General features: G+C 39.7%; 3 protein-coding genes and 1 pseudogene across 7 annotated transcripts; 1 reads left to right on the forward strand and 3 right to left on the reverse strand.

Moving 5' to 3' along the window:
* Positions 1 to 443: 443 nt before the first annotated feature.
* On the reverse strand, positions 444 to 41,346 carry SLC45A2 (solute carrier family 45 member 2). Of its 2 annotated transcripts, none has more exons than XM_037799189.1 (7): positions 40,854 to 41,346; positions 38,150 to 38,326; positions 22,059 to 22,384; positions 7,466 to 7,609; positions 6,645 to 6,768; positions 3,006 to 3,214; positions 444 to 668 (listed from the first exon to the last, which is right to left on the reverse strand). In XM_037799189.1, exons 1-7 carry the CDS (start codon positions 41,236 to 41,238, stop codon positions 444 to 446), a joined length of 1,590 nt encoding a protein of 529 aa, XP_037655117.1. In that variant the 5' UTR covers positions 41,239 to 41,346. The 2 variants fall into 2 exon arrangements, with proteins under 2 accessions (XP_037655117.1, XP_037655118.1); XM_037799190.1 differs by having other exon boundaries at positions 456 to 668; positions 3,028 to 3,214.
* Positions 41,347 to 47,328: 5,982 nt separating this feature from the next.
* Positions 47,329 to 103,090, reverse strand: AMACR (alpha-methylacyl-CoA racemase). 2 transcript variants are annotated; one of them, XR_005210924.1, is made up of 6 exons: positions 102,741 to 103,090; positions 100,169 to 100,312; positions 99,047 to 99,207; positions 80,571 to 80,757; positions 65,984 to 66,107; positions 47,939 to 48,077 (listed from the first exon to the last, which is right to left on the reverse strand). XR_005210924.1 is itself a non-coding variant. In XM_037799030.1 (5 exons), the coding sequence occupies exons 1-5, from the start codon at positions 102,985 to 102,987 to the stop codon at positions 47,668 to 47,670; spliced, it is 1,149 nt and encodes a 382-aa protein (XP_037654958.1). In that variant the 5' UTR covers positions 102,988 to 103,082; the 3' UTR covers positions 47,329 to 47,667. The 2 variants fall into 2 exon arrangements, 1 of the variants encoding a protein (XP_037654958.1); XM_037799030.1 differs by lacking the exon at positions 65,984 to 66,107 and having other exon boundaries at positions 47,329 to 48,077; positions 102,741 to 103,082.
* Positions 103,091 to 104,461: 1,371 nt separating this feature from the next.
* On the reverse strand, positions 104,462 to 136,496 carry C1QTNF3 (C1q and TNF related 3). Of its 3 annotated transcripts, none has more exons than XM_037799032.1 (6): positions 136,119 to 136,496; positions 131,159 to 131,270; positions 128,939 to 129,093; positions 120,420 to 120,549; positions 109,367 to 109,466; positions 104,462 to 106,382 (listed from the first exon to the last, which is right to left on the reverse strand). In XM_037799032.1, exons 1-6 carry the CDS (start codon positions 136,389 to 136,391, stop codon positions 106,223 to 106,225), a joined length of 930 nt encoding a protein of 309 aa, XP_037654960.1. In that variant the 5' UTR covers positions 136,392 to 136,496; the 3' UTR covers positions 104,462 to 106,222. The 3 variants fall into 3 exon arrangements, with proteins under 3 accessions (XP_037654960.1, XP_037654959.1, XP_037654961.1); XM_037799031.1 differs by having other exon boundaries at positions 136,080 to 136,495; XM_037799033.1 differs by having other exon boundaries at positions 136,299 to 136,494.
* A 4,338-nt stretch (positions 136,497 to 140,834) lies between these two features.
* Positions 140,835 to 141,634, forward strand: LOC119506322 (annotated as a pseudogene).
* Positions 141,635 to 144,179: the final 2,545 nt, after the last annotated feature.

A 144,179-nucleotide genomic window follows, 5' to 3' on the forward strand; every position in this document is an offset into this window, starting at 1 on the left:
AGATGGCCCTCAGATCATATATGGACCCCAGGCTTTTAAAAAAAATCACATCATAGAAGAAATCCAAGCATCATGTGTGGAATCAGTCTGCATCTCAGGTTTCGTGAAGGCCCGAAATGTTCTGCAGAAAGCACACTGCCTCTCCATACACCCGGACAAAGATGCCGTAAGAAAGGCCTGTGTAGATGCTACCAAATGCATTTACCCTTTGCCACCAGAGAATGGAGGCAGGGCCCAGCCTTTCAAAAGACAATACTGCCTGAAATATGGGGACTGGTATGCAGATCACCAGCTGAAAGTGAGGAATGGGCAGAAAACTGCAGCCAAAACACAACACGGGCGTCCAACGAGCAGACCAGAAAAATGCAGAGCTACAGAAAAGATTGATTTCCTGGCAAATGCTTCATGGTGTCTGAGGTTAAGGTCAATGTCTTTTTATTGACCTAATCCACGTATCTAACAAAGAAAGCCACAAAGCAACAGCCGATCAGTGCCACTGCGGAGGCCAAGATCACCACGACGATGACACTCCCAGCTGAGTTGACCAGAAAGCCCAGGCCTCCTCCCACCAGGATCTGAGCCAGCTGCACCATGCAGGTGAGGGCAGCGCAGTCCACACCCTTTCCCCTGGCTCTGCCATCCGGGGCCCCTTCCGGGGTCTGCCGCTTCTGCAAGGGAAGCACAGGAACAGCATTTGATTGACATGGAACTGTCCTTGAGGGCAGGGGTTGGCACACTTTTTCTGAATAAAGCCAGATAGTAAATATTTTGGCTTTGCAAAACTTGAGGTGTTTCTGTTGCAACTACTCAACTCTGCCATTACTGTGCAAAAGCAGCTAGAGACAATACGTGAGTTAGCATGGCTGTGTGACAATAAAACTCTTCTATGGCCACTGAAATCTAAATTTCACATAATTCTCATAAAATAGTCTCCTGTTTTGGATTTTTTCCAACCATTAAAAAATGTAAAAATAATTCTTAGCTCATGGGCTATACAGGTGGTGGGGCTGCATTTTGCCCATGGGCCATAGTTTGCCAACCCCAGCTTTTTGGGGCACCAAGACACTCCATACTGCTCCCAGGGACTATCTAGTCACTTGCCCAAAATTCTTAAATTCCACCATTAACACAAACATGAGGGTCAGATGGTTTATATACATGAAATTATCTCTTTTAGAGGACAATGCAGACAATCTAGTAGAAATATGCCATTCCTTTTCTTCCTTTGTGTTAAAAATTCAACGTTTTTAGAAGATGTTGAAACACAGATATGCCTAGGGGAAGCAATGTAAAAAAAGCAATTGAACCATTCAAAATATGGTTGCTATTTGGTTAACATATTTTGTTAATGTTTGATATTTGGTCTAAATTGGTTAATAACATTGCCAGCTTTGAGATTTCTCTTATGTGCTAGGCCTTCCTTGTATGTGGTTCTTGCTCACACGCTACTTTATTTCATCCTCACCACCTCCCTAGATGGCATATATTATTATCATTATCCCCATGGTAACAACAATAATACTAAGTACTGTTGTTTGAGTCTTTGCCAGGTGTTAGGTAGGCACTGTGCTAAGCACATTATTTGCACTATCTCATTTAATTTAACTTTCCAACCACCAGCAACTCTATAAGTGGATATTAGAGAGCTGATGAGTAAACCAAGGCTGAGAGTTTAAATGACGTTTCCTATGCTAAATAAATAACACATGGTAGAGATTCATATTTGCTTGATTTGCATTAAAAACACTGGAATGATAAGCAAAAAACTAATAAGAGTGGTTACCCATAAGGGACAAGGGGAGATAGAAAAAGGGTGAGCAGGGAGGGGTGCCTAAAAATGAACTAAACATTTTAAGTGGTATTTACATAAATAAATGTATAACATCTCCAATGTCTCACAGCTGCCAAGTGGGGCAGGCAGGATTTGAATCCAGGTTTCCCTGAGTCCAAAGCTTATGTGTTTTTACCTTTGTACCACATAACTCTCTTCTTGGATGTGCAGTCCTTCATAATAACTACTTTTTTGGCAGCAAAACCCCTGTCATGCAATGAAAATTAGCAGCAATGTTTACTGAGGGATGGGGCAAGTCACAACTCCTGTTCGAAAGACTTTAATTCCTTGCCCTGCTGTGTTTGCCAGGTCAAATGATGGAATAGAAGGCCAGAATCACAGTCACATGGACATATGTTCACTGTTTTTGAAGTTTCATGATGTGATGGATTGAACTGGGTGTTATTTCTTCAGCTTTTACATCACTGCTCCAGCTAAGGAAATGTGAGCCTGCTTTCATGGGGAAAAGCCGCACAATTTGATAAGAGGTGGTAATTTTAGAAGAGAAAAAGTCAACTTAGTGTTCCTCTAAGGACAGGTTATGGGCTTATGCTCTAGGTTGACATCCAAGGTGTAGATGGAGAGGCCCCTCTAGGTAGCCCAATGGGGGTGACCACCTGTTATCCCAGCTCTCCTCTCTGCTTCCTGTTTAATCACCAGCACACAGGGTCTCAGTAAACCTGGACTTCCAAGGAAAGTGTTGTCAAAGAATGTCCTGCCCTCAACCAATAACTTCCAGAAATTCCACCATGCACTTCTGAAGTGATTGGGGTTGGAGTAGGGTGGGGTCTTCAGCCCCAGAAATGCTGCAGGTGCACCAGGATAAGCTGTGGATTGGGTGTCAGAAGACTCAGGCTCCCCTTTCTTGGTCTCTGGGTGATTGTAGGAAGGTTTCTCAGCATTGCTGAGCCCCCTTTCCTAATCAGACAAAGTGGGGTAGCAGTACTTGCCCTCCTGCTCAGCAGGTGCACAAGGGTTCAGTGTAGGGAATAGGAGAAGGGTGGGCTGGGGTGGTGGCTGTGCCTTTGCCAGACTGTGGTTATCATCAGTTGGGCACTTCAGTTCTGCTGTCTCAAGATCCTTTATTTTCCAATTCCACTAAATGCATTCCTACCAAATCCCCTCCAGCCTTTGGGTGAATTCAGATATTACCCAGGGCAGAGGTCAGACACACCTCCTCCTCCTCGCGGTGGTACCTGACAATGAGGTTAAAGGGCACGGTGTATAGGGTACTGGACATCACCCCAAATGAGATGCACAGGACCAGGGTGGAGTAGACGTTCGGGAAGAGCCCAATAAATCCTGTCCCAAGGCCAAAGAGCAGAAAACCCATGAAGTAAAGACCCTTTAATCCGACGGAGGATACCAAAGCTTTCTGAGCATCTGTGGGAAGAAAGGGAGAGATTACAGCTGGCAGGGCTTCACAACATTTATCAATTTCAGGCAATCCTTTCTTTTGAAGACTCATATTTTTTTAAGAGACTTCCTGAGTCAGGAACAAAAGGACTTCCTTATCTGTGCTTGGAAACAGCTGGCTTTTGGAATAAGTTTTAAATCCTCTGCATAAAGGAGAGCTTGCAATTTCCTTGCTAGGCAGTTTTTCTTTATCATGGAAGGACCAGGCACAGTTAAGCAGGCAACTGAAAAGCGACAGGATGCAAGAGAGGTGGTGGAAAAGCCTGTCTCGGCTGTCTCACCCTGAGGCAGCAAGACGTAGAAGAAAAATGTGGATTTTTCTGACTCAGAGGGGTCTGCCTAATACTACCAAAATAAAAATAGAGGACTACTTGGCCCCACAGCCCAATGTCAGGAGGAAAAAATTAAAACCACTAGATTTTTCAGAATGATCTGAGTCATCCAGGGTCTCTTAGTCTCCACCTAAATGCATTCTGCATACAGAAGAAGGAGTAAAGGATGTGTGAGTATCTGCACACACTTTCCCTGACTTGCCAGCCCCTCCCAGACTGGTAAAGGGCTCCTTCTCTGAGCTCCGACACCATTCAGCGTCTCCCCATCACTGGCTCCCTCTCTCTCTGTTAACAAGTTCCTTAACTTCTTAAAACCTCAGCTTCCTCATCTAAGAAATGATGATAAAACCTTCCTTTAGGGTTGTTGTCAGGATGAAGTGAGATAAAATATCCATGAAATCATCCAGTCCAATGCCTAAGACATAGGAGACATCCAATTAATGGTGGCGAGTGTTATTTCAATAGACAGAGGTTGTGTTGACAATGGTTGATTCTTAACTTGGTGCCCCTTCCAGGTGGCAAACTTGACTTGCTCACAAATATATTATGGTAGAGCTAATTTTAAAAATTAAATTACATGTTTTAAAACTTTTTATGAAGTTTTCCCCAGTAGTAGGGAAAATCCCTAGAAAATTTTGAGCCTCCTTTTTGAATCAGTTGGTTTTAGTACATTCATTCCTTACCTTTCTCCTACCACCTTCTCCAGGAACACATGAACTGAAGGGATAAATAACAGATACCTGAAATATCTAAAATGCCAAGAATGACATTTTCCATATCTATGCAAATAATTATTGGACTTTCACCACATAGACAAGAAACCTAATCTGTATTACATTTGAAATTAGATGGAACTAGATGCTGTCTCAGGTCATTCTGATGGAAGACAAAGCTCTGGAAATGACAAGAAGGCAACAGTGTTTCTGCTCTTAAATTCATATCATGCCTGGAGGGCAGTTGTCAAGGCTAAGAGTGAAAGCAATATAAAGATAGGTGATGCAGAATATAATCCAAGAGACCCCAGGATCCAAAAGATGCCATCAGTATTCACTAGGGGAATGCTCTTCTCCAAGTTTAGGCCAGCCAAGAAGAAGGTGAGGAAGGGCAAAGAAACATTTGGAAACGTAAGTAAATTCAGCAAATAATGGTTCATTCATGAAGGGAAATCAATAAAATTAAGGGCCAAGCTTGTCTTGCCCTTCAGTGGGTCTGATACCTGGTGCTAGTCATATCATCACACTCTCCTTCTCCTTAGGATTGGCAGGAAATGATTGATTTCAGCACCACCTATGAATAGGTAGTGTTTGATATGAACAATTGGCTACATGCCAGTACTCAGTAATGCTATTCTCATCAAAATAAGTATGCTTGCTGTGCAAAAGGAGCTTGAAAACAAGTGCCTCATCACCTTACCCTAGCCACTCCCCAACTCTTCCAGTAGCAAGATTTCCCCCACCAAGCTCCAGATGGATAGAAATTGTAGATCTGCGCCTGACATTACCTGATGAGTTGAAAATAGAGGGTTACATAGTGTGCTCTGGAATCAAAGAATATGATCTAGTCTGCCTGGGAGGTGGGGGGAGGTTGAGCTGCAGGGGGAAAGAAGTGAAGAATCTTTCACAGTAGTGGTGATATTTGAAAACTTCCTCTGGTAACTTTCTTAATTCATTCATTCTGGGGATGAGGGGAATGGTTTGCTAAAGAAATGTAAGCTTTAACTCACACCGTTTGAATATCATAAATTTAAAACTAATGAATTTTACTGTTTTATGATTATTAGACTCATGCATTCCTTGTATGTTTATATTAAGATCCCTTTTCCAGTTGTGCTGTATTTTGAAGAGGTTTTCTTGAGCTTGAAGCAGATTTTGGGCTGTGCTATGACTAGACGAATGCTTAAAGACCAGAGTAGGGGTCAGTACATATGTCCCTCTTCTACCCCCACAAGAAGTACACTCAACAATGGAGAGAGTGCCCCTGAAAATGGTCTCAGGGATCCTCCCCCTTCTCTTCCCCCTTTCCCACCCTGGGCCATGCCCCTTCTACTCCTGATTAGGAGCAAAATTTCCACTTCAAATGGGGAATCTCATACATTTTAAAGGCTGGACTTTTCACTTAATTCAATGTACACAGAGCTTGGCGATTTTCCCATACACATCAGCAAGCACAAAATGAGCCTGGGTGTCGTGTCCTAGGGTGGCAATAAAGTGGTTTGGATGTATTGGGAAATCGAAGGCAGAAATCCCTTTATTTGCAGCACCCTCACAGCTGAAACGTGGCTAAGTAGGGGGGAGAGCTGAGCACAAACAGCAGCTTTGCAATGACCTTTATGATAATAAAATGGGTTGAACCAGATGATATATTGACAGTTTTGCATGTCAAAACATTTGAAAATCAGAAATTGCATATGCTCACCCAAGATTATTAATAGTTTTTAAGCAATGATGAAAATATATTAGGGAAGTGGAATGAAAGCAAGAATCCATCAGATATGTGATCAAACCACCAGTGGTCAGACCACAGGACACCTGGAGAAGGTAATCAATGGAGAGCACCTTTTTGTGTGCTTGTTCTTACACACACCAATGGTTCTGGTCCTGTCAACTTCCCCTTTCTCCCTGTAGAGTGACGGTGCTAGGTCTTCCTTTCTGGGCACATGGAAAACCACATTTCCCAGCCCCCTGGTGGGGTCATATGATTTGTACTAGCCAATGATATGTGAAAAGTGACATGTGTCACTTCCAAACTGAAGTAGTGAGAAGTCCATCATGATTTTTCAGTCTCTCTTCTCCCACTATGGTGTCCTCTAAAGCCATATCCCCCAAAGATTCTCTCCTTCCCCCCCCCCCCCACCAATACTGCCAACTCAGTCCACCCTAATCCCTAATGCTAACTCTGACCTTAGAAAGGGTTTAAGGAACTTTCAACCAGCTCCCTGGAATTCATCCTCACCCTGGTGACTAACTATGACCTCATGCCCCATGGCGTGAGCATCTGGTTTGTTCCAATGACCTGTTCCTAACCTTGGATTCCTGCAGAAAACACCTTTAGATGGGGATACTTACAAGAGTAGAGTGAGGAAGACACGGAGTTGATGCATAAGCCCCAACATCCAACCTCAACCCCTCTTTCATAGATAAGAAACTCTGTGGAATTGTGTGCACTGTAGGGATCTCCATGGTACACAATCTGAAAGAGAGATGTGGGGCAGTTGAGTCACAAATACAGTGAAGTAGGGACCCCTCCTCATACATTTGGCTTCCCCAGCCCCTGGGAACAACATGAACATGACTGATGAGCCCTTCCTGGGTACAGGGCTCATTCTGCCATGACTAAGTCACCACTGTCATCCTATAAAACCTCTGCTCATGAACATTCAGGAAGACCAAATGTCTATCGTATCATCTAGACAACACTTCCCTGGGTCTTTAACACCCTTTCCTCTACCCTACATCTGGCCCCACACGAGACAGGGAACCCTGTCGCCCATCTTCTGTTACAGATAACAAGCTTCTGAGTCATCTCCACACATGCCATTCCTATTCTTACCTGGAATGTCTTCTCCTTTTCCTCTAGCTCTCCAATTCCTACTTACCCTTCAAGGCCCATATCAACTGCACTTCCTTTATTAAGCCTGCCATGACTTTTACAGCTCACATCAATTTTTCCCTATTTGTTGTATTTGATGAAGTGCTGGTAGGCTTCATACTTGTCCAGGGTGTAGTAGTCACCCCTAGAACCTGACTCTAAGTCAGTTCCTTAAATGTACTCATTCCTACACTCTTGCTGCTTCCATTATAGAACATAGCCCATATGAAACTCAATAGGTGCTGATCAAGAGATTGATGTGTGAGTCAATGAGCATATGTACAGATGTGTGGGATACCTGGCCCATGAAATCCGTGAAGAAGAGCATGTTGGACAGGAATGCAGTCCATCCAATGAGGTGGCTGATACAAAGGCAGCGATAGTGGGGAGGCATGCCCACCAGCGCCCTCAGCAGTGACTTCATTGTCATTGCCCTCTGAGTCTGGAATAGAACAGGAAACAGAATTGTGACCTTCCAAGCAGATTCCCAGTAGCTGCAGAAGCCAGAATACACACTGTGCTATGTATATATGTTAGATGCCCATAATATGGGGTCACTCTTTGTGGGTATGGGATCTAAGTCTCTATGGCGTGACCTCATAGGAGGTGTGCGGTTATGTGTGGACACTTAGCAATCTCAGGTCTAGAATGGTGCTTTGGTGACATAAGGAAGAAGGGACTGGAGATCGTGCTTTGGACTAAGATTTAAGGGGTATCTGGCTTCCAATCTTTGAATGACAGACCACTGCACAAGGACATGTGCCACAGATCTAAACCAGCCCTTAGATAATTAAATTTCTTAAATTTCTTGCCTCTGAGAGTGTGGTAGGCTGATGGCCCAAATGATCCCTGTCCTCTGGTGTTACTATCATGATTATACTACATGGAAAATTGGATTTTGCAGATTTGATTAAGGTTACTAATCAGTTGACTTTGAGTTAATCAAAAGGGAGATTACTGAGGTAAGACTAGCCTAATAATATGAACCCTTTACAAGCAGAAAGTTTTCTCCAGCTGGTAACAGAAGGGGGGGCAGTGTCAGAGAGATCTGAAGCACAAAAAGGATTCAATGTGCCATTGCTGGATTTAAAGATGTGGGAGGCCCCATCATAGGGACCTGAGAGTGGCCTCTAGGTGCTGAGAGTGACTCATTCAGCAAGGAAACAGGGACCTCAGTCCTACAACCATGAGGAACTAGATTCTGACAACAACCTGAATGAGCTTGGAAGTGGAATCTTCCCAGGTCTTCTAGATGGGATTGCAGTTCCCCTGACACCTTGATTTCAGCCTTGTGAGACTTTAAGCAGTACACTCAGCTTTGCTCACCAGACTTCTGAGATTTAATAGATGGGTATTATTTTAAGCTGCTAAGCTTTTGATACTTTGTCATGTAGCAATTGAAAGCTCCAGAGGGTTTCTTGGTGCCCTGCTTTTGGCCTTGTGCCTCCTCCCAAGTCATTAGGCTGGATGCTGCCATTAAGTGACCCATATAAATAAGCCTTTTTAGTCCAAAGTAAGAACCATGTAAAACCACAAAAATAAATAAGGAATGAATACATAAGTCCCAAATTCTCTACTTGACTTGAATCATGTTAAAACTAGATTTTAACTACAATTTTTCAGTTACAGGAAACTTGACAGAATGGGAAACTTTGAGTAATTGGCACAACTGCTTTGAAGCACAAAGAATGAAACAGTCTTTAATATATTGTCATATAAGAGAAGAAAGGAACCTCAGGAACATGAGTAATCATCTGCCCTGAAGACCCTGAGATTATAAACATAACCATGGTATGGCGATGTTCTTTCTCATCAGATTTTTATTTATTCTGAATCCTGGTTAGATTTTATATTATGCTCTCCTGAGATTTTCTATTTAACTTATAGCAATTTCTTTGTAACTCTTAATCTTAAATGATGTGTTTTACCTCTTTGTTGTGGAAAACCATACTAGTAAGTTATACAAATTTGTTGTACAAGTTGATTTTTTAATTCATCAATCTTGTAGTATTTAGCCTATTGACCTTGACTATACAAATTTTATTCTACTTAGCTGGTATTAAAAATATATAGACATTCCTTGGAGTTGGGAAAAATATCTGTTTACTGCACATAAAAGAGTGTTCAAAATAAGTAATGATTATAGCAGAAACATAATGCAGAATTACTACTTTTTCCATGACCACAGGAAGAAGCAACTAAAGATAAAGATCAAGGAACAAAACTAAGTAATGTAACTCAACTTTCCCTCCTCTCTCTCTCTCTCCAAAAATGCACATTAAAAAAGTGAATCTGGAGTTCCAGAAGATGGCGGCATAGAGAGGAGTGAAAACTAGTTAGTTCCCCTGGAACAACTAATAAACAACCAGGAACAATTAGTAAATAATCTGGAATAACTGCGGGGGGACAAACATGACTGCCCACTCATCATACACCAACCTGAATTGGGAGGAATGCCCGAGATCACAGCATAAAATTTGTAAGTAAAAACTACAGACTGAGCAGAAAGCCCCCTCCCCCCACAGCCAGAACTGGAAAGCCTCATGGTGCTAGAGACCAGCACTCTCCAAGCAAGCAAATATAGCTCAGCTGAGCTCCAACTGGGGTTTCAATTAACAAGCGTGGACTGCTCAATACAAGCTACAAATCCTCAACAAGCAGACAGAGGCTTTTGGTGATGACTGACCTTGGAGAGCCAGAGGACCTCTCTGGGAGGGTGGAGGAGCCCAGAGGACTGGGTGCTGTCTCTGGCTGGTGGGTGAAACTGAGGGTGGCTGTGAACTGGCCCTGGAAGAGGGATTTCTGTCCCTTTTTTGGCTCAGTAGAGAAAGCCTCAGCCATTTTCAGTTCCCAGTGCTCTGACCCAGACAAGGGTGGAGATAGCACAGAGACTATTCAAATGTTAATGACCTCTTCTTAGGGGATGTATCTTCCCTAAGAGGAAAGAATTGGTGTCAAGCTCTACTACCCACTTTCCATTCAGAACTAGACCACAGAGCCTGGGGGAAAACAGCCATGGGCCACACCTCCTTACACCAGTCTGGAGCTACAGGCAGACAAGCACCACCTGCTGGGCAGAAAAAAAACAGTGACTTGAGGCCTCATGGGGTGTATCAATCTAAGACAACCTCAGGGAAACAGATTGCCGCCTTCTAGACCTGAGCCCATTCAGGTCTGGGAAAACCTGATTGGGGTAACCAAGGAAACCAGATGCTGAGACAACATAAAACTACAACATAAACTAAGAAAAACAGAGTTATGGCCCAGTCAAAGGAACAAACTTACACTTCAACTGAGATACAGGAATTTAAACAACTAATGCTAAATCAATTCAAAAAGTTTAGGGAGGATGTGGCAAAAGAGATGAAGCATATAATGAAAAAACTGGGTTACATAAGGTAGAAATCAAAAGTTCAAACAAAAAAAAAACTGGCAAATTCTATGGAAATGAAAGGCACAACACCAGAGATGAAAGACATAATGGATACATACAGCAGCAGATCACAAGAGGCAAAAGAAAACACTCAGGAACTGGAGAACAAGACACCTGAAAGCCTACACACAAAAGAACAGATAGAAAAAAGAATGGAAAATTATGAGCAACATCTTTGGGAACTAAATGACTATATAAAATACAGGAATGTATGTGTCATGGGTGTCCCAGAAGGAGAAGAGAAGGTGAAAGGGACAGAAGCAATAATAGAGGAAGTAATCAATGAAAATTTCCCATCTCTTATGAAAGACATAATATTACAGATCCAAGAAGTGCAGCATACCCCAAACAGAATAGATCTGAATAGGCCTACACCAAGACACTTCCTAATCAGATTATCAAACATCAAAGATAAAGAGAATCCTGAATGCAGCAAGAGAAAAGCAACCCATCACATACAAAGGAAGCTGGATAAGACTATGTGCAGATTTCTCAATAGAGACCATGGAGGCAAGAAGGAAGTGGGGTGATATATTTGAGATACTGAAAGAGAAAAACCACCAACCAACAATCCTATATCCAGCAAAACTGTCCTTCAAATATAAGAGAGAGCTGAAAATATTTTCTGACAATGACAGAGTTTGTGAACAAGATACATGCTCTACAGGAAACACTAAAGGGAGTGCTACAGACTGAAAGGAAAAGACAGGAGTGAGAGGTTTGGACCAAAATTTGGGGAGATAGTAACACAGCAATGTGTGTATACTGAACAAAGGTGACTGTGAGTATGGTTAAAGGAGGAAGGTTAGGAGCATGTAGGACACCAGAAGGAAAGAGGAAAGATAGAGACTGGTACTCTATAACTCAGTGAAACCTAGGGTGCTCAATGATTGTGACAAAAGGTACAAATATGTTTTACATGAGGTAGAAGAAATGAATGTCAACATTGCAGGGTGTTAAAAATAGGGTGGTGTGCCAGTTTGAATATATTGTGTCCCCCAAACGCCATTATCTTTGTTGTAATCTTGTGTGGGCAGATGTTATCAGTGTTGATTAGATTGTAATTCTTTTGAGTGTTTCTTTGGAGATGCTCCCCACCCAGCTGTGGGTGATGACTCTGATTAGATAATTTCCATGGAGGTGTTGCTCCACCCATTTGGGGTGGGTCTAAGTTGAGTCATTGGAGTCATATAAATGAGCTGATGGATAGGGGGAACTCAGTGCAGCTGTGAGTGACATTTTGAAGTACAGTTGTGAGTGACATTTTGAAGAGGAGCTACAGCCAAGAGGGACACTTTGAAGAAAGCACAGGAGCTGCAGATGAGAGACAGTTTGAAGACAGCCATTGAAAGCAGACTCTTGCTCCGAGAAGCTGAGAGAAGACAAATATCCCAAGTGCAACTAAGAGTGACATTTTTGAGGAACTGCAGCCTAGAGAGGAACATCCCGGGAGAAAGCCATTTTGAAACCAGAACTTTGGAGCAGACACCAGCCACATGCCTTCCCAGCTAATAGAGGTTTTCCGGACACCATTGGCCATCCTCCGGTGAAGGTAGCTGATTGCTGCTGTGTTACCTTGGACACTTTATGGCCTTAAGACTGTAAATGTGTAACCAAATAAACCCCCTTTATAAAAGCCAGTCCTTTTCTGGTGTTTTGCATTCTGGCAGCATTAGCAAACTAGAACGGTGGGATGGGGGGAAAAACAATCAGTGCAAACTAGAGACTATAATTAACTGAAACATTGTATTATACTACCTTTAATATAACAAAGGCAATATAACAAAGCTAAATGCATATGGGGCGGCATGGGAAAAGGGTAGGGGACTTTTGGCATTGGTGAGGTTGTCTGACTCTTCATCCTACTTTAGTTTAATGCTATCTTTCCTTTTGGTGCTATCTAGCTGTTTGTGTGTGTGTGTGTGTGTTTCTCTCTTTTTTTCTTTCTCTTTTGTCTCTCTACCTTCTTTGCCTCTTCCTCCTTCTTTGTGGAAGAAACGGAGATGTCCTTCTATAGATAGTGGTGCTGGTGGTGAATACACAAATATGTGACTATACAGGGAACCATTGATTGTTTACTTAGGACAGAATGTATGGTGTCTGAACAAAACCATCTTAAAAAATGGGTTGATGAAGAAAACTTGAGGGCACTATATGGAGTGAAATAAGACAGACACATAAGGACAAATATTGCAGGGTCTCACTGATATGAACTAGTTATAATATGTAAACACATAGACATGAAATATAGTTACCAGGATATAGAATGAGACTAAAGAACAGGGACTGGTTGCTTATTATGAGCAGAATGTTCAACTAGGGTGAACTTAAACGTTTGGAAGTAGACAGAGGTGATGGTAGCACATTGTGAGAATGACAGTGCTGAATGGTGTATGAATATGGTGGAAAGGGTAAATTCAGGGTTATGTATGTTACCAGAAGGAACTTTGGAGGTTAAGAGATGGGAATGTATAAAACAGTGAATCTTGTGGTGGACAATGTCCGTGATTAACTGTACAAATATTAGAAATCTCTCTCATGTACTAGAACAAATGTATGACACTGTAACTAGAAGTTAATAATAGAGGGGCATATAGGAAAAAAGTATACCTATTGCAAACTATATACTACAGCTAGTAGTATTTTAACATTCTTTCATGAACAGTAACAAATGTAATACACCAATACTATGAATCAATAATGGAGGGGGGGTGGTTAGGGGTATGGAAGGATTTGAGTTTCCTTTTTTTGTCTTTATTTCTTTTCTGGAGTAATGAAAATGTTCTAAAAATTAAAAAAAAATAATTGTGATGACGGATGCACATCTGTATGATGGTACCTTGGACAATTGATTGTACACTTTGGATCTTTGGATAATTGTATGGTATGTGAACAATCTCAATAAAAAGAACTATCAAAAAAAAGTGTATCTGGAGGAAGACAGAAGATGGCAGCATAGAGGAGAGTCGAAGCTACTTTGTCCCCCTGGAACAAACAAATAAACAACCAGGAACAACTAGCAAATAATCTGGAATAACTGCTGGGGGACAAACATGACTGTCCACATATCATGCACCAACCTGGATAGGGAGGAATGCCTGAGATTGTAGCATAAAATCTGTAAGTAAAAACCGTGGACCTGAGCTGTAAGCCCTTCCCTCACAGCAGCCCAAACTGCGAAGCCTCACTGTGCTAGAGAGCAGCATGCTCTGAACAAGTGAATATATCTCAGCCCAGCTCCAACTGAGGTTTTAATTAACAATTGTTGACTGCTCAATACAAGCTATGAATCCCCAACAAGCAGACAGAGGCTTTTGGTGATGACTGACCTTGGAGAGCCAGAGGACCTCTCTGAGAGGGATGGGGAGCCCAGAGGACCAGGTGCTATCTCTGGCCAATGGGTGAAACTGAGGGTGGCTGTGGACCTTTTCCAGCTCAGTCGAGAAAGTCTCAGCCATTTTCAGTTCCCAGTGCTATGACCCAAACAAGGGTGTAGAGAGCAGAGTCAGAGAGACTATTTGAAGGCAAATGCTATCTCCCCAAGGGGTTTATCTTCCCTATGAGGAAAGAGCTGGGGCCCAGCTCCATTACCCACCTTCCATTCAGAACCAGACCCCAGAGCCTGGGGGAAAACAGCCACAGGCCACACCTCCTTACACCAGTCTGGAGTGACAGGCTGACAGGCACCACCTGCTGGGCAGAAAAGCACAGTGGCTTGAAGCCTCAAAGGGTGTATCAATCTTCTAAGACACACCCTGAGGGAGACCTGACACTATTGCCTCCTTCTGAACCTGAGCCCATTCTGATCTGGGAAAACTTGATTGGGGTAACCAAGGAAACCTAATGCCTAGACAACAGAAAACTACAACTTACACTAAGAAAAACGAAGTCATGTCCCAGTCAAAGGAACAAACTTACACTTCAACTGAGATACAGGAATTTAAACAACTAATACTAAATCAATTCAAAAAGTTTAGGGAAGATATGGCAAAAGAAATGAAGCATATAATGAAAACACTGGGCATAATAAGGTAGAAATTGAAAGTTCAAAAAACCAGCTGGCAGAATATATGGAAATGAAAGGCACAACACAAGAGATGAAAGGCACAGTGGAGACATACAGCAGCAGATCTCAAGAGGCAGAAGAAAACACTCAAGAACTGGAGAACAACACACCTGAAAGCCTATACACAAAAGAACAGATAGAAAAAAGAATGGAAAAATATGAGCAACATCTCTGGGAATTGAATGATAACACAAAATGCAGGAATGTGCATGTCATGGGTGTCCCAGAAGGAGAAGAGAAAGGGAAAGGAGCAGAAGCAATAATAGAGGAAGTAATCAATGAAAATTTCCCATCTCTTATGAAAGACATAAAATTACAGATCCAAGAAGCACAGCGTACCCAAACAGAATAGATCTGAATAGGTCTACACCAAGACACTTCATAATCAGATTGTCAAACGTGAAAGATAAAGAGAGAATCCTGAATGCAGCAAGAGAAAAGCAATCCATCACATACAAAGGAAGCTTGATAAGACTATGTGTGGATTTCTCAACAGAGACCATGGAGGCAAGAAGGAAGTGGGGTGATATATTTGAGATACTGAAAGAGAAAAACCACCAACCAACAATCCTATATTTGGCAAAACCGTCCTTCAAATATGTGGGAGAGCTTAAAATATTCTCTGATAATAGACAATGAGAGAGTTTGTGAACGAGATACCTGCTTCACAGGAAACACTAAAGGGAGCACTACAGACTGAAAAGAAAAGACAGGAGTGAGAAGTTTGGAACAGTTTTGGGAGATAGTAGCACAGCAATGTAAGTACGCTGAACAAAGATGACTGTGAGTATGGTTGAAAGAGCAAGGTTAGGAGCATGTGGGACACCAGAAGGAAAGAGGAAAGATAAAGACTAGGTCTGTATAACTCAGTGAAACCTAGGTACAAATATGTTTTTACATGAGGTAGAACAAATGAATGTCAACATTGCAAGTTGTTAAAAATAGGGTGGGATTGGGGGGAAAATACAATCAATGCAAACTAGAGACTATAATTAACCGAAACATTGTATTATGCTTCCTTTAATATTTAGCAATATACCAAAGCTAAATGCATATTGGGGGGGGGGGCATAGGGTAGGGGTATAGGACTTTTGGCATTGGGGATGTTGTCTGACTCTTTTTCTACTTTGGTTTAATGCTATTTTTCCTTTTGTTGCCCCTAGCTGTCATGTTTTTTTTTTTTTTTTTTCCTGTTTCTTTTTTTTTCTTTTGTCTCTCTACCTTCTTTGACTCTTCCTCCTTCTTTGTGGAAGAAATGGAGATGTCCTTATATAGATAGTGGTGATTGTGGTGAATACATAAATACGTGACTATGCAGGGAACCATTGATTATTTACTCACGACAGAATGTATGATGTGTGTAGAAAACTGTTGTAAAAAAATGGGTTGTTGAAGAAACCTTGAGGGCACTATATATGGAGTGAAATAAGTCAGACACATAAGGACAAATATTGCAGGGTCTCACTGATATGAACAAGTGGTAATATGTAAACTCATAGACATGAAATAAAAGTTATAGGATATAGAACGGGGCTAAAGAATGGGGAGCAGTTGCTTAACAGAGCAGAATGTACAACTAGGGTGAACTTACAAGTTTGGAAGTGGACAGAGGTGATGGTAGCACATTGTGAGAATGACTAACAGTGCTGAATGGTCTGTGAATGGGGTGGAAAGTGTAAGCTCTGAGTCACGTATGTCACCAGAAGGAAAGTTGGAGGTTAAAAGATGGGAATTTATAAAGTAGTTAGTCTTGTGGTGGACAATGTCTGTGATTAACTGTACAAATATTAGAAATCTCTCTCATGAACTAGAACAAATGTATGACACTATAACTAGAAGTTAATAATAGAAGGGCATATAGGAAAAAATATATACCTATTGCAGACTATATACTACAATTAGTAATATTTTAACATTTTTCATCAGCAGTAACAAACGTACTATGCCAATACTATGAATCAATAATGGAGGGGGGTGGTTAGGGGTATGGGAGGATTTGAGTTTCCCTTTTTTTGTCTTTATTTCTTTTCTGGAGTAATGAAAATGTTCTAAAAATTGAAAGAAAAATTAATTGTGGTGATGGATGCACAGCTGTATGATGGTATCATGGGCAATTGATTACACACTTTGAATCTTTAGATAATTGCATGGTTTGTGAACAATCTCAATAAAAAAAATACAAAAAAATAATGAATCTGGCCAGCAAGCATTCAGTTTCATTGTAAATATTGTTTCTGCCTTGCACATAACTTTCAGCCTGCTTTCATTGTTAACCTAATTTTTCCTTTCCTCCAAAAATAAATACAGACTTCCAGATTGTGCCTAATATTTCAGTAGAAGCCAGGAATGTAAACAATCAAAGCCTCTCTGGGTATTTGAACTCAGACTGAAACCTCCTCTAAAGCCACATCAGCTGGCATTTTATCCCTGACCCACCAATTCCCTTCATAAAGCTCTTTAAATGGTTTTAAGCCCCTTTGCGTTGCATTACTGTAAGTATTGTGCACCAATGTCAGCTGAAGATTGGGGTGGTGATGGATGTATAAGTTATGAAAGTACAGAGCCATCAGGGAGAGGAAGAGTATCTCAAATGTACACTCAAAAGAACACTAAATGTTAAAGGAGGGAATTAATGGTGTAGAGGAATTGAAGGTGGATTTTTGGGGATCCATTTTGAACCCTGAATAATTCAGGCCTCTTGCCATTAAAAACAAAGTCACAGTTCTCAAATTGCACAGCCACCCTCATTTTGGAAAGTAACGATTCTTCACGGTGGCCCAGGCCCTCGCCTGATAGGATGTAGACACATTGCTGAGCTAGAGGCCTCCCAAGAGGCAGATTTGGAATAGTAGTGTCCATGGTTGGCTTTGGGCCTAAGATACGTTGTTCTGTTTCTTTGTTTTTTTGTTTTGCTTTTTTAAACGAATAATTAAACCATTCAGAGCCTACAGTGTTACGTATGTGGTGCATACTGGAAACCTAGTTGTATTGCTGCGCATGATGAAATTATTTTCTTGTTAGCATGGAGGGATTTATGTTTTTCAAGAGGCTTCTACCTACTTGATTTCACTGGATCTTCACAACAGCCTGTGAGTGGGATGAGGCAGGCCCTGGGCCGTGTGATGATCTGGTGGCCTGTGCTGGGGTGACTGAGTCCAAGAAGCAGTGATGACATATCAGGATAACATCTACTTATCTTTAGTAAAACTCAGACTTATTTTGTTCCTTAACCCATGACATTATTTTTTTCTTATTCTCAAAGTAATACTTGTTCATGATAGAAACTTTTGATACAGTAAAGGGTTAAAAAAAAATTAAAACCACTGGTTAGCTTATCACCCTAAAAAAAACAACTTCAATTCATATTGTGGGTATAGTTCCTTCTGATTTCTTCTCTATATATGTGTAACTTTTTCCAAAATTGGAGATCATTTTAGGTACATGTGTTTTACATAATGTATCACAATGTAAATAAATCTTTGAAAGCACACCCATCTTTTAATGATTACACAGGTTCTGTTGTATGGGGAGCCTGTGCGGCCTTGCAGAATTGCACCACAAGGGAGTTCCAGGCTAACTAGTAGTCATAGGACCAGAATTCTGATTCAAGTGTGGGTGTTCTCTCAAAGACGCCTGGTGTAGGGAAAGGTGGGTAGTCAGGTCTCAGAACTATTCTCATATTTTCTGTATCTGCAGATGAATCAAGATAAAATGAAGGCTTCCTCTTAGTCCTTCCTAGTGCTCTTCTGGGCATGGAAAACACCACCCTCATCCTAGAATAGGAGCTAGCAGTGGAATCAGATGAATTAAAGACTATTCTCTTCCAGTTATTCTCTCATCAGGGTGGCACGGTGGAAGGCAGGTCGGCACTCTGTGGAAACTCCAATCCAAGGTGGCCACGTTCCTACAATGAGGCCTCCCTTGGACAGACCATACGTAGGGAGCATCTTGTAAATCCAAACATCAGCAATACTGAACTTTACTTTTGCATTAATTTTGAAAGAATGCTAAGCAATTAATAGAACAAACAATACTTGAGGGAGAACTAATCTTGAGAAAACTATTTACAGATTTGTAAAACTAGCTGCTAAGATTCATTGTTTTTTTATACACATAATTGAATAAATGCAAATGAGATTTTCAACTGAAGATAAGTACCGAAAGTATTTACTTGATATATCAAGCAAATACTTTGGAAAGGAAGAACGGTTCTCAAACTTTACAAACCACTTAGCTATGTAGTATTCTAGATTAGAGCCTGGAACAGAAAAAGGTCATTGGTGGAAAATGCTGATGAAATCAAAATAAGTCTTCTATTTAGTTAATAGTACTATACCAATATTAATTTCTTAGTTTTGACAAACATACCATACATTTGTAAGATGTTATTAGGGGCATCTGATGAAAGGCAGACAGGGAACTCAACTTTTTTTTTTTTGCTATTTTTTTTATAAATTTAAATTATTCAAAAATTAAAAGTTTATTAAAAATAAAAAAAAAAGTCATCACACTTTGCTAGACTCTAACTCTGTAGGGGAAGGGACAGAATGTGTCTTGTTCACTATGGTCTTCCAATGCTCAGCACTGCATTTGGTGGGAAGTAGGATCTCAATTAATAGTTGTTGAATGAATAAAGGAATGAATCATGTACAGTGTGGCTTGTTCTGATGAGTATTATTGTTTACCCAAAGAAGTTCCAGCAGGATCCATACTTCACCTGGACACCATCATTTTTGCTGCATTCATTCAACAAACAACTAATGGAACAAACATTTGTTGCCAGCTTCCCATATGGCAGACATGTGATAGGCAAATGTTAGGAATGGGGAAGTGGACCAGCAGCTACATCTATCCTCAGGGACTCCCCTACCCATCTGGTGGGGAAAAGACAGACAATTAGCACAGAGGCACAGAATGTGAATTAGCTCCAAATGAGGATATTACATGGGACAAAAAGGGGAGCCTCTGGATTGGGGGGACTGGTAAGTCATTATAGAGTCTTCACAAATAAGGCAGGATTCCCCAAGAGTGCAAGACAGGGGCGGGCATGATGATAATAAAATTGCATTCATTTAAAAATATGTAGTAATTTATTTCCCATTCTTTTTAATTATTAAAAATGCACTCCCCAAATCCTGTCTGCCACAGTGCACTAAACTTGCCTAGATTTTAATTCTAAATTTGTGATGCTTTATAAAAGAAAACAGACTTATGTGATGAATTGTAAATCTATTTACCTATTATTTGTTAATCACTAGGTTAGGTGTTTTCACCTCCAAATTGTGTTTAATTCTTAGAACTCTTCTATAAGGGAGAATGTATTATTGTCCGTTTAGACAGTAATGGATAAAATAAACTGAGATCAGCTGGGTTAATTTATAGATTGTTACACAGCTACTAGGATGAGGAGCTAATGAGTTGTCAGAGACTAACAATTGGTCCCAATGCCTGTTCTCCCTTTCTTATGAGTACTAGAAGCTTCAGTTGGGTGTATGGCTTCCAACTCATGACAGTACTCCCCATTCTCCTTGCAGCTTGGTGTGGCTGTGTGACTGCATTCTGGCCGATGGTAGGTAAGCAGAGTTTGAGGCGCGTCCTTTCCTTTCTTCCTTCCTGCTGGCTGAAATGTGGACTTTGTGGTGATAACTGAAGAAGCCATCCTGGAGTTCAAGATGCAGGCTGCATGTTCAAAATTCAGAACAACAAAACAGGGAAAACCACAGAAGGGGCTGTGGGCTCCTTGTGGAATCACTAAGACAGTTCTGACCTATTCATCTGGACCTTTACAGCAGAGAGAAATAAACTTATAGCTCGTATAAGCCATTGTTATTTTGGGTCTCCTATATCCTAACTCATTCAGGAATGGAGATTGAGACCCTGCCTTAATGATTCCAAAGCTCTTGACCCATTCACTAGCCAGCTGTGTTGGTGGCCCTCACAACTTTTATCTCTACTATACTCACTGATACCCTCCACAACCATCCAGTATTTGTCAGTTTGTTGAATGAGTAATGATTATAATATGTTTATATCTCAATGTAAAGTTTAAAAAGAACCTTTATATGCTTTATCCTAGTTGAACATCCCAATAACCCTAGGAAATGGTCAGGGCAAGTCAACAAGAGAAGTTGGACTCCCAGAGGATGTGAGACTCACAGAACCTGCTGAGAATTGTGTTAGTTTAGACTGTCTATTCCATTTGTGCTTAGAGCACGCAGCATTCTGCCAGGCTCCTAACAGCAATGCCTAGACCTAACACCTTATTACGTGGCCGGAACCATTCTAGGTAACTTTACATGGATTATCTCATGCAATCTGCACAAAACCCTGAAGCTAGATAAAATTACTTTCTCATTTTACAAAAGAGGAAACTGAGGCACAAAGAATTTAAGCAAGTTGTCCAAAGTCATATGCCCAAAGATAGAGCCAGTATTTGAATACCCATGCTCTTAACCTTTAGGCTACACTTCAGCAGGTTTCTGACAATTTTTTGTTGAATGACTAATATAGGTCAGCCTGTTAGAGGAATCAAGATTTGAAACCAGGTCTTCTGACAACCTCTTTGCCAATGAGGGGATTCTTTGTACTATATCCCTAAGGGGTTGGCATTCAAACGCAGCCTGGAGGGGGATGCAGTTTTTGTACAAGCCCTGTCTGACAGAACTTTCTGCAATGATGGATGTTCTGTATCTGTGTTCTCACATACGGTAGCCACTAGCCCCCTATGTGGCTATTGAGCACTTGAAATGTGGCTAGTGCCACTAAAGAACTAAAGTTTTAATTTTATTTAATTTTAATTTAAATGGCTGCATGGGGTTAGTGACTACTCATTGGTCAGCATAGTTCTAGATTTTTCTGTTTGATCATTTTATCCTAACCTAGTCCCATCTCTCTTGCATTTTGTACAGTCTTTTTTTAAATTTTAAGCCAATGAATTCATTGTGCAGTTCACTAGAAGTGACCTAAAAGGAGCACCCAATCAACTCACAACATACAAATTTAACATGACTTACCCAGTTACCAAACTCGGGATGCTGTCACTTGGAGGAACAGATTTACAACCCTAACCTAAGAGATAAAGTTCTCTCTTCTGGCCTGATGATGGTTCCAGGCTTCTCTACAGCCTAACCTTTCACAATTGACCACGTCTTCCCTGGTTCAATGGTCTGAAAGGAGTGAGACACAGGAGGGCTGGAGGAAAATGCACAATTTTTTCCTAAGGTGACAAATTTTAATGCCAAGGGATAATAGTTAGTAGGGATTATTCAATTAGACTTCACAAATCTCTTTAACAATCAACAAACAACAAAGCAAAGAATATTTTTTTTTAAAGAAAAAGGGTGAAAGCAGAGTATTTTCTCCAAGTAAATGAAAAAGAATTTGCCTTCTTACCTGTTCAGCAAGGTTTTTGGGTTTTTCTCCTTGCATAGCCAGCTCTGGGTTTACATAACCATTTTTAACATTCTCAATAGAGCCATACTTGTAAGTTCTGTTTGATGACAATGGAGGGTCCTGGACAGCTTGCTGGGGAAGTAAGTCCTTTGCACCATCTTTGAGTGGAGCTTCAGGGATACTGCACAGGTGAACCACAAAGCACAAAGTGAGCACCAAGGCGGAGAAGAAGAACATGAACTGAAATTCTGTGCCCAGCACTCTTCCTAGTTCCAGATGGGCCCAGTCTATGGCACCCAAAAGGTAACCCAAGGCACCTCCAACACCTGGAAGGCAAGACAGAGCTATATTAGCAGGTTTAGCCATCTGTTTCTTCCTCTTCCACTGTGCAGGGCCCTCCCCTTCAAGGGCAAAGCTCTCCAAGGAGAGCAGAGGCAACCTGGTTGCAATGGGATGGGTAATGCTGCGAGAGGTTGAGAGACCTGGAGCCAGGCAGGGGGAGTTGCGTTCTAGCTCTGGCATTTACTTGCTGTGACTTGGGCCTCCTCACCTGCAAAGTGAGGGTGATAATAAGAGAGTAACCTGCTAGTCGGCTCATGATTTGCTTGGAATAGCACCAAACACATGGTAAGTGCTTAGTTTATATTGCCACCATCAGAGATGCTGTGGCTTTTCTTCACTACTTTTGAACTGAAATTCTTGACCTAAAACAGCCCCAAAGAAAACCAGTTTCTGACAGCAATAAAATAAAATCATTTGGATTGTTGTTCATCTGTTAATGAGCTTCCTAGGATGGTGCAAGCTTGTAAAGATCAAATATCCTTGGAATCTGTTTTCTTTCCTCTTCTAGAAGCCCAAGGGACTTGTTCATCAATTTTTTAAAATCCAGTTTTCATGTCACAGAACTCCTATCTGAAGTCTTCTGGGTGCTTATTTTAGCTGCTTATGTTTCAACATGGTGTATCTTGAGGGATACTGAAATCAATCCCACCCTCATGGTCCAATGTTGTGAAATCCCATTATTAATGATTCATTGCTGTGAGTTCCCGTGTTAAAAGCAAGTTCTCCCTGTATGGACAACAGATTACAACACTCAGCGGTAAAGTATTAAGTGCTTCTTAAATGTTCCTCCAGGTGGCAGGAATGAGTGCTTCTTTTGAGCACACCAGGCTGAAGTGGGGGCATACCTTGTAGAAACAAGGAGATGGAGCCTAACAAAACCTCTACCTATGTCACAAGGTTTTCTACGGCTGAGCCTTCTGTCAAAAGCCATCAGGTGTCATCCTCCTATCATACCTTACCAGACACAAATATCTACCTGGACAGATCAACTTTTTTTTTTCTTTCCTTGTTTGAGTGAAGTCTCCATTTTATTTCCCAAGATAAGCACAACATTCACACAAACAAGGGAATCAGAGAAGAAAATAGAACTTAAGGAATTCCCTATCTCTAACTCTAAACACCAAAATGTACCTAATCCCTGATCCCAGCAACACAAATCTGAATGCAACATACCGTCAATCCTAACTTATCCAGAATGGTGGGAGAACAGAAGTTCTGGTCACTTCACATTGTAGTTAGTTGCAATTTACCATAGACTATTTACAGAAAAGCAACAGTCAAATCATGAAATTCCAAAAATAGAGCATTACCATCATCCCCTGAGTGCTAAAGCATCTTGTGGTAGAATTACAGAAAATTGTTCCCAATGGTGCAATGAAGACAAATATTCTCTGCCAACAAGGACTTTATGGTCCAGATTTGGGTGATGGGCACATACATAAACAGATAAATGACAGATTTAATGACATTCTGGGATGGTAGGTAGTGGGGATCTGAGGAAAGGGAGAGCCCTAAGGCAGCTGCCACTCTATTGCTGACTAGAAGACAGTTATGGGACTTGTGGTGCCTCTGTGTTGTCATTAGACAATGCCTCTCTTTCATTTAATCCTGGAGATGCTGAGGGTGTCAGAGGTCATGTGCTGAGGCAAGCAATTGACCAGCAAAAAATTTTTAATGCCCAGCACTATGTGAGGGTCTATCCAAATCAGGGGTTCTCAACCTCAGCACTGCAGACATTTGGGGCTGGATAATTCTTTATTGGGGGAGGGGGTACCTGTCCTGTGCACTGTAAGATGTTTGGCTCCAAATGTGATAACCAAAAATGTCCCCAGATTTTGCAAAATGCACCCTCTCCCAATAGAGAAACACTGACCTAAATTAACCCAATTACAAACTTACACATTCATATTTTTTATTGTTTATAACCCAATCAATGGTTATTTGTCATATTGCCATTCAATTCTCATATCATGCCCGCTTCCTTCAAAATTTACTGTTCCACTGAGCATCCCTGAGTGACTCATTAGGGAAATGTAAAACAAAAGTCCCCTGTCCATTAAAAAAGAATTGGTATGTGAAATGAATCCTACATGGCACAATGGAATGGTGTTTTTGTTTGGAGATTTATATTAGATATTGATATGAATGATTCCTACAATTGGAGGGTTTCTTAGTTCAGTTGTGTGTCTACCGATGTAATTTAATTCAATAAACATTTTTTGAGCACTAAATATATGCAAAAAACTCTAGTAGCCTCTGTTATATAAACATACATGAAACACAGCATCCCACCCCCTCCTTCCCATAAGAAGGTTCCAAGTGGGAGAGGCAGAGACTAAGGAGATATTTCCTAAAAAATGTAATAAATGATAGGCTAGAACTGTAAGCTGGGAGCTTGAAGACTGTAAGGAGCTCTGAAAAATAAATTACTGGTGTTTAGTTAATGATATCAAGATGATGTTGATTATTAATAATTATTATAGGATTTCTCCTAATTAGCAATGACCTTCATAGGAGTTCACTATACAACCAAAAATGATCTTGGAAGTAGAAGCCTGTTTGGAGTTCATCCGATTGAATTAGATAAGAAAGCTAAGGGCTATAGTGGCTCAGGGATGGGAGACAGCATGGAAAGAAGGGATATGGAACCATATCTTTGTTGAGTCCCACTTATGTGCTTTTAGTTATGTGATCTTGAACAATTCTCTCCTGGGAAATGAGGGTGATGATGCCTCCTCATCTGAGCTTACTGAGGGTCAACATGATAATACATGGAAAGCACCAGCACATACAGTGGCAAAATCAGGGTCAAAACTAAAGTATCCTTTTGACTCCCTACAGAAATCCTAATTCAGAAGCCTATCCAGGAAGCAGGTGAAGAAGACTACCACACTGACATCTGCCTGGTACTGGCCAAAAGGACTTAGCCATTCTAGGCCCAGTGATTGGAACTGGTGGATCATTCATGGACTGAAGACCTGGGTGTTCCACTGACCCTTCTGTGGTGTGTGGCAAGTGTGTAGAAGGGGCACTCCCCAAATCTGGGTTCATCACTCAGCACGGCCAATAGAAGTCACACCAAACCAGGCTGAGAAGGAAAAGAGGGTTATTTACACCAGTGGGAGGACAGGGGAAGATTTCCCAAATCAGCCTCCTCCAAGTGATTTTTCAGTTGGCTTTTATATCCATCAGAGACAAAAAGAGGTAATCATCTTACTTAACAAGTAACAGGTCTGGATAATTTCATTAATTTAGTTATTTTCTCTTTCCTTCAGGAACTAGGTGACACCTGTGAAAGGTGCCTCCAGGTGTCTAGGGAGACAGATGAAAATGTTTTATTCCTGTCTGGGAGGTGTGGGGACCATAGATTAAAGCTTATTCAAATCTGGGTGCAGACTTTACATTACATATTGCTCCTTTGTGAGAATAAGAGCTTCCATTATAGCCTGCTTCCAGCTTTGAAGGTTACATTTTAAGGCTGCTTTACAATTTCCTGCTTGCTTATGGTTTTAAGATTATATCTAAAAAGTCACTGCTATAAGTGCTGTGAAAGAGAAACGTACCTCAAACTTGGACACAGTAAATATTGTAACTGTCTGGTTTTAAAATATCATGCAGTAGCAGTACTTCACCTAGGTGTCCTGTTAAAATGTATGTTCTAATGTAGGTTCTGACCCTGAAGGTCTAGGGTTGGCCTGAGATTCATCCTTCCTTTTAAGCTCCCCAGTGACCCCAGTGCTGCTTCCGATCAAAATGCCCCTTTTTAGGTGCCCAGGTAACAGAGTAATTTCTAACAAGTCTCCTCCACTGTTAATTCACTTCTTGAGGAATGGAACTTTGTTGTCAAAGGATATTTGGCTAACAATCCACAGATAAAACATGATGATTTGCTGTCCTGAAATATTAAGGTTAATTTTCAAAAATTACTAGGGCTGTATGATCTGTGCTACGATTTTGTATCCTGGTAGAGAAGTTACCCTGATGAGTAACTTTGAGAATTTCCAGTAGCCTCTTCTTTAGAAAGGGGAGAAAAACAGGAGAAGCTGCTTTGTGTGTCCCTAAGTTACTGTGGGATGTAGCTGCTAGTTACAACAGAATGAGGCAAGAAGACATACTGAGCCATTTGGGGAAATTATTCTAATAAGCAGTATTTTGAAACAATGGCATGTCCCACTTCTCTGTGTCATCTACCATCACGCTTCCCCAAGCTCATTCTGCCTCCCCACTCCAGTCTTTGGCTCTTCCTCAATAGTCTGGAAGACTTTTACTTTGGGGCCTTTCCTTCCTGTTCTTTTGCCTGGAGAGGTTTCCCCCATCACCTCCCAAATCACTCCTTTACCTTATTTTATTCAAGACTGTGCTTTGTTACCACTTTCTGACCACTCTATGTAAAACTAGCTCTTCCTTTCTTCCCTCATTCCTCGTTTTTTCTCTTTATCTGCTTTAATTTTCTTTAAAGCACTTCCAGTTACCTTTACTTTCCAATTACCTATTATTTTTTTCCAATTAATAAAAAAGAGGGAAGGAGAAAAACAATGGGAGAAAACATTTAGACTCAATTTATTCACACCTTCAGATATAACGAGGATCAGTAGAAGGCTGTAGGAACGCATGGGGGTCTTTCCTTTCTGCTTCCTCTACTTAAACCAAGGATCTTATCTTCAAACATAACCATCTAAGCAAAGCCTAGTCATCTTAGCTGCAACAAAGGCTTTTACCTTTTTACTGCCTTTCCATCTCTACATCCAGACTGCATTTATCTCTACTGCGGAGATCAGCCACATTGGGACTCCTGGAATCAATCACCAAACTATTGGACAAGCCAAAAGCTGGAGCAGCCAAAGGACATCTGCTGCCACGTCAGATAACAAGCTTTAACAAAGAAGGGCTGACAGGTGGTCCAGCTGGCTCCTTCCTTCTGGAGCCAGCTCTTGCTTGCAAACAAACTCAGCCCAGAGCCAGCCTCGTGAGACTGAATGTGTTTGGCTGACAGATGTTATACTTCATAACTAATGATACAACACGAACAAAGCTTTGTCCTGGAAGAAGTCCACACATATATAAATGTTTTCTTTTTTAACTTTAGTCCGCAGGTATAGTAGGTAAAGTGGGGGAATTGGGGGACTTTCAGGATCAAGGAATCGAAAAGGAGTGTATCTCCTAAGTTAGACCTACTAAGTGCCTACAATTAATTGTCTCTCTGCATCAGGGCTGTGGCTTAACAGTTTCAACATTGATGGTGACACACCTCAAGTCAAGAAATATAACTGTGCTGGTGGTAACTTTATCTCAGAAGGAGGAGACTAAAGTTTCCCTAACTGTTCATGAGGTTCAAGAGAGGGTAGGTCAGGTTATTTTCTGTGTGTCAAAAAAATAGAAATGAGTGTGTCAGATTAGATGCATGGTTCCAACCTACTCCCAACACATATATACTCAACCCTGGAGAGTTAACCTAGGAACCAGCTACTGGGTACATCTGTGTGACCGTGACCCCGTTTATCAATAGACATTGATGGAACATCTACCATCACTAGGAACTCAGCTAGGCACTGAGAAAACAGGAATGAGCAAGAAAAATGTGGCCCCTGCCTGCTTGGAGGCTGAGCGGATCTGGAAAATCAATCAGAATGACACATGTTCTCTGGCCAAAGAGGGAAGACACAAGAGGGCCTGATATTTCTTTAGATTTATAAAGCAACTTTTCTCTGAAAATACTCTGAGATAATGTTTAAAATATTAACCACTCTTTCCATCCACCTACTATAACCCCTGGTATTTCCTTGCCCCACTGGGCCCTCCCTTCACATTCAAGCTTGGCCTCATTGCTTTTGAGAAAGGACATGACAGCAGATAGCAGAGAAATAAGAATGCTTTCCTTGCTTCTGAATTTCAAGGGCTCTTAGGCTCCAAAGGCATAGGACAGTAGATTAGGTAGGAAATGTGGTTTAAGAATAAGGCATCCTGGACTAGGCAGAGCATTCACGATGGGTACACACATGTTGGTGAATCTTAAAGGCAGTGATGGTTCTGCTCCTTGGGTCTAGCTGGGGTTGGAGGGGGTGGGAGTGGGGAACAAATCATTCCCCTGCCCCAGATGGCTTGTGGGATCCAAGAGCAGAGGGGACTAGTGCCTCATTTCCTGGGTGGTAAAACCTCAAGGGAAAAACGATTGTGTGGCATGTCTAGAAGATGTACTTACTGTGGTCCACGCTGTAGTCTAAGTACTTGACATCCTCACAACAACCCTTTTAGGAAGATACTATTTTTGCCTCTAGTTTGGAGACAGGGAAACCAAAGCTCTGAGACATTGGAGTCCACAGAGTTCCCATCATGCTGGTAGGCCATGGGAGGGAGCTGAGAACCCTTGGTCCTAAAGGGGTCTTGCAGATGGGAATGAGAGGTGGCTCAGCTGTCACCAGCTCAGCCTGACCGCCAGCATTCCATGGGACAGCAGGAATGCCAGTAAACACCTGTGTGAAAAGATGACATTAAAAACCAGATGCTCCTCCTCCCCCCAACAGCCTTTGCACATTTAGTCCCCCAGAACTTAGAGGCAACCCTGGGGGAAAGGGGAGAGAAAGCATTCTGAACTAAGTTTTCACCGTCCTGGGGCAAAGGGCTCAAAATGGAAGTGATTCAGTTAAGCTTGCGGTTTGGGATTCACACTCATTTTAAACAAAAAGATTCATCCAACATTTTCCATTACTGAGTATTAGCTCTGCCACAGTCTAGTAAATTTATAGTAAAGCAACGCAATTGCGATCTTTCTCCTTATCTTAAGTAAATGGAAGTGGAGAATTTGGGGAGTGTGTTTGCCAGAAACAGCTTATGCACGAGACTGCAGCTGCTAATGTGCTAATGTGTCTAATGCAATAATGGTTCACACAAGAGCATTCATCTAATTACCCCATAATTTTCCCCAAAGCAATTTTTTTCAATTTGAGCATATTAATGATTATTGCTACCCTAGTTCAGATAAGTTTCTTAAAACTTCCCATTTTCTGACATGGCACACACAGGCAAAAATCTGCCTTTTGTTTCTGGTTTTGCTTAAGGATTAGAAATAATGAATGCAAAGTTAAGTCCTTAGTTGGCTTGGTTCTGGGGTCATTTGTTGCTACCTTGGGTTTTCTTTAAGTCTATAGGATTAATATTTTTAATTCTAAATTGCAACTGCTCATTGCACTGTAAGGTAAATGGCTAAGTACGCTGCAAACTGCTTTAATTCCTCCTAGGGGTAACAAGGAGTATGTAGGATGTATACCAGAGTGAAAAAACCCAGGATTAAAAGTCATGAACTGAATCAGAAAACCCTGTGCACCACTGCAAATCCTCTCCCCCTTTTTCTCCTTTTGCTCCAGCAGCTGCTGCATTGCCCAGTTCCAAACAGGCACTGGCCAGCTTTGTGTGGTGCATTAGGCCAGTGGAGACTGGAGCCCATGGATTAATCTTCTTCCCTGCATCCCCCCAAGAAGGAGAGCTCTGAGATGTATTTCGTAAGGCTCTAGGTGAACCTACCTAGAGCGAAGGCCAACTCTGCAATGCTTCTTGTAGTGACTTTCCCCACTTCCCTGGTCTACTCCCCATCTCCTTACTCATGCTCTCTAGAATCCTTCCCAAATAAACTACCTGCACACAAACCTCCTCTGGGACTATTTTTAGGGGAATCCAGACTAAAGACATGAACTAAGCCTTTGGTTCGTTGGCTGGCTGGTTGATTTTTTTGCTCCTAGTCTAGCACTAACCAGCCGTGTGAACTTTGTTTAATCATGTCACCTTCTGACAACACAGCTTCCTCAAAGGTAAAATGATGATGCTAAAATAGAATAATTATTCCATAAATACTTACTGTATGCCTTCTATATTCCAAGCACTATTGTAAGTACTGGTGATACAGCCCCAAACAGATAATGCTCCTGCCCTCAAGGAGCATATATGTTAGTAGGAGAGGCAACCAATAAGCAATAAACAAATGAATAAATAATATACTGTCAGGTAGTGATGAGTATGAGGAAAAAGAAAGCAGCGTAAGGGGCGAGGGAAGGGCTGGTGGAGGCATGGATGAAGAGATGCCGTGTGACCAGAGATTGTGACCACGCAGGGAAGGGAACCAAGCCAATTTGGTATCTGGAGGAAGAGCTTTCTGGCAGAGGAAAGACCAAGGAAGAAATCCCCTTAGGCTCCCTCTTTATGCCACGATTCTTTGAGAGTTGTACCAGCCGTATTTGAAAGGATAGGAAATGGCAGTGGGAGGCATGAAGTGTTTTGCTCTAAGTCACCCGTGACGCCAAAAAACCTGAAATGCCCGTGTCCTTGGCCTCTGCCCTGGCGACGTCCTTTCAGAGCTGCCTGAATGAGGAGATTTGAACGTTCACCAGGGGCAGAAACTTCAAAAGGAACCCAGCTGATGAAACAGAACCACTCATCCAGCAATCATTCATGAATGTAAAAAGGTTAAAATAGCCTCAAACATGAAAAGCAGCTCCTTTTCCCTTCTGTAATGGTTCTGTTAAAGGGGTCCAACGAAAAATGAAAAAACTTCATTTTGGAGACTTTTTTTTTAATCCTTAATTCTTTGCTAATCAGAGCATCTGTCACATGTTAGCACTTCTAGCACATACTTTGAAGTACTGAAAAACAGAAAAGTTAAAAGCGGCTGAGCCTGACAACATCTCCTTCCAAAGGCGAATACCCAGCAAGTCCCCCCAGCTCCACCGCAAGTTGTGGTGAATAAACCAAACAGGTCCCGTGGGCTATAGGAAATCAAGTAAATAGAAGCGCTTGGTGTTGCCTCCTTTCAATGGCTTCTTGATCTGGGCCTGTGATCATTTGCCAGGATATTAATAACTAACTTTGCATCGTGATTCACAACCCCGTGAGGAAGCAAAAGTTTAGAAATACCGAGGTCACTCAGCAATTATGTGCAGGAGCCAGGATTTGAACTGGGAGGGCCGTTCCCTCCTGCCTCAGCCCTGCCTCCAGCTGCCGGATAGAGCCCACTGCTAATGAAAGCAAGGTCTTGGGTTCAATTTAGCAAAAATAAGCCCGGTTAAAAGCATTCTGGCAGAAAGGAGGGCTTTCCTAGTGGGGAGTATGGGCCTGTTAGCTCACTGGGTTCCACAGCCTCCGATGCACTCAGCTCGCAGTAGTGAAGGTCTGTGAGGTGAGAGGATGGGGACAGGCATAGGGGTGGGGGATGAGGTTGGGGGGTGGGGATCCACCAAACCTGCCCCCAGACAGCAGGGCTGGAGGGCCAACAGAGCTTTGAATATAAAAAGCAGAAGCTAGAAGAATACCTCTTACTGACAGCCAAGAGGATCTTTTCTTTAAAAAAACAAAATGTCACATATACACTGGGAAATATTTTGGCAATGAACCCTTTGACTTGCATTTGCAAAACATTTGGAATCGTTAGCCCTGGATTACAGCTCTGAAACAAATAAGAAGAATTTCAATTTATTGAGTGAATGGATTCCTTGGATAAGGGATATCTTGTTGTTGATGAAAATCAAAATGGGCCCTGTTCTGGATTGCTAATGCTGCTGTTATGCAAAATACCAGAAATGGATTGGCTTTTATAAAGGGGGCTTATTTGGTTGCAAATTTAAAGTCTGAAAGCCATGAAAATGTCCAAATTAAGTCATCAACACAAGTGTACCTTCACCAAAGGAAGGCCAATGGCATCTGGAAAAACTGTTAGCTGGGAAGTCATATGGCTGGTGTCTGCTGATCCCAGGATGTATTCTAGCTCCTCTCTCAGCTCCTGTGCATTTCTTCAAAATATTGCTCTTGGGGTGTTTGTCCTCTCCTAGCTTCTGCAGAGTAAACTCTGGGTTAGCATCTCCAAAGTTTCAGCAACAATCTGCTTTCAGCGGCCGTCTCAAAAATGTCTCTCTTAGCTGCTCTCCAAAATGTCACTCTCAGCTGCTTTGAGATCCTTCTGTTTGTGAGCTTTTTTATAGGACTCCAGTGATTAAATCAAGACCACCCTGAATGAGCAGGGTCCATATCTCCATGGAAATAATCTATCAAAGTTATTACCCACAGTTGGGTGGGTCACATCTCCATGGAAACATTCAATCAAAGGATTTCAACCTAATCAATACTAATACATCTGCCCCCCCCCCACAAGATTGCGTTAAAGAACATGGTGTTTTGGGGGACATAATACATCCAAACTGGCACAGGTCCCAACTCTGAACATGCCTTGGTCAGAAAATGCTTGTTTCAAGTGGAAGGCTGAATCATCTCCTTGCCAAGTTCATATAAATTCAGGAGGTTGCATGTATAAAAAAGGTAGGGTGAGTGATAATGCATTGCTTGCTATTTATCAGTCCGTCTTTTAATATGGTTTCTTATTCATAGCAAGGACCCTCTGGTGGAGTCACAAACCCATGTTTTAACTCACAAGAATTCAACCATTCACACTTTGACGAAAAAGAGAGAGTGTGTGCAAGTGTTAGAAAGACAAGAGTAACAGTTTAAATAGCATGGGCGATTCTGTTATTCCACTAGTTTATCCTTTGCCCAGGAGTAAACATTAGAGATGTGAATCTGCAGATACATTCACACATATCCACTATTCCACAAGTCTCTATGTACAAAACAAGGCATTTTATAGGTGATCTGAGAGACATTTATGGATAGTGTAGACTATGATTATCACTCATATAGGAACTTTAGAGTCTAAGCCTTAAACGAGGTAAGATTCCACTGTACTATTCTACAGCAGGAAGATGTTGACTTTTTTGTTTTCAGAGGGGAATACTTGCTTTGAGCCTTCCTCACACTCTCACTGGTCAACCAAAGGCATCCACTGGAGATGGTTGGCTGAGGGTCAGAGTTCAAGCTTGGTCCTGAGACAAAGCAAGGTAACTAAATTAACATATTCATCTGTGGATGTAACTGACCATGAAGTTTATTTAACTTGATGTAAAATTGCATGAAGGCGCAAGTTGGGTCATTAAAGTGAGAATCTCCTTTTACAACAGGAAATGTTTACTGAGTGCCTGCTATCAGTAAGGCCATGAGTTAGAAGCCATGGGGAATTGGCAGATGAACCCTCACTTGGGTAGTTTATGAATCTTGTAGGAGAGATAAATTATACAGTTAATTATAATTCAAGGGAAAGCACAAACAACACATAAATGTGCAGACCTAGTAAAAACGTGAACAGGAATATAAATTTTAAATTGAATTCCTTCTTAATTATTAACTAATAAATGGAATTGGGCCACTAGTGAACATGTCACCTAATTCTGTCCATGGAAAACAAACAGAAGTCTGTGGGGTTTTCTAGGAAAGTTCTTGCTTTCTTGTTAAAAGAGACAGAGTTTGCTAGTGAGGCCTTTTCCTCTTCCTCCTTCCTTCTTCCTCATTCCTCCTCCCCCTTCCTCCTGCCTTGAAATAAACATGATATATGGATCTCTGGCAGCCATCTTGTATCCAGGAGGCAACATATAGATGAAGCAATCAAAGGAACATAAAATTGCCTTCTCTGACATTTAGCTGCTGACTGAAAGCCAACAGACACCTACTCCGACTTCTTGTTATACGAAGAAAGTAAACCTCTATGCAACCAAACATCTTCCTGATGGATACATTCCCTACATATTTGGCCACGTGATGTTAGGGGAGAGGATAAGGTGTTGGGGAAGTTGGCCTGGGGTTTCTATGTGACAATTAGAGAGGTTTAGGAGTCACAAATGTTTTCCCTGAGTAGTCCCTCCCTTAGAGAAATTTATGGTGCAATGAGAGAGACAAGAAATGTATATAAATAACTAAAATGGAAGGTATAAAATGATGAGGACCAAGACAGAGATTATAAGAAAATGTCTCTTTGTGATTGGACTGTTCATTTAAACTGGAAGGTAGTGAAAGGGTTTCCTCAGGGTGGTAGGCCTGATTTACCCTTGCCACCAATTGTCACATAACCTGATGTGTGGCTGGAAACTTCTTTGCTCCTCTCTCCAAGGACAGGGACTGCCAGAATTGTAGAAGACCTTAAAAGGGATATTACCAGTGGAAGCTCTAGATCTGAGCCCAATATGGAGGTTCTTTAGTTGCTCTTATGTACATAAAAAGATCTCATGTGTATTTGCTGCTTATTTCCCTTTTGGTTACCAATAGCTTTAAAATAAGATACATTTGAAAATTCTAGATTGTCTCCAATAAGCTAAGATGGAGAAGGAATGGAGCTGGGGGAGAAGGTGTAGAAAGAAGAGTGGGTGTGCTCCCTCCACGTCTTCCCCAACCCTAAGGAGCTGGGCTCAGTGGCAACAAGGGTAAAAGTGAAAAGGTCTCAAGGAGAGATGCAAACTCAGGGTGTGTGTGTGAACTGTGTGACTCAACTGTCTCTTCCTGTTGCAGTTATTTCCCCCACTAACACCTTTATATTCATCTGCTTGATAGCTCTGTGCTATGATTATTTTGTGGATGGAGTCCCTGACCAAGTTAGAAATTTAGTATACCTGTAATACAGCCTTCTCCCTAAGGAATAGGTGAAAGTTTTCAAGGCAGCTTTGATTTTGACAAGCAGAAAAGAGGAAAGGGAATTTCAGTGCCAACAAAGACCTAGAAGCTGGAGAGGAAAGGGCAGGTTCCTTTGCTTGCTCCGTTAATATTTATTGAATTCATATTGTATGTCAGGTGGCCTTAGAGGTACAGGGAATCTATAGAGAAAAATGAACCTGGCCTTTGCTCCTGGGAATATATTGGGAAACTGCTCAGAGTTCAGAGAATGTGGAGGAAGTAATGGGAAGTAAAGCTTAAAAAGTAGGATGGGAACAGATTGTGGGGAGCTTTGAACATTGTCGAGAAATTTGTTCAGTATTCAGGAAGCAAATGGGGAGCCACTGCAGCCACCAAGCATGGGAGTGCCCCAGTCAGTTTAGGATATGAATGTGGCAGCTGTGTGTTGGTTCAATTGGAGTGGGACAAAACTAGAGACTAACCACATTAAGGGATAATCACTAAGGGTCCGAACCATGGTGATGTCAAAATTGTATGGGTATCACTGATGGTTTGCTGAGACCAAACCCTATGCTAATATCAACAGAAAAACTAAAAATGGATATATTTTCTCAAACTGGTAGAAATACTATCATGTGTCAGCCTTGGAAAAACTTCCAAAACACAGTTTTTAATAAGCCTATCCTTCTAATGTCAGAGGCAAAAAAGCAGAGATGGTTTGACCACACTGCGGTGTGGTGACCACGTTGTCCCAAGTCCTTTAGAGCAATAAAATTCTCCAGGCATCAGGATCAAAAGCCAAAAGTCTCCCATGACTTTGTTGTAATTAATTTCAGTAAATCCTGATAAGCAGGAGTTCTGGAGTTCAAGTTAGGAGAATGAAGCTTGGGACCTCTTCTTGTACCTGCTAGCTGTAGATCATGGGTGAGTAATTTAATCTGTTAACCCCTTCCAAGCAGTAGGCTGCAGGTAAATGTTTAACATTTTCTGGCTCTCCAGAAAAAAAAAAAAGTGGTTTGTAGTTTTGGCTGATTTTTCCCATCATAGCCAATTTCAAGCTCCAATGTAATATCAACCTGCAAACTGAATTTCTAAAAATTTAACAGTTGATTCTCACAAGCCAGTATCAGCCAGCTCCAGCATACCACTGCCTAATTTTAACCTGAAAAATGGGAATCATGCCACTCCACATGGCCATTGCCAGGACTGAGATAACGTAAGTTAAAATACCTAATACATGTTGTTAGCAGGTACTAGTATTTGACAAATGTTTGTTCAAAATTTACTGAGCACCTACTATGTAATAGACACTGTTACTGGAACTAAGGACGCAGCAAAGAACAAAATGAAAAGTCTGCTCACATGGAGCTGACATTCTAGAATGGGAGAGACAGGCAAATAAAGATAGAAAGATACATAGATAGATAATAGATATAGCTAGATTTATAGATAAGCAATTGATAGATAATCAATGCACACATACATACATAAATGATAGATATATAAATGATGATTGATAAATACATAGATAGATACAGACATATGGCAAATAGGTAGGTAAACAGGTAGATGGATGGACAGATGGATGATTGATAGACGATGATTAGATAGATAGATAGATAGATAGATAGATAGATAGATAGATATAGATAGCTCATGATAGTCAGTCAGTCTGGTCATGATATGTCCCAAAGAAACATTAAACAGGCTAAGGGGAGAGAGCAGTGGTTGTACTATTTTAGATAAGGTGGTCAGGAGAGACCTCACTGATGAGGACATCATGGGAGTATCTAGGGAAGACTGTTCCATATAGCAGGAGCACATGCAAACCCTGAGACAGGAGGATGTGCTTCAGTGACAATAAGAGGCCAGTGGGGTTGGGGCATGTGAGCGAGGAGACACAGGTGGGAAATATGGTGGGAAAGGAAGTCACATGATGGAAGAAGGTTGCTAAATGATAAGAGCAGGATGAGGTGAGGAAAAAGTCTCAAGGTCTCATGGACCTTCAAACTTCTGGAGACACAGTGGTCAGCAGTCAGTGATGGACTGGGTTCAAGCCCTGCCACTCTGCCTTCCCTCAAGTAAGGAGGAACTACTTTCTCTGCTGATGCAACTCCATTCTTTCATTCAAATGTTTACTCAAACAAATATTGACCCAATACTTCTATGTGCTGGCATCAGTTTCAGCTCTGGAGACATAGTTGTGAACAAAACTCAAGATCCTGCTCTCATGGGATTTACCTGGCCATGGGAAGAGACAAACAGAATACACCAAAATACAAAAGAAATATATTGGCCAAGCTATGAAGACAATCCAATAAGGTGGAGTGATGGACTCTCCCATGTGGACTCAAAAATCCTCATGGGCCAGGCTCATGCCTTATGTTAAGCCCCAGTCCTAGCACAGTACTAACTGATGCTCTATAAATGCACATTGAAAATTAGTAGCACTGCTGTAAATGAATAACCCAACATCAACCAAAGGCAGCCAGCCACAGCCCCGAGAAACTAAGAGAACCCCCGCACTGTCCTCCTTTTGAGGTCTTTTTCAAACCAGTTAAGGATTCTTATGTAACTAAGAATCTTGTAAGGCATGTATGTTTTCTTTGTTTTCAAGTGTGGTTCTTAGGACACCTGCTACAGAATCACATAGGATCCTGTGGTGGTTTGAAGCTGTGTGTATCCCAGAAGGACATGTTTGTAAATTTAATCCACTCCTGTGGGTGTGGACCCATTTTAAGTAGGACCTTTTGATGAGGCTACTTCAGATAAGATGTGTCCCACCTCCGTACACAAATAAATTCCCATTGTTTAAGCCAAACCCATTTCATGGTATCTGCTTTAAGCAGCCTAGTAAAATAAAACAGGTCCTTATTAAAAATACTAATTTCTCAGTCTTACTCCATACCCATTGAATCAGAATAACTGGAGGATGGGGCCAGAAAAATTGCATTTGTAACAAACTCCTATGGTAAAGCTGATGCTACATCCTGTCATTTGAGACCTACAGCTCTAAACAAAAAGGCAAGTGTAAAAGGCAATTGTAAATGTCTTCACAAATGGTTCTTCAGAAAGCTCTTAAGTAAAACTTCCTTTGCAAAAACCCAACAGCCCCATCACAAGCTGACTTTGGAGAAATGTGCTGGGAGAGGAAGCCCGCCTGAAGGTGGTACCCCATCAACTAATCCATTCATTCAAAATAATCACTGTGCAGGGACCCTGAGCAGAAGCATCTGTGTTTGGGGAGCTGAAGGAGAGACATTCTAAATATTCCCTACCTGTGAGGAGGGCGTGGTAGTGGAGGCCCCTTTCCTTGTCCTGATGGGAGCAGACATCAAATAAGTAGGCTTTGATGGGCCCATCAACGAAGTCAGCAGCAAAATCAAAGAGAACCACACCCATCATAGTGATGCTAATGGCCCAAATCATCCTCTTCCTGGGGTCTGCAATCAAAGCTAGAAGAGAAATAAAAATTGCTCTTCTAAATTCTGCTTTACAATGATCTGCATTTTTTATTACCACCAAAATTGCTGTCATCCAAGTCCTCTCCCTTTGGTTTCATTGTGTTTTGTTTTTCCAAATAAAAATGCCTTTATTACTTTTCTGGTTTAAAAAGTTATGTATGTTCCAAAAGATCTTTGTTGCATGTCCCAATGTGCAAAGTCAATATAATTTTTTACCCCCGGAATGTATATCAAACATGTATGAAGATTTCAAAACAAGCCCAGCAGGCTTTCCAACAAACGGAAAGTGAAGTTGCACATTTCATTTCAGCTACCTATTTCTAAATCATTGATTTTTGTAAAAATGTTATACTGTACAGAAGAGAAGTCTCTCTTTCTCAATAAACATACAGTAACCTCCCCCCCAAAAAAATTATGTATATTATTCACAATACCTAAAAGGTAGAAACAACACAAGCGTCCATCAAGAGAAGAATGGATAACAAAAAGTGGCATATCTCTATGATGGAATAGCATTCAGCCATAAAAAGGAATGAAGTTCTGAGACATGCCTCTACATGGATGAACCTTGAAAACACTGTTATGGAAAAGAAGCTGCACACAAAAGGATAAATAATGTATGATTCCACTTATATGAATTATCTAAAATAAGTAAATTCATAAGAAAGTAAGTAGATGAGAAGTTGCCAGGGGCTGGTGGGAGAGCTGGGAATTGGAAATTATTACTTAATGGGTACAGAGTTTCTCTTTGGGGTGATGGAAAAGTTTGGTAATGGATCATGGTAGTGGTTGCATGATATTGCAAATGTAATTAATGCCACTGATTGGACACTTAAAAATGGTTAAAACTGCAAATTTTATGTTGTATATATGTGACTACAATAATTTTAAAACTTAATTAATTAAGTGTGCCAACATCCTAAACAGGCAACATTAGTGGTTACCTAGGAGTGGTGGGGGAAGGGAATGGGGAGTGAGTGCTAATGGTTTTGAGGTTTCTTTTCAGGGTGATGAAAATGCCCTAAAATTAGATTGTGGTGATGGTTGCACAACATTGTGGATATCCTAAAGACTGATGAACTGTACACTTTAAAAGGGCAGATTGCATCATATGTGAATTGTGTCTCAGTAAACTTTTAAAAATTCTGTACGCTTATTGTAAACAATTCCAAGATAGGGAGAAACTGGGGGGGAAATGCTTCAAATTCCAGGGCCAGTGATGACTCTCTTTTCAAACATCCCATTACGGATGCATATACATTCAGATAGAGTTGTACGATTGAACCTGGAAGCCAAAGCCAAGCTTCTCAAACTTTGACGTGCTTAAACATCACCTGGAGGACTTGTTAAAAAACAGATTCCTGAGCCCTGCCCTCCAAGATTCTCATCCAGTTGGTCTGATGTGGAGCCTCAAATGTGCATCTCTACCAAGCCCCTAGGGGATGCTGATGCTGCAGGTAAGAGACCACCCTGCGACTCACCTATGAGGGGGATCATGTTGCACACGCTCCTCTATAAACAACTTTCTTCATGTCTTGTCATTTCAGTGAAGGAAGAGCTACCTCACCATTTTTAACAGCTAAGTAATACTCATTCTATGGACATGCCACAATTCATTTGCCCAATCTCCTAGAAAGAAAAATTGTTTCCCTTGCTTTCAGTTTATTTTTTTAACTGAAGAATAATGTGGGATATATCCACACGTGTTAAAAAAAATTACAGTACGAAAATAAGTAAAAAAATTAGACTACCTTCCATTTCTTACATCCAGTCCTAGATGCAACTGCTCTTATCAGGTTTATTTTGGTTCTCTTTTTTGGGGGATGAATTTTTCCAGAAATACCTTACATTCATGTATTGATGCTGTCTTTTCAATATTTACAAATGATAAATAACTATCCTGCCTCATAATCAACTATTCTGCTAGCTTGAGAATTAAAGTCTAAAAATGTGTGTTATTTTTAATAATGCTTTTTTCAATGCAACTTTTTATTTATTAAACTACCAGTTACCGATTAATGGCTGGAAAAATGTGCTCACCATTGAGGTTTGTGATTGTCCAGAATTTGCAATGCAAAAATGTCCCCTTGAGCTGACAGGCTGCTGGCATGCACCGTTAAAAGACTCTACACAAAGCTACGCTCAGAATTAAGTCTTATTTGGACATACAGGTGATTCATCACAAATATTTATGGAGCCATTTGACAGCTAGTCAAGTCAACAAAGTATTAAACAGGGCAAAAAGGGCTCAAGACAAAACTCAACTGACTTAAATATTTAATTTGATAAAATGGATAAAAATTTAATTCTATTTTAAAATCCCCCCAACAATAAAAGACAATACATTCTGACATTTCTAAAAGCAAAGGTTCCCCAGTCACAGAATTGGATTCACTCAAAGGTGGAAGTTCATTGTAACCTGGAAGAGATCAGTGTCAGATAGGGAAATTCACGTTCTCCTATTGCGTTGCTTAACAGGACATTTCTCCCTGCCTGTCTGGCGTGTGCGTCCACATACCTGATAGAGCAGCATCTCCGTTGAGGTAGAGGGCCATGCCCAAGAGCATCATGATGCTCAGAGTGAGGATGTAGGGTCTCCGCCGGCCCCACCTGGACCGGCAGTGGTCGCTGGCCGATCCAACCACGGGTTGCAGCAGGAATCCCAGGATGGGACTGAGGAGCCACACCACGCTGTACAGGCTCTTGGGCAGGCCCACGCTGAGCAAGACTGGGGTCACGTAAGCTGCTTCCACTGCATAGCAAAACTCCCGGCCAAACATGGCCAGGCTGTGCATGATGAGTCTGCCCCTGGGTCTTTTAGGCAGTTCCACAGAGCCAAATGGTTCATCCTCAGGGAGGGATTTATAGGTGTGAACTCCAGTTTGTCCACTGTTGCCACCCATGGCCACTGGATGAGGAAACTTCTTTTGAGCCACCAGCTCCTGTGTAGTCCTCGGTTTGTGCTCCAAGCTGGATTTCCCATGAAGCCTGGCTGAGCAGCCAACAGGGATGGGCAGGCAGGGGGAAGGGCTCACATTCTTTCCTGTCTCCAGGATCACAAGTTATGATGAGAGAGAAGGGGGTGGGCGCTGGAAAGCATGACAGAGATTAGCTGCTGTGAGGCCTCCGGCTCCCTAGAATGTTTTCCTAAAGAACGCTCTCTTTGTACTTTTTCTGTTCCTCTCTCTCCCTCTGTCTCTGTCTCTGTCTGTCTCTCTCTCTCTCACACACACACATTCACACACACACAGAATTTTGAAATAATAAAGCCCTATTACACAAGCATTGTCAAAACAGAAATGAGTCTGTATCTTTTTTATAAATCTCCTTTTTAGATTTATAGGTATTCTGTCCTTCCTGACAACAAGCTTTCTAGACACACAGCAGGGAAACAACTAGACTTACAATGGTGGGAGATCATGAACTCTTCCTCTAAATCACGAGCAGTCTCACACAGCTCTGATATTTTCCTTCATGACACCTAAAACACTTTATAATTAGATATTCCTGTGTTTATTCTCTATCTCTTATGTTAATTAGTCTTAGATCTCTTTTCCAGCAGAGATCAGGTCTGTTTCACTCATTATTGTATCCCTAACATCTAGCATGATACCTGGCACCACTGGGCCTCAATAAATATTTGCTAAAGGAAATACTGGATGTATAAAATATATACACTCATTTTGACATGCCAGCCAACTGCCTGTTTGTTCGAATCCATTTCCTGCCATCCCCCAACTCCCATGCTGTGTATGATGGTTCAGTTCATGTGTCAGCTTGGCTAGTTACGGTGTCCAGTTGTTTGGTCAAGAAAGTGCTGGCCTGATTGTCACTGTGAGGATATTTTGTGGATTTAAATCATTAACCAGTTGATTTCATCTATGGCTGATTACAAGGAGATTATCTGCAGCAATAAGAGAAGTCTCATCCAATCTGTTGAAGGCCTTAAAGGGAGACTGATGATTTCAGCAGTCGGAAGGAAGAATTTCTCTCTCTACTTCAGTGAGAGAGCATCTTCTGGGGAATTCATCGAAAACCTTCATTGGAGTTCCCAGCCTGTGGCCTGCCCTATGGAATTTGGACTCACCAATCCCCACAGTCACTTGAGCCAATTCCTATTATAAATCTTATAATATTTACATACATATATCCTGTTGGTTCTGTTTCCCTGGAGAATCCTAATATACTCTGTATCATGGGAGTCTATTCCCCTGTCCCCTTGCTCTTTGGCTTCTAGGTAGATTTGGCCACTGGGATGCACTGCTGGGAAGAATGGAGGATGGGAAAAGGAAAGAAGGCAGGGGATCCACAACCCTCCCTACCCCAACTTCTTCTCTTCCCCCTTCCTGAAGCATTGTGGCAGTGGCTGCATCTCCACTGTGACTCCAGCTTCCAACAGGCAACCTTGGCCTCTGGGCCCGGTAACCTGACCTCTCCCATTGACCCTGCAGCCATAGCAGGGTTCTTGGTTTCCAACAGGTGTTTCTGTTTGGATAACTTCACTATCCCCTGGTTTGGCTTCTCAGCCCTTTCCTTACCAGTGCAAATCTCTGTATTAAATTTCCTCTGTTTTAAAGACTTCAAGTGGGTCATAACTTTACTTGCTGGACCCTAAGTTCACACGAAAAGACTGAGTTGCAGGGAGAAAGGAAAAGCCTAAAAACGGTTTAAGAACAAGACTTGTAGTCAGATTAAAGTTTACATTCTGGTTATGCCTCTTCCTAGCTGTATTCCCTTGGGCAAAACAAACTTGCTTTTCCCAAACTGTGTGACAAGGTGTCTGAGGGGTATCTCAGGATATTTAAAATTTCCAAGTAAGCAAAGGAGAGGCTAAACCTGCTTATAATTGTACCTGAGTCTTCCTTTAAGTAACTCTTTGTTGCTCAGATATGGCCCTCTCTCTTTAACTAAGCCACTTTGCTGGGTGATCTCACTGCCCACCTCCCTATGTGGGACCAGACTCCCAGGGGTGTAAATCTCCCTGGCAACACAGGATATGACTCCCATGGATGAATCTGGACCCTATATCGTGGGATTGAGAACATCTTCTTGACCAAAAAGGGATGCAAAATGAAACAAAATAAAATTTCAGTGGCTGAGAGATACCAAATGGAGCCGAGAAGTCACTCTGGTGGGCACTTTTATGTACTATATAGGTTTTGATGTATTGGAATAGCTAGAAGTAAATACCTGGAACTATCAAACTGCAACCCAGTAGCCTTGACTCTTGAAGACTATTGTATAACAATGTAGATTACAAGGGGTGACAGTGTGATTGTGAAAGCCTTCTGCATCACACTCCCTTTATCCAGTGTATGGATGGATGAGTAGATAAATGAGGACAAAAACTAAACGAAAAACAGGGTGGGGGGGGGAGATGATTTGGGTGTTCTTCTTTATTTTTTATTCTTATTTTTACTTTTTCTGGCACAAGGAAAATGTTCAAAAAATAGACTGGGGTGATGAATGCACAACCAAATGATGGTACTGTGAACAGCTGATTTTATACCATGGATGATTTTTATGATATGTGAATATATCTCAATAAAACTGAATTTAATAAAAAAAATTTCAAAGTAATTTGTGAAACGTTATGTCTGTCAGATACCACATGAACTAGTCGTTAATTCACACTTTCAACATTAGATTGCACTACAATCCTTTCTATAATTTCATGTTTTGGTGAAGCTGGGTTTTCCAGAGTTGCTCTGATAAAAATCAAGTACTATATATGAAAATCAATGTGGATTAAAAAATGAGAGTGGGGGTGTCCAATCTGATTCCAAGGCTGGACAACCTATGCAGTGCCCAACGGGTATTCACATTCCATTAGTAAGTAATTGTGATTAAGAATGAAATAAAAATATTATTTTCTTTCAATTTATGTGTATTGATTTTTTTCCAAACAGCAAATAAGTTGTTAGACATAAATACTTATCAAATTGTTAAGTTATTGGGACCTAATTATTTAAATGGAACAGTTAGATATTTCTTTTGGTCTAGGGGCACTGTGAAAAAATTACTGACACACTAAGGAAGACTTGACCTAACAAGGTTTGGGACCTTCTGAGCCTCTGTTTCTTCATCTATAAAATGGAGATGCTTGCCCCACCCACTCCTAGTGATGTTGAAGAGCTACTGGGAGACTGCATGCACTGGACATTGTTGGCTACCTAGCCAACATCCATTCTCCACACCTCTATCCTGATGAAACCTGCCTTGGATTCAGAAACCCACCCCACCCCTCCTTCAACTGCCCATGTGCTTCTGAGGAAGCTGAGCCCAGGAAAGCCAACAGGAGCCGACTTGCTTTGTCTATGGTAATCCTGCCTTCCTTGCCAAAGACTGGTGTAGCAATGACTAACAGTCCAAGGAGACACAAGACAAGGTTTGCTGAGTGCTTCTGAGACCCTGTCTTTGTTTGGAAGTCATTGTGTGTGGATATGTGATCCAGAACTTGCTACTAGCCTGAAGATAAAGCAAATGCAAGGAGGATGGAGATTTGGCAGAGCCAGAGAGGCAGGGAAACAAGGCCTGAGTAACTGGATCCAGTCAACCCTATAACCCACCCTCCCTCTAGACTATAGGTATGCGAGCCCAAACATTTTCTTCTGGTTTTGAATACTGTTACTTGCAGCTGAAGGCATCCATATTTGATATAGGTGAAAATATCTTGCTAACAATAAAGAGCAATGTAACCATTTTATCAAAGCTTAGAACTGTTCAGACATGAGCACAGAGACAAGAGGCCTGGATGCAACAGTTACCCTGTTCCATGTGATTTGTTTTTATCATAGTTGGTGAATCTCATCACTTCCTGCATTGTGGTATCAAAAGATAGTGTAAATAAATGTATACCAAACTTTGTATTTAAGAATACAATTCCTCTTTCACCAGAATTTACCATCTTCAATTGCCTGCTCCTCTTCCATCTTCTTTAAAACTTCATATTTTCTTTCCACCTGTCCACTTGCCTATTTTTAATATACAGTTCATCAAAAGATCACTAAATGTAGTGCTTCCTGTATAGGGTCTTGGACTCTTCGGAAGAAGGAAAGCATGGGCCAATAACAAATTAAAAGCTACTTACCTGGCTTACATACATTTATTCTTTAAAAGTTCACACCCTAACAAACCCAATTTCTCATTCAATAATTTTGTGTAAAGTCAACCACAGAAATCAGTATTCTAAGCTATCCCTCCTGTTTATTTACAGATTTTTGCCTTTCCCTACCAATCCATTCAACACATTTTTTGACTACCTATTATTCAGTAGCAAAGATAAAAAGACTTAATTCATATCCTTTAGGACAGTGCTACTCAAAGTGTGGTCCTTGAACCTGCAGCATTATACTCACTTGGAAGCTTGTTAGCAAAACACATTCATAGGTCCCAGCCTAGACCCACTGCATCAGAATCTTGGGGGGTGGCGCCCGGGAATCTGTGTTTTAATATTCTCTCCAGATGATTCTTTTGTGGGCTAGAGTTTCAGAACCACTACTCTAGGAGCTTATTTGGGCTAGTGAAGAGTTGAAGAATTGAAGAGTTATGTAAACTACAGTATTACAAATTACTACATTCAGGGATATGTACAAAATGCAATGGGAACAATTACTGAGCACTTAGGATGCTCCAGTTACCTCACAGGCAGTGTCAAAAACATTGCAATAGATGACATTTGAAGCCAAGACCTTCCTGACCCCAAAGTTCCTGATCTCTGTACAAAACTGTCCTGGATTTCAGAATCACAGAAGTTTGACAAAGAAGGCTCTGTTTGAGCCAAGTCTGAGTTGCTAAGTCAACAGCTGGAGCAGAGGGGCCAGGAGTATTGTTAGTCCCAGAAAATGATGCAGTATATGGAACTTCAGGCAGTCCAATATAAAGTGCTGGGGAGGCTGAGGAACAGGGAAGGGATGGGGTGGGGTGGGATTGAACAGCTACATAGAAGTATCATTAGAAATAAAGGATTGATATGCTATGTAAATGAGTTTATGTTTTATTCTCTAGGTGGATGGAATACCACTGAAGAATTGTACAAGACTGAAAAGACCAGCTTGGTGTCAAAAAGATTATGGATAGAGGTCACAGTGGAAAAACAGGAAAAGGAGTGATACTGTAAGTCAAAAGACAGGTAGGGAAGCTGAGAAGTTGCCCAGGGAAGATATTAAAGGCCAGAATGAAAGCAGTGATGGGAGTTAGGCAAAGGAAGTGATGGATATGAGAGCTGTTCAAGTGGAATTGACAGCACTTTGCTATTGAGATTCATTCCTTTAATAAATATTTACTAAATTTCTCCTACAAGCTAGGCACTATTACAGGAATGGGAGATTTAGCATTGAATAAAACCTAAAACTCCCTCATAAAGTTTCCATTCTAGTGTGTGTTGGCAGAGGGAGGAGGGGTTGGGCTGTAGTTAATAAAAAAATATGTCAATAGTAGTATGTATGCAAAGAAAAATAAAGCAGAATGAGGGTATATATAGTGAATGTTGAGGCGGCTGCTACTTTAGACAGGGATCAGGAAAGGACTCCATAAGGTAACATTTGGGCAGTGGCCTGAATGAAGTGAGGGGTGAGCTGTGGGCCTACTGGGGGAAGAGAGACCTGATGGGAATGGATGAAGAAGATGGTAAGAGAGGAGGAGAAGTTTAGAATAACTTTCAAATGGATGATGGTGCAATTTACTGACAAAAAGAGATATATTTGGGTAATGCTAACAGGTGGCCACAAAGAAGAATCAGGCACACAGAAGAGCAGTCTATGAGAGGTGGGAGTCATCTGGAGGAAACCTCAAGAGCATTTTTTAAAATCCTCATTCACAGACACAGACTGAATAATTTCCTTGTCAAAATAAAAAGGTCAGAATTTTCTACTGAAAGGACATTTGCTTTGATAAACAGAAGAGCCGGATATATGACATGTCACAAGATGCTATTTAAATACTATTTTGAAAACTTTGAGAGCTTTCCAAAACTTATAAACACAAGTAAAACATTAGTAAAAAATAAAAGCTTTATTTAATAAAATGTATTACATTAATTCACTTAAAATATATATTATGCATTTAAGTATTTTAGTATCAACAAATATATTCCATTAGATAAATTGGAAGGCATGAAAACTGTCAGAAATCATTCCTGAATCAAAAGCCCTGATGCTATCCATTTTCAAAATTCAATCATTACTATATAATCAGAGTCTTCAATTATTTCTTAATTAGGAGAGATGCCCCACTGTGATAGTGTTCTTTCACACTTCCATGCATACAATCTTAGGTATTATTCTATACTGTATATGTAATATTCAAACTCACTTGAAGTGTGGGGCTGGAAGTCAGAGATTAGCTTTTGGTTTATTACTCTCAACAATTTTATCTGAATAAAGCTTAACAATCTCTTCCTGGCTGAACCCAAATTCTTTAAGTATCTCTTCAGTGTGTTCTCCTATGAAAGGATTTCTTTTGGAAGAAGGGATTGCTGGGGTGCTTGACAGCAGAGGTGCAGGGCGGGGACTCATGCCCAGCTCCCCATTGGTGATAAATGAGCCCCGTTCTCTGTTATGATCATGGTGGGCAGCCTCTTCAAAAGTCAGAACCGGAGTCACACATGCATCTGTGCCGTCGAAGATCTGACACCACTCTGCCTTTGTCTTCTTTGCAAATGCATCTGCAAATTTCTTCTTCATTTCTGGCCAATCAGTCATGCTCATCTGATCAGGAAGTTCATGAGAATTCAGCCCAAGTCCTGAGGGAAAAACACAATTTCTTAAATTACTATGTTTTGGCTAGAATGATTATAATCAACAAAACTGAGTTTTGAGCTGGCCACACTGTTCCAAATAAGATGTTTACTCCATAAGGGTTTTTCAAATGGGTCAAGTGAAGAAACTCAAGGTCAGTCTGAAGTAGGAGCCAAAAGCTAGAGAGTGCAGATAGACTCTCTATGGCCAAAATTTTATTATTTACATCTAATTTCACCACAGTAGTCTATTTTCAATGGTCTAGTTTCCAGAAATTGATTTCTTCCTTCTGTCATATTGAATTAAAATCACCCCATATTTGATATATGCCTAAACCCTACAAAAAATAAAATATAAACAATTTTACACATGACTATTTCAGTTTTCAAGGAAGAAGCTTAAGGATAAATGCTTAAATTCGGAATTCTACCTTTATAAAGTATATTCATTTCTCTTTATTTTGGTTAAATAAGAGAGCTCTAAGAGGACAGTGATATTTAACTTAAAAACCTCTTACAAAACTGCTTTTAATTAGGAACAAAGGACTTGTTGGTAGGCAAAGACTCATGCAAACCATACCTGTAGCAAACAGGACAGAAAGTTATCAGCCAGTCAGCAGTGGGCGCGCCAACTCCTCCCTCCAGCCTGGAAGGGCCTTGAGGGCCCGTCCACAACTCAAGGCAGAGAGGATACAAACAGCCACCAGGGGATTTAACAGGGAGGACGGTTTCTCTGGCCCACAACCTGTGGCAGAGCTGGGCTTCCTTTCCTGTCCTTTCCTGCCTGAGCCTACCCCTGTGGACCCCTCCTAACTGTACTGCTGATTAAATTACCAAATGGGACACCTGACTGGGGAATGGTGTAGGGTCACTTTTCTTTGCTTATGTAAGAGTGTATTTAGTTAGAGTAGAGTGATAATGTCAGGCCCTTCTCCTCATGCACAATATTCTGTGTCTGGCCCATGTTAATCACTTCTAATCATCATTTTCTTTCCTACCTTGGTGAAGTGCAATAATTACAAACTGCTCTAAAGATGTAAAACTCCCTAAAGAGTTAGGAAGGCCGTGGATACTGCAAGCTCTTCTTAAGGTATCAAGGGATATGTGGAAACAAAAACTTACATAGTTCTGGATTTTTGTAAAGGGCAACCTAAGGAATATATAAGTAAATTTTTCTCTGTAGCTCTTTGTTCCATTCAAATACCAGGAAAGATATAGAGCCATAGTTACAGATTTGTCACCATAATCTACAAAGGAAGAGGCCTTTCAATCTGCCTCCTCTTTCCTGATTGCCCCAAACCCTGTGATTGAAAGACACACAAAATGAGCAGTTATCCAGAAATGGTGATATAGATCATAGCTATTGTTGGCATGCCTTTTATCAGAATGTGATCAGAATCCGAACATTAAAACTGCAGCCAATATGTTCTCTCTCTAACAAACATTAGACTTCAGATTACACAAATCATGGTTGAGAAACTGAAAAAGTACAAGGAATCAAAAGACCCTGGAGTTGATCCCAAACTCTTACACCTCAGCTCTACCATTTCCCCATCATCCTTCCTCAGCCCATAACTTCCCAGCCTGCTCAAGTCCCTGACCCAGGCCACAGAATAAACCACCTGTGGTTTAGGGTGGGCTGTTTCCTGGGTTCTTAATATTCCAATATAGAACTCAGAGTCCAATTCCCTGTAGATAGATAATTATAAATTGTGGCTAGCTTCTATAGAACAATCAGTATTAAATTTCTGCTATTTTAAGTAAAATAGTCTTTTAGGGGCTAGCCTGGTGACTTGTATACCATTTAAAACTTGGGAAAATATGTTTTGAGTTCTAATTACCTTACACACATGTATGCCACAAATATATATATACATACACAAATATACTTGTAACTACACAAAATATCTAATGTTTTAAGTACGTCATAAATTTTACTACCCTATAGTACAATGCTAGACACATAGTCCAAAATTCATGCTCTAAGTATGCAATATTACAATGAAAAATCAGAACAAATATAAATGAATTCGAAAAGACAGTTAGATAAATTTGAGTATAAGCAGACCACCAAAATATACTTTGTACTAACATGAAAAGGTGTCTTTGCTATATTGTTGAGTAAAAAGAGATAGCTATAAACTATAAAACCACTGATGTAAAAAATAAGCGTGTTTGGTGGACTTCCGGAAGATGGCGGTTAGGAGAGACAGGGCAAAAAAACACCTCCATGAAAAATACTAGATAAAAGCCAGAAAGTCACAACAGAACACCAGTTCCAGTGATGTATCAGCTGGACAAGGTCTGCTAAATCCACAGGGACTGTGCACTTGGTGAAACCGGGAGGCTGCATTCTGAAACGAGTGAGTAAGCCTGCTGAGGTGTGGGGAAACCTTGGGTTGGCGTTTGGAGTCGGACTAGTTCTTTTTAAAAACCCAAAAGTGGCTGTGGATACGGCAGCGAGAACCGCACAGGGAAAGGCAGCAGGAGCGGCGTCTCCACAACCTGTGAGTATGCCTCAATACCTGGCGTGGACGACAGCCTTTTGTGCACCTGCTTCTAATTGTCTAGGAGCGAGGAAGGCAGAGGTTAGCCAAAAGGGGAAAAAAAACCAACGCCCCTTACAGCCATCTTCCCAGTGGGCTGGGAATGCTCCTGCCAAAAAACCCAGTGCGACGGGAAGTGTTTCCAGCAACACGCGTGCACGCCACAATACCTGGCATGGTTAATAACCTCTTGTGCACCGCAGCTAACTGTCCTGGAGCTAGGAAGGCAGAGTGGTGCGAAAAGGGGGAAATTAACATGCCCCATTCAGCCATCCTTTCAGCAGGCTGGGAATGCCCCTACATGGCCCGGCAGCCTAGAGCTTCCCTTGAGGGACGGCGAGCACTTGTGACGTAGCACAGCCTTCCCTCAGCAGAGGCCCTAGAAGAGCACGGCTTGGAAGAGTGACCCACTCGGAAATCCCAGGGACCCTAAGCCAATACCAAGGACTTGTGGGTCAGCGGCAGAGACAATCTGTGGCGAGACCGAAATAAAGTTTAGACTCTTGCAACAGCCTTACATCTCCAGGAACACCTGGGAAGTTTGATTATTAAAGCCGCCTTCGCTCCCTAACTGCTCAGACACACACCCAACATTCAGGGTGGACAGTACCAACTACACACGCAAAACTGGTGCACCAACTGGACCCCACAAGAATCAGACCCCCACACACCACAAAGACAAAGTTGGGGAGAACTGGCTTGAGGCGAACAGGTGGCTCGCAGATGCCACCTGCTGGTTAGAGAAAGTGCACGCCACCAAACTGTAGATCTGACAAATTAAAGAGAAGTCTTTGAATTAGCATACGTATCCTAAAAGAACCCTATCAAGTTAAGCAAATACCAAGAGGCCAAAAACAACAGAAAATCTTAAAGCATATGAAAAACCAGACGATATGGATAACCCAAAACCAAACACCCAAATCAAAAGATCAGAGGAGATGCAGTACTTGAAGCAATTAATCAAAGAACTAAAGACAAACAATGAGACCATGGCACAGGATATAAAGGACATGAAGAAGAGCATGGCACAGGATATAAAAGACGTGAAGAAGAGCCTAGAAGAGTATAAAGACAAAATTGCAAGAGTAAATAAAAAAAACAGATGATCTTATGGAAATAAAGAAACTGTCAACCAAATTAAAAAGATTCTGGATACTCATCGTACAAGACTAGAGGAAGCTGAACAACAAATCAGCGACCTGGAGTATGACAAAATGGAAAATGAAAGAACAAAAGAAAGAATGGGGGAAAAATTGAAATGGACCTCAGGGATATGATAGATAAAATAAAACATCCAAATATAAGACCCATTGGTGTCCCAGAAGGGGAAGAGAAGGGTAAAGGTCTAGAAAGAGTATTCAAAGAAATTGTTGGGGAAAATTTCCCAAACCTTCTACACGACATAAATACACAAAGCATAAATGCCCAGCAAACTCCAAATAGAATAAATCCAAATAAACCCACTCCAAGACATATTCTGATCAGACTGTCAAATACTGAAGAGAAGGAGCAAGTTCTGAAAGCAGCAAGAGAAAAGCAATTCACCACATACAAAGGAAAAAACATAAGACTAAGTAGTGACTACTCAGCAGCCACCATGGAGGTGAGAAGGCAGTGGCAAGACATATTTAAAATTCTGAGAGAGAAAATTTTCCAACCAAGAATTCTTTATCCAGGAAAGCTCTCCATCAAATTTGAGAGAGAGCTTAAATTTTTCACAAACAAATGCTGAGAGATTTTGCTAATAAAAGACCTACCCTACTTGAGATACTAAAAGGAGCCCTACCGACAAAGAAACAAAGAAAGGAGAGAGAGATATGGAGCAAGGTTCCGTAATATTAGATGAAGATGCATTTTTTAAGCCATATAGTGACTGTTGAATATAAATTTGGCTTTATTATCATCACAGTCATCATAAGACATAACCCTATATTAAATTATTTTTAATTCCATATTTCAGAGAGGAATGAACAGACATTGCAGAATGGTGACATTATGAAAGAGAAAACATACTAAAACATGGAATAGGTATCACATCCTATTCCATGCTACCATTTCTTTCACTCTATTTCAAATGGATAACTCAGGTTTATGGTATGGCATTCTTTCTGAAACACCAGAAGTCAGAAGAGGAAGATACTTGCCTCACTTTTCTGACTTGCTGATTGTAAATGTGGTCATCTCACTTAACTTCTAAGATGACTCTAAGTTTCCCAATTGATAAAACAGGAATTAGACTAAGAATAATTAAAAACTATTATATTTAAGTCTGAAAATATAGACTTCTTTTGAAAATCCAAAGGAATACTCTCATACTTTTTTGAGAGGATTGAAAAATGTGTATTCTCAATTATGTTTTATTGGTTGGTGTAGATTAGATGCCATTGTCTGGAGATAGGCATGGGATATATAAAGCAAAGGCATATAAGGAGCAGTGTTGGTGAAAATGTCTATTTATATATGGAGAGACATCTGTTATTGTAGTCATTGAACCACTAAATTTAAGTGGCAATTATTAACTTCTATTTCATACACTGAAACAAAAGAACATTAATTGTGGACCCAAGATTTGCTATTTATTGCATAGTTAATGGAAAATACTGAATCATTTTAGCTTCTGAGTTCAGATAGAGGGTTGGGCGAAAAAAAAAAAATCTATTTACTCTCTGATCCCTAAGCTTGTATAGTTTACAGTGAGAATTCCTATAAACGAAACAAAATTCTCTCAATGCATTTAGTTCCTTGGTTCAGATAAAAATAATTAGAATAGCAAGGGTTATGTGCAGGCATGTTTGTAAATATACAAAAGAGGAAGAAGGGAAGTATTGATCTGTGTTCAGATTTATTCTGCAACCTACGTATGGTGAAAAGAGTGCAACAATATCTTCATCTGTAAAATTTATAACACGGCCACTATTATGTGATGTCAAATAAGATGACTACAAATATCTGAAAATTAAATACTATTCTGAAACTTAAAAAATAATCGAGGGGCATATAGGGAAAAATATACCTACTGCAAACTAATTACAGTTAGTGGTATTTTAACGTTCTTTCATCAACAGTAACAAAGGTACTATACCAACACTATGAGTCAGCAATGGAGGGGGGGTGGTTAGGGGTATGGGAGGACTTGAGTTTCCTTTTTTTTGTCTGTATTTCTTTTCTGGAGTAATGAAAATGTTCTAAAAATTGAAAAAAAAATTAATTGTGGTGATGGATGCACAGTTCTATGATGGTACCAGGGGCAACTGTACACTTTGGATCTTTGGATAATTGTATGGTATGTGCATAATCTCAATAAACAAAAAATTTTAAAATAATACAATAAATAAGTGTGTCTGTACACGAAAAGTTCTTGATGGCTAGCCACATGCCAAACTTTCCCAAATTTTAATAACAAGGGAGAATTTTCATGACTTGCATTATAAATTCTGTATTGTTTAAATTTTTCCTAACAAACACATTATTTTGAAATTTTAAAACAAAATTCTCTTCAAGTTTTCATATTTCTTTACTTTGGAAAGCAGCAGGAATACAGCATAATAGAGTTTGCATCTTATTTAGAAACTTGGTATATTTATGTCCAGGCACTGAGGAGTTGAATTACATGTTAAATGAATTGGCAAGGGCCTGGTGGCAACTTGTCCATCTATGTCTAAAGCAAAGGCCAACTAACCTGTACCTGAGAAAAGTTATCTGAGACTCTCTGACCCTGCACAACTGCTAGGATGTTCTGAAACCTGAATCTTGGTTTCCCTGACACAAGAACTTCTGTTGGGGGTAAATTAAGTTTTGTTAATTAGTATTCCATCTCTTTACAAGGCATGCTTTTCTTACTTTTTTTGCTTAAACAACTGTATTTTTTCTTGTGCAACCTCATTGTATTTACTATATAAGCTTCCTCTTTCTCAGGGAGAAACAGAGCACTTCTGTCTTGACAGAGAGCATTCCCCAATTTGCAAATTGTCTCCTTTTGATAAACAATCTCTCTCTTCTAAACTCTTAAAATTTGTCTTTTATTTGACATACAGAATGACTAAAAAAAATCACAGAATTTTAAGGTGAAATAAAAGAGGTGTGTAATTAATACTACCTCAACAAATCATTATAGATGTGGGGGGTTGTGGTCCAGGTTAGCCTGAGATAGAAATAAGCCATATGTGATTAGTAAAATTACTATTTTTCTAAATAACTATTATCAAAGAAACAAAATGGTGAGGCATTTTGGCATGTGCTATGTAGATAAGCAAAGGCTGATTTAACATGCTGAGTCTGCCTAAAGCACGAATCACTCATCAGCTGAAGAGTCATGGTGAATTTTGGAGGGACAGGGTTGGTTAAGGATACTACAAAAGGGTGTGGATGCAAAGAGATAGGGCTGTAAAATATCAGGTAGGTGTAGAGTTTAGACTTGGAAGGAGAAAATTCAAGAGAAGAAGATCAGGAGCAGAGGGGCTAAAGCAATTAAACCACTATAAAAATGTTTTGTTTCATTTTCAGTATTTTCAGAAAGGCTCTTTCATTGAAGTGGCATGTGAGTTGGTAGAAATGAACTTTCCAAACACATATGCTTAAATACAGGAATGGTAGAATAAGGATCTCCAAAAACCTGCTCCTCCATTAAAGCAATGAGAACACTGATAAAAATTATCAAAATCATCTTTTTTGGAATGGTGGAAATTAACTAAAAGATGCAACAAGAGAAAGCGAATTTATTCATGAAACATGACCAAATCTCACAAAAATCAGTGAACTTTGTGGTATTTTAACTTGCATTCATCCCATCCCACTCCCCTGAGTCCTGCAGTAAGCCTCAAAAAATAAAAAATAGAAAATAAACAGCTTCTCAACTGTGAGAGCTGTGAAAATCAGCAGCCTAACAGCCATGAGAGGGGGCATAATGGATTTGAAGCCTCCTCCCCCTCAAAAAAAATCTCATCCTCAGAGAACTGTTTTTATTTGACCTGTCTGGAAGTACCCTGTTTCTGGACTCAGAGTTTGCTCTATCCTATTCCCAGGGTATTTGTCCAAAAAAAAATCAGTGACAGCTGTTTAACAAAGCAGCTATTTGAGGCAGTGTTACCTGTTGGGACTAACAAGAGGCAGACCAAAAAATCTAAAAGGAATAACTGGGGAATGGGATGATCACAGGAGGCTTTGAAAAGCTCCAACATATTCCTGAGAATCTAGAAGCGTATGCACATATGCAGGGTTGCATGCCTGCCTGGGAAAGGCCTGAAAAGGCTCTGATCTCTTGATCTGGTTGACAGCCCCTGCACAAGCAGGAAGTGAAGGCTAAGGAAGAGTCGTAAAGTGCCTGCCAGAGCACTGAGGGCATATCCAACAAACACAGAGCCTCAGAAAAGGATGGAAGACTTACTGGTTCAAAACTGTGCCAGTTTGTATGTATTATGTCCCCTAAAATGCTACATTCTTTAATGCCATCTTGTGGGGGCAGACATATTAGTGATTAGGTTGGAATCTTTGCACGAGGTTTTTTCTATGGAAATGTGACCCACCCAACTGTGGGTAATACCTTTGATCAGATTATTTCCACGGAGGTGTGGCCCCGCCCACTCAGGGTAGGTCTTGATTGATTTACTGGAATACTTTAAAAAGAGCCACGCAGGCCAAGACACTGCTGCAGCCAAGAGAGACATTTTGGAGATGGCCAACGAAAGCAGACTTTTGCTGACACTTTGCCCCGGAGAAGCTAAGAGAGGACAAAATGTCAGAAGAACAACATTTTGAAGAGCACACAGGAGCTGAGAGAGAGGCTTCCCTACTATAATGGCCCAAACTCCATGTCAGAGAACCAATGTGGGGATTCTGTCAGTTGCTGAGTATGTCTATTCCAATTATGCATTCTGGAATTGGGGAAATAGCCATATAATGGGTCTGAGAACCCACTGGAGCCACTGTGAGATGGACTTGAGTTAAACTCCATTGATCACCTGACCTCCATAAGCCCCAACTCTGACTGGTGGACCACAGTGATGTTGTTGCTACTGTTTTTAGTAAAAGAGATTAGGTTTTGTTCTCTGTCATCTATACTCTTGCCCATTGGTCTTGCATTTTCTGGACGCTTAGTTAGGGTTAGAGGCATCATCTTTGGCCGTTAATGACAATGAACTCAATTACCCAAATCCTTGATTTCTGCCTCATTGGAATCTGCTCTAAACCAGGGGTCCCCAAGCACTTTTAATTGTTGACCCCAATCATAAGAAAACTTTAGTCATGCCCCCCCATTGTGTATATTTAACTAAGAAACATACATTGCAGTAATTTTTTAAAATATGAATAGTTTTAATATTTTCTTCCAGTCCCCCAATAGATTGTCTTTCGTGAGCCCTTCTCACCTGTTTTGAAAGAGGAATTCTTATTACTACAATTGTGGTTGTGACTTTTAGACACTTTTGTCCATAAATATAATTATTTTTATCCTAACTTTAACCAAGCTGAATGAACCTTTTGAGACTATGGAAAATATTTTAATAGCATTAAGGAATTTATTTTAAAAGTCAAAAAATTGGAATTATTAAATTGGTTTAAGGCTACTACTAATACTATATGTAAAAAGAAAATGAAGTCACAGAAGTAGTGATTTTATAAAATGCTAACCCAGTGAATTCTCTTTTATCTGTAATATTTCCTAGCAAGTAAATGCAAGTGTATAAAGCATTTTTTATCCCACCATTTATGTTACCTTGAGATCTTTCCCATTGCAAAGCATTTCTCTGTACAGCTGCTAATGGCATATACTTTATATTCAAGCCTAAAGTTAACTAAGGATCTTGTAATTACAATTGGTGTATACTACAAAGAAATCAATGTTGATATTGAAAATTTGTCAGATCACGTTTAGAATTTTTACAGGTAGGATAAGTTAAATAACTAATTACGACTTGTAGCATAAGGATTAAAGATACCACTTATTTTAGTTTATGAACAGATACACATTTTTCTTTATTGCAATATGGTGATAATCACACATAAGGTGATGACGACTGTCCCATGCTGCGGCTGGCATTTATCTTTCAAAGACCACCCTCTTGGGTAGAAGGACTAAAATTAAAGGAATATTTGGCCTTAAATTGATATTTTCTTGGCTCATTGGTATATACATTTGTTAGAAGGAAATGAAACCATTTACAGTTCTGTGTTACAAGATGTTTTTATTTTGTAAAATGAATAACAATCTCAGGCTTTTATTACTGCTTTCCCATTGATAGGTTTCAGTTGGATGACTACTTGAGATTATGTAAATAAATATCAAAAGAAATTTAGAGTTTTATACTTTTGAGAAATTTTGTTAGGTGAATTACAATACTGTTCTTAAGCATTCTTTTTCACTTTTTTCCCTCTTTTGCTCTTTTGTTAAATAGTGGTGAGTAGATTTTTTTAAAAAAAGCAATTTTCAGGGAAACACTTTTGAGTGATTTATTACTAATTTCAGACTTCTTAACATCACAGTGAGAATAACCACCTTTAAATATGAAGTTTTTAATGAAGATTTTATTTCAGTATTGAAATTCATTTATAGCTGGAGTTTCACTTTTAATTTCCATAATGGAATTTCTGTTACACTTTAATATCTTGTATCAACATTTGTCCTTGGTGTATATATTTTTAAATATTTATTAATTTATTAGAAAATAACAGTAACAAACCTATCACATAGTGACATAAATAATATATTTTATGAAAAATTAACGATATTTTCAAAATAAATTACCATACCAAAGAGTGGCATTGTTTTACATTTTTAAATCACTTTAACATCTGGCCTAATAAGAAGACAGCAGTGTTCCTACATCTGCTTTTGTGTTCAATCTGTTGTGATACCATATATCATGGAGCCTCTGGAAAAGTTTACTGTACACTCTTGAGAAATTAAGAGTGAAAAAGGCAAATAATGTCTTAGTATTATTATGAAAATAATTTTAACATTGTGAACTCCCTGAAAGGGTCTAGGGATTCCTAGACAACAGTTTGAGTATGACTAGGTTACATAGAAAGTCCTGTTAGAATTGATATTTTAGTACCACATCACTCTGTTTCATGGCTGCAGATGATTGCTCTAAGGATGTGCTCCTGACTCACATACTGAAGCAATGAGCCTCTCTCCAGGGATGATATTCTAGGAATCAGAGGGCTGGAACTTAGTCTCTTTGTTGTGATAGACTGTATAACTTGGGATCCATGTTTTTTTCTGCCCCATGGAGAAGTCAAGCTGCTGAAAGCAGTAGAGATAAGAGATGGAGGGAGCATCCTGACCATGTTCAAGTCTCTGACTCTTGCCATTCCTGAAGCGTGGATACTGCCCTGTCTTTAAGTTCTGGACCATTCCCTACTTTCTTTAAGATAACATCTGCTTTTCCTTGACTGGTTGGAGTTGAATCTTGTAACACAGAACTGTAAATGGTTTCATTTCCTTCTAACAAATGTATATACCAATGAGCCAAGAAAATATCAATTTAAGGCCAAATATTCCTTTAATTTTAGTCCTTCTACCCAAGAGGGTGGTCTTTGAAAGATAAATGCCAGTCGCAGCATGGGACAGTCGTCATCACCTTATGTGTGATTATCACCATATTGCAATAAAGAAAAATGTGTATCTGTTCATAAACTAAAATAAGTGGTATCTTTAATCCTTATGCTACAAGTCGTAATTAGTTATTTAACTTATCCTACCTGTAAAAATTCTAAACGTGATCTGACAAATTTTCAATATCAACATTGATTTCTTTGTAGTATACACCAATTGTAATTACAAGATCCTTAGTTAACTTTAGGCTTGAATATAAAGTATATGCCATTAGCAGCTGTACAGAGAAATGCTTTGCAATGGGAAAGATCTCAAGGTAACATAAATGGTGGGATAAAAAATGCTTTATACACTTGCATTTACTTGCTAGGAAATATTACAGATAAAAGAGAATTCACTGGGTTAGCATTTTATAAAATCACTACTTCTGTGACTTCATTTTCTTTTTACATATAGTATTAGTAGTAGCCTTAAACCAATTTAATAATTCCAATTTTTTGACTTTTAAAATAAATTCCTTAATGCTATTAAAATATTTTCCATAGTCTCAAAAGGTTCATTCAGCTTGGTTAAAGTTAGGATAAAAATAATTATATTTATGGACAAAAGTGTCTAAAAGTCACAACCACAATTGTAGTAATAAGAATTCCTCTTTCAAAACAGGTGAGAAGGGCTCACGAAAGACAATCTATTGGGGGACTGGAAGAAAATATTAAAACTATTCATATTTTAAAAAATTACTGCAATGTATGTTTCTTAGTTAAATATACACAATGGGGGGGCATGACTAAAGTTTTCTTATGATTGGGGTCAACAATTAAAAGTGCTTGGGGACCCCTGGTTTAGAGCAGATTCCAATGAGGCAGAAATCAAGGATTTGGGTAATTGAGTTCATTGTCATTAACGGCCAAAGATGATGCCTCTAACCCTAACTAAGCGTCCAGAAAATGCAAGACCAATGGGCAAGAGTATAGATGACAGAGAACAAAACCTAATCTCTTTTACTAAAAACAGTAGCAACAACATCACTGTGGTCCACCAGTCAGAGTTGGGGCTTATGGAGGTCGGGTGATCAATGGAGTTTAACTCAAGTCCATCTCACAGTGGCTCCAGTGGGTTCTCAGACCCATTATATGGCTATTTCCCCAATTCCAGAATGCATAATTGGAATAGACATACTCAGCAACTGACAGAATCCCCACATTGGTTCTCTGACATGGAGTTTGGGTCATTATAGTAGGGAAAGGCCAAGTGGAAGTCACTAGAATTGCCCCTACCTAGCAAAATAGTATATCAAAAGCAAAACCGGATTCCAGGAGGGATTGCAGAGTAGTGCCTGGACATGCAAGGACTTGAAGGATGTAGGGGTGGTGATTCTCACCTCATCCCCATTCAACTCTGTTTGGCCTGTGCAGAAAACAGAAGGATCCTGTAGGATGACAGTGGATTGTCTTACAAAATTAATTGTACCCTCAATTATTTTAATATGCTTTAGAGAAGTATAGTGTTTCTATTCACCAACTGCAAATAATCAGCACCTTCAAGGCCATTTCCAAATCTGCTAATTCTGCTCCTAAAAACACGTGATCTAGTACCATGGCCATCAATTTTCTGAGATTGGCATTAAGAGAATTTTCATGTAGCATATGGCAACTCAATGGAAATAAGTCTTTTGGAAATACAATATACCAAGAGTATATCTAAATATACCAAGAGTTTTATCACTAATTGTTCTTTACCTTTACGTGGGAACAATAATACAATAGCAAAGGAAAGTCATCTGAGTTTAACCTGAGTTGGATTTTAAGTTATCTAAGAAATACAGAAACAAAGCAGTATACACAAGATAGGTATCCAGTGGATCCTGAAAGCACAAGTAAGTTACATGAGGAAGTGGCCCAAATGCCCATAGTCCCCACTCCTGCCACATTACCTTTTCCTTCTCAGCCCACAGCTACAGCCTCTTACAATCAACTGACTGAGAAAGAGAAAACTTGGGACTGGTTTACAGATGGTTCTGAACGATATGCAGATGTCACCCAAAAGTGGACAGCTGCATCACTGCAGTCCCTTTCTGGGATGTCCCTGAAGGGCAGTGGTGAGGGGAAATCTTCCCAGTGGGCAGAATTTCAAGCAGTGTACCTCGTTGATCATTTTGCTTGGAAGGAGAAATGGCTGGAGGTGTGTTTGTATACTGATTCATGGGCTGTCACCACTGACTGGATGGATAGTCAGGAACTTGGAAGGAACATGATTAGAAAATTGGTGACAAAGAATTCTGGGGAAGAGGTATGTGGATAGACCTTTCAGAGTGTGCAAAAAACATGAAGATACTTGTGTCCCATGTGAATGCTCACCAGAGGGTGATTTCAGAAGAGGAAGATTTTAATAATAAAGTGGATAAGATGATCCACTCTGTGGATACCAGTCAGCCTCTTTCCCCAGCCACTTCTGTTATTGTCCAATAAGCTCATGAACAAAGTGGCCACGGTGGTAGGGATGGTGGTTATGCAGGGGCTCAGCAACATGAACTTCTACTCACTAAGACCAACATGGCTATAGCCTCTGCTGAGTGCCCAATCTGCCACCAGCAGAGACCCACACTCAGTTCCAATATGGCACCATACCCAAGGTGATGAGCATGCTACCTGGTGGCGGGTTGATTACACTGGACCACTTCCATCATGGAAGAGGCAGCAATTTGTTATAACTGGAATAGACACATACTCCAGATATGGGTCTGCCTTCCCTGCATGCAATGCTTCTGCCAAAACTACCATCCATGGGCTTACAAAATGCTTTATCTACTGTCATGGCATTCCACATAGCATTGCTTCTTATCAAAGAATCCACTACAAAGCAAATAATGTGCAGGAATGGGCACATGCTCATGGAATTCTCTGGTCTTACCACGTTTCCCATCATCCCAATCAGCTGGATGATAGAATGGTGGAATGCCTTTTGAAGACTCAATTACAGCATCAACTAGGTGGTAATACCTTGCCGGTCTGCGGCAATGTTTTCCAGGAGTCTGTGTATGCTCTAAATCGGCATCCACTTTATGGTGCTGTTTCTCCCACAGCCAGGATTCACATCCCCAGGAAACAAGGGGTGGAAGTGGGAGTGATACTACTCACTATTACCCCTAGTGATCCACTAGAAAAAATTTTTGCTTCCTGCCCCTGCAACCTTAAGCTCTACTGGTCTACAGGTCTTAGTTCCAAAAGGAGTGCTTCCACCAGGAGATATGATTCCATTGAACTGGAAGCTAAGACTACCACCTATGTGCTCACTATGGGCTTCTCATGTCTCTGAACCAACAGGCAAAGAAGGGAATTACTGTACTGGCCGGAGTGACTGATCCTGACTATCAAGGGGAAATAGGATGTCAACTACATAATGGAAGTAAAGAAGAGTGTGCCTGGAATATAGGAGATTCTCCAGAATGTTTTAGTACTACCATGCCCTATGACTAAAGTCAATGGAAAGCTGCAACAACCCAGTCCAGGAAGAACTATCAATGGTCCAGAAATTTCAGTAATGAAGGTTTGTGTCACCCCACCAGTCAAAGAGCCTTGGCCAGCCAAGGTGCTTTCTAAGGGTAAAGGAAATATGGAATGGGTGGTGGAAGAAGGTAGCGATAAATACAAACTATGCCCACGTGACCAGTTACAGAAATGAAGACTGTAATGGAATGAATATTTCTTTCTTGTTTTGTTATGAATATGCTTGAATATATACTTAAACCAAGTATCATTTTCCTCTCCCCAATCTTATTTCCTTATCATATGACACAAGTTGTATTAGTTCATGTTGTACTATCTAAGTCATAGGACATCAAGTTTAAGATTGAATATTACCCAAGGACTTGCACCACATTCTGGAGAGATTTAGTGCATTTCCAGTTGTACACAGGACAGCTGAATATTGTTAGGCAAAAAATATGTCTGTTATTATTTTTATTTAGAGATTAAATAAGGTTTAAAGTGATGTGTATAGCTGCCAAGTTGACAAGGGGTGGACTATCATGGTTAGGCTACTGTGTCAACTTGGTCATGTAATGGTGCCCAGTAGTTTATTCAAGGAAGCACTAGCCTGTTACTGTGAGGACATTTTGAGGACTTAAATCATCAGTAAGTTTATTGCAGCTATGGCTAATTACATCTATAATCAACTGCCTTTAGCAATGAGAGACATTTTATCCAATCAGTTGAAGGCTTTAAAAGGAGAAGTAATAATTTCAGCAAAAAGAAAAGAGAATTTTCATCTCTATTTCAGCTGGCCAGCTTCTCCTGGGGAATTCTTTGACAGTCTTCATCAGGGTTCCCAGCTTGCAGCCTACCCTATGGGATTTGGACATGTGAATTTCCACAGTTACGTGAGAAAATTGTATAAAACCTCATAATATTTACAGATTATCTCCTGTCAATTGTTTCCCTAGAGAACCCTGACTAATATACAGCCTGTGTCTTGCTAATAATCAGTAAACAATTTCCACTTTGAATGTTTTTTTTATTTACATCACCCTCTTCTACACAAGAAATTATTTTTAGTAGCAATCATGAATGTAACAAATGATCATAATGGCCAAATAAAATGGAACCCTACCTTACGCAATATACATAAATTAACTCAAAATTGATCAAATACCTAAATATAAGAGCCCAAACTATAAAATTCCTAGAAGAAAACATGGAGAAACATTGTCAGGACCTTGTGTTAGGCAATGGTTTCTTAGACATTACACCAAAACCACAGGCGACAAAAGAAAAAATAGATAATATCTTCTGTCCATCAAAGGACTTTATCATGAAAGTAAAAAGAAAACCTACAGAATGGGAGGAAATATTTGGAAATCATGTATCTAATAAGGGATTAATATTCAGAATATGTAAAGAACTCCAACAACTCAACAACAAAAAGAAAAACAACCCAATCTTTAAATGGAGAAAAGACTTGAATAGGCATTTCTCCAAAGAAGATATACAAATACAAATGGCCAATAAGAAGACAAAAAAGATGCTCAATGTCATTAGTCATCAAGGAAATTCAAATCAAAACCACAGTGAGATAATCATTTCACACTCAACAGAAGGCTGCTATTAAAAAACAGGAAATAAGGGAACTTCCAGGAAAGACGGCGGAGTAGGGAGCTCCAGGACTTACTTCTCCTTCAAAAACAGCTAGTGGACAGGCAGAAACTGTTGGAAACAACTGTTCAGGGGCTCTGGAGGCCAGGGAGCACTGTATAACATTCAGGGAAGAGTAGGACAAAGAGACTGAGACTGCAGTAAAAACTGTGAGTAATCTGATCCATGGTGGCTGCTGGCACCCATCTCCCACTCTCAAGGGGCTGGCTGCTGTGGATGGAGAGGGGCATAGTAGCCCTCCTCCCCAGAACTGTGGGAGGTACAGCCAAGTATTGATAACAGCTTTTGACTGGCAAACTTAGATCACTGTGTCTCAGTTCTGAACCACTGTTTCAGGCCCCTGGACAGGGACCACTGTGGCCACAGTTTCAACCCCAGCCCTGAGAGGCAGGAAGATGGTACAGGTTTAAAGATGCAGCATCTTCTTAGGGCTACAGGGGACAGTTTGCTGAAGGGCACCATTTGCTGGGCAGGCCAGGAAATCACAGCATTGGGGAGCTGTCAAAAAGGCTTTTTGGTATCTTTCCTGACCCTGTCTCCACGGTTCTTTGGAACTAGTCTGTGCCCCCTTCATGGATCCCTGTCTCTCTTTTTGGCTGGGAAAACCGATTTGTTAAAGTCCTCTTCAGGGTGACCCTCCTACCAGAACTTGCCTTCCAGGCAAGAGCAGCTAGAGGCAACAAAAGAAGAGTTAAAAAAATAATAATAGAGAGGGGGAAAAAAAAAAACACAAACTGAGCAGATCAAGATTTCTGGAGAAGAAACAGAGGAAAGGAAGCTCTCTCCAGGGGGTTAAAACAATTGCACAAATATAATAATCATAAAAATTGTACATACCCAGGGAAATAATTAGATGAAGAAGAGCTAAATAAATCTGATCAAACACAAGCAATTCTGAAGGTCTGCAATAAGTTGAACCAAGCGTCAAAGAAAAGCCTTAACACAAAGGCAACCAACAATAAAACCCTAGGCAAGAGAGAAAAACTGACCTTCAGAGTAAATTCATCAAGATAATCAGATACCTAGACATCATCAAAAAATCACAAGCCATACTAAGAAACAGGAAGATATGGTCAAGTCAAAGAAACAAATTAAAACTTTGGATGAGACACAAAAATTGGAACAACTAATCAAAGATACTCAAACAAATCTAAATCAATTCAAGGAGATGAGAGAAAACATAGCTAAAGAGATAAAGGATATTAAGACACTAGGTGAGCATAAAGAAGAATTTAAAATTATGAAAAGAAACATAAAGGAACTTTTGGGAAGGAAAAGCGTAACAGAAGAGATTAAAAATACAGTAGAGGCATTTAAGAACAAATTTGAACGGGCAGAAGAAAGAATCAGCAAACCAGAAGACAGGACAATTGACATCTTACATACAGAAGAACAGATGAGAAAACAATGAAAAAAATTGAGCAGGGTCCCAGGGAACTGACTGATAGAATGAAGCATGCAAAAATACACATTACGGGTGTCCCAGAAAGAGAAGAGAAGAGAAAGGGGGTAGAAAGAATATTTAAGGAGGGAGGCAGGGCAAGATGCTGGTGTAGGGAGGTGTGAAATTTGGTTAGTCCTCTAGAGTAGCTAGTAACAAGTCAGGAATAACTAGTACATAGCCTGGAACAACTGTTTGGGAGACATCTGTAACTTGACACATACCATACACCGGTCTGGAATGGGTGAAAGGGCCAAGACCACAGCATAGCACTTTAAGTAAAGCTCCCAAACTGCAGGAGTGGTGCCTCTCCCCCACTGGCATGGTAGGCTGAGTTGGAACACTTCCCTGTGGGAAAAAGAAGCGGTCACTGATGGGAGCAACAGAAGCTAGCTCAAGCAGTTTTTTGAATTAACAAATCTGAACTACAGATACAAGCTACTACAAGCAAAGATAAACCCAGAGCAAGAAGGAAAGGAACCCTGAGGTCTCTCTTGGCAGACAAGAAACTGGGCTGATGGGAAAAACATAAAATAAAATAAAATAAACAAAAACAGACTTTTGGAGTTGACAGAGCTCAGAATACTGGAAAAGGGCTGTGCCACAAGAAAAGGGACAGAGAGAGCTGGGTACCAACTCTGGCTCTTGATTGATGAAACTGGGGGACTGGGGACTGGCACAGAAAAGGGATTTTTTTCTCTCTCTTTTTTCAAACTATTCTAAGTAGCTCATTAGAGAAAGCCTCAGGCATTTTCAATTGTCAGAGCAGTAAGGAGTCAAGTGAAGAAGGTAATTCCCTAAAGGGCATATCTTCCCCAAAAAAGAAGGGGTGGGGCCCAGATCAAGTGGTGGCCCCCCTTCAGAGAATTCAGATGCCAGGGGCTAGAAAAAAAAGAAAAAGAAAAACAAAACAGCTTAAGCTTCACTTCTGACTCATTTTCTGTCTCAACTACGCCCTTGGCAGGAACAAGGTTTGCTGAGGGTTAAAGGCACTGAACCTCTTTACGCTGGTGGGTAGCTGTGGGCTGACAGGCATCACTTGCTGAGCAGGATAGGAAAAGCAGAGTCTAGAGGCCTCACAGGAAAGTCTGACAACTTTTTGGGTCTCATCCTCAGGGAAATTTGATACTGATTACATCCTCCTCCTGAGACCTAGGCCTATCTGGTCTGGAAAAATCTGTTTGGCATCAATCATCTCTGGGTAGATCCTCTTAAAAAGGGGCAGGGGGAGGTGGTTGTGCAGGCAGGGTAAGAACCAGAATAACAAGAGTTGAACAATTCCGATCAGTTCAACAAAAGCTAAGCTAGAGGACTAAATTAGTTGAACTGAACACCAAAGAACAGATAGAGAACAAAGCCAACCAACAAGAAAACCCTAGGTAAAAGAGCGAAAACAAACTCTATATTAAACTAATCAATGAAACCAGATGCCTAGGCACCAACAAAAAGTTACAAGTCACACCAGGGAAAACAAAGATATGGTCAAGTCAAAGGAACAAATTAACACTTCAAACTAGATACAGGAGTGGAAACAACTAATTAAAGATATTCAAACAAACATTAAATCAATTAAAAAGTCAAATAAGTTGAGGGAAGATGGGCAAAAGTGATGAAAGACATAAAGAAGACATTGGGCGAACATGAGGAAGAACTGGAAAGTTTGAAAAAAACAATTGGCAGAACTTGGGAATGAAAAGCACGAATAGAAGCAATGAAAAACACAATGGAGACTTACAACAGCAGATTTGAAGAAGCAGAAGAAAGGCTTAGTGAACTAGAGAACATCTGAATCCTACATACAAAAGAACAAATCAGGGAAAGAATGGAAAACTATGAGCAGGGTCTCAGGGAACTGAATAACAACATGATTCACATAATATATTTGTCATGAATGTCCCAGAAGGAGAAGAGAAGGGAAAATGGGTAGAAAGAATAATGGAGGAAATAATCACTGAAAAATTTCCATCTCTTATGAATGACATAAAATCACAGATACAAGAAGCGCAGTGTACTCCAAACAGAACAGACACAAATAGACCTACTCCAAGACACTTAAGAATCAGACTGTCAAATGTCAAAGACAAAGAGAATTCTGAAAGCATCAAGAGAAAAGTGATCCATCACATACAAGGGAAGCTTGATAAGAATTTCTCAGAAGAAACCATGGAGGTGAAAAGACAGTGGTATGATATATTTAAGATACTGAAAGAGAAAAACTGCCAACCAAGAATTCTATATTTGGCAAAACTGTCCTTCAAAACAGAGGGGGAGTTTAAAATACTTTCAGAAAAACAGACACTGAGAGAGTTTGTGAACAAGAGACCCACTCTATAAGAAATATTAAAGAGAGCACTACAGGCAGATAGAAAAAAGGAGACGTAGGTTTGGAGAGGTCTGGAAAAGAGTATAGAAATGAAGACTATCAGTAAGGATAAAAAGAGAAAGGAAAAAACATAAAATAAGATAGGACATATGAAATTCAAAAGACAAAATGGTAGACAGTAGCACAATATTGTAAGTACACTGAACAAAACTGAGCATGAGTATGGTTGGAAGAGGGAGGCTAGGGGCACGTATAACACCAAAAGTAAAGATAGAAGATGAAGACTGGGACTGAACAACTTAGCGAAACCTAGACTGGACAATGACGGTGATTAAATGTACAAATATAAGCATGTTTTTACATGAAGGAGAACAAATAAATGTCAACATCGCAAGGTGTTAAAAATGGGATGGTACATGGAAAAAACAATCAATGTACATTACACTCTATACTTAACAGTAACATTGCAATATACTTCCATAAAATGTAAAGGCAATATAGAAAAGCTAAATATCAATAAGAGGGGGCTATAAGGGAGAGATATGGGACTTTTGGTGTTATTGTTGTTTCTTCTTTTTATCTTACGTATTTTTTATTCATTTGTTTCCCTCTTCTTTCTTTGCAGAACAAATGGAAATGCTCTCATATGGATTGTGGTGGTGAATGCATAACTATGTGATTATATCAGGAACCACTGATTGTTTACTTGGGATGGATTGTATGGTGTGTGAATAAAACTGTTTAATAATAAACAGAAAGATACAAGTGCTGCAGAAAATGTGGAGAGAGGGATGTACCTACTCACTGTTGGTAGGGAAGTAGAATGGTGTAGCCCATCTGGAAGGCAATGTGGTGGTTGACAGTAGGCCAAGTATAGGGTTGCCAAATGATCCTGCAACTCTGTTATTAGTATATACTTGTAAGAACTGAAAACAGGGACATCAGTGGGCATCTGCACACTAGTATTCATGGTGGAAGTATTCATGATTTGCAATGGATGGCGGTAGCCTAAGGGTACATTGACTAGTGAACAGAAGGGCAAACTGTGGTGTATGCATACAATGGAATATTGAGCAACTGTAAGAAGGAATGTAGTTGTGAGGCATGCAACTAGATGAATGAACCTTAAGGACAGTATGTTGAATGAAATAAGCCAGAAATGAAAAGACTAATATTATAACACCTCGCTAATATGGACTAAATATAATATGCAAACTCTAAGAATTGAATTCAAGAGCATAGGCTATCAGGGGAAAGGTTATTGTAAAGGTTCCTAGATTGTAAGCTCTTATAGTAGTCACATCTATTCCTGCGTTGTTACAGTTATTTCTAAAGTCTGAGATGCTTGTGTCTTTCTATACAACCTGGTCATTCCCTGGAAATTCAGGTATCTGTGTGACACCTGAAACTCAGAGCTTGAGTTCTGCAGCTATGAAAGTCAGTATTACCCCATACAGCAAATGTTAAAAAAGCTGAAAAAAGAGACCAGACTTCAATTAAAGATATGAATGAAGCTGATCTGGTTAGAACTAAGGTATATCAGACTAAAGGGTAAAGGACAATATTGATGGTGTTCTAAAACTTCAACTTCTGTATGAGACCAAAGGAAGAGATGTTTATTTGGTGCAAAATTTATATCTTCTGTAGCACACTATCTAATTTAACTTGTATGGTCAGTTTATTTGAACACAATAACTACATGGAACCTTGAATAGGGAGTGAGACCTTGTTCGTTTGTACAGTTTAGTGTGATATCCTGATACATCCAGAGTTATATGGGCAGAGAATAAAAAATTATTTGCAAAGCCCCTTTATTAAGGGACTGGGAAAAATGTAGAAATATTAAACTTTCCCACCTGGGGAATTCCTGATAGTCTCACAAGCTCTGGGGACTACCAATTTAAAAGGCCAACCCCTCAATCTTGCGGCTTGCCCTTATGAAATGTATTCCTGCAAAGGAGAAGCTAAGCCTACTTATAATTATGCCTAAGAGTCACCCCCAGAGAACCTCTTCTGTTGCTCAGATGTGGTCTCTCTCTCAAAACCAACTCTGCAGTTGAACTCACTGCCCTCCCCCCAACATGGGACATGCCTCCCAGGGGTGTGAATCTCCCTAACAACATGGACATGACTCCTGGGGATGAGCCTGGCTCTGGCATCGTGGGGTTGAGTAAGCCTTCTTGGGCCAAAAGGGAGAAGAGAAATGAAACAAAATAAAGTTTCAGTGGCTGAGAATTTTCAAATAGAGTTAAGAGGACATTCTGGAGGTTATTCTTATGCATAATATAGATATCCCGCTGTAGTTCTTAGTGTATTGGAATAGCTAGAAGGAAATACCTGAAACTGTTGAACTATAATCCAGTAGCCTTGATTCCTGAAGAAGTATATAGCTCTTAAGGTGTGACTGTGTAATTGCAAAAACCTTGTGACTGATATTCAGTTTATCCAGTGTATGTACAGATGAGTAAGAAATCAAAGATAAAAAATAAACAAATAACAGAGGAGGATAAGGGGTATGGATGTTTTGGGTATTATTCTTTTATTTTTACTTTTATTCTTACTTTAATTTTTTTGGAGCAATGAAAATATTCAAAAATTGAGAAATAATACCCAAAAATTTCCCAACTCTGATGAAGACATAAAAATACATGTCTGAGGAGAAACTAAGATGGCGGCTAAGTGAGACGGGGCGAAAATATACCTCCGTGAAAAACACTAGATAAAAACCAGAGGGTGACCCAGAATACTGATTGCAGTGATGTGCCAGCTAGACGAGGTCTTCAAGTTCCACAGAGGCTGTATACTTGGTGAAACCAGGAGTCTGCATTCTGAAATGAGTGAGTAAGCTGGCTGGAAGACCCGCAACCGTGTGGCGGTCTGGGAAAGCCAGGGTTTGGCATGTGGAGACCAACGGGCTCTTTAAAAAAAAAAAAAAAGGGAAAAACCCAGGAGCGGCTGCAGCTGCGATAGTGGGAACCACGCAGTAAAACACAGCAAGAGGGGGCTGGGCCGGCCTCTCGGTGTCTGGCCTGGAAGATAGCCCGCTGCAGATACCCTTGGGGCCAGGTGAATGGAGGGGAGAGCCAGAAGCAGAAAGAAACCCCGTGGCTAGCAGCTGGCTCCCCGGAGGGCTGGATAAACTCCTGCCTGGGGCCGTGCCCATAGCCCAGAGCCCCACCAGTTGTCCCGGAGCTGGGAAGGAGGAACTGTGCGAGGAGGGGGGTGTGGAGACGCCCCGTTCGGCCATCTTTGCATCAGGCTGAAAGCGCCCTGGCACGGCACGGCAGCCCAGGGCTTCCCTTGAGGGACAGCGCACACTGGTGACGTAGCACGGCATTCCCTCGGCAGAGGTCCTGGAGGATTGCGGCTGGGTGGGGGGACCTGCTCAGAGAACCCAGGGACACTACACCAAGTCCGGTGCTTTGTGGGACAGCGAGAGAGAAGGGCTGGGGCTGAAATGAAATGAAGGCTTAGACTCTTGCGGCAGCCTTGAATCTCTGGGAACCTGGGGGATTTGAATATTAAAAATGTCCTTCCTCCCTGGCCACCTGTACACACACCCCACATTCAGGGCGGATGGCTCCAGCAACACACCCAAACTGAGTTCTCCAACTGAACCCCAGAAGAATCATTTCCCCACACACCGCGGGGACAAGGTGGAGAACTGACTTGAGGGGCATAGATGACTCCCAGACACCATCTGCTGGGTAGTTAGAGAAAGTGTACGCCTCCAAACTGTGTTTCTGAAAAATTAGATAGGTATTTTTTTTTACAACTTGAAAGAACCCTATCAAGCAAAACAAATGCCAAGAGGCCAACAACAACAGAAAACCTTAATGCATATGATAAAACCAGACAATATGGAGAATCCAACTCCAAACACAAACACACAAATCAAGATATCGGAAGAGACAAAGTACCTCGCAAAATTAATCAAAGAACTACAATCGAGGAACGAAAACATGGCAAAGGATTTAAAGGACATCAAGAAGACCATGGCCCAGGATATAAGCGACACAAAGAAGACCCTAGAAGAGCATAAAGAAGACACTGTAAGAGTAAATAGAAAAATAGAAGATCTTATGGAAATAAAAGAAACTGTTGGCCAAATTAAAAAGACTCCGGATATTCACAATACAAGACTAGAGGAAGCCGAACAACATCTCAGTGTCCTAGAAGTCCACAGAACAGAAAATGAAACAACAAAAGAAAGAATGGAGAAAAAAATCAAAAAAATTGAAATGGATCTCAGGGATACGATAGATAAAATAAAATGTCCAAACTTAAGACTCATTGGTGTCCCAGAAGGGGAAGAGAAGGGTAAAGGTCTAGAAAGAGTATTCAAAGAAATTGTTGGGGAAAACTTCCCAAACCTTCTATACAATATAAATACACAAAGCATAAATGCCCAGTGAACTCCAAATAGAATAAATCCAAATAAACCCACTCCAAGACATATTCTGATCAGACTCTCAAGTACTGAAGAGAAGGAGCAAGTTCTGAAAGCAGCAAGAGAAAAGCAATTCACCACATACAAAGGAAACAACATAAGACTAAGTTGTGACTACTCAGCGGCCACCATGGAGGAGAGAAGGCAGTGGCATGACATATTTAAAATTCTGAGAGAGAAAAATTTCCAACCAAGAATACTTTATCCAGCAAAACTCTCCTTCAAATTCGAGGGAGAGCTTAAATTTTTCACAAATGCTGAGAGACTTTGCCAATAATAGACCTGCCTTACTTCAGGTTCTAAAGGGAGCCCTACCAACAGAGAAACAATGAAAGGAGAAAGAGATACAGAGAATTTTAACAGACATATATAGTACCTTACATCCCAAATCACCAGGACACTCATTTTTCTCCAGTGATCACGGATCTTTCTCCAGAAGGGACCATAAGCTGGGACATAAAACAAGCCTCAAGAAATTAAAAAAAAAAAAAAAAAAAAAATTGAATATATTCAAAGCACATTCTCCAACCACAATGGACTACAAATAGAAGTCAATAATTTTTGAACTATAACTCCACTATTTACTTCCTACATGATATAAAATACACAAACTCTAATGACAAATCAGTGGTTTTGAACTCAACGTAAAATATGTAATTTTAGACAACTATATAAAGGTGGGGGAATGGAGGAATATAGGAACATAGTTTATGTGTCCTATTGAAGTGAAGGTGGTATCAAAGAAAAACAAGATTGATATGGATTTAAGAGGTTAATTTTAAGCCCCACAGTAAACACAAAGAAATTATCAGAGAATATAACCATAACCATAGAGATGAAATGTAGAGTTAGGGTTAAGAGAAATGGGGGAAGGGGCAATGGGGAGTTAAGAAATGAGTGTAGAGTTGCTGTTTGAGGTGAAGGGAAATTTCTAGTAATGGATGATGGGAAAGAGCATTACAACATTCTAAATGTGATTAATCCCACTAATGGAAGGCTAGGGAGGGTGTGGAATGGGAAGATTTAGGCTGTATATATGTCTCCACAATTGAAAAAAAAAAAAAAAGACAGTCTAAATAGATGACAATTGAATGCCAAGGATGAACTTGGATGGGAGTAAAGGATAGAGGACAGGTGGCTCAAAGGGACACAGTTGAGACATAAGGAAAAGGAAATATAGAATGCAAGCTTCATATCATTGTTGAATCTCTTGTACTTCTTAGCTGCACTTAATGGGATTGCATAAAAGAATGTTCTTGTTCATGGGAAGTGTATACATGAATTATAGTGTATGTTCAAGGATGTGTGCAGCTAACTCTCATATGTTCAGAAGACAGAGCAATAGATGATGGATGATAGGGAGGGAGGGAGGGAGGGAAAGAAATAGCAATGTGACAGCACATTAAAGTTGGTGAATTGAGCTATCGGGGGAGAGGGGTCAGGGTATGATGGAATTCTGTGTATGGGGTTAGTATTGTTTTTGCAACTGTTCCTACAACTTTGAATTTATTTCAAAATAAAAAAAAAATACATGTCTAAGAAGCATACCATACTCTAAGCAGATAAATCCAAATAGACCTACTATGAGACACATACTAATCAGAATATCAAATGTCAAAGACAGAGAATCCTGAAAGCATCAAAAGTAATTCATTACATACAAGGCATGCCCAATAAGACTAAGAAACAATTTCTCATTAGAACGCATGGAGACAAGAAGGCGGTGGTATGATATTTTTAAGGTCCTGAAACAGAAAAACTGCCATACAGGAATTCTTTAGCTGGAAAAACTGTCTTTCAAAAACAAGGAATAGTTTAAATAGTCACAGAGAAACAGAATCTGAGAGAGTTTGTCAACAAGACTCTGTCCTACAAGAAATACTAAAAGGAGTTCTGCAGGCTGAAAGGAAAAGAGAGGAGAAAGAGGCTTGGAGGAGAGTGTAGAAATGAAGAATAGCAGTAAGGTTAACTAAAAGGGTGAAAAGAGAGACAAAAATAAGAGATGACATATAAAAACCAGAGGATAAAATGGCTGAAGTAAGTACTGCCTTTGCAGTAATAACATTGAATATTAACAGATTTAACTCCCCAGTCAAAACAGATAGATTGGCAAAATGAATTTAAAAAAAAAGTGTTATCCATCTATATGCTGTCTACCAGAGACTCACCTTAGAACCAAGGACACCAATAGGTTGAAAGTGAAAGCTGGAAAAAAGATATTCTATGCAAACAGTAACCAAAAAAGAGCTTGGGTAGCTATATTAATATTGGATGAAAAAGACTTCAAATGCAAAATTGTTACAAGAGACAAAGATGGACACTATATATTAATAAAAGGGGCAATCCACCAAGAAGAACTGACAATCATAAATATTTATTCACCTAACCAGAGTGCAACAAAATACATGAGGCTAACATCGGCAAAACCGAAGACAGAAATAGATGTCTCTACAATAATAGTTGGAAACTTCAATATACCACTCTTATCAATAGCTAGAACATCTAGATAGAGGGTCAATAAGGAAACTGAGAACTTGAATACTATGATACATGAACTACACCTAACAGACATATACAGAGTGCTGCACCTGAAAACAGTAGGATATAAATTTGTCTCAAGTGCATATGTGGATCATTCTCCAGGATAGGTAATATGTTGGGTTACAAAATAAGTTCTCAGTAAATTTAAAAAGATTGAAATTATACAGAGTAATTTCTCTGTCCATAATGAAATGAAGTTGGAAATCAATAACAGGTGGAGAACTGGAAAATTCACAAGTAGATGCAGGTTAAACACCACATTCTTAAACAATCAGTAATTCAAAGAAGAAACTGCAAGAGAAATCGGTCAATATGTTGAGACGAATGAAAACAAGAACAGAAAATATCAAAACTTATGGGATGCAAAGAAGGCAGTAATGAGAGGGAACTTTACAGCCTTAAATGTTTACATTAAAAAAGAAGAAGCTAAAATCAAAGATCTAACTGCATACCTGAAGGAACTAGAAAAAGGAGCAAACTACTCCCAAAGCAAGCAGAAGAAAGAAAAACATGAAATTGAGAATACAAAGACAATAGAGAGAATTAACAAAACCAAAAATTGGTTCTTTGAAAAGATCAATAAAATTGGCAAACCCTTAGCTAGACTGACAAAGAAAAAAAAATAGAAGATGCAAATAAATAAAATCAGAAATGAGAGGGAGGGCATTATTATTGACTCCACAGAAATGAAAAGGACAATAAGAGGATATTATGATCAACTGTATGCCAACAAATTAGACAACTTAAATGAAATGGACAAATTCCTAGAAACACAAAAACAACCTACACTGATTGTAGAAGAAACAGAAGACCTCAACAGAGCAGTTATAAGAGATTGAATGAGTCATCAAAACCTTCCAACAAAGAAAGGCCCAAATCCAGATGGCTTCACAGGCAAATTTTACCAAGCATTCCAAGAAGAATCAATACTAATCCTGCTCAAACTCTCCCAAAAAATTGAAGAGGAGGGAACACTACCTAACTCGTTCTATGATGCAAACATTACCCTTATACCAAAGCCAGGTAACAATATTACAAGAAAAGAACTTTACAGTCTGACATCTCTTATGAACACAAATACAAAAATCCTCAACAAAATACTAGCAAACTGAATCCAACAACACATTGAATGAATTATACACCATGATCAAATGGGTTTTATCCCAATATACAAGGGTGGTTCAACACAAGAAAATCAATTAATGTAATACACCACATTAACAAATTGAAGGGGAAAAATCACATGATCATCTTTATTGACGCAGAAAAGACATTTGACAAAATTCAGTATCCTTTCTCGATAAAAATACTTTGAAAGAAAGGAATAGAAGGAAACTTCCTCAACATGATAAAGGGCATACATCAAAAACCCATAGCTAACACTGTACTCAATGATGAAAGACTAAAAACTCTCCCTCTAATACCAGGCACAAGACAAGGATGCCCACGGTCACTACTGTTATTCAACACTGTGTCAGAAGTTCTAGCTAGGACAGTTAGGCAGAAAAAATAAAATAAAAAGCATTCAAACTGGAAAGGAAGAAGTAAACTTTCACTATTTGCAGATGACATGATCCTGTATATAGAAAGCCCTGAAAAATCTACAACAAAGCTACAAGAGCTAATAAACCAGTTCAGTAAAGTGGTGGGATACAAGATAAACATGGAAAAATCAATAGGGTTCCTATACACCTGTATTGAACAATCTGAGGAGAAAACTTCTAAAAATTCCATTTATAATAGCAACTAAAAGTATCAAATATCTAGAAATAAAATTAACCAAGGATGTAAAAGAGCTGTGCACAGAAAAGTACAAAACACTAAATTTAAAAAGACCTAAAACATGAAAGGTCATTCCACACTGATGGATTGGAAGACTAAGTATCATTAAGATATTCTACACAAATTAATCTACATATTCAACGCAATCCCAACCAAAATTCCAACAGCCTACTTTGCAGAAATGGAAAAACTAATTATCAAATTTATTTGGAAAGGTAAGGGGCCCTGAATAGCCAAAAATATCTTTAAAAAGAACAAAATTGGAGGACTCACACTTCCTGACTTTAAAGCATATTACAAGGCTACAGTGGTCAAAACAGAATGGTATTGCATAAAGATGGATTTATTGACCAATGGAATAGGATTCAGAGTTCAGAAACAGACCCTCACATGTATGGACAATCGATATTTGACAAGGCTGCCAAGTCCACTCAACTGGGACAGAACAGTCTCTTCAACAAAGAGTGCTGGGATAACTGGATATCCACATGCAAAAGAATGAAAGAGGATCCCTAACTCACATCTTATACAAAAACTAACAGTAAATGAATCAAAGATCTAAATATAAGAGGCAGGACCATTAAACTCCTAGAAGAAAATGTAGGGAAGCATCTTCAAGAACTTGTGATATACAATGGTTTCTTAGATTTTTACACCCAAAGCACAAACAACGAAAGAAAAAATAGATGAATGGGACCTTCTCAAAATTAAAAACTTCAGTGTTTCAAGGGACTTTAAGGAGGAAGTAAAAAGGCAGCCTACTCATTGGGAGAAAACATTTGGAAACCAAATATCCGATGAGGGTTTAATATTCAGAATATATAAAGAAATCCTAGAACTCAGCAACAAAAAGATAAACAACCCAATTAAAGAAGGTCAAAATATTTGAATAGACATTTTTCCAAAGAGGAAACACAAATGGCTAAAAAGCACATGAAAAGCACATTACTAGTTATCAAGAAAATACAAATTAAAAACCACAATGAGATGTTATTTCATACCTACTAGAATGGCCACAATTAAAAAAACAGAAAACTATATGTGTTGGAGAGGATGTGGAGAAATAGGAACACTCATTCACTCCTGCTGGGAACTTTATGCAAATTCATAAAGTCAGAAACTAGAATGCAGGTTGCGACGGGTTGGGTGAGGGTGGGGAATGGGGAATTAATGTTTAATTGGTAGAGAGTTTCTGTTTGGAATGATGGAAAAGTTTTCATAATTGATAACTGTGATGGAAGCACAACTTTTTAAATTTATGTAACACCAATGAACTGTATATTTGAAAATGGATAAAATGAGAAATATTAGAAATAATAGGCCATATGTAAGTTACTAGGGGAAAAAAAACCATAGAACTGTACAAAACAAAGAGTGATCCCTAATGTAAACTATGGCTATAGTTAATAGAACTATAATAATACTGTTTCATGAATCATAACAAAGGTACCACACTAATGCATAATGTTAATAGGGAAACCTGTGTGTATAAAAGGGGTGTATACGGGAACCCTGTATTTTCTGCATGATTTTTCTGTAAAGCTACAACTACTCTAACACAAAAACTAAAAAAAAAAAAAAAACTTTTGAAAAATATTAAATGCAAAAATTAAAATTTGGTTGAAAATTTTTAAAAAATAGCCAGAATAGAAATGCAGATTGTGAAATATTTCCTTCATTGAGTTTTGTATAATCATGTCGTAAGAATAATTTTAAAAATAAAACATAAAAAAAAATTACAGTTCAATAAAGAAAAAAAAGGAAGAGATCAATACCTTTAAATTGTATTAATATATTTTTTAAAAGAGAGAAAGAACCATACCAACATATTGGTCCTTCACAATAATAAATAATAACAGGAGTCAGCAAACTTTTTCTGTAATGGGCAAGTTAGTAAATATTTTAGGCTTTGCAGGTCATATGATCTTTTTACTCTGCCTCTGAAGTGTAAACAATCAAATTATAGTTTCTGTTTTCAAGGAAAAGGAACAATTTAGATAACTATTAAGTCATGCCACTCATAAAACCTTTTATTTTCTTATTCCATTTTTTACGTTTGGAACAAAGATATCGATTAAAAAAGAAGAAATTTCAAATTCAAAGATATTCAGAATTCAATAAAATATTTCACATATGAACTACAATCTTTCTGTTAGCATTCTGTTTCACTATTTTAAATTTTAAACACAATTAAAATTCCAAGTATCACATAGAAGGACACAATTGAAATAACTCCAGTTCTGTTTCTTCATCTTTACAATCACTATACAAATATTATGGGATGGGGGGGAATCCTCCATTTAAATGCAGGAATATGTAGTACCACATGGATTGGAGATACAAACTGTGCCCAAAGTGAGCTCAAATGATCCTGAACTTTTACTCTGGAAATGAACTATGTGTGTTAAGGCCAGATTGTATAACTGGGATTTCTCTCAATTAACTTCTATGTAGGGCAAGCACAATGTTTACTAAAGGGTATGTAATAAGAATCTGCTAATAAAACTTGCATATAAGTTATAAGAACTCAGAAGTAGCTGTAGCAATTGTTTAGAATTCAGATCTACAAAAAAATTTCTCAGGGAGGAGTGCATTTTATCACTGTCATTTAGAATTGCTGATGCATAGTAACAATAAAAAGCTACCAGAGGTTTAGTCAATGTTTTTATTATATTTAAATCCTCTATAGACAATGTACCCCCTGCAAGTAAGACATTTTGCTCTCACCACCCAGCCCAAAGTACAGCATTGTTCAGTTTAGAATTTTGAATTAAGACCTTCCAGTCTTAGTTTAAATTTCTAGACAGAAAGACACCCTATATGACATAAAAACATCACTTTGTTCTTCTAGAGCTTTCCAACTACATTTATGGTGACGTTAACATAGGTATCATAAAACGGTTTCTGATACTTGCAAAAACAATCATTTCACCTATATGTAAACAAACTCTAAGAAATATATTGCATCTGAAAAGCCAACTAACACTGAAACTAAACTTAAAGTAGACATAAAAAATGCAGTGTGGCCAGCCTGTCACACCACTCCAGAGTATAATTTAAAACTTCTTAGATACTAAATTATCTATAGTGAATTTAAATTGAAATTCTTTGCATTATTACACAAGAACAAAATAATCCAGCCCAATTATTTAATTAGGGAAGATTATATCCCAAATTTTCCTGCTAACCTGTGGTGACATGCCAATAAAACAAGAACCTGCAAGACAGGTAAACTGTAGAGGCATCAAGTAATGGTAACATATTCCAACAAAAATCTTATTCATCATGCTTTGGTGACAACTGATACTAAAGTATCACAAGCGACACAAGCAAGGAACAGGAACTAGTAGAACCAGAAGGTAATTTCTAGAGAGAATAAGGTGTGGCCACACAAGGGCAAGGTAAACATCCAACACTGCCGAGTATGAAATGTAATAAAAACACTGACCACCCTACAAAAAGGATTATTATTTTTAATTTATTTGTTTAATTAATTGAAAGTTATTATTTTAGCTTTACAGGCTAGTAAAATCACTTGTTAATTTAGAAGATGGGAGAAAAGCCCCAGGATATAATGATTGCTAGGTAATAACTGGGTTACTTAGAAAGTGGATATAAAAGAAAAAGAGATCACGAATTTTAAAAGGCTCCAAATAGAGGCTAAAGAACATCCACAGGAAAAGGGCAGGGAGGAAGGCATGTGAAGGCTACGCACCTTTGATCAGCAGTGCATAGAACTGGGGTTCTATTGCTCCGACAGCCATGAACTCCCCATCTGCGGTCTTGTAAGTTGTGTAGAAAGGTGCCCCACCATCTAACATGTTCTGTCCTCGAGGCTGTGGCCACAGTCCGGTGCTTTGTGTTTGCCACAGAAAAGAACTTAAATATGCTGTTCCTTCCACCTTTACAGAAGCAGAACACAATGCGAATCCAGATAATTCAACTATAACAGCATAATTATGTTAATATTTCTGTAAAAATGGCTCTCAGAATACATAATTATCTCTTAGAACAGAAGATGACTATCCAATTATACATCTTCTTCGGTATTTCTATTTCTAGAAAATGACTTACATGAGTTTATGGTAGAATAACAATCGGCTACACTGTTTAGTTCAGAAAATACTATAAGATTTAGAAGGTACTACTTAATATTATTTTTTCAAATAAGATTGACAAAATGTTCATAATTTTTGACGCAAGCAAGGGTAAATGGAAGTTCACTATACTATTTTATCTACTTTTGTGTATGTTAAAAACTGCCATGATAGTAAGTCAATAATAAACACAAAGCAAGAAGTTTTTTCAAGTCCATCTTCTGAGTTCAATTAACACGCACACACAGATACACGAAGCTTATCACATTTTAAAGGAAAATCACATTACAGTTAAATTTAGCTTATTCTAGCTGGACCCCAAGCCCAAGAAAACATTACAGGAGCATTTAATATATCTTATCTTTAATAATCATTAGAAAATTACATAACAATATGGGTGGCAGGTATATTCTGAGTCCAGACAAACTAGTTTGGGAATGCTACCTTCCTTCCCTTTGGGTCCTGAAGTAACAGAAATGGATTCACATCCACAGATATGATTATACAAGGTTCAAACTCAAAGGTCAGATGTGCTGGGCCACTCAAACAATCCCATTTCCGTATCCTTATGGTTTTTACGATTCCAATGATTCCAGCATCCCAGACAACCAGACAAGAAGGTCATCAAAGCATCCCAGACAACCAGACAAGAAGGTCATCAAAGCATCCGTGTCTCAGGTTACCAACACAGTGCCCCATTCCAGCTGCGAGCCCAGAATTTCTCATACTGGCAGTGAAACAAACACAAGATAAATCTATGGATACATTCCAGTTCACCTTTTTTAACTTGAAATCTCATGCACCACTGAATTTATGGCTGTGACATTTATGTCATCATCAAATCATCAAATAGTGGAGTTTGTATAAGTGGCCTGTGGAAGTGGTTTTTTTTTTTTCCCAAACTAAGTTATGAAGATCTTAGAGAGTTCCACATGATATACTTTATATATATGGATATACATGCACACACATAAAATGATACAGATACATACACACATATACACACTATTTAAAACATATTTTATGTTTAAGTATACAATGTGCTATTTATTTTTTAAACTATAATAAAAAACATATATTTAATGTATCCTATACCAATTCTGACACATCAAAGACTGTCAATTCATTAACATTTGCTGTTTGACCTTAAAATAAGGCTTTTCTCTCCAGTTATACATGCATTTCACCTTGTAATTGAGTCACTACTTAGGAAGGCTATCGTTCGGCATCAGTCTTTATTTCCGTCTTAATTTGGGCTTGCTCAGACTCAACCCGACCAGTTAAGCACTTATTATAACCAGGTGCACTGCTCTGTGGGCAGTAGCAAGTGAACTCAAAGCAGGTCAGGTTGCCATCTGCTGCTACAGGCAGCTTTGAAATTGAGGTTCTCAATACTACTTATCTGACTTTTATATTTAGGTCAAAGAATGTGAGAAGTTTTTAGAAACTATAGAGAGTCAACCTTAAAATGAAACATTTTTGCTCCTTTGTGTCATACCTGAGGTTTTTTTTTTTTTTTTCAGGTTAAATTTTTTTTTTATCTTCATTTTATTGAGATATATTCACATATCACGCAGTCATGCAAAACAAATCATACTTTCGATTGTTCACAGGACCATTACATAGTTGTACATTCATCACCTAAATCAATCCCTGACACCTTCATTAGCACACACACAAAAATAACAAGAATAATAATTAGAGTGAAAAAGAGCAATTGAAGTAAAAAAAGAACACTGGGTACCTTTGTCTGTTTGTTTCCTTCCCCTATTTTTCTACTCATCCATCCATAAACTAGACAAAGAGGATTGTGGTCCTTATGGCTTTCCCAATCCCATTGTCACCCCTCATAAGTTACATTTTTATACAACTGTCTTCGAGATTCATGGGTTCTGGGTTGTAGTTTGATAGTTTCAGGTATCCACCACCAGCTACCCCAATTCTTTAGAACCTAAAAAGGGTTGTCTAAGGTGTGCATAAGAGTGCCCACCAGAGTGACCTCTCGGCTCCTTTTGGAATCTCTCTGCTACTGAAGCTTATTTCATTTCCTTTCACATCCCCCTTTTGGACAAGAAGAGGTTCTCCGTCCCACGATGCCAGGTCTACATTCCTCCCCGGGAGTCATATTCCACGTTGCCAGGGAGATTCACTCCCCTGGGTGTCTGATCCCACGTAGGGGGGAGGGCAGTGATTTCACCTTTCAAGTTGGCTTAGCCAGAGAGAGAGGGCCACATCTGAGCAACAAAGAGGTATTCGGAAGGAGGCTCTTAGGCACAACCATAGGGAGGCCTAGCCTCTCCTTTGCAGCAACTGTCTTCCCAAGGGTAAAACCTATGGTAGAGGGCTCAACCCATCAAACCACCAGTCCCCTATGTCTGTGGTCATGTTAGCAACCATTGAGGTGGGGTAGGCGAATACCCCTACATTCTCCACAGGCTCCTCAAGGGGGCACTACATCTTTTTTTCCTTGTTTTTCTTTTTTTTTTTTTTAACTTTCCCTTCTTTTTTAAATCAACTGTATGAAAAAAAAGTTAAAAAGAAAACAAACATACAATAAAAGAAAATTTCAAAGAGACCATAACAAGGGAGTAAGAAAAAGACAACTAACCTAAGATAACTGCTTAACTTCCAACATGTTCCTACTTTACCCCAAGAAAGTTACCTAATATAGCAACATTTCTGTGAACTTGTTCCTACTATATCCATCAGAAATTAACAGATCATAGTCATTCCTGGGCATCCCCAGAAAGTTAAATAGCTTATCTGTTCTTCTTGGATTATTGTTCCCCCTTCCTTAATTGCTCTCTACTGCTAGTTCCCCTACATTCTACATTATAAACCATTTTTTTACATTTTTCAAAGTTCACATTAGTGGTAGCATATAATATTTCTCTTTTTGTGCCTGGCTTATTTCGCTCAGCATTATGTCTTCAAGGTTCATCCATGTTGTCATATGTCCATCACCAGATCGTTCCTTCTTACTGCCGCGTAGTATTCCATCGTGTGTATATACCACATTTTATTTATCCACTCATCTGTTGATGGACATTTGGGTTGTTTCCATCTCTTGGCAATTGTGAATAATGCTGCTCTGAACATTGGCGTGCAGATATCTGTTCGTGTCACTGCTTTCCGATCTTCCAGGTATATACCGAGAAGTGCAATCGCTGGATCGAATGGTAACTCTATATCTAGTTTTCTAAGGAAGTGCCAGACTGACTTCCAGAGTGGCTGAACCATTATACAGTCCCACCAACAATGAATAAGAGTTCCAATTTCTCCACATCCCCTCCAGCATTTGTAGTTTCCTGTTTGTTTAATGGCAGCCATTCTAATCGGTGTTAGATGGTATCTCATTGTGGTCTTAATTTGCATCTCTCTAATAGCTAGTGAAGCTGAACATTTTTTCATGTGTTTCTTGGCCATTTGTATTTCCTCTTCAGAGAACTGTCTTTTCATATCTTTTGCCCATTTTATAATTGGGCTGTCTGTACTATTGTCATTGAGTTGTAGGATTTCTTTGTATATGCAAGATATCAGTCTTTTGTCAGATACATGGTTTCCAAAAATTTTTTCCCATTGAGTTGGCTGCCTCTTTACCTTTTTGAGAAATTCCTTTGAGGTGCAGAAACTTCTAAGCTTGAGGAGTTCCCATTTATCTATTTTTTCTTTTGTTGCTTGTGCTTTGGGTGTAAAGTCTAGGAAGTGGCCACCTAATACAAGGTCTTGAAGATGTTTTCCTACATTATCTTCTAGGAGTTTTATGGTTTTATATTGAGATCTTTCGTGCATTTTGAGTTAATTTTTGTGTAGGGGGTGAGGTAGGGGTCCTCTTTCATTCTTTTGGATATGGATATCCAACTCTCCCAGCCCCATTTGTTGAAAAGACCATTATGACTCAGTTCAGTGACTCTGGGGGCCTTATCAAAGATCAGTCAGCCATAGATCTGAGGGTCTATCTCTGAATTCTCAATTCGATTCCATTGATCTATATGTCTGTCTGTGTGCCAGTACCATGCTGTTTTGGCAACTGTGGCTTTATAATAAGCTTCAAAGTCAGGGAGTGTAAGTCCTCCCACTTGGTTTTTCTTTTTTAGAGTGTCTTTAGCAATTCGAGGCATCTTCCCTTTCCAAATAAATTTGATAACTAGCTTTTCCAAGTCTGCAAAGTAGGTTGTTGGAATTTTGATTGGGATTGCATTGAATCTGTAGATGAGTTTGGGTAGAATTGACATCTTAATGACATTTAGTCTTCCTATCCACGAACATGGAATATTCTTCCATCTTTTAAGGTCCCCTTCTATTTCTTTTAGTAGAGTTATGTAGTTTTCTTTGTATAGGTCTTTTACATCTTTGGTTAAGTTGATTCCTAGGTACTTGATTTTTTTAGTTGCTATTGAAAATGGTATCTTTTTCTTGAGTGTCTCTTCAGTTTGTTCATTTCTAGCATATAGAAACATTATTGACTTATGTGCATTAATCTTGTATCCCGCTACTTTGCTAAATTTGTTTATTAGCTCTAGCAGCTGTATCGTCGATTTCTCAGGGTTTTCTAGATATAAGATCATATCATCTGCAAACAATGACAGTTTTACTTCTTCTTTTCCAATTTAGATGCCTTTTATTTCTTTGTCTTGCCGGATTGCCCTGGCTAGCACTTCCAGCACAATGTTGAATAACAGTGGTGACAGCGGGCATCCTTGTCTTGTTCCTGATCTTAGAGGGAAGGCTTTCAGTCTCTCACCATTGAGTACTATGCTGGCTGTGGGTTTTTCATATATGCTCTCTATCATGTTGAGGAAGTTTCCTTCAATTCCTACCTTTTGAAGTGTTTTTATCAAAAGCGGATGTTGGATTTTGTCAAATGCTTTTTCAGCATCTATTGAGATGATCAATTGATTTTTCCCTTTTGACTTGTTAATGTGTTGTAACACATTGATTGATTTTCTTATGTTGAACCATCCTTGCATGCCTGGAATGAACCCCACTTGGTCATGGTGTATGATTTTTTTAATGTGTCTTTGGATTTGATTTGCAAGTATTTTGTTGAGGATTTTTGCATCTATATTCATTAGGGAGATTGGCCGGTAGTTTTCCTTTTTTGTAGCATCTTTGCCTGGTTTTGGTATTAGATTGATGTTAGCTTCATAAAATGAGTTAGGTAGTGTTCCATTTTCTTCAATGTTTTGAAAGAGTTTGAGTACGATTGGTGTCAGTTCTTTCTGGAAAGTCTGGTAGAATTCCCCTGTGAAGCCATCTGGCCCTGGGCATTTATTTGTGGGAAGATTTTTGATGACTGACTGGATCTCTTTGCTTGTGATGGGTTGGTTGAGGTCTTCTATTTCTTCTCTGGTCAGTCTAGGTTGTTCATATGTTTCCAGGAAATTGTCCATTTCTTCTACATTATCCAGTTTGTTGCCATACAGTTGTTCATAGTATCCTCTTATAATTTTTTTAATTTCTTCAGGATCTGCAGTTATGTCACCTTTTTCATTCATTATTTTGTTTATATGGGTCTTCTCTCTTTTTGATTTTGTCAGTCTAGCTAGGGGCTTGTCAATCTTGTTGATCTTCTCAAAGAACCAACTTCTGGTGATATTTATCCTCTCTACTGTTTTTTTCTTCTCTATGTCATTTATTTCTGATTTAATCCTTGTTATTTCTTTTCTTCTACTTGGTTTAGGATTGGTTTGCTGTTCATTTTCTAGCTTCTTCAGTTGATCCATTAGTTCTTTGATTTTGGCTCTTTCTTCCTTTTTAATATATGCATTTAGTGCTATAAATTTCCCCCTCAGCACTGCTTTTGCTGCATCCCATAGGTTTTGGTATGTTGTGTTCTCATTTTCATTCGTCTCTATATATTTAACAATTTCTCTTGCTATTTCTTCGTTAACCCACTGATTGTTTAGGAGTGTGTTGTTTAACCTCCAGGTATTTGTGAATTTTCTAAGTCTCTGATGGTTATTGACTTCTAATTGTATTCCATTGTGGTCAGAGAATGTGCTTTGAATAATTTCAATCTTTTTAAATTTATTGAGGCTTGTTTTATGTCCCAGCATATGATCTATTCTGGAGAAAGTTCCATGAGCACTAGAAAAGTATGCGTATCCTGGTGATTTGGGATGTAATGTTCTGTATATGTCTGTTAAATCTAATTCATTTATCAGATTGTTTAGGTTTTCAGTTTTCTTATTGGTCTTCTGTCTGGTTGATCTATCTATAGGAGAAATTGATGTGTTCAAGTCTCCCACAATTATTGTGGAAACATCAATTGCTTCCTTTAGTTTTGCCAGTGTTTCTCTCATGTATTTTGTGGCACCCTGATTGGGTGCATAGACATTTACGATTGTTATTTCTTCTTGTTGAATTGCCCCTTTTATTAGTATGTAGTGGCCTTCTTTGTCTCTCAAAACATCCCTGCATTTAAAGTCTATTTTATCTGAGATTAATATTGCTACCCCTGCTTTCTTTTGGCTGTAGCGTGCATGAAATATTTTTTTCCATCCTTTCACTTTCAGTTTCTTTGTGTCCCTGTGTCTAAGATGAGTCTCTTGTATGCAACATACTGATGGTTCATTTTTTTTGATCCATTCTGCGAATCTATATCTTTTAATTGGGGAGTTTAATCCATTTACATTCAACGTTATAACTGTGAAGGCATTTCTTGAATCAGCCATCTTATCCTTTGGTTTATGTTTGTCATATTTTTCCCCTGTCTATTAATATCCTTTATTGCACCCATACCGAATCTCTTTAGTACTGAACCTTTCTCCAAGTCTCTCTGTCCTTTCTTTGTTTCTCTGTCTGTAGGGCTCCCTTGAGTATCTCCAGTAGGGCAGATCTCTTGTTAGCAAATTCTCTCAGCATTTGTTTGTCTGTGAAAAATTTAAGCTCTCCCTCAAATTTGAAGGAGAGCTTTGCTGGATAAAGTATTCTTGGCTGGAAATTTTTCTCACTCAGAATTTTAAATATATCGTGCCACTGCCTTCTCGCCTCCATGGTGGCTGCTGAGTAGTCACTACTTAGTCTTATGCTGTTTCCTTTGTATGTGGTGAATTGCTTTTCTCTTGCTGCTTTCAGAACTTGCTCCTTCTCTTCTGTGTTTGACAGTGTGATCAGAATATGTCTCGCAGTGGGTTTATTTGGATTTATTCTATTTGGAGTTCGCTGAGCATTTATGATTTGTGTATGTATGTTGTTTAGAAGATTTGGGAAGTTTTCCCCAACAATTTCTTTGAATACTCTTCCTAGACCTTTACCCTTTTCTTCCCCTTCTGGAACACCAATGAGTCTTATATTCGGACGTTTCATATTATCTACCATATCCCTGAGGTCCATTTCAATTTTTTCAGTTTTTTTCCCCATTCTTTCTTTTATGCTTTCATTTTCCATTCTGTCATCTTCCAAGTCACTGATTCGTTGTTCAACTTCCTCTAGTCTTGTACTATGAGTGTCCAGAATCTTTTTAACTTGGTCAACAGTTTCTTTAATTTCCATAAGATCATCCATTTTTTTATTTAGTCTTGCAATGTCTTCTTTATGCTCTTCTAGGGTCTTCTTGATATCCTTTGTATCCTGTAGTACGGTCTCACTGTTCATCTTTAGTTCTTTGAGTAGCTGCTCTAGGTGCTGTGTCTCTTCTGGTCTTTTGATTTGGGTGCTTGGGCTTGGGTTATCCATATCGTCTGGTTTTTTCATATGCTTTATAATTTTCTGTTGTTTTTGGCCTCGTGGCATTTGCTGAACTTGATAGGGTTCTTTTAGGATTTGTAGACCAATTGAAGTCCTTATCTCTAATTTATCAGATCTACAGCTTCATGGAGTACACTTTCTCTAACTAACCAGCAGGTGGCGTCCACGAGCCACCTATTCTCCACAAGCCAGTTCTCCCCTGCTTAGCCTTTTTGGTGAGTGGGGGGAGTGAGTCTTGTGGGGTCCAATTGGTGTACCAAGCTTGTGTGTGTAGTTGGTGTTGCCTGCCCTGTATATGGGGCGTGTTTCTGGGCAGTCAGGGAGGGGGGGGTGGCTCTAACAAACAAATCTCCCTGGTGATCCTAGAGTTTTAAAGCTGCTGCAATAGTCTAATCCTTCAGTTCAGTCCTGCCGCAGTTTGTCTCTGCCACTGACCCACAAGTCCTTGGTATTGGCGTATGGCTCCTGAGACTTGCAAGTGGGCCCCTCTTCCAGGCTGTGCATGCCGGGTCCTCTGTTGAGGGATGACTGTGCTATGTCACAGCTGAGTGCCGTCCCCCCAGGGCAGTTCTGGGCTGCTGGGCTGTGTAGGGAGGCTCCCAGTCTGCTGAAATGATGACTGAATGGGGCTTTGTTAATTCACACTGCTCCACCTTCCCAACTCTGGGACAATCAGCTGAGGTTGCAGGGAAGGCTAATGTCCACGCCCAGTTTTGTGGTGTGTGCCTATTATTTGAAGCGCTTCTGTCACACTGGGTTGTCTGAGGCAGCTCTGGGCTATGGGGCTGGCGATGGGCAGGAGTGTTTCCTGTCCACCAGGATGATGGCTGTGGGCGGACACCCCCCTTTCCTTGGGAAGTTGTGGTGTTTAGTGAATTTTCTCAGCCACTGGATTATTGCCTTTTGTCTCAGAGCTCTCTTAGTTCTGCTCTTGTCTTGACCTGCCCAAATTGCAAGTCTTTGAAGCTTTCTGTATTGGGCTTCTTAGAGTAATTGTTTTAGAAAAAGAAAAAAGGATTAAAAAAAAGGGCCCTCCTCAGAGATCTAATGGGCTATTGAAATGCTAAGAGACAAAGCAATTAGGGCCATTAAGGAAAGGTCCACAGGGCAGAGAGAGCAGCTTTTCTTCGGGATTTGCATATAAGCCTCAGGGCCTGAGCTCTGCCCTTTCCCTTTCTATGTTCACCAGAACTCCAAAAATCCTCCGCTTTTATTTTGGAGTTTTTCGTGTTGTTTTTTTCTATGCCTGTCTCCTCTCTGCTGGGCTGGCTGCTCTCAGATTCTCTGGTGTCTGGTCTCAGTCTATCTATGGTTGGAGTTTGGATCAGTAGAATGAGTTTCTGATAAGGGCTGCCACTGCAGTTCTCCCTTCTCCTTCCCGGAGCTGACAGCCCCTCCTCCCATGGGACTGAGCCTGGCAGGGAGTGGTACGGGTCCCCTGGCCACAAAAACTTACAGATTTCGCTGATCTCAGCCGTTCCAAGTTTTCATGAGTGTTGTATGAAGTATGCCCAAAGTCAGATTGCTCTGTGGTGTCCAGTCCACGCAGTTCCTGGCTTTCTACCTACTTTCCTGGAGGAGTAACTAAAACATACAGCTCACCAGTCCGCCATCTTGCCCCGCCTCTCCATACCTGAGATTTTAAGTCAAATTGCTTCAAAACTATAGGCATTTCTACCTCATCTCCATGACTCAGAATTTCCCTTAACATTGGGTCCAAAATAAGATCCAGTAATAAACTGAATACTGAAAGGGATAAGGGTATCACCTACGACCCAAATTTCAAATGTTTATGTTTATTAAAACAGCTTCAAAAGTCTGACAGTGTAATATATAAATACTGAATGGGAATAAATTTATGCTAATGAAATAGCCCTTTAATCTCTTTTAAAGACTGGATCTCCTGATAGGACTGGTGGAAAAGGGATGCACCAATAGTTGTTATGGGTCCAAGTTGGCCCGCTTAGGACACAAACAGGCTCCTATCGAATCCTCCCTTTTACTTAGCCTCTTAGGAGGATAAAGGTCAAAAGACACAGCAGTTACAGCACCCTCATCCCAGCACAAGGCCTGGCCTGGCAGAGGCCACCCAGGGACACTGCTTCTTTTGCCCTCTCACCCACATGTGTGTGCTGCCACAGACAAGAGCTGAGGTGATATGGGTCCCCTTGACACAGGGAAACTGCTGCCTCAATTTCCCAACAGCCTTTTATACTGTTCTCATTATGTAGGTCAAGGGTCTACATGCCAACTGTCTTAGTTTACCAAGCTGCTATGACAATATTCACACAATGGGTCAGCTTCAACAACAAGGATGTATTGTCTCATGGTTTTGAAGGGCAGAAGTCTAAAAGCCAGATGTCGCCAAGGCCATCTTTCCACTAAAGTCAGCAATGTTGTGGTAATGGAAATATACCATCATCTAGTGATCTTTCTCTCTCCTCTCTGGCTCCTTCTTGTGGCTTTCTCTAGCTGAGTCTGAATTTCCCCTCTTCATAAGGCCTCCAGTCATACAGATTAAGACCCACCCTGACTCAATTTGGCCACAGCTTAACTAATAATATCTTCAAAATGTCCTATTTACAAATGGGTTCACAATCACAGGAAGGCAAATTAAGATTTAATAACATGCCTTTTGTAGGGTACGTGATTCAATTCCCAACACCACCCCACAGCTCTCCAAGGTCAGGTGGGGTCCCATACACTGAGGTAAATATTGCAAAAAGGACCCCACATTCCAAAGTTATCTTGATTCTACAATTTCCAAGGAAATGGTAAGTGAAGAGACAGACTCCAGATCTTCACAGACAAGCCTGGATCAACCCAGTTCTGATGTTAACTCTTCACTACCAAAAGATTCTGCTGCTAAACAAAATTTGAAAACTACTAGCCTATAAGATTAACAAATAAGGTATCTGGACTTCCATGTCAAAGGGCCTGAGCTCAGTGCTTCAATCCTTTCCAGCCCCCTGCCTTTGAGGAAAGCAGATAACCTCTGAAATCTGAAAGTCTTCAAATGTGAAATGGGAGTAAGCATACCTCCCTAAGGGAGCTGTGTGGCTCAGTGGAGGGAATGCCTATGTAAAGCACTCTAAAGTTGGCTGCTGCTGTTCCTGCTGCTACTACTGCATGCCGGGACTGTGTTGTGACTGAGTCAAGAGCTGGAGGATAAAAAGATAAGTCACATATAGCTCTTACCTGAAACACTTCAGATACAGACACAAAGTACACAAAGTATGCACCCTGATAACAGTATCACAAGTGAAAAGAAGGAAGCAGGCAAGCTAAGAAGGCTTTGGTGGCAAGGAGATTCTGGTAGGAAGCTGTTTCACAATGACTCAATCCAATATCCACTTTTCAGTAACACACTACTTGAGGTCTCCATCAACATTCAACCCTCTGACCACTCCTTTCTTCCTGAAATGTCTCTTTCCTTGGTTTCCATGTCAACACTCCTTACTAGTACCCAATTAGCTTTCCTTAGTCCTTGCTTCTCTTCTCCCCACTCATACCTAGAATACTGGTGTCCAGTCCTCAGCTCTTCTTACTTTCCTAGGGAACCAGTCTTGCCTGGTTTTACGAATCACCTCCCAAATCTGTTTCTATTCACTAACCTCAAGTGTTCCACTTGGAAATCTCTAAGGCTTTTCAAACTTGGAATGACCAAAATGACATTCCTTTTCTTCCAGTAATAATCATAACAATGGCATAGAGTGCACACTCCATGCCAGGCACTGCTTTACACACTGAACAATGGATGAACTCATTTAATTCTTATAGCAATGCTATGCAGTAGATACCATTATTATCTCCATTCTACAGAAGAGGAAACTGAGAAACAACTTGCTCCAGATCACACAGCTAATAAATGGCTGAGCTGGGACTGAGGAAGTTGGCTGCCAGAGACTCTTGACCATTGTGCCATATTACCTCTTCCTTCAGAAGTCCTCAACCAGAGGGTCAGCAACACCATCCACCAGGTCATCCAAGCTAGCATTACAGGAGCCATTCCAATTCCCTACTCCCCCCTCACTGTCATTCCATTATCAAATCCCGGCAATTTTACCTCTCAAATATCTTAAGTCTAACCACACCTTACCATTAACTGCTTTAGTACTTGCAATTGTCTCTTAGCAATACCCCAGTAATAATCTAGTCTCCTCTCCTTCAAATTCATTCTCCATACTACTTCCAAAGATCTGCTGGAATGCAAGTATAAAAAAGAAGGAAATTCAAATTGAGCTCTCTTAACAGCTAGCTGCAAGACCTTAGGCTAATTTCTATGCATCCAGTTAAGGATATCATCTACAGGGAAAAGAAGCTCTTATCAAGAGCAAGGCAGAAGGGCAGAGCAAAATGGCAGCATAGAGAGGTGTGGAATTTAGTTATTCCTCTAGAGCAACTAGTAAATTACCAGGAACAACTAGTAAATAATCTGGAACAACTGTTAGGAGACATCTGTGAATGGACACACATCGTACACCAGCCTGCAATGGGTGGAGTGGCTGAGACTGTAGCACAAAATCATAAGTAAAGCTCTGCAAACCCTAAGCTGAAGCCCGTCTCCCCTCAGACGGGGGCAGGCCGAGCTGAAACACTGCCATGTGAAAAAAAGAAACAGGTTACAGGGAAAGTAACTCAACCAAGCTCCAATTGTACTTTTAATGACACATTTGGACTACTGAATACAAGCTACAAGCATGGAGCAGGAAGGGAAGCAGATTCCTTCCAGCAGGGAAGAGGCAGGACTGACGGGAAAAAAAATACATAAATAAATAAAAACAGAGACTTTTCATAATACTGGAAGACAGCTGTGTCCCAAGAAAACTGAGGCACTGGGGACTGGCTCTGAAAAGGGGCTTTAGCTCTTGTCCCATTTTTTTCTCTCTCATTCTAAGCAGCTCATTAGAGAAAGCCTCAGGTTTCAATTCCCTGTTGACTCAGGCAAGGACAGAGTGAACAGAGCCAGAAAGACAAAGGAGGAATTCAAATGGAAAATATAACTCCCTTGGGGGCATATCTTCCCTAAGAAAAGGGAGGATGGGACGAGCTCACCTGGCTGCCCTCCCTCAGAGCATTCAGACCCAGGGCCTGGAGGAAAATAAACAAACCAGAAACAACTTAAGCTTGGCTTATGACGCTCTCCACCCCTCACCAGGTCAGAGTCCACTGTGAATTAAAGGGACCGCACCTCTTTATGCTGGTGGGGAGCTGTGGGCTGACAAGTGCCACCTGCTGGGCTAGATAAAGAAAGCACAGAGTCTCAAGGCCTCATAGGAAAGTCTGTCAATCTTCTAGGACCCACCCTCAGGGAAACCTAATAGGGAATACAGTTTCCTCCTAAGACCTGAGCTCCTCTGATATGGAAAAATCTGATTGGGGCATTCAAGGAAGAAAAAATCACACTAGGAAAAATGAAGATATGGCCCAGTCAGAGGAACAAACTAACACTTCAACTGAGATACAGGAATTGAAACAACTAATTATTAATCAAACAAATCTCCTAAATCAATTAAAAAGTCAACTCAAAATTCAAGTCAACGAGTTGAGGGAAGACACAGCAAAAGAGATGAAGGATATAAAGAAGACATTGGCTGAACACAAGGAAGAAATCAAAAGTTTGAAAGCTGGCAGAACTTATGGGAATGAAAAGCACAACACAAGAGACGAAGGACATAATGGTGACATACAGCACCAGATTTCAAGAGAGGCAGAAGAAAAGATTCATGAACTGGTGAACAGGACATCTGAAACCCTACACACAAAATAACAGATGGGGAAAAGAATGGAGAGATATGAGCAATGTCTCAGGGAACTGAGTGATAACATGGGGGAAAAAATGGAGAGATATAAGCAATATCTCAGGGAACTGAGTGACAACATGAAGCACATGAATGTACATGTCATGGGTGTCCCAGAAATGGAAGAGAAAGGAAAAGGGGCAGAGGCAATAATGGAGGAAATAGTCACTGAAAATTTCCCATCCCTTATGAAAGACATAAAACTACAGATCCAAGAAGTACAGTGAACTCCAAACAGAATATATCTGAATAGACTTACGCCAAGACATCTAATAATCAGATTATCAAATGTCAAAGACAAAGAGAAAATTCTGGAAGCAGCAAGAGAAAAGCAATTCATCACATACAAGGGAAGATCAATAAGACTATATGCAGATTTCTCAGTAGAAACCATGGAGATAAGAAGGCAGTGATATGATATATTTAAGACACTGAAAGAGAAAAATCACCAACCAAGAATTTTATATCCAGCGAAACCATCCTTTAAATATGATGGAGAGTTTAAAATATTCTCAGACAAACAGACAATGAAAGAGTTTGTAAACAAGAAATCTGTTCTACGGGTAATATTAAAGGGAGCACCACAGACAGGAAAAGACATGAAAGAGAGGTATGGAGCACAATGTTGGGAGATGGCAGCACAACAATGTAAGTACACTGAACAAAGATGACTGTGAGTATGGTTGAAAAAGAAAGGTTAGGGGCATGTAGGACACCAGAAAGAAAGATAGAAGATAAAGACTAGGACTGTGTGGCTTAGTGAAACCTAGAGTGGTCAATGATTGTGATAAAATGTACAAATACGTTTTTGCATGAGGAAGAACAAACGAGTGTCAACTTTGCAAGGTGTTAAAAAGGGGGTGGTACTGGGGGAAAAACACTGTCAATGCGGACTAGAGTCTATCGTTAACTGCAACATTGCAATATGTTTTCTTTAATTGGAACAAGGGCAATATACCAAGGCTAAATGCCTATAGCAGGACGCACAAGGGAAGGGTATGGGATTCTTGGCATTAGTGTTGTTGTCTGACTTCTTAATGATATTTTATTTTATTTTAACCTTTTCTTTTGTGGCTTTATAGTTTCCAATTTTTTTTCTTTCTTTTTCTCTTTCATCTTTTTACTTTTTTTGCCTCTTCCTCTTTGTCCTGGTTTGAATGTATTATGTCCCCCAAAATGCCATTATCTTTGATGTACTCTTGTGTGGGCAGATTTATCGGTGTTGATTAGATTGTGATTCTTTGAGTGTTTCCGTGGAGATGCACCCCATCCAACTGTGGGTGATGACTCTGACTGGATAATTTCCATGGAGGTGTTACCCCACCCATTCAGGGTGGGTCTAAATTAAATCACTGGAGCCATATAAATAAGCTGACAATCAGAAAGAACTCAGTGCAGTTGAGAGTGACATTTTGAAGAGGAGCTACAGCCAAGAGGGACACTTTGAAGAATGCACATAAGCTGAGAGAGGAGCTGAAGCTTACAGAGACATTTTGGAGATGGACTTTGAAAGCAGACTTTTGCTCCGGAGAAGCTGAGAGGACAAATGCCCCAAGAGCAACTGAGAGTGACATCTTAGAGAGAAGGTGAAGCCTAGAGAGGAACGTTCCAGGAGAAAGCCATTTTGAAACCAGAACTCCGGAGCAGACACCAGCTATGCGCCTTCCCGGCTAACAGAGGTTTTCTGGACGCCATTGGCCATCCTCCAGTGAAGGTACCCGATTGTTGATGCATTACTTTGGACACTTTATGGCCTTAAGACTGTAACTGTGTAACCAAATAAACCCCCTTTTATAAAAGCCAATCCATTTCTGGTGTTTTGCATTCCGGCAGCATTAGCAAACTAGAACACTCTTTCTTTGTGACTGTATTTTATCTTATTTTTACTTTTTCTTTTATACTTTTTATAATTCTTTGGTTTCATTTCTTTCTCTGAGTAATGAATATATGTAAGTACTAACTGTGGTGACGAATGCACAACTATATGATGATACTGTAAACAATTCATTGTACACTGTGGATGATCATATGGCATTTGAATATATCCTTATAAAATTGTAGCGGAAAAAAAAAAACAGAGGGACAGAAGTGCTGGAGAGAACTTGGAGAGAGAGATGTACGTATTCACTGTTGGTGGGGAAGCAGAATGGTGTAGACTATCTGGAGGACAGTGTGGTGGTTTCACAAGAAGCTAGGTATGTGGGTGTCACAAGATCCTGCAACCCCACTATGGGGTATATGGTTGGAAGATCTGAGAGTAGGAACATGAACAGACATTTGCACACTGGTGTTTATGGCAGCAGTATTCACAATTGCAATGGATGGACAGAATGGTGAACTGGGATGCATGCATACAATAGAATATCGAGCAGCTACAAGAAGAAACAAAGTTGTGAGACAAGCAACTAGGTGAATGGATCTTGAGCACAGCATTATGAGTGAGAACTGACAGAAACAAGAGCATAAACATTATAATGCCTCACTAATATGGACTAACAACAATGTGTAAACTCGGAGAACTGAATCTTAGGGCACACCATATCAGGGGAATGCCTATTGTAATAGTCCCTAGACTGTAAGCTCTTATAGCAGTCACATCTATTCCCGAGTTGTAAAGGTTATCTCTAAATCCTGAAATGCTGAGCTCCTTGTGTATAACCTGGTCGATCTCTGGAACTTTGGGTATCTGTGTGACATCTGAGATTTGCAGCTAGAGCTTGAATGTCAATATTATCCCAAAAGGCAACTGCTGAGAGAGCTGAAAAAGAGTTCAGACTTCAATTAGAGATTAGGACTAAGGCAAATCAGGCCCAAGGGTAAAGGACTATACTGACTGGGATTTAAAAACTACAACTTTTGTGCGAGATCAAGGATATGTTTATTTGGTGCAGGATCTCTATTTTCTGTAGCACACTAAATAATTTAATCTGTATGATCAGTTTGTTTGAACACTATAGGTACATGGAGATGTGAAGGGGAAGTGGGTCTTGATGCATTTTTACAGGCTGGGGTGAAATCCCAATACATCCCAGGGTGATACGGGCAGAGAGTAAAAGTTTATTTGTGGGGCCCCCTGAGGAACTGGGGAGAAATATGGAAATGTTGGACTTCCCCTCCTGGGTTATTGTGGATTTTACTGCAAACATTGAGGAATGTCAATTTAGTGGGTTGAGCCCTCAATCTGAGGGCTCTCCCTTGTGAGACTAGTTGCTACAAGGGAAAAGCTAAGCCTACTTATAATTGTGCCTAGGAATCCCCCCGAGAGAGCCTCTGTATTGCTCAGATGTGGCCCCCCTCTCTAAAAGTCCCCTTGTCAGGTGAACTCAATACCCTCCGCTCTACATGGGACATGACACCCAAGGGTATAAATCCCCCTGGCAACACAGGAAACAATGCCTAGGGATGAGTTTGGGCCCAAAACTGTGGGACTGAGAGGATCTTCTTGACCAAAAGGGGGAAGAGGGATGAAACAAAATATGGTTCCAGAGGCTGAGAGATTTCAAATGGAGTCAAGAGGTCACTCTGGAGCATATTCCTATGCACTATATAGATATCACCTTTTAGTTTTTAGTGTATTGGAATGGCTAGAGGGAAACACCAGAAGCTGTTGAACTGCAACCCAGTGACCTTGATTCTTGAAGACAATTATATAACTTTGTAGCTTGCACAATATGACTGTGTGATTGTGAAAACCTTGTGGCTTGCACTCCCTTTATCCAGTGTATGGACAGATAAGTGGAAAAATAGGGATGAAAATTAGATGATCAATAGGGTGGGAGGGAGGGGATGGAAAGATCTAAGTGTACTTTTTTGCTTTTATTTTTATTTTGGAGTAAGGAAAAGGTTCAAAAATTGATTCTGGTGATGAACACACAAATACATGATGGTACTGTGAATAACTGATTGTACACTGGATGACTTAGGGTGGGTGAATATATCTCAATAAAACTGTATTTAAAAAAGTAAATGAAAAATGGAGGGGAGGAGGGAAAGGTGATGTTTTGGAAACTCTTTATTTTAATTTTAATTTTATTTTTTGGAGTAATGAAAATGTTCCAGGATTGTGGTGATGAATGCACAACTATATGATGTTACTGCGAACAACTGATTGCACACTTTGAATGACTGTATATTATGTGACTATACCTCAATAAAATTGCATTTAAAAATAAAAAAAAAAATTCTATGCATCCATTTACTCCAGTTTAAAATAATAATACATTCTTGTTTTGATGATTAGAAGAGATCATACAGGAGAGTGCCTAGTATAATTGAGGCATATAGTAAGTGCTCAACATATGATGGTGAAAAAACTGAAGCATTATGATGTCTCACCTACAAAATTCAGTAGGAATGTCTGGACTGCTCTGTTTTACTTTAGCATCCTTAAGAATCTTCTCTATCTGCTGAGGGAGACTTACTGAACCCAGTTTTGAATAAATATTGGTTGAAAACTATACTCTAAGTACAAGAGTATCCTTGGCAACTTAGGTTCGAACTTCACATCTTATTTATCGTTTGTTCAGAAAAGGATTTAAGGTAACTATATACTTACTTAGGAACAACTGTCAGATTTATCATCTCTCCAAATTAACACTTACCATGTTTGCATCAATGACCTGACCTTTGCCTGTGCGAGTACGTTCAAAAAGAGCCATCATAATACCCAATGCGCACATGAGGCCACCACCTGCAAAGTCAGCCAGGAGATTCAGCGGTGCATATGGATTCTCACCACTTCTGCCAATTCTCGACAGAACACCTACAGCATTTAAAAAAAAAACAAAACTAAGAAACACTAAACTGCAAATTTAATAAAAACATGAACTCTCCAGTTGCTGACTTTAGTGAAAACTAATACATAATGTTTTCACTAATTTGAACCTATTCATCAAACTTATAAAGAGGCTTTCCCTCAAGCCAGGCTCCTTTTGTTTTGTCTTGCTTTCTCTCCCAAACTTTAATCCAACTGACAATTTTCAAAATTCTATCGCTAAGCTCTTACTTGCTGAATTTTGGGGAAAACGATTATCAATTTAGTTTATAGCTTTAAAACAATACAGTGTAATCATATTCTTAATAGAAAGAGATGCAAGAAAATAATCAAAAAAAAAAGAAACAGGATTAAAATTTATAATGGAAGTGAAAAGTCAATTCTATGCTCACTCTTCCTCAACTTTTAAATGTCTACTCAGAAAATCAAAGACTTCCTTTAGTCAACACATACAGTTCTTATAATTCTAGAATCAGGCCATGTTCTCAAAAGTAAAAACTCTAAAAAACTGATACTAGGACATGAAAACCATGGGCTTTTCCTAGCAGTCATAAAAATCTGAATGATGACTCATAGGCAATAATTCTCAATTAAGGCAGGTGGTGGTGGTGAGGGGAGCAGAGAGTGCTGTCTTGTCACCCACTTCTACTGCCACAAGAGTGTCTTATTTCCTAGTAAAGGCTGGCCTGAGAATTTACCTATAAATGTAGTAAGTAAATGTTACAAGTGAAAGTATGTTATCCCTCAAATATATTAAGGCAAGGGGGAAAAAGGTTAAGAATGATTATTCTAAGAATCCATGGTTTTAAACCACCATGCTTTGCTTACTGATACTGATAAATATTTAAATCTTCAGCTTTAAAAAAACTTTTTAATTAATGTAACTGTAAATCTTGACTGGGAACAAATAAAAAGCATAGGAAAAAAAGTTATTTATTTTGCAACATACCTGACAAAGCCAAATAGTTGATATCATGACCTGCTACTTTACAGAATCTTCCTGATTGGCCAAATCCACTCAACCTGGCATAGATAAGCTTTGGATTTTCTCGCTGCACAATCTCTGGGCCAAGCTGTAATTTCTCCATAACACCTTAAGAGAAAATTAAAAGAACATGAATTGAAGATGAATATAATCCCTTCTCTATGACAAACATAAAACAGGTTTCTTGCAAGTAGTATTAATAATATTTGTTGTGGGCTTACAATGTGCTTCCAGTGGTTGTAGACCCAAAAAGGAAGGTTATTCCTGAAACTTGTGGCTTCTACCTCCAGATGCCATTTCCTTCTGGAACTTTCCTATTTCCCTTTAGGCATATTCAAGCCTACTCAGTCCTCTGAGCAGGCATCTTATCCCTTCAGTCAATCTGCTTACTGTTTCCCAAATCCTTTCCTTATTCATTTATCAAAAGTGGTTTTATCTAGCTTTTATCATGTGACCGTGTGATTGTGAAAACCTTGTGACTAACATTCCCTTTGCCCAGTATATGGGCAGATACGTAATAAAGACAAAACTATATATATATATATACATATATATATATAATAATGGGGGGTGGGGTGGGGTAAGGGGTATGGATTGTTTGGGGTGTTCTTTTTTCTTGTTCTTTTTTTCTTTATTTTGGAGTAATGAAAATGCTCTAAAATTGACTGTGGCAATGAATGCACAACTATATGATGACACTGTAAGCCAATGATTGCATACTTTGGATGGATTAATATGGTGCGAATATGTATCAATAAAATTGCATTTAAAAAAATGGTCTATTCTCTTGGAACAGTTACCCTGGGGCTCTTGGTCAATGACTTGCTTTGGGGGGCTAATATTCCTTTTTCTCTTTCTATACCTGCATCAGTGTCACCACTTTCTGCCTCATACTGTACTTGTGTATTTTTGCCATCTCCCCATCAGCTCAGAAGCTCAATTAGCAAGATTCACGCCTTATCTGTTTCCACAGGCCCTTAGAGTGTCTAGTTCAGGACCTTCACATTAGGGCTCGGTAAACATTCATGGAAAGAATGACTGGCTGAAAGCATCTGTGACCCCTTAGTGATCAACATGTATGGTATTTATTGCACAAAACCCAGGTAAATTGGCACCTGAAGTCTCTTGGGATTGAAAATGCAGTTTACAGAATAAACTCAGTCTTGGTCTCCTTAAGGCTACGTTAAAACCCACCAATAGAACTCCAGTTATTCCCCTAAACACCACCCACAACTCCCTAGCCCGAATGCTATTTATTTGATATTCATAGCTCCTACCTTCCTCCTAATTGCATCACCTTGGACAAATTATTTAACCATGCTGAGATTCCTGTTGCCTCATCTGTAAATGGGAGATTATTAAATTATGATATAATCCCAATTATTATATTATCATTATCATAATCCAAAAATATGGCTGTGAGGATTAAACGAATTAACATTTTTAAATATGGCTGGCACCCAGTCAACACTGAATTCATTTACTGGCTTCCTGCTATATACCAGGAAATGCTTTGGATTTGTACTCGAACAAGATTAGTCAGTGAGGAGTCTGAGAATGGACTGGAGTGGTGCTAGATCAAAACACCAGTTTGAAAAAGGCTATTACCCCAATGGGAAGGCAGAGCTGTAGGAAAGGATCCTGAGTCATGGTGAGGAAGAATGACTGAATTAGTGATCACTGAAAGAAGGGTGTGGTGAAAGGAAGATTAATGTCAAGGATGAAGTATAGATTTTTGATTCAGACAACTGGGTGGATATCCATACTATTCACTGAGGAAACAAATACAGAATCAGATGCCATTTTTGGAAGACAAGGTGATGAGCTCAGTTTGGGATTGGTGGAAGCTGCACCACTGGGGGGCAGCTCAATGGGGATGCCCAGGGCTTGTGTATTCCAGCAGTCTGCAGCTGTCAAAGAGGCAGGTGATTATAGATTTGGGCATAATCTGTCCATAAAAGGTGAAAACCATGGGAATGAATAAGGGGGGGGTCCCGGGAGGAGAGAATACAGCAAGGAAAACGGGCTGAGGCTGGAACTTGAGAACACAGGCATTTAGATGGGGAGTGTTATTAGCCTTAGTCTGCAGATGGCTTTACAGGATACAACAATCTCTGAAACAACCGCAAAATGACTATGTACCTATATGCAGTTTTCCAGGGAGAGAATCTATGGCCTTCCACTAGATTCTCCTAAGGTTCACAACCACCTTCAAATAGTTAAAAAAGGAAAATAGACGGCGGATCCAAAAACAAAAAGAGAGAGAGAGAGACACTTGAGAAATCAGAGAAGCATTAAGGAAAACCAAGGAAACAGTAGTATCTCAGAATCCAAGTATGGAAGACTCCCTCAATGGACGAGTGATCAATAATAGCAAATGCAACAGAAAGCTCTAGAAAGGGCGTGACCCAAAAGGCAACAGGGCAAAAGTGTGGCGGACACGGCCTCAGTTACAAGGTCAGGCCCCCTCCTTTCTGCATGAACCTTCACCCAGGCCAGCCCCGCGTCGGCCCTCGAGGAGGAACCCGGGGCTCACCATGGCGGAAGGGCTCCAGGACCACGTCCGCTCTGGAGCACAGGCGCCGCAGCACCGCCACTCCCTGAGGCCGCTTCAGGTCCAGAACCAGCGAGCGCTTGCCCCGGGCCAAGAGATTCCTGTCGCCAAGCCAGCCGGGCCGGTCCACGCGCACCACCTGCGCCCCGAAGTCCGCCAGGACCATGCCACAAAACGGGGCTGGGGCCAGGCCAGCCAGCTCTACGACTCGGATGCCCCGTAGCGCCATGGCGCCCACCAGCCCAACGAAGAGGAAATCACTTGAAGTGTCCTTGTCGTCCAGCGCCTGGCAAACGCTAACAACAAGTTCCGCCGCTAACCCGGGTGCCCCGCCCCGAGCGCCCTTTGCCTTCCTCGTGCGCCTGCGCGCGGCTGCGGAGTCTGCGTACTGGCGCGCCTCCGGCTCTGGGGCTTTTTGGGTTATTAGCTAGCGGTCGTCTTCGCTTGTCTGCTTTTGGTCCGCGCTGCAAAGTCCTCGATGGTAATCCGGAGTTGACCTTGGGAGCTTAAGCCTGTCACCGTCCTGTCAGGACGCTTTTAATTTCACCGTTGCGATACCCTGCCGTAGTGCTATTTGAGCCCCTAGTTCTGCCCGGCCCTAAAGAAGTTCATAAATACGTAAGAACAATGCAAACGTGATTTTCTTTGCTGTCCGGTGATTTCATCCAGAAACGGCCTGATTTCCCCACTTGATGTGTCCAATTTCATGGAATACATGGTTTCTTTGAAACTCTTGAGTGGTTGTCGTTTTGTGTGCTGGTTCAAGCCACAGGAGAGACACAACTTGAATATCAGAGGAACATTGGAGGCAGGCGGTGCTCATCAGAACCGAATGAAAGAGCCTTAAAAATATGCTGGACGAAATAACCGACATTTCTGCGGATAATTACGGTTTCTAGTATTTTGTTAACTTGAATGCACAATCCTTTTTTAAAATACAATAAAATAAATAACATAGATAGCCCGACTACTGATACAAGTCTTTTTTTTTTTTTTTCTCTTTTTCAGATAGCCTGTATCAAGGAAGTAGGACAGTTTTTGACGGCTGTTGAAATGTTTATAGAGCCAGCAGTGATACCAGAGAAATTTCTGCCCCAATCCCTTAATGAGTGTGGCTTTATGTATTTTTGAGGCTGGTGATAAAAGTGTAGGCAAAACTTGGCACAACTGTAATGAAGATCTTTTGGGGAAATTTGAGCTAGTCTTTCCCTGAACTCAGTGATTTATGTGTAGTTCTGCTCTTGGGTAAAATTGTGAACATGTTATTTATCTTACCCTTCTAGCTCCCTTGCTAACCACTTTTTCTCACACTTGGAACTTATTCTTTGCAAGAATGAGATGCTTTCCAGCTGCCTACACCCAAACCTTGGGTGTTTAAATTAGGGGGAAAACTGTAATTTAGGCATTTATAGAAAGACTTTGGATGTGTAACATAAAGAAGCTTCCTCTCAGAGATTTTCAGATTTTAATATGGGATCCTCAAACCATCAATAGCTTAAAGACTAAAAGAGGTGAAGTTACAACAATGAAATAACTGAAAAGTGGAATTTTTTTCAGAGGCAGGTGACCTTGCCTTCTGCCTATGTCACCGATTTGTATGGCTCTTCACATAGTTTACAGGAAAATATTTTAACTTTATGTTAACAAACTGTAAGGACTTATAATTTTATGCTATCAAATGATATTAATAATGTTAAAAACAGTACATTTAACAAAGATGTGTTTATTTCCATATATTGCTTATTATATTCTTCTTGCCACAGTTTTGTGAAAAGGCATGAGAAAATCTTTCTCTAAGGCAATTTATTAGTAATATGCTCTTCAGAAATGAAATTCCTTTGGGCAACATGCAACATTCAAATGTCTATTGTCAATACATGTCTACAAAACACATACAACATTTGGGAATAGTAACTCTTAACCCCACACCCCCCACAGCCCTTGGGGGAGAACATATCAAAATCACAGATACAACACTGGTGGAGCACATTATAGCTAGTAGCAATTCACTTTAAGATAGCACTGCAAGTGAATTCAGGAAGGGTTGAGACATATTTGTGGATCAAGGGAAAGGGTCAAAGGCTGAACTGAGCATGGAAAGCACTAAGTTAACTGATAGGGTAGCCCTAATTCATACTCTCTGCTTCCAGCTGTAGGCAGAAATCAATACAAGTAAACCCATAGTTAGGAAGCCTATGTGGAAATTCATATTGTAAAAGAAAATAAATTAAGGGCTCATTACTTCTATGGGAATTTGCTAAATAATGTTCTTTAGTTAGGCAGCTCTACAGTACATTTTAAATACGATTTACATCAGGGTAAAGACATATCCCAGTGATGTTTTCTTTGCTTAAAATAAACCAAAAACATCTCTTTGAGTACTATCCTTAGAACTTATGGCAGATTCTTGGGAATATTGTTTTGGCTACAAATCTTAATCCTTTGAGAATTGAGGGGGAGGGACGGGGATAGGCAACAGTCAAATAACCTCCTACTATATCTGGTACATAATAGTTGTTCTGTGGATATTGATTAAATACGTTAATAAAGGAAGTCATATTATTTTAATTGAAAGGCTGTGAATTTTTCTTTTGTGTCTCTTAAGTGGAATACCATTACATTTTTTATCAGCAGCTCCTTCAATGTGATATGTCAGTGTGTGTAAAGTATAAGTTTATTGGGGTAATTTCCAAATCAGATGAAAAGAAGATGATAAGTATCTACCCTCTGTGAACCTAAGCTCACTTAAACTGGTTCTGCAGGACAGTCAACAAGAATGTACTGCAAACTATGAAATGCGGCCAGAGTCAATAAATCAGACTTGATAAGCCCAAGTCTGGATCATGAGAAAATTCTGTTTCCAAAAATACATGCCAAGAAGACAAGATTTGATTACAGTCGAGTCCTTATGAAAAGGAAGAGTCAAATATTTGTGGGTCTTTTAAATATTTTTGCTACATAAAAGTTATCTGAATTACTAGAAAATATTTATACTTTATTCGTGAATATTGACCCACTGGATCAATTTTACTTCATAGTCTGGGCTTTACAAATTTTTCTGGCACCTGGGTCCTAGCAAGTGGCCCTGTTCTTGTCCAGACCCATCATAATCACTGCACCGTGTTTTCTGAAAAGTTATAAAGAATGATGAACTCAAAACTTCAAATGGCTTGTCTGATGGGAGCAGTTATTTCCAACCTTCATCAAAGGGGAATTCTCTTTGCTTTGGAAAGAGTATAAAGGTGCTGAGTATATTAGTCAAGGTCACTTGGGAATACTGTGGTTCTATTCTTCTGAGGTCCTGAGTCATCCAACATTATTGGTGTACCTGTAGCACAAATAGCGATGTAACATATAGAAATAATTCTGAAACACGTGTGTGTAGAACCCTCAACTCTAATGTTTCTCAGATCATAACAATACCATCTCAGTTGCAAGGCTTCCCCAAAGTGGAGCTAGTTTATTTACTTAGTTTCAAAGAGAAGGAAGCCTGCAAAGGTGGAGAAGCGCTGGTGGTCCCCATGGAGAGCGCCATTGCCCATTCTGAGCCAAACCTCATCCCCTTTGGCCAGCTTCAGCACTGCATGGTTGCTAGATGTATCTGATTTCCCCTTTGTTTCATAGCTGGAAAGAAAAAAGGGTGGCAGCTACTTAGTTTTCACAGTGGACAATCAGCTCTTTACCAAAATCTGTCCTCCCCTTCTTTCCCAGACTCCCATGCATTTAAGTACAGTCCTGTGATTATATTCTCCAAATAGCATGTAGGCAAACATGACATGTACCACTTCCAGGCCTGTCCAATAAAACTCTCACAAACATGCCCCCATGCTCCTTCCTCATTATGACTTTCTGGAATGGTAATGACAATGACCAGAATGACACTGGAAATCACGTGTTGAAGTCTGGGTTCTTGAAGATTGTGTAGAGAAGAGCTCTTCCTCTACTGCCCCAAACTGGAACATCCTCTCTGAACTGCTCCATGAGAAAGAAAGAAATTTCTGTTCTGTTTGAATCACTTCATTTTGGGCCTATGTTACAGCCGTGTAGCATAACCTAAAGGTGGCAGATTGAATTATGTACCCTAATTTAGACATGTTCTTAATCTTAAACTGCATTCCTATAGTTGTGAACCATTGCAAAGAGGATCTCTTAAAGATGTTATTTTTACTTAAGGTGTGGCCCCAGTGGATGACAGTGGTTCTTCATTGGGATTACAAGAGGACTTTTAAAGAGAAACCAGAGCCAGGGTTGCAAAGAAGGCCAAAGAGAAGAGCCAGAATTCAACAGAAAAATAAGAGCAAGAAGAAAGGAGAGGCCATTGCAATGTGATGTGAGGCAGGGATTCAAGCCAAGTAGCCCCGAGGACTGTGGCAAGGTGGCCCTGAACACCATCAACCCTGGGAGAGAGCATGGTATTCTCAATGCCTTGATTTGAACTTCTGGCCTCTGAAACCATGAGACAATAAATTCCTGTTGTTTAGCCAAAATCAGTTGGCAGTATTTGTGATAGCAGTTCAAGAAAACTAAGACACCAACTCATCTTGACTTTGGTACTGAAGAAGGTTACTACCATAACCCAAACTAAAATATATTGTATCAGCTCATGACCAGGCAGAGAGCAGTGAGGAAAACAAATATGGGCTAGAAAGCTGGAGCTCCATGTTATGCTGTGGCAAAACATCTGGTAAAACATATGATAATTTGGAAGGTAGACCTAATACCTACCAAACCTGGACTCTAAGTAAGGAAAGCAATTGGAAAAAAACAAAATGCTGTTTGCTGTTTTGGGAAAGATTTTCTTTAAAAAAGATGAGTTCAGACAAAAACTGACAGGTTTAAAGCAGAGGAAGCAAATAGAGAATATCTAGAAAGTTGGGGCCTAACAGGGTTGGCAAAGCCAAGGGCTTTTATACCTTCAAGGGCAGAGATAAAGTCATTGACTTCCCATTATCACCTCTCATTCAGTCAAATAGATACAGCCTGTGGCATCATCAGATGATATTAAAATGTTGCCTTTCTACCAAAAGTTATTGTTTTAGAAGTCCTCATGGTAGCCACATTAAATTGAGAGAGAAAGAGGCATAAGGGCAAGGAAGCAAAGAAATAACAGGCTGAAAAACTATTTGTCAAAAAAGAACATCAGATGTGGTTAACTAACATATGTAGCTGACCTGAAGCAAATAGAGCAAAAGCCTACTAAGTTTTTGAGGAAAGGAAATTATCCAAAAACCCAAACTTTTCCTAAAAATGCTAGAGATGTTCAAGTAGATACTCAAACTTGCAAATTTGCACCAGCAGGAAGCAGGCTATGAAAGAGCCCCAAGGAGGGTCTCCTCAGCTTTTGGATGTGGTCATGGAGAAAAATAGCCAGGGGAGACCCTTCCAGAGGATAGAATCTGAAGACAAAAAGAAAAATAACCAAGGGACTGACTTCATTCTGGGCTGAATGCATTAACTGGGGTTTAGATGATCTCCTGCAGAGGCTAAGATGAGGGCTTGCATATTCTAGGTGTGGGAAGAAGGGTCCAACAGAATTTGTAGCTGTAGGGGCAGAAAAGGCTAACTGTTCAGAAGACTCCTTTTTCCCTTTTTCCATAGAAGCTAGATTACATTTTCTTGTGTCCCTTGCATTGGGGAAAGAAGGAGGGGAGCACAGTGGAGTTCTCTGAATGGAATTACTGGAGCACATAAATTTCCACAAGCTCTTTGCTCTTTCTTCCTCCCAACTCTGGCAATGACAATGACCAGAGAGAATTTAGAAGCCAGAGTCATCAGCTTGGGTCCCTCAAGAACAAGGCAGAGCAATCCTTCTCTCAAACTCCCCACAGCCCCTCCCTCAGGAACTTTTGCCCCATATGCTCAAGAAAAATCAAATTCTGTTGTGTTTGAGCCACTATCATCTGGATCTCTTGTTGCAGCGGTTTCATTTCCATAACTTGTCTTTTTCTTTTTTAGCATTTCAAGTACATCCTCCCACTCAGGATAGGCTTCAGAAGAAAATATGGCAATCTTCCCAGGTTATCAAAAATAACAGGGCATAGATAACAGCTACAAAGTTTTTCATAGATAACTCACTGCCTTGGTGCATATCCTAGGCTTACATCAGAGTGAGTTGCAATATTTCTTTCAAAAAGAATTGTCCCCCCAAGGATCCCTAGTGCCAGGTTGCTGGAATCAGCAGGAGCAGCACAGCCTAAATAGAACTAGTCCCAAGTCTCTCAATCTGCCAACCTAGGGGGGCACCAGAGAAGACCACCAAGAGGGTTTATTTAGCTTTAGGCAAAGGGGATAGGAAAGTGGGAAAGCAGAGAAAGGACAGAGAAAGAAGGGTAAAATAAACAGTTAAGAAAAGAGTGCAAATGGTTGGTTGTGGAAAGTGTTGCTAGTAATTGGATGAAGGCCTTTTGTCAACCTATGGAAGCTCAAATTCATCAGATTTACTTTTTCCCAAATGGTTTATAATCGGACTGTATTTTGGTGTGTGGGAACACTCATTGAGGACAGAGGTCATGTCAGGTTCTGTTGACCCCCATACACTTCCCTGGCATTGGGCATCCTTTGAGCAAACAGTGGTCTGGATGGCATGTGTGATAGAAAAGACCACTCACCTGTACATGCTGAAGACTGTATTGCCATTGTGCATAAGGTACACGTATACTTCCTCAACATCCTCATGCTTCATCATGCTGAAGGTGAAGAAATACACACCTGAAAAAGGCAGATGTTTATCCATGTTTACATTAACTATTATACATTGAAGATCTGTAGATAGCAGGGAGATGTAAGTAACTTCACCCTTCTTTTGTTTGATATTCTGTATAGCATGAAATTCTCCATGGCTTTTATTTGCATGAGTGTCTCTTTGTCTGCTTTCATCTTCAAAGTTCTTTAAATTTTCCCAACACTTTTTCAGTGTTTATTTGGGCATCTCCACAAGATTACAAAGTTCTTAAGGAAAGGAGTCTACATACTTTTGGCTCTATCACTTCCTCTCCCTCTGACAAGAAGCTTAGGGCAAAGTATGTGCTGTTTTTTTGTACAGATTAACTATAATCAGCGTGTACTGGGATCCACATCAACAAAGTACAGAGCTGTGTCTGCGATAAGCACATGGCCTTCTATGTCCTAAGAAAATGAGCCAAGTATAACATTACAATGGATGACTATACTTACCATAGGCATTAGCCCCAAAATGGGTTACAGAATAAATGTTTACTAGTTCTAAAGAAATAGTGCCCATGAGTTCTCATTTTATTCATTGTAAGCTGGTGAAATTATGTACAATAAACAGTAAGATACAACTTAGACTTAGCAGGTCAACCCTAAACTAAAAGTTCAGTGGTCCTCATTTCAACATATTTTAAGAGATGTGAATTTTCTTGTAAGAGCTTTGGGCTCTTAAATTGAAAGCAGTTTAATATGACCTGATACACTCTAAATGCTAACATAGACAATACTTCCACTGAACAATTAAGAAGAATTCAAAAGCACAGAGACAAACTAAAAGGAACACCTTCCCAACTCCAAATGATCTTGGAACTGGGACTGCATTTTGGAAAGGTGAATATAAGTCATCAGGCACTTATTGATTTCCATGTTACATTCTCGGACTAATGGCCTTGCAAGAGAAAAATACAGAAATATCTAAAACAGTTTGAACAAATATATGCACTTTCCCAAAGGTACAATAATAAAGTAAGATAAAAGCTGTGATGGTGTCATGTTGATCCATCTGTTTCTAAGTCAAGTTGAATCAAACAAATAAAGGAAATATTATTATGCTTCAGTAAGTGCCATGCATGCATATCCAATACTGCGGGACACTGATTACGTGCTTCGACTTGGCGGGCCTGACCAGTCGAAGCACGTAATCAGTGTCCCGCACAATACTCTGGGAATAATGGAAATGGTATAAAAATCAGTCATGTCCATTCATGTGCCTGGAGAAGGGCCCACAGATGAAAAGTAAAAGCAGATAAAAACTACCAGACTCAAAAAAAGTTTATACATGTTGAAGATTTTTACAGTTTATGAAACTTCATATTAGAACCCCTCCCCTCAAAGAAGATAATTTTCAGTGCTTCGAGAAGATAAAGCTGGAGTCAAAATGACAGGGAAAGATATTATTTTTCTGAAAAAAAGTAGTATAAAAAAAGATTGCAGAAACATTTTAGAAAGAACAGACTAAGAATCCAGCTGTGAATAAAATGAAATGTCAGAGTTGTAAATACAGAAGTGAATTTGTGTTATACACATGACTTTCTTCTGCAAGGGAAGGTACTGAAACCAGAGGCAATAAACTTGCATTACAGTTTTTAGATCTTTGTGCTACTATAATTGCAAAATCAGCCTTCTCTGTCCTGTCACTCCCAAAGTTGAAAAGTATAAAATGGTCACTTTAATCAACTTTTCATTAGACTACAAAGGAAGGCTTATAGTAACAGAGGTGAAAAATCACTTTCATGGGCTTATCAGTATACTTGATCCAGTTGAGGAAAGAATCAGCACACTTCAAAATAGGTCTCTAGAAATTACCCAAACTGAAACACAAAGAGAAAAAAAGAGAAAAGGAAACAGAGTATCCAGTCCATATAAATTGTCATTGGTATGATAATGTCAAATGAGATCACTTATGCATAATTAGAATCCCAAGAGGAGAAGGGTGTGATATTGGAGCAGACAAAATATTTGAAGAAATAATGGTAGAAAATTTTCCAAAATTTAATGCCAGGTACTGCAGATCCAAAAAACTCAGAAATCACCAAAGGTAATCTCCTCCCTCCCTCAACAAAGACAACCTAGGCATATCAGATTCAAATTGCTAAAGACAAAAGACAAAGAGAAAATTTTGAAGGTAAACTAGAGAAAAGAGATGTTACATACATTGGAACCAAGATAAGAAGTTTATCATGCAAGGTAGAAGACAATAGAGTAACTTCTTTAAAGTGTCGAAAGGAAACAAAATGTCAACTCAGAATCCTATGCTCAGTGAAAATATCTTTCAAAAATGAAAAATATATAAAGATTTCCCCCACTAACAAAACTAAAAGAATTTATTACCATCAGACTTACTCTTTTTTGTAGTTCTCCAGGCAGAAAGAGTATATCAGATAGAAATCGGCATCTTCACAATAAAATGTAGAGCATTTTAATACATTTTAAAAATTATTTTTAGTTGCTCTAAAACAGAGTTTCTCAACCATGGTGTTCTTGACATTTTGGAATGGAAAATTCCTTGTTACGTTTGTATAAGAGGGTCTATCTGTGCATTGTAAAATGTTTAGCAGCACTCGTGGTCTCTAACCATAAAATGCTAGTAGCACTCTGTACCCAGTCATGACAACAAAAATGCCTTGAGACATTTCCAGTTGTCTCCTGCGGCAAAAATAACCCCTGGTTGAGGAGCACTACTTTAAAAGATAACTGATCATCTAAAGCAAAAATGGTAGCAATTCAATGTGTGCTTATAGCACATGTAAAATTCAAATTGTGACAATAGCACAAAAGATGAGAGGGAATAATTAGGAATATTTGGTTCTAAGGTCATTACACTACTTTTTTAAGTTATCTAATATCATTTGAAGTTAGATTCTGATTAATTACAGGTTAATATTGTAAACTCTATGGCAACAACTAAAAAAGATTTAAGAAAGAGTTTAAATATAAGTGTATAATGAATCACAAAAAATGCCCAATTGACCCAAAAGAAGGCAGAAAAAGAGAAAAAGAAATAACAAATAGAACAAATATAAAACAGTCAGTAGAGGGTAGAATTTAGTTCAAGCATATCAAAACTTGCATTAAATGTGATAAACCCACTAGTTAAAAGACAGAGATTGTGAGATAGGATAAAAAAAGTAAGACCAACTAGATGTTGTCCACAAGAAAATCACTTTAAACATAAAAACATGTGTTAAAAGTAAAAGTATGGAAAAATATGCCATGCAAGCACTAACTGAAAGAAAGCTGGAGTACCTATACTATATTAAATAAAGTATACTTCAGACATACTATCAAGGATAAAGAGAGACATTATGCAATGATGATCACTTCTCAAACAATCTAAATATCCTTTCAACTAGAAATGCATAAACTGTGATACATCCATTCAATGGAATACTTTGTTATAAATGGATGAAACTATTGATTCATACAAGAACATGGATGATTCTCAAATACATTTTGCTGAGTGAAAGAAGTCAGACCCCAAACCCGATATATTATTTGATTCCGTTTATATGACATATTGGAACTATAAGGTTGGAAAACAGCCCAGTATTTGTCAAAGGTTGAGTTTTGCAGAAGTTGACCACAAAGGGATAGTACAAGGGAATTTGGGGGTTGATGGAATTGTTCTGTTGATACTGTGGTGGATATATATATCTCTATATTTCTATGCACTTGTCAAAGCCCAAAGAACTGTACAACACAAAGAATTAATTTTACTCTATGCAAATATTTTAGAAATTGACCAGAATGTGGGGGAAACTCAGGATGAGACTTTGACAAATTAATCTATTACAAATGAATAATGTAATTTCACTGAAGGGTATGGATAAGAAAACATCTGACAGTGTTTGACTAGCTACTGTAAGGCTAAAGATAAAAAGAACTGTATACAAACTTTGAACACTAGTTGTTGATTTTTTTCCTTATGTGATATGAGTTAGCAATTCTGTAACCAGTTTATTTGTATACTGTGGTTGACCAAATAATAAATATTTATGTATATATTTTTAAAAGATATACAATAAAAAAACATTTCAAATAAACCATAACAAGGGAGTAAGAAAAATACAACTAACCTAAAATAACTACTTTACTTCCAACATGTTCCTACTCTACCGCAAGAAAATAATCTAATATAGCAACATTTCTGTGAACTTGTTCTTACCATATCCATCAGAAATTAACAAACCATAGTCATTCCTGGGCATTCCCAGAGCGTTAAATTTACACGATAGCTTATCTGTTCTTATTGGGTTATCGTTCCCCCTTCATTTATTGCTCTCTATTGTTAGTTCCCCTACATTCTATACTATAAATCATTTATTTTAGGAGTGTGTTGTTTAACCTCCAGGTGTTTGTGAATTTTCTAAGTTTCTGCTGGTTATTGAGTTCTAATTGTATTCCATTGTGGTCAGAGAATGTGCTTTGAATAATTTCATTTTTTTTTTTTAATTTATTGAGGCTTGTTTTATGTCCCAGGATATGGTCTACTCTGGAGAAAGTTCTGTGATCACTAGAGAAGAATGTGTGTCCTGGTGATTTGGGATGGGATGGTCTATATATGTCAGCTAAATCAAATTCATTTATCAGATTGTTTAGGTTTTCAATTTCCTTATTGGCCTTCTGTCTGGTTGATCTATCTATAGGAGAGAGTGATGTGTTGAAATCTCCCACAATTATTGTGGAAACATCCATTGCATCCTTCAGTTTTGCCAGTGTTTGTCTCATGTATTTTGTGGCACCTTAATTGGGTGCATAAACATTTATGATTGTTATTTCTGGTTGTTGCATTGCCCCTTTCATTAGTATGTAGTGGCCTTCTTTGTCTCTCCTAACATCCTTGCATTTAAAGTCTATTTTATCTGAGATTATTATTGCTACTCCTGCTTTCTTTTGGTTGTAACTTGAGTGAAATATTTTTTCCATCCTTTCACTTTCAATTTCTTTGTGTCCCTGTGTCTAAGATGAGTCTCTTGTATGCAACACATTGATGGTTCATATTTTTTGGTCCATTCTGCCAATCTATATGTTTTAATTAGGAGTTTAATCCATTTACATTCAATGTTATTACTGTGAAGGCATTTCTTAAATAAGCCATCCAATCCTTTGGTTTATGTTTGTCAGATATATTTTTTCCCTCTCTCTCTTAATGACCTTTAATGAACCAATATTGAATCTCTTTAGTACTAAACTTTTCTCTGTATCTCTCTCTCCTTTCTTTGTTTCTCTGTCTGTAGGGCTCCCTTTAGTATCTGAAGTAGGGCAGGACTTTTATTAGCAAAATCTCTCAGCATTTGTTTGTCTGTGAAAAATTTAAGCTCTCCCTCAAATTTGTAGGAGAGCTTTGCTGGATGAAGTATTCTTCATTGGGAATTTTTCTCTCTCAGAATTTTAAATATGTCATGCCACTGCCTTCTCACTTCCATGGTTGCCGCTAAGTAGTCACTACTTAGTCTTATGTTGTTTCCTTTGTATGTGGTGAATTGCTTTTCTCTTGCTGCTTTCAGAACTTGCTCCTTCTCTTCAGTATTTGACAGTCTGATCAGAATATGTCTTGGAGTTGGTTTATTTGGATTTATTCTATTTGGAGTTCACTGGGCATTTATGCTTTGTGTATTTATATTGTGTAGAAGGTTTGGGAAGTTTTCCCCAACAATTTCTTTGAATACACTTTCTAGACCTTTACCTTTCTCTTCCCCTTCTGGGACACCAATGAGTCTTAAATTTGAACATTTTATTTTATCTGTCATATCCCTGAGGTCCATTTCAATTTTTTCATTTTTTCCCCCTATTCTTTCTTTTGTTCTTTCATTTTCTGTTCTGTGGTCCTTGAGGTCACTGATTTGTTGTTCAGCTTCCACTAGTCTTGTACTATGAGTATCCAGAATCTTTTTAATTTGGTCAACAGTTTCTTTTATTTCCATAAGATCATCTAGTTTTTATTTACTCTTGCAATTTTTTCTTTATGCTCTTCTAGGGTCTTCTTCATGTCCTTTATATCCTGTGGCATGCTCTCATTGTTTGTCTTTAGTTCTTTGATTAATTGCTCCAAGTACTGTGTCTCCTCTGATCTTTTGATTTGGGTGTTTGGGTTTGGATTATCCATATCATCTGTTTTTTTTCATATGCTTTAAAATTTTCTGTTGTTTTTGGCCTCTTGGCATTTGTTTTACTTGATAGGGTTCTTTTAGGATATGTAGGATTATTCAAAGACGAATCTCTAATTTGTCAGATCTACAGCTTGGTTGCATACACTTTCTCTAACTAACCAGCAGGTGGCGTCTGCGAGCCAACTGTTCCCCTCAAGCCAGTTACATCCAACTTTGTCTTTGTGGCGTATGGGGGTCTGATTCTTGTGGGGTCCAATTGGTGCACCAAGTTTGGGTGTGTTGTTGGTGCTGTCCACCCTGAATGTGGGGTGTGTGTCAGAGCAGTTAGGGAGGGAGGACAGCTTTAATAATCAAACCTCTCAGGTGTTCCTGGAGATTTAAGGCTGTTCCAAGAGTCTAAACCTTCATTTCAGTCTCACCGCAGATTGTCTCTGCTGCTGACCCACAAGTCTTTGGTATTGGCATATGGTCCGTGGGATTTCTGAGTGGGTCCCTCTTCCAAGCCGTGCCCTTCTGGGGCCTCTGCTGAGGGAAGGCTGTGCTATGTCACAAGTGCACGCTGACCCTCAAGGGGAGTTCTGGGCTGCCGGGCCGTGTAGGTGTGTTCCCAGCCTGCTGTAAGGATGGCTGTATGGGGCATGTTAATTTCCCCCTTGTCGCACAGCTCTGCCTCCCAGCTCCGAGAGAATTAGCTGTGGGTGCGCGAAAGGCTATTGTCCACTCCTGATATTCTGGTGTGTGTGTGTGATGCTGGAAACACTTCCTGTCACACTGGGTTTTTTGGTGTGACTCTGGGCTGTGGCTCCGGCGCCGGGCAGGAGCATTCCCAGCCCACCAGGAAGATGGCTGCAAGGGGCATGGTATTTTCCCCTTTTGGCTCACCTCTGCCTTCCTCGCTCTGAGACAATTAGCAGTGGGTGCACGAAAGCCTATCTTCCATGCCAGATATTGTGGCTTTCGCACAGCCCATTCCTGCCGCGCTTCACTGTGTGGTTCTCGCTGCCGTATCTGCAACCGATTTTGTTTTTTTTTAAAAAAGAACTAGTCCACCTCCAAACACCAACCCTCTGTTTCCCCACACTGCAGCGTGGCTGCCGGATATTCAGCGGCTTACTCACTCATTTCAGAATGCAGACTCCCAGTTTCACCAAGTGCACGGTCCCTGTGGATTTAGCAGAACTTGTCCAGCTGGTGCATCACTGGAACTGGTGTTCTGGGTCACTTACTGGCTTTTATCCTGTATTTTTCATGGAGGTGTTTTTTTGCCCTGTCTCTCCTAGCCACCATCTTAGGTTCTCCTAAATATTTATATTATAGATTATGAGAGCTGGGTTCCTCTTGGTCAAAAGAAGGAAGTTACAACTAAACAAAGGGGAATGCTAGAATGAACCCTGTGGTGCTAGATTGGAATCAGATGTATCAGTATGGACTCCTGATTTAAAATACACACACACACACACACACACACACACACACACACACTCACAGTGCAAACATATAGACAAATACAGATATCAATACAGATATGTTTGTTGGTATGGACACTTGTATTTCCTAGCTCTAAGTCTTTGACAAGACCTAGAACCAGTGACATTCCAGTAACAACGAGCATACTTAGCACCCAGATAGTATTCTCAGATAAAATGAACAAGTCTTCCTTAGAAAAATGGGCAATTCCAGAGCTTGGACAGGGAAAAATCCAGTATGTAGCTGAAGCATCTTGTTGTGCCAGCAAGTAAGGAAGTTCTAGTAGGCTAAATAATGATCCTCTGAATATGTCCCAAATCCTAAGCCCCAGAAACCATGAATGTTGCCTTATATGGCGAAAGGGCCTTCGCTGGTGTGATTAAGGATTGTGAGACAGGAACATGGGATTATCCAGGTGGGGTCAATGTAATCAAAATCTCCTTGTAGGAGAGATGCAGATGTCAGAGTCAGAGAGGAGAAAGGGAAGTGATAACAGAAACAGAGAATGGAATGATGTGGCCACAAGCCAAGGAAGACCAGTAACCTCTGAAATCTGGAAAGAGGCAAGGAACAGATTCTCCTCCAAAGTCTCCAGAAGGAAGCAGTCCAGTCAGACTGAATTTGGACTTCTGACCTTAAGGACTATAAGAGAATAAATTTGAGTTACTTTAAGCCACTAAATTGGTGGTAACCTGTTATAGTGGCAATAGGAAACTAATACAAAAGTGCTAAATAAATAAATAAATAAATCAATAAATAAATAAATGATAGAAGGCATGTTGGGGGACACAGGAGCCAATAATGGCCAAAGGTGGAAAATTTTGAGCAACATAATATATGATGATAATATTGGATTATAATCCAAAGAATAAAATGAATAGCCAAGAATCTATACAGATATAAATAAATGATTGAATAAGTTAATAAAAGGGGCAAAGGAACAATTTGTTCCAATTAATAAATAGAGAAAAAATTAGAGAAATATGAAATCACCAATAAACACCACAATAACTGCTGGAAGGTTCACTGATGGTTGCCAAAATTGGTGGGTAAAAGTTTAAGGAGAAACAGAATATTTTCATAGTTTCAAAGTATCTCCCCACAGATATTTATTAATTACAAATGGAAAAAATAAGGACTTTATGGTGGAGAAACCTGACAGATACCACCTTAGCCAGATCAGATTAAATAAGACTCATCAGCATTGAGTCCTTCCTGATATGCACAGAGAAGGCCATAATCCCTCTGCGGTTTTCTTCTCAACCGCATGACCTCCATTCACAACCAAAATCTAATCATGAGAAAACATCAACTGAAGCAAAAATGGGGGACATTCTATAAAATATAGGATCAGTACTTAAAAAAAAAATCAAGGCCATGAAAATCAAGGAAAGACTGAGGAAATGCCACCGATTAGAAGTGATGAGGAAGACATGCCAACTAAATACAATGTAGGATGCTAGATTGGATCCTGGACATAAAAGTGGGAAAACTGGTAGAATCAAATAAAGTCTATAATTTATTCAATAGTTAATTTCTTCATTTTAATAGTTGTTGTGCCAGTTTGAATGTATTATGTCCCCCAGAAAAAGCCATATTCTTTGATGCTGTCTTGTGGGGCAGACAGAATAGTGGGGATTAAGTTGGAACGTTTGAATTAGGTTGTTTGCATGGAGATGTGCCCCACCCAGCTGTGGGTGGTGACTCTCGGTGGGATACTCCCATGGAGGCGTGGCCCCACCCATTCAGGGTGGGCCTTGATCAGTGGAGCCATATAAACGTGCTGACTCAAAGAGACTGAAACGGAGTGCAGCTGTGAGTGACGTTTTGAAGAAGAGCAAGCTTGCTAGAGAGGAACGTCCTGGGAGAAAGCCATTTTGAAACCAGAACTTTGGAGCAGACGCCAGCCACGTGCCTTCCCAGCTAACAGAGGTTTTCCGGACGCCATTGGCCATCCTCCGGTGAAGGTACCCGATTGCTGATGTGTTACCTTGGACGTTTTGTGGCCTTAAGACTGTAACTGTGTAGTGAAATAAACCCCCTTTTTATAAAAGTCAGTCCATCTCTGGTGTTTTGCATTCCGCAGCATTAGCAAACTAGGACAGTTGTATTATGGTTTTGTAAGGTGTTAACATTAAGGGAAATGGGTTAAAGGGGATAAGGGAACTCTAATATTTTGCAACTCTTTGATAATTCTAAAATTATTTCAAAGTAAAAGTGTTTTAAAATAGCATTTTTCACCTATCAGATGTCAGACATTTGACAGCATATTTTGTTGATGAGACTGGTACAAAATTACTTTTACACCTTCATAATACAAGTATTATCATACAACCCTTAATTTGGCAAAATCTATGACACTTAAAGATACATCTACTCTTTGATATAGCAATCCATGTAGGATTACCAGGAATCCTGGTAGGATAACCAGGAATTACTAATGTCTGATAATTTAGCCTCCACATATATCTTTATCTGCTAAGTTATGAAATGGTATATTTAAAGTTAACCATTGCAGCATTGTTTTTAATAACAAAAGACTGGAAACCATCCAAATGTCCAGAAATAAAAGAATGGTTAAATACACTTCAATACATCCAGTTGTAAAAAAGAATGAAGTAATGATATGGAAAAAGCTCTAAAACATATTATTGGTTTAAAAACAAGCAAGGCACAGTCAGAATGTAGAGTATACTAGATTTTATGTTAGAAACAAGGAGAGAAAATATATTTGTGTGCATTTGCATAAATAAACTATGTCTTGACTTTTAAATGTGTAACTATATTACCTACTCAATTTTTTTTAATTAAAAAAAATAGGGTCGGGACTCCTTAGGATGGCGGCAAGGGGAGAATACAGTTATGACACATTTAAACTGTGAAAATTGTGTCCTAAAGACTTTTTAAATCATCAGTAACTATGCCCTCATAGGGATTATTTGGTTCAGTTCAAGTGTGAGCTAACAATCTTAATAACCACAATCATCTTTTTTAAAAGTTTGTTTTTTCAGATTTTAATTCATTTATTGTAAAACCCAACAGCAATCTTTATATGAGCTGCTTATTCTAACCTGAATCAGAAGAATTCTTGACTCCCTTAGAGTCTTCCTTCCTTTTCTTTCCTTCCCCCTCACTTCTCTCTCTCTCCTTCTCCCTTCCCTTCTTTCTCCCTCTTTCCCTCTCTCCCTCTCTCGCTACCTGTTTCCTTCCTCCTTCCTTTGTCCCTCCCCTCCTTCCTCCTTCCCTCCCTCCCTTCCTTCCCTCCTTCCTTCCTTCCCTCCTTCCTTCCTCCCTCCCTCTCTTTCTTTTCTTTCTTGTTATATTAAGTCAGTCCTCCCTTACTTGTATGTCTCACCTGATACGGGAGCTCCGAATCTACCAGTCATGACATCAAAGAAGTTTCCAATGTTGGTCTCAACACTGCTGAAGATGATCCCACTGTTCTGATTGCTGAAGTGAGTTGCCAGAGAAGCCATGAATGCAATCTAAGGAAAGGGGTTGGTAGTGAATTAATAGGCGATTGGAGTGATTCAACAAACAAATATTGAAAAAACTGTGAGATATAAGATACCAAACAGGGAAACAAACATTAAAAAGATATGGATCTCAGTGTTCAAAATTTACAATCTTGGAAGGAAGCTTATGAGTATAATTAATATGTCTTGTTTTCATATCATGCTTAGAAAGGTTTCCCATACATCAAAGTTATATAAATTTCATCTTCATTTTCTTCTACTGTGTTTTACTGTTTTCTTATTTTCATTCAAGTATTTTGCCTTCCTTCTTATAGTATGAATGAAAATACTGGTAGATTACATCCTATGAAAAAATTAAAATATTGTATGGCAAAAAAGAAAAAATTCCTTTAGCAAATTTTAAAAGCAGAAAACACATTTGCAACAATATAAGATAAAATTCTAATATCTTTAACCTGCGTACATAACTGCTGCACTCCAATAAGAAAAATATAAAATTTCAAGAGAAAAATGGACAAAGAATATGTATCTCACACAAATAATTTTTATTCCAGTTGAAACAATGTTACATTTCACCCATCAAATATACATGAATTTAAAAGAATGACTAACACCCAGTCTGTGCCCCATTAGTGGGTTGTATATTTTTACCTTTCTGAAGGCAATTTAGCAATATGTACCAAAATGTTAATGTCCATATGCTTTGACCAAAAAAAAAACACAACCTCATAATTCTAGGGTTGTATCTTCAAGAAGTAAGTTTTTTATACACATAAATTTATTGTAATGTTATTTACAACAGCAAGATTGAAGATAACAAACATTCATCTATGGAGAAAGAGTTAAATAAGTTAGGATAATTTCTAACATTTTTATACTATGCAGCCATTAACATGATAATGTATAGCAACATTTTTTAATGAGTGCTTCAAGGAATATTGGACTTTAAAAATGTTTTCTGAAATATTAGAATTCTGTTATCAAATAATACTGGGGAAATTTGGTTGAAATTTTCCTCTTGTAACTATTCAATGCACATTAGCACATTAAGGGATCTGAGAAGGCTGACATCAAAACAACTTTTTAATTTTGCTACAATTGAAATTATGTTTTTCCTTAAAAGACACTTATTAATTTTTAATGGAATAAATTCTTCAAAATACATTTTGAGAATCCTTGATGTTGATTCATACTCATATATTTAGTGTATGGAAAAATATCTTTGTACATTGTTTAATTAAAACAAGCAGCACAAGCTGATTATGGCCTAACATCAGACTTTATTAAGTGCTTGGGGAGTGGGGGCAGCTCTATGGGCAAACTTAGGAAAATTTCTGCAAAAACAGCCACAAAATGATTAATGGCAAGTCTCACTTGGTAGAAGTTTCATGGGAAATGTTTCCTTTCTTCATTACACCTATAGTTTTAAAATGAGCATGTATTAATTTTATATTAATTTTATATTCAGATATATTCATTTTAAGATATGTATTTATTTACATGAAGACATGTTCAGAACATATTGTCATTCATGAAATAAAGTAAGAAAATGCCCCAATCAAGATGATGGACTGAGATGATTAAAGCTCTGTCCCCCAACAGAAGGTTTCCATAATCAGCAAGAACTGGCAGAACATCAAGCTCCAGAAAACAGTTGAAGGACTGTGATATTAGATAAAGTACTAATCAACAAAAGGTCTGTTAAAAAGTGAAAGGTTGTCCTAGTGCCCTGGCTGGCCCCTCCCCTACCTGTTCCCTGCTTGGCACAGAGCCGACCGGTGCTTGCAATGTGGATCCCTAGTCCCAGTTCTGTAGGTAGCAGGAAAAAACCCATGCACATACTGGGAGCATGTATATCTGGCCTAATCATCTGGTAGTGGCCTGAGAGACTCGCCATCCCAGAACTTGCCCTGTGTGTAAACAGTGGCACACAAAATACCATGGGTGGGCAGTCAACTTGTGCTGCCTGGGGCAAGGGTTTGCTGGCTGTAGAACGTATCGTGCAGTGCCCAGGACCATAAACTGTTTTCTGGGTGAGATGGTTTGACTCTGTTACATACCCCATAAAAGACTATGTTCTTCTAATCCACTCTTGTGGGGGCAGACCTGTTTTGGGTGGGATCTTTGATTAGGTTGTTTCCGTGAAGAAGTGACCCACCCCATTGTCGGTGGGACCCTTTGATTAGATTATTTCCATGGAGATGTGACCCCACCCATTCAAGGTGCATCTTAATTAGCTTACTGGAGTCCTTAAGAGAGCTCAGAGAGAAAGAGAGAGCTCAGAGCCAACACAGACCCAGATGCTTGCAGATGCAGATGGAAGGATGTTTGGAGATGCTAAGCTAAGAGATGAAGCCCATAATTTGCCCTGGAGAAGGTAAGTGAGAACCCACAGATGCTTAAAGAGAAGGTCACTGGAATCAGAAGCTGAAAGCAACACAACCCAGGAGTAAAGGACCAGCAGACGCCAGCCACGTGCCTTCCCAGCTGACAGAAGTGTTTTGGATGCCATCAGCCTTTCCTCAGTGAAGGTAACCTCTTGTTGATGCCTTAGTTTGGACACTTTTATGGCCTTAGAACTGTAAATTTGTAACCTAATAAATCCCCTTTATAAAAGCCAATCCATTTCTGGTATACTGCATTTCAGCAGCTTTAGCAAACCGAGACACTAGGGAAGAGAGGCCATTCAACACCGTGTAAATGGGGGAATTCCTAAAGCCACCAAGACATATGTGCAGAAAGGATCAGGGAGGCTCCTGCAAGCTATTTTCTAAACTTATTGTATGGATAAGCCCCAAAGAAGAGCACTTACCCAGATCAATATGCAAAGTGTAGGAGGCATTTTCTGTATTTCTTTACTCTTTTACTTCCTTTTTTTTTTTTTCTTTTTTGGTTAGCTCCCAGCAATAAGGAAAGCTCTGTCATAACATTAGCTGGATACAAGCTTAAGGAACGGAAACCTTAGAGTCTAAATTTCAGCAACAATGCATCATTAAAACATCAAAATGTCAATGTTTCAACAAAAAATTACAAAACATACAAAGAAACAGGAAATATGGCCCAAGTAAAGGAAAAGATTAAAGAATAAGAAGTAATGAGGACCAGACCAGGGACATACCAGACAAAGACTTTTAAAAAAAATGGTTCTAAATATGCTCAAAGAACTACAGGAAAACATGGAAAATAACTAAAAGAAATCAGGAAAATGATAGATGAACACAAAGAGAATATCAATAGAGAAACTGAAATTCTGAAAAGGAAAAAAACAGAGTCAAAGATCACAGTAACAGAAATTTAAGATTCCCTAGAGTGGTTCAATAGCAGATTGGAGCTGGCAGAAGAAAGAATCAGTGAACTTGAAGATGAGACAATTAAAATCACCCAGTCTGCGGAGAAGAAAGAAGAAAGAATGAAGAAAAATGAACAGAACCTAAGGAACCTGCAGGGCACATTCATACATACAAATATATGCATTGTGGGAGTCCCAGAAAGAGTAGAAAGAGAGAGAGGGGCAGAGAGAATATTCAAAGAAATAATGGCTGGAAACTTCCCAAATTTAATGAAAGACATGAATATACACATCCAGGATGCTCAATGAACCCTAGATAGGATAAACCCAAATAGCCTCACACTGTGCCATGTTATAATCAAACTGTTGAAGGTAAAGAGAGAATTCTAAAAGTCACAAGAAAGAAGCAACATGTCACATACATAAGAGCCTCAATATTCAAGTGCTGATTTCTCATAGGAAACCAAGGAGAGAAGAAGATAGTGGCATGACATATGTAAAGTGCTGAAGGAAAAACTGCTGACCAAGAATTCTATATCTGGCACAACTGTCTTTCAAAAATGAGGGAGAGATTAAAACATTCCCAGATGAGCAAAAGTTGAGGGAGTTATTCACTACACAGGCACTACAAGAGATGCTAAAGAGAGTTCTGCAGGTTGAAAGTAAAGGACAATATATGGTAGACTGAAGCCATGTGAAGAAATAAAGATCTCCAGTAAGGGTAACAAGAGGAGGAATATAAATGTCAGAACTATTTTCTTTTCAGTTTGTAACTCCACTTTTTACTTCCTGCAGGATCTAAAAGGCAAATGTATAAAATATGATGATAAACCAGTGGTTTCAGACTCATAATGTATAAACATGCAATTTGTGACAAGAACTACATAAAGGTTGGAGGGGACGAAGGGGTATAGGAACATCTTCTGTATATACTATTGAAGTTAAGTTGGTATCAAAGAAATGAGATTGTTACAGATTTAGGATATTAAATTTAAGCCCCAGGGTAGCCACAAAGAAAATACTGGAGAATATTCAATCTCATAGAGATAGAAATTAGAGCACAGGTAGCCAGTGGCAGGGGTCAGAGGGAATGGGGAGTTAATGCAAAATGGGTATAGGGTTTCTGTTTGGGGGGATGGGAAAGTTTTAGTAATGGAAGGTTGTAAAAGTACCATAACATAGTGAATGTGATTAAACCCACTGAATGGTATGCTTGGGAATGGTTGAGATGGGAAAGTTCATGTTGTATATATGTTCTCACAAAGAACAGAAAGAACAATTAGAGAGATAATGACAATTAAAGGCAATACATGATCCCAGATGGTATCTAACAAGGGAAGAGAGAAGACCCAAAAGGACATTATTGGGATATATGATAAAATTGTAATACAGGCTTTACGCTTTATATGAATGTTAAATTTCTTGAACTTGATAATTGTACTTAAGGCGGACACTTAGGAGAATATCTTTGTCCTTAGGAAATGTACATGGAAGTATTACATGTTCAAGGATCATGATGTATATAATCTACAATCAAGTGTTCAGAAAATGGATTGATAAATAGATTGATGGACACACAGGTAGAATGATACGGCAAGTGTAGCAAAATGTTAAAATTGGTGTATTGTGGGCGGGGTATGGGTAGGAATTCTCTGTATGGGGTGTGTGTTATTTTTATAAATGCTCTATAAGTTTGAAAGTATTTCAAAATAATTTTTTTAAAAATTAATAAAAAATAGAAATTACGATGTAATGAATGTTTCCATTATTATTAAAAATAATGTATGTATATATACATAGTGAATTAAAATAAAATAGGGACTTTTCACACTGTCATGCTGCCTCATCATCTCCAAGGTCAGTCATGACATAAGGAGAGACTTTTGCATTTTCATCACCCTCAGCATCTTAGACCCTATCATTAGGTCCTTCAGTGACTACCCCTGCTTACCTGACTATACAAGATAAACGGCTTCTCCCTCTCCTCCCTGTGTCCTACCTGGGTTCACACCCCTCGAAAGTCAGATGAAGACTCTTCAATCCCCACTCTTGCTTGACCAACTGCTCCAGCTCCATCCATGCAGCATTTTAAAGACAAGTCCCCAGGTCCACTGCAGTCTTGAGCCTGCTTGGTTAAGCCTGTGCCCGTGATGTGTTTTTCCATATGACCCTGCAAGACCTGCTGCTCTTCTCTGTTTTAGGATATGTGAGTATTAACAATCCTCACCTTCTCTGTCACATGGCCAAGCACATGGTGACGTCTGCTGGTCTCTCCCTTCTTTGGGTGGTTTCATTGCTTCCAGCTTCTGGCTTCAGTGGCTTCCTCTCTGTTTTGGTGGTTTCTCTCTTTTTTCCATGTGTCCTCTCTCAGCTTCTCTGGCTTTTCTCTCCCAGCTTCTCTGTGTCTTTTTCTCTTTATTTCAGGCTCTTATAAAGGACCCCAGTAAGGGGATTAAGACCCACCTGGGGCAAGCCTCAACTGAAATAACCTAATCAAAGGTCCCACTCACAATAGGTCTACACCCACAGGAATGGATTAGTTTTAAGAACTGATTTTTTCTGTGGTACATACAGCTTCAAACCATCACAAGAGCCTTAAAATGTAAGTATGTATAAATCTGAAAGGATATGTAACTATAGGTTAATAGCAATTGTCTCTGGACAGGTTTTATTTTAAAATTTTTTGCTCAGCTGTTTCCTAATATTTTAAGACAAAAAGTTGTTATGTGAACAATTTTAAAAGGCAAAAGAGAATGTCTACAGTTATCTAAAATATAGGAAAGCAGTGTACTAAAACTACCAACCTGTTTGAATATTGGAAAAACAAAACTTTCTGGATATGATATTGTGTAAAAAATGCCATATTGGAACAGTAAATTTAGGTTTAGGGGAATCAGAGAAGCCATTTAATGCCAGAACCCATTTGCTGGGATTTGTTACAAATGCTTTGTGTACAATATTTTACGGAATTTTGAAGATTTCTGTTCAATTAGTAAAAAATCAGTGAAGAGAATTAATTTAAGAAACCCACCCATGGTGGCAACTAAGAGGCCCTATAATTTGGGAATAAAATTGTCTACTTGGGTCCAAGGATCTGAGATCAAGTCCCAACTCCACTAATTCTAACTGTGTCTCTTGGCAAGTCAATTAGGGTTTGAGCCTCAAATTTCTACCTCACTTAAGTGTAGACTGGGATACTAAATTAACCCCCCCTTCGTCCTCCTCCCCCTTCTACTTCTACTACTCTTCTTACTATTGTTACTACTGCTGACATCCAAAGACAGGGTGGGAATTCAAGATACAAAATGTTAATAATACTTAAAAGGGCCTTAGAAAAATTCCGTCTGTTAGGAAATGCTTTTGCTGAAACCACATTGGAAAGTCGCCTTTGAAAGTCAATGTCAATCCCCTGTCCAAAAGGATCACTGCAACTGAGTGTGAGTAGGAGCAATCGGTTCTTAACTTGCTGGGGATTATCCGTCTTCAAAGAATGGGAGTTTTAAAGGGGAGGGGTGGGAGAGGGGGGAGGAGGGAGATCAAATAAGCTGAAATCCTGGACACTTTGGAGAAGGCAGGGCTGGGAGAAGCAATGCAGAATGGATTTGTACAGTCAGAAAGACAGCAGGAGGGCATGAGACACAGAGGCCAGGGGAGGGATTTAGGTATGGGGACGAAGGGGCCTGGAAATCATCCACCTTCTCACTCAGCCTAAAGCCAGTCTTCCTCTTCCGTAATGCCTCCTTTAAAGCAAGTGGAGGTCATTTCCCCCAAAAGACTGTGCTGTGGTTTTACTGTAAACTGGTTGATGGAATAAAATTAATAATTTCCCAAGAGGTTCTCTATGAAACCAGCTGCTCTACCTTCCCCTAGCCATGATATAACCCTGCAAGGCTAGAGTTTCCAGCTTTGAGAATGTTTCTCTTCCATCTTACGAGATAGTTTTAACCTGGTTAAGGTGGCATCTCTCTTTCTTCATAAATTTATACCGGCACATGGATGCCAGGATGCTAAATTATTAAACAGAATTCATTAAAAAGTTACAAAACTACAAAGGCAGTTAAATAACATGCAAGATGTCTTATTTTACACTTGAAAAAAAGGACCAGAAAAATGATAGAGCTTGTCCTCAAATAAAGTTTTCCCCCAATTTATCTTTCAGACAAGAGTCACCTTATATTCTAGTTCTTTCACAGTCTTTCATATTATAAGATGCCCTCTGAATGACTTTATTTTAACCACAAGTTACAGTTTGGGGAAGATGTATTAGCCAGAAATAACCTTAATACAAAATGCTGGTTTTCAAGCATAGTAGCTTCCTGGCAGAGTAACTTCTAAATATCAGAAAAATGAAATTAAACCAGATTTATTTTTCTTGGTGACCTAATCTCACATTTGCAAGTTTTAGATATATTTTCAGCAAAGACAATTTTTTAAATCGCTAAAGAAAAATTTTAAAAATAAATAAATGAATATTTGAGGTAGGGATAAAATGTCCAGTTACAGCCTCATAAGTACACTCAAAAAATGTAAAACAGAAATGCATATTATCTAATCTGGTAAATTATGATTGGATGACTCAATAATAAAAGGTCTCTAGAAATGATGAAGACACTGATGAAAAAAGTTTAAATTAGAATTGTGCCACAAAATCTGAGTTGATAGAAAACAGTATTTACATTGTGACTTTCACACTGTGATTTAAATGTGTAAAGGTAACAAAATTAATCAATAAAATATAAGTAGACATGTGACCAATCCACTTACATGACTAAAAGTTGATATATTTGAGTTGCTGAAACCTTGTTATTTAATATATCTTCTCACTTGGAAAACAGGATATAAATTTATATTTGGGGCTGCTTTGTCTTTGGTCTTATGATGTGTAGGATTTCAGTCCTCATAAAGTTTTCTTCTCCCTACCAAGAATGATCATGAAACCCTCCCCTGTTTGACAGTGCAGGTCTTGTGCAAATACCCTGTGATGAACAAATTGAACCTCACATTTATGCAAGATTGGTGAGGGCCCCGAGAAGCACTAAGCCTTCCATACTTGGCGTCTCTGGGCTGCAGGTTTATAAGTCACCTGGAGATACACAGAGGGAGATTTACCTGCAGTTCCGGTGGAATCCCGGGGTAGCCCTTCTCTCCTTTGGGGCCATGCTGTCCTCGTTCCCCTCGTGGTCCCAGGTCGCCTTTGTCTCCTTTCTCACCCTTGGCCCCTACGTGGCCAGTGGCTCCATTATTGCCATTGTTCCCATGGTTTCCTTAAACAACCAGAACATCATCACTTGAGAAAGCGCCAGTCACCATCTATTTCTAGACAAACACAGCCACTTCCTTTAAAAATGCCCAAACTCAATTTTAAAGAAAATGGACTACTTGAAACAATCCCAAATTCAGCCACTCTTTTTAATGGAATCTTGTTTAAATGGTACACTTGACTCCAAAAACAACTTTAGATACCATGTCAAAGTTTTATGAAAAATTGTATAGACACCTGATTTTCACAGTGTCATTTATAATAACAAAGATTAGAAGCCATCTAAATGTCCACAAATACTAGAAAGTCTAAATTTTAAAAAATGGTACATCCTAGTTGATGATGTTATATAGTCATAAAAAAGAATGCTGAAGAAAAATGTTTAATGATATGTAGAGCTATTCATGAAAATTTTTAGATTCAAAAGTTATGAATCAATGGGGATAGCATGGTACTAATTTTGTTTGGAAAAATATATATGCATATATTTATATCCATAGGAGAAAACACTAGACTATATTACATAAAAATATTAATGGGTGTTTTTGTTCTGAATGGATGAACCATGAATGATTTTTGTGTTGGTCGATATACTTTTCTCTTTTTAAAGTTTTCAACAAAGGACATGAATCACTTTTATAACATTGCAAAAGTAAAATCATTGATAAAAAAATAATAATTCTAAAAGCAAGATTTGGTTAAGTTTCAACTCTTCACTTTGCCAGTAAGAGACAGTTCCCACTACATCTCTTTCCTTATATTTTATATTTTGCTTTATTTTTCAGGTACTTTTGCTGTTTATTTTGCATCCTACCTTTGACCAGATGTTAACCCAAGCTTGCAATACTTTCTGATGGATGAACTTTGACTGTGTTTACAGGTTAATGTGCTCAATGACAAAGCTGTTTGCTGACTGGAAACATTTAATCCAGACCAGCATGTCCTATAACCTCAGAAGAGTTCAGACTTGAGAAGATTTTAGACAGCTCCACCCCATCCCCACTCCCCACCCCCCCACTGGCTGCTGCCCTCAATTCTCAATGACATAGGTTCCAAGCCAATAATCACAATCGAAAGCCTAACGGGGTTTCTCATTTTAAATTTGATTTCATGTGAGAAGCTTTTCAAAATATAAAACTTGAACCTTATTTGACAACTATTAACATCCATAAGGATAAGTTCAAGAAGAGCAAGTCAACTGTGTGGAACCCTGAGAAGTCCTATTCCTAGGGCTTGACCTAAGGAAGAGGAAGACAACAACATTCCCAGATAGTTTTGGGGGTTCTAGGATGAGGTTGGGGAGAAGGAGTTGGGCTGGGTGCCCTTTCCTCGGCAGGATAAACTTTCCCAGGGTAGCAGCACGTTCCCAAGGCTGACCCCTGCCTGGCAGCTCCCGAGCAGTAGCGATGGCTGCGTGATGGCCTGGAGGGCCCCAGTGGAGCCCCATAGCATTTCCAGGGCCATGACATGGTGCTGGAACACAAAAATGTTTCTCTGGGTCCAGATCAGACAGACCTGAGAGATAACGGAGCATGGAGAAACCCTGAGGTTGTGGGAAGAAACACTTAGCTGGCCCTAGGATCAGAGAGAATTCTGCACAGTTTGACAAATAGCACCTTGGATAGATGATGATAACCCTGACCAGTAAATTCTCCTCTGGAACCCCCACCTACACTACACTACCACTTTGAAAATCCCATGGAATCAGATATGGTGTAGGTAGAAAGCACCCTATGGCAGAAACTCTGTGAGTATGTCCCAACCAAGACTTCGTGGTTCCATGCTCCATGCTGGTGAAGAGACTCCCAGCCTGTGAATCGGCTACCCCAGAGTGCCTGGAGCCTATGGGAGTCTGCAAGTGGTATCAGTAGCAAATACTGTAGTATATATACTGTTCCATCCAAACTTGTTAATAACCCAGGTTCCATATTCAATTCTCTTTTTCTGAATTTTCCATGCACACCTTTTGGATCACACACAAGTCACCCCAAATTATTTGCTTGCCCTTGGCTCCTGTTTTGGCACAATCTGCAATGAGACTAGCAACAATGCATCTCTCTCATCCTTACCTGGAATTCCAGGGGGTCCAGGAGGTCCAGGGGGACCCTGGTAGCCTCGGAAGCCATAATCTCCATGGCAGCACTTGCTACAGTCTGGGGGCAGCCCTCCTGTTTGCGAAGACTTAAAAAAGATACAAAGAGAAGGTTCAGAGAAAGGTACCCATGGGAATTAGGATTTTTAAATTTCCTCTCACCTTGACCCCTAGGTGAGTCTTGGTTTGATTCCAAATAACCCACAAAAACATCAGAAAGGATGGGGTGGGGTGGGGGTGTCAAGGCACAGGGGTCAGGGTGTACCTGAGGATGGTTGGGTGAATTGAATGATGAAAGGAAAAGGAAACAAGAGAGTCAAAGGAAGAATATGCTCTTTGAAAAAGGATGGGGAGAGGGTGTGCTAGTCCTTCTTGGAAATGCTTTCCTGCTACTACTGATGACAGCAAAGAAGGACACTTCTTTAGAAGTGGAATTGGAAGCATTCCCTCTCTTTTCCAACCAACAGAAGCCCCAGATGTAGCTAGGTTGAGTAAATGATCAGCAAATGTCAAGAATTATCAACTTTAAATACATTTATTAAGTCCTAACTATGTTTATAACACTGGGTTAAGTGCTGGGTTAAGAGTTCTTAGAAACTCTGAGTTATAACGTTAACTTTCAAATACCCAGAATGCACTTAAATTGCCTTGGGAAATTGAAGGAAATAGTGCTCATTAGTCCAACAAATTTTTGTTGATTACCTATATTTTGAAGTGACTTGGGTTTCTTCTTAATAGTAAGTATTTAATATGCTGTTCTGTTTCATATTCCATTTCAAAATTTAAAATGATTATCATATTGATTGAACCAATAGTTAATGAGTACTTAATGGGTATTAAACGTACACAAATATGACACTGAGTTATTTATTATACAAAGATAAATATCTAAAAATGGTGCTTACTGTCAAGAGACAGTGAGCTTGGGATCTAGTGGAAGTTGATTGGCAGAAGAGTTGAAGAAGTGCTAATAAAATTTGGAGTCTCAATTAACAACTTGCCTTTTAATTAAATCATATGAAATATTTGTGGAAACTTTCCTAGACACCAATTATAATTTAGTGTTTTTTGAAAGCCACATATTGTTACTAAGATATTCATTAAAAGAAGAAAGTGAGGGAGAGAGGGAGGAAGAATTGAAAATTCAAGTTTTCTCTGTTACTAGAAATTCAAGCAGAAAACTGGAACAAGACTTCACATTGCTGCACATTTAGATCTTACTTCTTTTTTTCTTTTAACAAAAATGTGCTTGGACTTTTTCCTCACTCTCTCTTCTCTTTTTCCTAAAGTTTTCCACCAAGCTGTTCAGGGAGAGTGCTGAACAGTGTTTGTAGTCCAAGTATTCTGCAACAGCTCAGAGCCCAAGTCTTGAGTGATCAGGAGCTAAGGATTTGGAGTTAACTCCTTATCTTGTCTTCAGTCCACCAGAACCACCTCTGTACAGGAATAGGAGTCTATGAAAACCTCTTTGTCAAACCAGTGGAGGAAAAGAAAATCAGCTAAAGCAATTAGTCTAAGATGAGGGATTTCAGGACACTCAGAAAGTCAAAGATGCCACGGCACCGCCCTGCCTTCTAGTCCAAAGATGTCATCTGAGGAGTAAGTATATTTTCCTGGTATGGTTTCGCTAATGTGAAACACAGCTTTTAAAACCCAAGAAATCCAGGACTCTGCCAAGAATGGATTTTAGGGAAGGAGAAGGGAGGGGAGGGAGGGAAAATTTTGAAGTGGAACCATTTGTTTCTGGAAGAGAATTGAAATATTTTGATGCTTGAAAATGTCAGAAAGACCACTTGGCTGGAACAAAGGTTCCTGTCTCAGTTCTGCATGACCTTAGTGAAGTCACTGTCTCCCAGATACCATTTTTCTTGTCTATTAGATTAGAGGATTGGATAAGGAGGCCATGAATTTTCTTTTCAGCCCTAAGATGCAAAAAAAGATACTGAAGTCTTTTCCAAAGTCTCAAATAATCATTTAGGAAGATTTTATTTTTTAAAATCTAGTATCTAGGCATTAAGAGTTATCTCTGAAAGATGGTGTCACTCTGTAACTAGCTAACTAGGATCAGGTTGTCCATTCAAATCACTTGGAGGTACTTCAAGAGCATAGAGCTACCACCAAAAACAGCTAGAGACTTCTGGTTACTAACTACTAGCTGGACACCTCCTGAGAACTCTCTTGTGAGATTTCAGACCAGGTTCCTCCCTCTGTCTTTCAAAATTCAGTCAAATGGAACAATAATTGTCAGCCTTTTGATGGATTCTTAGAACAAATGGAAGCGATGTGTTAATTCAGAAGTTTTCTCCTAATTACGAGAGAAATTGTATATTAGGTACTCACTATATGTCACACTATTAAGTTTATCAACCCCTTTCCCAAAATCAGGTTAAATTTGTACACCAAGGACGTGCAAATGGACAGCATGGGAGGAGGGGACTGTCTCCAAGATGCGTTCCAGCCATTTGTGATGGAGACCTAGGGGCAGCTACTCAGAATTGAATTCTACTATTATTGATTTCTAGGAACAAGAGCCCATAGCTCCTTCTTTGGGTTAAAGAAGAAGGGAAGTGGACGGAGAAAGGAAGGAGAAATGGGCATCTGGGACGAGAATAAGTTGAATAACAAAGAGGCTGTAGAGGAGAAAATGCTGAGAAGAGAGTCAGGTCTCTGCCCACTCCAGTGCACCCTGGACCCTGAGGCTGGAATTATCTTTCAAAAACACAAACCTATCACCTCATTTCCTTGCTGTGACCAAACAAACAGACAGACAAACCTTTTGCTGGCAAAATAAGGTCCAAGCTCTTTAAACTGGTCAGCAGAATCCTCCCCAGTCTGGCACTCAAATCTTTGGATGGTCCATCTCCACGTCTTCCTCCCACAGCTAAGAGCTCCAGCCATCCCCAACTCCTTGGGTTCTTTCAAGTCTCTTTGCTCTGGCACCTATTTTTATTTCTCTCATGGATATCCCATCTTTTTGGTCATCTTTTAAGTTCCAACTCAGCTAACACTACCATTCTGATACTTTGTCCCAGCTGCCTTTTGTGCACTGACCTTGTTTATCACATTATATTTAATTATCTGTTAAATTATTTGTTATATATAAATCATTTTTAAATTCATCCTCACCAGAGTCCTTCAGAAACATTTGGTGATGGGAGCTTGAGCTTATTTATCTTTATATCTTCAGTCCCCATCCTGAAACTTGGCATATGGTAGAAGCCCAGGAAATGCTTGGTGAATGAATGAAGGGAAAAAAAAGGAAGATTAAAATAAAAGAAGAAAGGGGCGTGGAATGGGGGCAAAAGGAAGAGCATATTTCAGTTTGGGTCCCCATATCCATCAGTAGAGGAGTTGTATTGAAAACCTCCAGCATATGAGTGACTAACTCTCCATAGTACCTCTGGTTGGGGTTTGTTTGGAAACGCTTCAGGAACCCAGGACTAGAAGATGCGGTGAAGTAGAAGTGTAATTGGATTTCAGTGTCCTAGCTGGGTGTGACTTGCCGGGAAATACTGACCAGTGGAAACCCGTATCTGCCTTCTACAGCCTGGGGCTTCACACTGTCACTGCCAGGAAGGAAGCAGGAAAGATCCCAGCTGTTGAAATGGAAAGTCCACATCAACACCTGGACAAAAGTGAAAATGTCTCCACTAAGGAAAAGATGAATTTGCATTAATCCCCCTGTACCCAAAAGATTGTCAGATGAAAGGACAATCTCTAAACATGGTTTTCAAAAATAAGATCCTGTTTAGAGGTTATCCTTTTATTACTGACACAGCCCCACAGAACATGTGGGCAGCTGCAACATGTGGTTGAGTTAGAAGTCATAAATTCTAGTTCCTAATCTGCAGCTAACTCCGAGTGATCTTGGTCTGGTTATATAAACACTCTCTACCCAAACTTCTCAATCCATGATAAAGTGTTTATATTTCAATGACAAGAACGTTTTCAGGGCCTATTTAGTGCACAAAAGCAGTCAATTCTTATAACTGATTTGTTAAAAGATTTTAATTAAAAGTAATTTTTCTTGCCCCTCCCCATCTGTTTTCAGCATGCTAGATGCCTACAAGGTAGGTCAAAATCTGTTTCTTTCTGTCCTTAATGTTTTAAATTAAATTTCATTTCATCAATTTGCGACTCACTACACTGAAACATTAACTCACTCCCATACTACCCTAAAAGAGTTAATGATGTTTCCTTTGATGCTGGACTTAAACCCTGAGAAATAAATCAAGTCCTCTGAGATTATCAGGCACCAAATCACAATATGGTTTGCATTTTAAAAACACAGTCCTTTTTCTTTTCTTTTAACTCTTTGATTCTTTTTTTAAACAGGCTGAGCACAGAGGCTTAGCAACTAGAATATCACAAATCAAACAACAAATGAGACTGGAATGAAATGTCACAGTCTACTCACATCATTAATGTGATTGCTTTTGACAGACTCAAAGGGCAGCTTCTCCCTGCTTGGAAGGGCTAAGCAAGCCCGACTCTCTTATGATCAGCAAATGATTATCTCCAGGGGTTATGTGCATAAATCAGCAATCATCCTTTCTGCACCAATACAGCAAGAAAAGAAATCAAGTTACAGCAAAGCAGGGAGCTGGCTGCCCATGTTCCCCTTTCTGATGGGGTGTAGATACAACCTCTTTATCTCAGCACAGCAGTGCAACTCTGCTGATTTTCTGTCTAACAGAGACTGGCAGTCTCCCCAGCAACCCAGAGCAACCCAGAAAGAAACCCATAAGCAACTTAGCAAACTTCTTGAAAACATTGATCCTAAGAATCTTAGCCAAAAATTAAAAATAAGAACAAAATGTAATAATAATATAATAGCAATAACAACAAAAAATCTCATTAAACTTTCACAGTAAGCCTTAAAAGAGAATTCTGAGTACCTGGCCCCAGAATGGGGTGATCTGGGCTAGGTCATCTACCTCGGGGTGCAGAAGCTCATCTGGTCTCAGGGGTTTTAGGTCTGCAGAAGTGTTATTATCCACAGTCCCAGTTTTAGGATGGCTCTGCTCTCTCACTTTCTCCCTCTTGGAGCCGCTACGGCCGGTCTGCTGGTGGCTTTGCACTATTCTTGCCACCACTTTATTAGCTCTTCCGCTCACCTCCATGTATTCATCTTGACACAGGGAAAATGGGAGGAAAAACAAAGCCAGCAGGTGCCAACAGATGAGCTGCCTCCTGAGCATGATTCTCATCAGAGCCACAGAGCCTCCTGGAGAAGACGGTCAGGGCTCCCAGAGCTGAGATCTCCTCGGGTAAATGCCAGGGTCGGAGTTGAGTGCTGCAGCCGGCCTGGTGGTTTTATACTTTGGTGTGTAATAAATAAGGCTGCAGGCATGCCAGAGTGACAGCATCCCTCCTCCCCAGGCAGAACAGCCCCCATTCATCACTTTCCCACACCACAGGCCAAAGAGATTTGTGTGCACGGCTCCCAGTTGGTGGGGTTCGTAAATGTCACACCTTGGCATGTTTCTGTTAAAGTGTGAAGAAAGCATACACAACCAGATGGGAACAGAGCGTGTGTGTCCTGTGGTTGGCTTTCGTGATTAGACGTGGAAAGGCTGTGGATTCTCAGTCTAAAATGCCTTTTGGAAAAACCTACCCTTGGGCTTGCCAGGAAATTCGTGCTTAACTGCATGACTTCCAACTGAAATGGGGGCCATTCAGAGCAATCGAGAGCTCCTGCACTGTGCCCGAATGTGTAGTTAGTACTTCCCCACTTTGATTTGCTTAAAGGAATTCCTTTCCCTTTCTGGACACCAGCAGCTGAAGGTAGATGGGAGACCCACAGAAACACTGAGCTGAATTCAGGTGCAGAGTTTTTTGGGTTCAGCAAACGAGTTTCCTCATCTTGGGCTTGATTTCCTTTTTCTTTGAGTTTCCAAAAGTCGAAGTTAATTAAAAGTTAACCAGGTCATAAACTGCCAGATAGAGATGCAACATCCTGCTTTGGATTAAGAGAAGGTTGTTTGTCTCCAGCTACAGTCCCTTCTGATATATTCTTGATTAAAACTGAGGAAATGGAAAGTGCCAAGCAAACACAATGCTCTGAATATACCAAGCTTGAGAATTATCTTCTCCTTTATTTTAGTTGCTGCATTTTTATTAATTCACCCAAAGAGCAAATGGACATTCCTAACCGCCTCACGATAACAAATTAAGAGAATTTATATAGTTTTGTCACTAACAAATTACTTCTATTTACACATTATTTCACTTAATATTACTCATTCACTCACTTAACAAAAAGTCACTGGCTGTCTCCTATGTGACAAGGACTGGTGAAACCCTAGGAACTTAAAGAGGGTCAGTGATATCAGATGCTAAGTAGACAAGGGTGGCACCGCAGGAAAGACAAGGCTTGGAGGAGCCAGCCCTGATGGCAGCTGGAGAAAGGACAGAGGAGAGAGGGTTTTTCACAGCTGCCCCCTCACTCAGCAAAGAGGCCTGAAAACTGAAAGTTGCTTCCTGAACTGGCCAGAACTCGGCAAAGCCAGCCTGGCAGCCCCAGCAATTGCCAGAGCAGAGCCACTGGAGTCCATGTTTATATATATAGAAAGGATTTGGGGTTGGGGAGGCAGAGACATATTCTGTAAAATAAAAACTCTCCAATTCACAAATGTAGGGACCTTGGGAGTCATGCTTAGTCAAAGTAGGCAGCTCCCACCTAGGGGGCTCCACCATCCCTATTCCACAAGCCTACCCTTGGGCATCTAGAATCTCACTGGAGGATTCTTTGAGTTCCTTGATTAGCACTGTTAAAAGGCAAATCCTCTGGAAAGGCATGGTGATTTGAAGCTGTGTGCACACTGGAAAAAACGCATTCTTAAATCTAATCCGTTCCTGTAGGTGTGAACCCATTGTAAGAAGGACCTTTTGATGAAGTCACATCAGATAAGATGTGTCCCACCTCAATCAGGATGGGTCTTAACCCTATTACTGGAGTCCTTTTTAAGAGAATGAAACTCAGACAGAGGGAGAGAAAGCCGCAGAAGCAAGAAGCTGAAATCAATGAAACCCAGAAGAGAAGGGAGAGACCAGCAGATGCTGCCATGTGCCTTGCCATGTGGCAGAGGAGCCAAGGATCGCCAGCACCCAGTCTTTAGGAAGAAAGCTTCCCTCTTGATGATGCCTTGATTTGGACATTTTCCTGGCCCCAAAGCCATGAGCAAATAAATTCCTATTGTTTAACCTGACCCATTTCATAATATTTGCTTTGAGCAGCCTAGGAAATAGAAAACAGAAGGGTAACAAATTAAGCTGCTATCTGATATGAACTCTTACAGAGGATTTCTTTAATAGACCTGGAACTGGAGACTGCAGAAGGATAGCATCTTGGCCTAGTGGATGCACAAACGGGTGGAGCACTGTAGTGGGAGCCAAGACCCAGGGGAGTGTCCCTGTGGGGGAGACTGGTAATGCATGGACATTAGGAAGACCCAGAAAAGGAAAGTTACAGAGAGACCACAAAGCAAGGAATGGCTCCAGAAACAAAGTCATCCAACTCACAAGTTTTCTAGGAGCTGTCTCTGCCTTTCACCACCACGTATCTCCCACAACTGGGACCAGCTGGCTAAGTAGCTACACATCAGCCTCTTCTGACTTTCAACTGCATTAAGCTTTCTCATCCATGTTTTCAATGCTTTCTTCTATTCTAGTGATTCCCAATCCTGGCTGGGAAAATAAACCAGGGAGCTTCTAAAAGCATCAGTACCTGGATCCCCCCAGACCAACTGAGTGAGAATCTCCAGTAGGGTCTGGAAACCAATTTTTTTTTCATTTCCCCAGATGATTCTAACATGCATCCAGGGTTAGGAGACACTGACCCATCCTTTCCTTGACTCAAAGGGAATAAATAATAATATTATACTTTGTTGAGCACTTACTATGTATTCCTTCTCACAGCAAACATATTTTTCCCATTTTGTGGATGAGGAAACAGAGACTCAGAGAAGTAAAGTGACTTTTCTGGTGTTACACCATCAGAAAGGAGTAGTGAGGAGCTGGCTCCGGGTCTGTCCTCAGATTATGTTCTTTCTGCCTTCCTACAGAGCAGAAGAGGAAGATAGAAGACAGACTGGCTGTGGAGAGAACAGTCACCTTGACAGCCAACAGGAGGAGCAACCAAAAGAATCTGGGTTTAGAGAACGCATATGAAAACTTTTAAAAGCCCATCATCTTGGTACACCGTGGATGATTGTATGGTATGTGAATATATTTTAATAAAACTGAATTTTAAAAATAAATAAATAAATAAAAGCCCCATCATCTTGAAGGGGAGGAGATGGCAGTCTAAAGAGATTTAGCCAATTACTTAAGTTCATGAATGGTGAATGGCAAACCTGCGCCAGAGAGGGGATGTCCAGTCTCAATTCATATCCATTTTACTTCCTTTCAGTACTTCTCCATTAACACATTTTAAACCTGGGCTTATTATTAAATCATGTTGGGGGTTATAATTTAATTCAAGCTCCAGTGATGTCTCTTGTATCCAGTTTTCAAAGATGTGAATATGAGTTAGGCATGGTTTTCTGCCTGTGGGTTGAGAGTGGAAAACACCTAGATAGAACCTGCCCCAGGCAAACTTCCGGGAGGAGACAGGGTCCCTGTTCTGCTCATCGGTCTCTGACTGTGAAAGCTCACAGAGTATACCTGGGGACATCAGGCCCCTAAGATCCACTAGGAATGCCACTGCCATTTGCTTGCCTCGGCCCCAAGGACTTAGCAAAGATGTTGGCACAGCACAGCAGTGAACAGCAGTGGTGTAGTTGCAAACGAATATGCTTGTAAAAAGCCAGCTCCATGAATCAGCTTTGCAAGCCAGAGGCAAATATTTGTTTAGCTTTACAAAGAGGGCTGTTGTGAGATGTGTAGATGCACTGTGGTCTCTCCCAGGGTTCTCCACTGTGGACTGAGCCAAAAGGAGATCTGCAATGGTCTGGTAAGGGACAGTTGAGAACTGTGTCGGATTGAACGTATCTTTATATCGGTGCCAACTTAAAGAGAGCTAAAGAAGGCATCTGTTTGCATGACTGCCAGGAGCAGTCGGAGTGTAACCCACCCCTCTCCTACCCCTTCCCACTGAAAAATACTCCCTGTACTAAGCTCAGTGAATTCTAAGATTTACTAAACTGCAAATACTCCCTGAGATATGGTGGTTTAGCTATATTGGTCATTTATAACTTGATGCTGAAGACTTTTTCACTTTTTCAGAAGCTTTGTTGGTAGAAGAGTTGAATGAAAGAAACAGTATGTTCAGAAAGGGGGCATCACCACTATATTAGCTGTTACCATTTGAAGAAAAATAGGTTCATTTTTGCAACCAATAAAGGGCAACATCAGGAGGACAGGAGCATGAGAGGAGCTGGGCTGCCAGTCAGGGTGCCCTTATCTTGGTATAATTTACCTTCATTAGGCAAAGGCTAAAAATTGATAGCCAGGGTCCCAGAAACGGATCTGTCTCCCATGGCCAAAATGAGGCTTTCAGAGACTGATGTATAAAAACCATTATTCAAATGTATTAATTTATATTACAATGAAAAATATAACTCAAAAGATGGGCTGCCTCAGGTTTCGGAAGTCTGTGCCAAGATGAGGTGGTGGCGAGCAGTCCCGTGGCCCAGAAAAATCCTGCAAAAATGTCTTTGTATCCATCTCTTGAATACCTGAAAGTAGACAAGGTAATTCAGGCTCAAGCTGCCTTTTCTGCATACCCTGCCAACCCAGCAGTTTTATCAGACGCTTCTGATAAAATATGGCTGTGGTCCCTGGAGAACCAGCACCAGGGTTAGTGGTAGGATCTTCCAGTGTGAACTATATGGTGGCTTCCATAACTGGTAATGTTGGAATTCAAAGAACAGAAATTAAGCAAAGGATTCATGAAGTTATTTTGTGTAAGGATCAAGATGGAAAAATTGGCCTCTGGCTTAAATCAGTAGATGATGGTTTATTTTTCCAGCTAGTCCAAGCTAATTCTCCAGCATTGTTGGTTGGTCTGAGATTTGGGGATCAGGTACTCCAGATTAATGGTAAAAACTGTGCAGGCTGGAGCTCTGATAAAGCACACAAAGTGCTCAAACTGGCTTTGAGAGAAAAAATTACTATGACTATTCATGACAGGCCCTTTGAATGGACTGTTACCATGCATACAGATAGTACTGGACATGCTAGCTTTATCTTTAAAAATGGAAAAATAATGTCCATAGTGAAAGATAGCTCTGCAAACAGAAACTGTCTTCCTACAGAATACAGTATCTGTGAAATCAATGGACAGAATGTCATTGGATTGAAGGACTCTCAAATTGCAGACATACTTTCAACATCTGGAGCTGTAGTTACTGTTACAATCATGCCTGCTTTTATCTTTGAGCATATTATTAAATGGATGTCACCAAGCATTATGAAAAGCCTGATGGATCACATCATTCCTGAGGTTTAAAGGTCAAGTCAATAGAAACTTAGCTCAGCTACTCCACTGCAATTTACTTCTTCAGCAACTTTTGTTTTATGCACATGCAGCTTTCCAGGAACCAAGGAGCATATGCTACATGGAGATCTTTCTATCTTACATATGGCTGAGAATCTTACTGTAAAATCTGATATCTTGTCCATATTTCAAAATAGTTGTAGCCTTATTCTGGTTTTACAGATGTGAAACTTTCAAAAGATATACAGACTTCCATAGAAAGTCTTTATTTTATCTACTGGAAATATGATGCTTTCTACAAGCCATTTGATTAAGATGACTGACGCAGGCTCCTGGCTTTGTGTTGGAACCAGTCACCTTTGTATACTGAGCCCTGATTCTATTACTTTATTTCTGTGTTGACATATAACATTTAGAATGATTGCCTTTGATAGTTTTTTTTTCCTAGTTCTGTTTATGTGCGTATGTGTGTGTAAGAGCATAATTAAATAATACTGGTTTCATTCCATTTAAGCATTACACAGTGTCTGTAATTTGCAAAAGATCGTGATTATTATTAACTACCTTCACTTAATATGTTTGAACTGTCATCTTAACCATGTTAATTAAGAATCTAGAATAAAAGCCGAAATATAATTAATTGCTGCCTTTATAAAATACAAAATGCAGTTCTATACTAAACTGAAATGTATACTAATCCATAACAATTTCACAGTACTTATGGAGCTATAGAATAGCTATTTAGTTGTATTTGAGATTTTCAAGTCATTGCATAATGGGAACTTCTTTCTTCTTCTAAAAGTTACTTATCTCACTTTGAGAAATAACCACTATGTATTTTGGCATTCTTCTGTTAATCTTAACATTATATAAACTAGCTGCTTTGGAATTGTCTTAGAAGTTGTCATGGTGCCATGTCCTGACTCCTCCCTGCAAACAAAATGGCAGTGATACTTTATCCTGATAAAATTTTGTTTTTTTGTTTATTCTAATTATATATGTATAAATAAAAGTTAAAATCTCCAAAAAAAAAAGGTGTATTGTACATGTTTGCTGAAGAACAAATTCTCTCTGTAGGAAAATCTACATGAGAAGCCAAATACTAGTCAGAGAGGTGAATGATAAGCAGGAAATTTATATATATATATATAAAATGAATTTTATAATTTATAATGTATATATGGAATTTGTTGAATAATCTTAATGGCTGGTGTGCCGGTTTGAGTGTATTGTGTACCCCAAATGCCATTATCTTTGTGGTCTTGTGTGGGGCAGATGTTTTGGTGATGGTTGGATTTGCTTGGAGTGTGCCCCACCCAGCTGTGGGTGATGATTTCAATGAGATGTTCCCATGGAGGCGTGGCCCCGCCCATTTGAGGTGGGCCTTGATCAGTGGAGCTATATAAATGAGCTGACTCAGAGAGAGGGAACTGAGGGAGTGCAGCTGGGAGTGATGTTTTGAAGAGGAGCAAGCTTGCTAGAGAGGAGCGTCCTGTGAGAAAGCCGTTTTGAGGCTGGAGCTTTGGAGCAGACGCCAGCTGCCTTCCCAGCTAACAGAGGTTTTCCGGACACCATTGGCCATCCTCTGGTGAAGGTACCCGATTGTTGATGTGTTGCCTTGGACGCTTTGTGGCCTTAAGACTGTAACTGTGTAGTGAAATAAACCCCCGTTTTATAAAAGCCAATCCATCTCCGGTGTTTTGCATTCTGCAGCATTAGCAAACTAGGACAGCTGGTGTCATCAAGCATTTGTGTCAGGTCCCAAACAGAAACAACAGACATTTCAACAGAAAGAATTTAATATAAAGAATTGATCAAACACAGAGATAGTAACTACAGGAAGCAACCATCCCCTAAGGCTTGGAGAACAAAGGGAAGGGGTTGGTGCTATAAGAATTTAGAAGCTGGAAGAAGGGACCTTGGTAATGCTAATGCTGGTGCTGGTGAAATGAGGCTTATTCTGGGAATATAAAAAGAAGTTGATCTTAAACCAGCTACAGTTCCCAAGGTGAAGGGCCATTGCTCAGATGATTCTGACAAAAACAGCAAACCAAAGGAAAGAGCAAGTGTCTTCTCCCTTCTCAAGTCATCCAACCTTCTTCTAGCACCCCCATTGGCTGACAGAGGAGAAATGTAATTTGCAGAGTCTTGGGCCCAGCATCACAGGTCACAGTTTTGAAGGGTGGCTTTGGAGCTGAGAGACAACAGCACAGCTTTGATGACCTGATCCATCAATCTCCACTCTAGGGATGTTCCTGCCACATAGAACAGATAATAAAGTTCCTGGGCCAGGGACCCTACTCCCTGGTGCAATGCTTAAGACACATTGCCCAGATTGGTCTATGTGAGCTCTCCTTTCGTAAGTTTTATCCAGATCAACACCATTTTTCCTAATAACTTCTTTCTTCAGATAGAGGTCAATGTGATTGCTTACACATAAGCTTTCTTATTTCCCCTGGAGATTGTACCCAGGACACCTAGATTGGAGCCAAGGTTTTCACAATCTTTTGAGGCTTTCTCCAGAGGGCTACTTGTTAACTACACATTGGACGCTAAC

Source organism: Choloepus didactylus, chromosome 11 (genome assembly GCF_015220235.1).
Source record: "Choloepus didactylus isolate mChoDid1 chromosome 11, mChoDid1.pri, whole genome shotgun sequence".
Classification (NCBI taxonomy): Eukaryota; Metazoa; Chordata; class Mammalia; order Pilosa; family Megalonychidae; genus Choloepus; species Choloepus didactylus.

What these genes read in the sequence shown, in the direction of transcription:
- SLC45A2 (XM_037799189.1), bottom strand. Translation starts at nt 41,238, where the DNA reads ATGGGTGGCAACAGTGGACAAACTGGAGTTCACACCTATAAATCCCTC. An exon ending in CGGAGATGCTGCTCTATCAG is followed by an intron (nt 38,327 to 40,853) that starts GTATGTGGACGC and finishes TTTCTCTTCTAG; the next exon opens with CTTTGATTGCAGACCCCAGG. An exon ending in GTCTTCCTCACTCTACTCTT is followed by an intron (nt 3,215 to 6,644) that starts GTAAGTATCCCC and finishes TTCTTCCCACAG; the next exon opens with ATGCTCAGAAAGCTTTGGTA.
- AMACR (XM_037799030.1), bottom strand. Translation starts at nt 102,987, where the DNA reads ATGGCGCTACGGGGCATCCGAGTCGTAGAGCTGGCTGGCCTGGCCCCA. An exon ending in CCTGGAGCCCTTCCGCCATG is followed by an intron (nt 100,313 to 102,740) that starts GTGAGCCCCGGG and finishes TTTTCTCTTAAG; the next exon opens with GTGTTATGGAGAAATTACAG. An exon ending in CAACTATTTGGCTTTGTCAG is followed by an intron (nt 99,208 to 100,168) that starts GTATGTTGCAAA and finishes TAAATGCTGTAG; the next exon opens with GTGTTCTGTCGAGAATTGGC.
- C1QTNF3 (XM_037799031.1), bottom strand. Translation starts at nt 136,391, where the DNA reads ATGAGAATCATGCTCAGGAGGCAGCTCATCTGTTGGCACCTGCTGGCT. An exon ending in TGGACCCCCTGGAATTCCAG is followed by an intron (nt 129,094 to 131,158) that starts GTAAGGATGAGA and finishes TGGTTGTTTAAG; the next exon opens with GAAACCATGGGAACAATGGC. An exon ending in GGATTCCACCGGAACTGCAG is followed by an intron (nt 120,550 to 128,938) that starts GTAAATCTCCCT and finishes CCCTTTCCTTAG; the next exon opens with ATTGCATTCATGGCTTCTCT.